The sequence below is a fragment of the Typopeltis vanoorti genome, chromosome 20, assembly GCF_054136105.1.
Source record: "Typopeltis vanoorti isolate ZY-2024b chromosome 20, IOZ_Tvanoo_1.0, whole genome shotgun sequence".
Classification (NCBI taxonomy): Eukaryota; Metazoa; Arthropoda; class Arachnida; order Uropygi; family Thelyphonidae; genus Typopeltis; species Typopeltis vanoorti.
This window is the reverse complement of record NC_143568.1, coordinates 101,633,070-101,758,258: the sequence shown is the minus strand read 5'-3', so window position 1 is coordinate 101,758,258 and position 125,189 is coordinate 101,633,070. Positions and strand designations below refer to the sequence as shown.

General features: G+C 35.2%; 1 protein-coding gene across 1 annotated transcript; it reads left to right on the top strand.

Annotated features, from left to right (window-relative positions):
• The first annotated feature begins 11,709 nt into the window (after positions 1-11,709).
• Nle (notchless protein homolog 1) lies at positions 11,710-109,073 on the top strand. The gene is made up of 13 exons (XM_090410163.1): positions 11,710-11,831; positions 15,205-15,348; positions 16,244-16,464; positions 23,382-23,461; positions 34,866-34,942; positions 37,561-37,658; positions 47,250-47,442; positions 59,152-59,287; positions 80,584-80,630; positions 87,020-87,222; positions 92,055-92,214; positions 100,097-100,167; positions 108,570-109,073. The coding sequence occupies exons 2-13, from the start codon at positions 15,211-15,213 to the stop codon at positions 108,580-108,582; spliced, it is 1,437 nt and encodes a 478-aa protein (XP_090266289.1). The 5' UTR covers positions 11,710-11,831; positions 15,205-15,210; the 3' UTR covers positions 108,583-109,073.
• The last annotated feature ends 16,116 nt before the right edge of the window (positions 109,074-125,189 follow it).

Below are 125,189 nucleotides of genomic sequence, written 5' to 3'. Positions count from 1 at the left end.
TTTTTATTTTATTTTTTTCCTTATCCAATGCTGTGCGATTTTTTTTTAATTTCGCTCATATGTTACCTGCGTAGTGTATATATATATATATATATATATATATATTAGGATTACCAAGTAATTTTATAAGCTTGGTTATTTAACTCCTAATTCCAAGTAAGCAAACAGTTTAGTTTGCGCCTGAAATGTAGTTCAAGTCTAAAGATGGTACAACACCAGGGCAACCCCATAATGTAAAGCACATCTCACTAGAAGATGTATACTGCAATACATTATGGGTGGGGTCACTACCCAGACCGATTTCAATGTTTTTTGAGGTCTCCTCAGTGAGTAACCAGACCCTAAATACCAAGGTTAACAAAACATAACATCATTGGCCAGAAGGGTGAAGCAAGATGCTTTTATTCCCCGTTGTCTGATAGGGAGGATGAATTGAGGGAAAGATTTATGAGCTGTGTGCTTGCCCGGGGGGGGGACGCAGATTAGTCATTGTTGCAAGTATTCAGAATGGCTTTTGGCCTCTTGTATTTGAAGAGGTCAGTTTCATCATAGTTTGCTGCCTGTTTAACTAGATTTGGAGTGTATAGAGATCTTTGAAAAGAATTTTTCCGCTGTAGTTAGTAGGAAAGAGTAGATGTAAGGGATGTTTGTATCTCTATGCAGTTAGACGTTCCTTACAAACTACGGTGCATCCAATATCATGCGCAAACACTTATTTTGCACGCTCTGTAGCCTGAGGATGTTGGTGTTGGATGTGTGACTCCAGGCTGAAAATGCATATGTCACTATGGGGCGGATCGTCAGCAGGTAGAGGAGTACTTTGATTGTGGTATTTAGCTTGCTTTTTCGGTTTATTAGAGGGTGAAGTTGTGCGATGGTTTTAGATGCTTTCGCGCATGAGGCTTTGATGTGTGGGTTGAACGTAATGGAATCTTTGTGTATTTAAGTCTGAAATAATGTGGGTTATGTGTGTAATGGAATCTCCTAACAACACAGATTAGAACGGTAAAAAGAAACTACTACAAAAACAAATTTATAACAGCTCAGAACGACATAAAGGAATCCTCGCACCTGATTAATGAAATGCTGGACAATACACAGAACCACTGCCTCAGAAATAAAACACAGCTTTGCTTGCGACCCCAAATCCCTCAAACAGTTGGCAAACAACTTTAATCAGTACTTCGTGAACTCTGTCCAAAAACTGCAAGAAACAACTTTTCCTCACACAAACGAACATTCTCCACTAGGTCCACGAGCAACCCAGTCGATGTGGTTCCCCAGAGTAACAAAAGAAGAACTCTCACTGTAAATTCAACAAATTAACCCTAACAAAGGACCAGGAATAGAGAGAATCAGACCAAAAGACATCAACCAACCTAAGTCCAGTTATACTAAAAATATTAAATAAAATCTTCGAAACGGGACACATACCTGAAACACTAAAGACTGCATTAATCACACCCATACACAAACAGGGAAACATTATGTAATTACAGACCCATCGCCACATTGTCTGTAATCAACTAAATCATCGAGCGCATTGTGCTTCACAAACCCTCCACATACGTAAAAAAAAATTTCAAATCATACCCAAAACACATTATGGATTTCAAAAAAATAAAGGAACAGCAACACTCCTGGAATATTTCACAGACCTAATAAACGCTGCATTGGATAAAAACAGAATAACATTAGTCGTTTTCATTGACCTAACAAAAGCATTTGACACACTAACACATAAAACCTTGTTAACGAAACTTACCCATATCGGAATTGGAGGTCGCCTACTCCAGTGGTTTAAAGCATACATGAAAAACAGAAAGCACACCACACGTATAAAATCAGCGTACAGCAAAGAGGTACATGTAACCTGTGGAGTGCCGCAAGGAGTTGTTCTATCTCCATTCTATTTAACATATACACACATGACATAAGCCACCTTCCCCAAAAAAGTAAAGACTTCCAGTATGCAGTCGACATGGCCATAGTATCCATTCACAACAACACAAATATGTAACACATCAATCAAATCACTAACTGATGTAATAAAACAGTTACTAAAGTATAAAACAATAAAGAAGATACTGAAGATACTGATTATTATGTGATAATATCATTAAAATAATACTCTTATGTAACATGAAAAAATAGTGCAATCATAATTGATGATAATAATAATATATATTTATTTTAATAATAATAATAATAATAATAATAATAATAATATATTTGTTGATTGCTAAAATATTTATACCTACAATAAACATCTTGTGTTACATTGCACCTTTTAATTTTACAGAGTTCAGCACTAAGTCCTGCAATTCCTACATTGCATTTCAATTAAAAAAATTTTAGTAATACTTTTTTGCCTTTATATTATGTATTTACAACTAACAATGAAGATTATACAGTTTTGTATAATTTTTTATTTTTTTTATTTTATTTTTATTTTTTTATTTTTTTAAAGTTTGAGAAAGAGTGATTATTCATACAAATTTCTGCATTTGCTTATAAGGATTACTTGTAGATGAGTGAGGCAAGTTAATCTCACCTACTTCGAAGCTTCGGTTAGCTTTTATGAACAGAGTGGGATTTAGCCTTCGCTATTTGTGTTGTTGCTACTGTTTATGTATGGGATGTAGGCATTGGATGCTAGTGATTTGTGATGTGTATATTAATGGTTTCTTAACTTTGTTGGTATATTTTCCAGAGTTCGTTTTTTAATGTTCTATGGTTATCTACGTGTTTTAACTTTCTTGGTAGGTTGCTGAGTTGCGTGGGTATCTGATGTGATCTCACAAAAGAACGGTATGAGTTGTTGAAGGGTGTGGGGATGTAAGGAGTTGTTGTAGGTCGTGTTATACGATATGTATCTCTGTTGTTTCGATAGGTGATGTTGATGTAATTCCTTGTTAATGTCATGTAGTGTTTCAGGTTTTAATGCTCAGAATTCTGTGTATCGCCATGTGCTTGTCGGATACTGATTGTTGCGTGTAAGGTGTTCAGATCACTGTTGGCACGATTTTCCTGTGTAGTGTTTCTAATTTGTTAGGTGGCTGTTTGATGTATTTGCATAGTTTCCGTATCTGAGTAGGGATTCGCAGATACCGTGATATAGGAGTTTTTTTTTTATGTTGGGTGGAATAACGTCTTTAACTTGGAAGAGTTTTGCTGCGATGATCCGGAGTTTGGTGTGTAGGTATTCTATATGTTTTGTCCATTTAAGGTGGGAATCTATATAGAGACCGAGGTATTTGCGTGTGTTACAGGTTTGATTTCGGAACATTGGCAGATATTTTTGTTGTTAATGCAGCGGTATGTGTGACAATGTATCGATAGTGATGCATGGCGTATGATTCTTGGGTTGTGTATTATCAACATCTGTGTTTTAGTGCCGTTGATTAGAATCGTGTTTTGGTAGAAGTATGTTGTGATTTCATTTAAGTCTTGTTGTGCTTTGTAGAGAGCTGTGTTAATGTCTGTGTGGATTGCTAGTGGTGCAGTGTCATCTGCGTATTGAAATATTTGACTTCATATGGATATGTTATGAACATCGTTGATGTATATGCTGAATAGAGTGAGTGATAATATGGCACCTTCAGGTATACTGTGTTTTACTTGTATACTCCGACTGTGACATGTACCTATTTTTGTTACTTTTGTTCTGTTTGAGAGGTAGTTCTTGAACCATGTATGCAGTGTATCTCTTATACCTATTGAGTATAATTTGGTGAGTAGTATGTCATGTTCAAGTGTGTCAAATGCTTTGGTTAGGTCCAGATAGGGCCTAACTATCTGGGTTAGGGCGGCGTACTTGTTTTTGTCGAGAGCTTTGTTTATTGTGTCAGCGATGTCTTCTAATAAAGTAATGGTGCTTTTTGTTTTCTGAAAGCCGTATTTGTTTTGTGAGATGATGTTGTACTTCCGTAAATAATTCTGTAGTCTGGTGTGTGTTATTTGTTCTAGAATTTTTGAGATGACTGGTAGTGTAGCTATTGGTCTGTAGTTCTGAGTATCGTTTCTTTTGCCGTGTTTGTATATTGGAGTAATTACTGCAGTTTTTAGTTTTGTTGTGGAATAATGCCTGTGTCGAATATTATGTTCACGAGTTTCAAACGTACTGGATTTATTTGTTCAAAGTGTAATAATAATTTTTTTTAATCTTTTTATTTTTTTATTATTATTTCTCAGATAAATTACATACATTATATGAAGACAATTATATGCATAACAAATATTTTCTCGTACATAATTTTTTTTAAAATAATAATAATAACAATAACTGTTTACTACGTATATTATTATAATATTCATAATGATGATTATTACAGATGTTACTTTGCAATTTTACACTCTGTATATACAATATCAATGGATATAATCACTCTATATTGCATACTTTTGTTACAGTTATTACATACATTTGATTATATATGATACATTACTTACATTTGTATACATATGATACTTACTTTACATACATTTGTTTACATATAATACATACATTAAATACTTTGGTTTACATGTGATACGTACATTACATTTACTTGGTTACATATGATGCATTTTGGATGAGAACTAATTTCTCTGCCTTCATCCTCGAAGCTTATATGTAAGCTTATCTGAGGATGACACCAGTTGGTTATTATTTATTTATTTATTTATTTCTTGCTGTGTTGGGAAGCTATGAAATCTGTAATTGAGAAATTCGCGCGCACGCACGCACGCACGCACACACACACACACACACACACACACACACACACACACACACACACACACACACACACACACACACACACACACACACACACACACACACACACACACACACACACACACACACACACACACACACACACACACACACACACACACACACACGCACGCACGCACGCACGCACGCACGCACGCACGCACGCGCACACACACACACACACACATACACGCACACACGCACACACACACACACAAAATAACTTGGAATGTATTGATGCATCGCTGAAATGGAAGCCTGAACGAATATATTGTGTTTTATATTCTATTGTATTTATTTTATTGTATTTTATATTATATTTTATATATATATATATATATCAATCAAAAAAAAAATCAGCTAACGCCTTTTTATTCCCGTATATACGGGAGTAGGCGAGGCCATTTAGCCCTATCTAACTTTGGAGACTGAGTGGGCAGTTCAATCTCCACTGGTACCCAATCAGAGACAGATGGCCCAAGGCTATCACTAATTAAGCGGTACGCAGTGAAGAGAGACGGCTCAAATGTGCCGCCATCTCGTGGTCTCTAACCCTAACACAATATATTTAATGTCTGAAATAATGTGGGTTCTACGGTCGATTTTCTTGAGTTTACAGGACGAAAAACCCGAGTTTCCGGGAGGAAAAACCTGCTTGCCCGTGCCAGAGATCGACTAACTCGGGAACCGGTCGAAAAAAGGCTTAGAAAAATTTCCTCTAGTCGCCGACTAGACTCGAAACCAAGACTTCCTTCGTGCGGCCTAGCGCGGTGGTGTGCAAACGCCACATCCACTGAGCTACACAGGCTAATATATATATATATATTAAAGATACCAAGCTACTTTCTACACACACACACACACACACACACACACACACACACACACACACACACACACACATATATATATATATATATATATTCATTTTTCTAAATTAACTGACTTAAACCCGAGAGTTATAACACAATGACATTTATTTGAAAAAAACGCAACATGTTTCGTCAAGAATGACTTCTTCAGGCGATAAGAACATAGAAAACATAATAAAAGACACTTAAATTAACATTGACACACTCCAAAGCTATACAATTACAAAGCCATAATATTCGACTGTAAATTACAGTTATTATGAGCTTGAACTACAGTCCGAGTTAATGTTCTATTGTTGTGCACCTGTGCGTGTGTGGAATCACGCGATCTCCAGCATCTAATAATAGAGTTGAAAGAGTCAACCAAATTATAGCTAAGATTATTATTCAAATGCAAAGGGTCTAAGGTTATTTCCCTTGACTCGACAATGCGGCGCTCTATTTCATCATGGCAGATGTGTAGGTTTGAAGTCAATGTCCAATTTATTTCATGTTGGTGGCCTTCGTTGTTCGTGTTTATTGAAAGCAGGACATGACCCGACAGAGCAGTTGCTCTGGTTCTCTTATAAGCAATATCTCTCTGATGTTCTTCTAGACGTAGTAAGATAGATTTCTCTGTCTGCCCATAGTAAGGCTTTCCGCATTCACAAGTGACCTTGTATACACCTGGGAATTGTAGAAGGTTGTGAGGTTGTTTATAGTTGTTGAAGCGTGATATTATTTTTGGCAGAGTCGAGAAGCACGTTTTTATGTTAAACTTCTTTAGAATTCTGCTCAGCTTTTTGGATAGTGTGCTGATATATGGCAAGACGATATGACCTTTGGAGTCGTCCTGTGTCTCTACGTTGTTACGTTATATATATATATATATATATATATATATATATATACGTAGGGTGTTCAATAAGTTATTATTATTATTATTATTCCTGATACCTCCAAAGAGTTCGAAGACTCATCGTGGGAGGACATCTACAATTCTCTCTACACCTAACCTTTACTACGAATCATCTCCATCAACGCCATCTACCGCCCACTTCCAACACCACCACAACTAGTAATTTTTGTCTGTAAATTGCGTGTGTTCTGATGGGCCGATTTGTATGTATGCGGGATGAAAAACCCGAGTTTCCGGGAGAAGTTATGACTATATTTATACAGAAAACAGATTACCTTTAATCGTCATCATTTACATGGTCATTTTCGAAGTAACTACCGTGAGACGCAATGCATTTGTCTCAACGTTGCATCCACTTCTTAAACACATGTGAAAGTCCGTTTTTTGAGAGTTCTTTCAAAACCGCCTCCGCAGCTTTTACACATGCTTTGTTGCTTTCGAAATGGCGGCCTCTTAGTGGTTTCTTGAGCTGAGGAAATAGCCAGAAATCGCACGGTTCGAGATCAGGACTGTATGGAGGGTGTGGTAGGCTATCTATGTTGTTCTTCTGCAAAACGTCCACTACACAACCAGCAATATGTGGCCTTGCATTATCGTGGTGCAATAAGAAGCCATTCTTCAGCAATGGACGCTTCCTTTTGACATGCTGTACCATTGTCCGTAAAACATCGTATGAGCCGTTTACAGTATTCCCGGGTTCTACAGCGTGTTGGTAAACAATGCCTTCGTAGTCAAAAAACATTATGGTCATAACTTTACCATATTTTTGCCTTCCTTCCTTAAAAGTTTTATACCAGCGAAAAACACTTGCCCTCGACATTGGCTCATCGTGGAAAGCTTCACGTATCGTGTTAAAAGTGTCCGATGCCGATTTTTGCAAACGCACACAAAATTTAATCGCATAACGCTGTTCCAAGGACGCTTCCATTTCGACGACTGGTCGCGGCTCGTAGGCGCCGAAACAAGCTTGCGTTTAGTCACGTGACACTCTGGCACATCAGCCAGTATACGCCATTTATCAACCTCTTTTGTTAATACAACAGCAACATTTCTTTATTCCACAGAAATTAATATTGTGATGAGTGATTTCGCGACAGTAAAATTAGTCTTATTACTTATTGATCAGCCCTCGTATATATTATAAAAATCAGAGAATGGTAAGTAGACATGCGATCTCCCCCGTCCCCCCCCCCCTTTTTTTAAGAATTCTGAATTGTTACTTCGATTTATTAAGTGCAATCAGAATAGTAGATTGCTTACCAGTAAACACTAAGTATCACGACAGCTGTACAGAGTAGCCACTTAGGGATGCTTATGTAGTCGTTTAGATCCATATATAAATGACACTAATTAAAAACAATCACCACATTCACCGGTAATAATAACAAGCAAACTGCTTCTGGGTAGAACGAGCTGTGAAACAATCGAAGGTCGAGATCAACATGATCTTTTATCTACTTCGATTTTTGTTTACGTTAATATAATAAATGAAAAGCTGTACACTTGAAACGCCCACATTTGCTAAAAAGCTTCGTGTATGGAAGCCTAACGGCAACGTTTTATTAGGAAGAGGTACGCTTAACTGCAATCAAGGTATCATCTTCCATTATGTTTAATATTGCTGCAAGAGAGCCTGTGGTGATGCACCTAGCTCACTGTGTAGCTCAGTGGATGTGGCGTTTGCACACCACGGCGCTTGGCCGCACGAAGGAAGATTTGGTTTCGAGTCTAGTCGGCGACTAGAGGAAATTTTTCTAAGCCTTTTTTCGACCGGTTCCCGAGTTAGTCGATCTCTGGCACGGGCAAGCAGGTTTTTCCTCCCGGAAACTCGGGTTTTTCGTCCTGTAAACTCAAGAAAATCGACCGTAGAACCCACATTATTTCAGACATTAAATATATTGTGTTAGGGTTAGGGACCACGAGATGGCGGCACATTTGAGCTGTCTCTCTTCACTGAGTACCGCTTAATTAGTGATAGCCTTGGGCCATCTATCTCTGATTGGTACCAGTGGAGATTGAACTGCCCACTCAGTCTCCAAAAGTTAGATAGGGCTAAATGGCCTCGCCTACTCCCCGTATACGGGAATAAAAAGGCGTTAGCTGATTTTATATATATATATTATTTTAATTTTTTTTTACTGGCCAGAAACGGATTTTTAACCCTTAATATAGAAAAATTAACTGAAGAAATCACATGTTTTCAGACATTAATACCTATTAAGAACACGAGATGGCAGCAGCTATTCAACGTACTCTCGTTACAAGTAATTCTTGAAATCATCCGTAGCCAGCAACTATCGGTGAGACGAAGAGTAGTGAAGACTAGTCCGATTTCCAAAATCTTATGACCAGAGTCCCAACTACAACCTTGGCTTATAAAAAGCTATAAGTATTTATTTACTTATTATTTATATACTACCTTCCTCTCGTTCAAGAACGTCGAGAATAAATTCGGTCCATTGAACAAACAGATAATTCGATAATGAATAAATAAACTCTTAACACCAACGAGAGTAGGTTGAGTTCTTCTGAATGCTCGATAGGTACCTGATCCCTAGAGTTAGCTAACACTAATAGCTAATCTTAATCATTAATGATTCCATAGTATCAGAAGAGAGACAGTAACAGGGTGATACTTCTGTACAGGCGAATGAGTCTCTAGCTGTGGGAACCCAAAAATTATGAACATTTTAAGGGCCCAAACAGTGATGAGGGCCCCAGAACACTCTACCACCAAGGGCCCTGACAGAATCGGGAAAAGTGTATGTATGGATAGTAATGCAAAATACCTGTTGCTATCTCATGGACCAAAACTTTAACAAGTATATATCACTTTCTGAATCAGTGTAAATTCTGTGGTCTTTTTTATTTTTATTTTGTGGAAAAAAATCCTACATTTTCTAGAAAACAAAACATATTGAACTGTGTCGAACTTGAAAAAAAAATCCTACAAAAAGTTCCTCCACTCGGCGACTAGAATCGAGCTTGAAATGATTTTTCTTCTGGTAGTCTGGGAGAGGAGGGAACATCATTATTGTAGTGCCCACACCTAATTCAATCCGCTGTTCGCTGATACACTCACAATATCAATATAATCTCATGTTTTTTATGTTATTTTCTTTCTTTCTTTTTTCTTTTTCTTTCTTTTTTTTTTTGTATATGCATGGGAAATAATAAGGAACATAGAAGTGATAGGAGAAAAAATCGAAAATTCCCAGAATATCCCACGGAATGGGATGCCTAAGGCACAAATATCTTCCATAAACTAACTTCGCATGACTTCATTGTAATTGGAAGTGACTAAGGCTGAATTGAATCCAGTGTAATATATCTGTGAATTCTCTGTTTACTTTCGTGTTCTGGAGAATGGGAACTCTGGATCGTTGTATCAGACTGTGTAACTAGCTCAACTTCAGTATAGAAGTTAGTTTTCTTGAATCCTACAAAAGTTTTCTTTGGACACGAATATTCCCAATCCAGTTTTGCAAATTTTATTTAAAATTTAGGAAGCTCAGTGGAGTTTCTATCTACAGTGCTAGAGTGCCAGAATAAAGATCTAAGTTTAATTTTAGTCGCCGACTAGAGGAACTTTTTTCTGACCCTTTTTTCAACCGATTCCCTAGCTAGTCGATCTCTAACATGGACAAGCAAGTTTTTTCTCCAGAAAAAAAAATTTTTTTTGTCTAGTTTGGTCAAGAAAATCGACTGTAGAACCCACAGATTGATCTTTCACTGGACGCCTTTAAAATTAGTGACAGTCTTATAAATAAAAGGCGTCAGCAGTTTATTTTATTTATTTTTAATAAAGAAAACAGAAAATTAAACTGATAATCTTTATTCTACGTATATTGTATTGCATGCTGATTTTTTTAATTCAAAGTTAATATTTCTTAACAAAAAAGTTTAGAGTCATTTCAAATTTCGTTTCAGTCAAAACATTTATGGGAACTCAAAGGCATGAGAAAAAAAAATTAAATAGGATAATGAGAACTCCTCTAACCCCTTTATTCCTCTAAGGGAGTAGGCATGGCTGTTTAACGTTGACTACTTTTTCAAGATAGTTACAGCCAATCACTGGCATCTGGCAATCAATGATTTTAATAGGCATTAAAATCATCGATGGCATTGCTCTCATGGGAGGAGAGTACAGTAGCAACTGCTGCCATTTTGAGATTCTTGACACTGAATATTAACTGAAATAACCGAAGATTGCCTAACACGGGAACCGTTTGAGGAAAGGCTTAGAAAAAGTTCCTTGGAGGACAGAATTGAATTTATAATGATCTTTCTACGGACGGGCCACCGCCATAAATACAGACATCGTTTATACTGGACTACACAGCCTTCCTAGTGAGAGCTAACAGTTGGAAATATCTCATTTATAGCACTCGTATAAGATCAATATATGAGCTATACTGAGAGAGAATCTGTTATGTAGTGCAAGATATTCATGTCAGTGGTTGTATTTTGGTAAGCTCTCGATCACTTCCAAATGTGTTAAAGTTTCAAAAGTCAAGTAAAGTGTGCTTGCCTTTTGAAGCTATTTGCCTATTATTATTATTATTATTATTATTATTATTATTACATGACAGCCCTAGGGAGTCTAAGGACTCATCGCTGGAGGACGCTCTACTCTGCCTCGCTAAATACATTTCACTCTCTCCACTGCTACTTAATACTACTACCACTATTTTTTGTCTGTAAATTGCGTGTGTTATGAAGGCTGATTTGTCTGTATGCAGAATGAAAATCCGGAGTTTTGGGTAGAAAAATCCCTGCTACCACCGTATGAGATCGGCTAACTCACCTTCAACTGAAAAAGCCCATATAAGAACTTCCCTCGTCACGACGAGAATCGAACCCAGGTCTTTGAACTCATCGAATGGCTCAATGTTCTGCTTGCACTAGGGAGGCACAAAACTCAATAATCCATTACTAGCGGAATGAAATAATCATGCAAAATTTATCAGCACAACTAGTAAGCACAATTAAAAATCAATGAAATGAATTAATAATATTGAATAATAGTAAATATTTATTATATTTTATTAGTTTAAATTAAATATCTTTTAATAGTTGAATTTCAATGGTTGTTTTTTTTCTGACATTAATAATTTTTTTAGGTTATTAATGGATTGCTATAAGTCAGGTGGCGCTTGAATCTATAACCACGTGGTTGCATGGGTTGCTGTTGATGGTGGTAATTTTGTTATGCTTAAAACATATGTAAATATACCTATACAGTTATTCGAAATATAGATTAAAACGTGGACTTAAAATAAGTTTGGTGTTATTAGTCAGTGTAAGTATTATTGTATAACTTTATGATTTAATGGTTAAGGTGTTTAATTTTTTGTCATTGCCGCAAAAACTTGAAGGCCATTTATTTTATATTTTGTTGAAGTGCTAAAGTTTCGTGAGTAAATGGATGTTATATAAAAGGGAGAAAGTAAATTATGACTAAGAAAAATGTTATTGTTACTGCTTAGATGCTATTCTAATATTCAAAACTTAGACTGATTGCACTGTACTACAGCCAGAAGTCGAATAACACTAGATAAAATGTTTACAGGTGGAACTAGCCTGTGATACTAAATTATTACTAATATTATGTGTTAACAAGAATGTAATAGGATGTGGATACACTTGCAAAACAACGTTTCCTAGTATTAAAGATGGATTCTCTGCACCTTTCACATTATTTGAGAAACTCAGATTTTAGGAATATATTTTATAACGCACAGATTAATTAACAATAGCAAATTAGGCATAAGTTTAGTTCACTGTATTTGTTATTTTTCAGCAAAGCCTGTGTGACTGAAACAAAGTAATGAGTAAAACTTAACATTATTGGTCTCTCATAGTCATGCTGGGAAAATGAATTTATTTCGTGGTTATCTGAAAGTATTGATAAATGAATATATAATTAATGCTGTGTCAGGAAACCTGCTAATCAGTTGATCAGTGGGGTCCTTTCCTTCTCATGCATATGGATTGTATCCATATTTTTTTGCAAAACATTTTCTGTAATGCTTGTGATACATTAAGAATTTTTGATATTTAACTAACCATAGTTAATGGTAAGCTCACAGAAATTTTGACGACTACAATAAACATATTTTAGGCTCTTTTTTTTTTTTCTCTTTTTTTTTTATGGGAAAAACAGCAGTTATTAAATGAATTACCATCTGATCTCTGAATTGCAAATAAATTGCCATCACTGTCAAATACCTGACAGTGATGTGGTGAAGAGAATACTGTAATGAATACTTAAATGACAACACCTGCCCACATATTCTTGAATGCTTACAATATCAAGTTCTTAATATCTTGCCATTGATGCCATCTGTTCATTCCTCTAGTTTTTCTTAGAAAAACTTTTACTTTTCACACAACTCTCAAATCTCTAAGTCAAAATTGGTAAAATACATAAGGTAAATCCATTTTCTGTTATTTATTTATTGGTTTTGAACATTTGTATGCTCCTGGTTAGGTATTGTGGATAATTTCTCTTATGATTCACGTGGTTCATAAACTCAGTGCATGCTAAGTGTGAAAACAAATTTGTCCAGGGTGGAGTTTCTTTTAAAATGTAGCAAACAGTGAGTAGCAAATGTTCGCACATCAGGAACAACAGCAATTTAATATAAATAAATCAACATTTAATATTTAATTCAAATGACTTAATAACAAACTGATGTCTGTTATGCATTAAAAATTCAAGTAGCATCAACTGTTGATATTCAAGTAGCATCAACTGTTGATATTCACAAGCTCAAATAGAGAATTACATATAAATATTAAGTCAGCTAATTTGTACAGTTCAAACCTGTAACACAATTCAAATTACCGTACTTCGAGTCCTTAAGTCTTAAATAACTTAGGGTTAAGTTTCTTATAATTGAGTTCACAGCACATTTATTCAACATAATCTGCACTTCACCATGATAATCATTACTCATTAGTTTTGACATTAAAACTTAATGTTCCAGTACACTGTCATATTGCTTCCTTACTTCTTAATATAAAAACACATCAGCTTACCTCTCATAACATTCTATAAAAAACAGTGTAGTGTAGCCTCCATCTGGGAATGCTAAATTTTAAAACCTTACATTTAGTGTTAAATTGACATCCACATTCATTTGCCCACCTTTCCAGCTGATTGAAATCCTCTCAAAGTCATGACATCAGCACTTACTAATAATCTTGCCAAGCTTCGTATCATCTACAAACAACTGAACCTTCCTACTCTCAGATACTGCTACTCCATACACATCTATCTCAGTGATATTTGTCAGAAAGGTGATTACCAATCCAATGCACTAACTTATATGTAAACTCAAAAATTGAAACTTAAATATCACCTTTATTATACAGCACCCTTTCCGAAATCAAATACCTTTGCAAAATTCAGAAAATAACAGTGTATTGTTCCCTCCACCATGTTGCTACCTAAGACATTTGTCTTTCAAGACAAATTAACTTAGCTCTTTTCTTCAAATTTTTCCTAAAACATTTCTACATGTCTGGTATTAATATACTATATGGACTAGCATTTTCTTTTTCCTTTATTTTTTTGCCTTGTCTGATGACTCAGAAAAATTCCTCCCCTTCCTTAGCGAAACCTTTTCAGGACCTTATGTACAAATAAATCTTGTCGTTCAGTTTCCCATTTTGGAATTTACCCACATCACCCTACATGAAACTATCTGCCATTCAAGAAGTTTATTTTTAATGTTGAATGCTATTGCTGCACCTTCCTTTTCCTTATAGATGTTGTTTAAACATAACAAAAGTTATGGCTTTATCTCATTGTAACACCAATTACATTGACATGTACTCTAATTTTCCTGCCAGTACCTTCACCTTTCTATTGATGGTGCTTATCCCCATTTCTGCTGATCTGTTGTTTGAGTTGACCCAGTAATAGTATAATAGTATTTTCACTATTTGCCCTGGATCCCTGGAAAAAAACAAAAAAAAACAAAAAAAAAAAAAAAAAACAGTGGTGGTATATCCCACCTTGCATGGCATTTCATTGTGTTGTAACTTCAATTTGTTTTTTGATTTAATCCAATACAGTTTAGTTAGCTAAATTTAAAATTGCCATTGCATCATTATTTGTTTTGTATCCAGGTAGATAGCAACTAATGGAGAATACACCATGAAAAGATGAATTGAACATTAAGTCAGAACCCATGGTCACTTCTCTGATTTCTTAAAGGCTATGTGAAGTGTCCTCCAAGTTATTCAGCTTTGATCTTTAAGCAACCTCAAATAAATATCCATCATAGGCCTCCCATGATAAGTCTACTGACTATGGAGTTTAGCGTGATAGTAATATAATCCTTTTATTCAGAGGACAGGATTTCATAGTGTTTATTGCATCTAAAATTAGAAAATTTTTGCTATTACTATCTATTCATTGATTAATTTTCACTAGGCCACCAATCAACAGAACACTTAATGCAGTCTATTTTCAAAATTCTTTATTAAGAAAACATGTTTAATCCATTATTTTATATAAAATAACATAGTCTTTTTAGTAAAAGAAGACAAGTTAATATAATTAAGTTTCTTATAACTTATTAATGCTTTGTTCTGTTGTATTATTTTCTTTTATTATAGAAAAGTATATTTAGTTTAATGCAGGATTTTTATATATATTTTAGACGATTATGTCCACTCGTGAAATTCAGCGTGTATTAGCTCAGTTTAAAACAGAGACTGGAGAAGAAGTTGGTAGACCATTCGATTTGCCAATTGATATTACTCTTGATCAGCTCAAACTTGTATGTAATGCTGTACAACAAAAGGCAAGTATTTGTTATTCTGTGTACATAATTGGTTCACTTTATTTGTGAAATCAGATATCATAATTTTATTTTCTTCAATATCATAATTGAAGAAAATGCATATCAAATCTTAAGCATTTTCTGGAATTTTAATTCAGTTTGTAAAATTGAAAATCTTTTTCCAAATAAATTTCCTTTTAGAGGTAAGAACTTGGAACACTAAAACACGATAAATATAAAAAATTTATTGAACATAAGCAATCGATATTCTGCACTGATTACCATGAAATAAGTGTGTATCCTTCCAAAGGATTATATGTTCGTGTCTATACCAAAGTGTGCATACAAGCAAGCTTCCAATTTGTGAAATTTACCAGTTCTTTTTGTTCACCATTTCTTTTTTTAGAAGCAGGTTCATTGGTACAAGTCTGGGTTAAGAATTTTTATTATTTTATATTTTTCTGTATAATGTGAAACCTTGTTCTTGAAACTATACATGAATCATTCTCAAGCCACTTTAGATCTTGAAGAAGTGGGATAATGGTTTCACATCATGCAGTGAAATTCATTACCTGAATACAGTTACAAACATCCATGTTCGTAGCAAGATTTAAACCTGCAGCCTATGGAGTGGATTGCAGGTGTGCTAACCATTCAGCCGAACAGGCTGATATTTGTAAATAGCACTTAAATTTGAACCATTGTTGAACCTCTCTAAATTGTTTTGATGATTCTGGTTAATTTATTTTAAAATATGTTTTACTCATGATAATTTTGTGAATTTATTATTGCTTATTAATTACTTATGTTCATAAGTAGCTGTGATAATATTGAAATACCAGCTAAAACAGTTTAGCTGGTATTTATTTCTTTTAATAGCATTCTTTGATGCAGATTGTAATTTTTATTCTTTCAGGAAGATAATGACATACCATATTTGTTCTTTGTAAATGATGTGGAAATAACTGAGACTTTAAAGAAGGCACTAGAAAATGTGGAGATAAGTGCTGAAAAGGTGCTGGATATAATATATGTACCACAAGCTATTTTTCGTGTGAGAGCAGTAACTCGTTGTACCAGCTCAATTCCAGGTCATGCAGAGGCTGTTATTTCTGCTTCATTTAGTCCTGATGGAAGGTAACTGTAAATTTTTTTCACATATATTGAAAATTTCAGTGTCATATTCCATAAAGGATCTTTAATTAATGTTGATTGTACAACCAATGATGACATAGCACTGACAAACAAGAATGAAAGTAAAGTTTTCAGTTATGTCATATATGAATCATACAGTAAGCAAAGAAATGAAAGGTAAAATGCTTTTTTAAATGATTTCAATATTTCTTCAATTAACAGATACTGAGACCCTTCTGATGCACTAGAGTTTGCTGCTATTTACCTTACTCTGAAATGTGTCGCACCCAAGTTATTATTATTATTTGAGACCTCCAGAGAGTCAAGGATTCATTGAAGGAGACTATAAATCACCTAAGCTAGCTATTATACCTTCCCTTAAATTCATTCAGATTAGATGCACTCACTACCCCTAAGGGCAAATTATTCCATTCACTCACTGCTCTCTGGGAGAAAAACCTAGCTCTTACCCCTTTCTTGACTGTGAACAAACTTAACTTCCATGGATGGCCCCATGTTCTCTCCCCACCTTCCATATAACAAAAAATTTCATCAGTTGAAATGCTATAACACCCATTCAAAATTTTATAGACTTGTATCATATCACCTCTCTTTCTCCTGTTGCCCAGAGTTTACAATCCGCATACTTGCAATCTGTCCTCATAATCCAAATCCCATGATCTGGATATAATCTTTGTAACTCTTCTTCTCACCTTTTCCACAGCTTCTTTATCCCCTTGGAAGCTTGGAGACCAAATCTGCACACAATAATCCAGGTGTGGTCTTATCAAAGTCTTATAAACAGGCAAAATGACTTCCTTACCCTTACATGTCAAGGTTCGCTTCAACATCGCAATTATCCTCTGAGTTGTATTTGCAACTTTTGCTATGTGACCTCAGCTATCAGCTAATGCCTTTTTGTTCCCATATAGGGAGTAGGCAAGGCCATTTTTTAGACCTAACTTTTGGAGACTGAGTGGACAGTTCAATCTCCGCTGGTAGCCAATCAGAGATAGCTGGCCCAAGGCTATTACTAAATAGTTGGCACGCAGCGAAGAAGGCGGCTAGTAAGTGCCGCCATCTGGTGGTCCCTAACACAATATATTTAATGTCTGAAAATAGTGTGGGTTCGATGGTCGATTTTCTTAAGTTTGCGGGACGAAAAACCCAAGTTTCCGGGAGGAAAAACCCGCTGGTCCGTGCTAGAGATCGACTAACTCTGGAACCGATCAAGAAAAGGCTTAGAAAAAGTTCCTCTGGTCTGCGACTAGATTCGAAAGCATTTTGTTGTGCAGTCAAGCGCTGTAGAGTGCAAACACCACTTCTATTGAGCTACACAGGCTCCTCACTATGTGACCTTTGAACTTATTCTTATCCACCAATACACCAAGACCCCTTACTTCTGCAGTTTCTTGTAGCATAACCATGCTAATATAATATGCCACTGGAACTCTAATTGTGCCAAAGTGCATAACTTGACACTTACTAACATTAAACTGATAGCCATTTTTGTTTGCCCAAATTTCCAGTCTATTCAAATCATTTTGTAATTGCTGAATATCAGTAGCATCCTTGATTGCCCTGCCTATCTTCACAACATCAAAACAAATATTTACCAAAGAAATAATAGCACACACACAGCATAGAAAAACTCAAAACTAGAAAAGCACCTGGCATTGATCAAATATATGCAGAATTCTTAAAAGCAGGAAAGGAACAATTTTTGGAACCATTAAAAACATTATTTGAAAGGATCTACAAAAACGAAGCAGTACCTACTGATTGGACCAAATCAGTCATAACTCCTATATACAAAAAGGGAGATAAAACAGAATGCAATAATTACACAGGCATTAGTCTCCTCAGTATTCCAAGTAAGGTTTTTATGAAATATTCCAAAAACAAATTAAGCTATATATAGAACTGGCACTAGGAGAAGAACAAGCCGGTTTCAGACCAAGGCGAAGCACAATCGATCAATTCACCTTAAGACAGCTAATAGAAAAAACACTAGAATACAACCAAAGTTGCTACATAAATTTCATAGACTTTTGTCAGGCATTTGATTCAATCTGTAGAAGAGAACTATGGAAAACTGGAAGAATTTAGAATTCCCAACAAAACCATAAGAATAATAAAGAATCTGTATGAGAAATCTGAAAGTGCAGTATGAATGGAGGACACCTTAACGAACTGGTTCCACACAGAGAGTAGAGTAAGACTGACGCAATCTATCACCAGACCTGTTCAATCTTACACTGGAAGAAGCAACCAATCAGGCCTTAAACAATGAAGACTCCGGAATCAAAATATATGGGGAATATATGACAAATTTAAAATTTGCAGGCGACATTGCATTACTTGCAAGCACAGAAGAAAATCTACAGCGAATTTCTGATAAAATAAAGGAGGAGTGTATAAAATCTGGATTAAACATTAATATAGACAAAACAAAAATTATGCAAATAGGAAAAAGAAGCACCAATCTGAAAATTGAAATTGATAGTAATAATCTAGAGCAGGTAGAAAACTTTACCTACCTTGGAGGAGTTATTGAGTACAATGGTGAAATTATAAAAGATATAAACAGATGAATCAGTCAAGCATCCAAAACTTTTGGACAGCTTATTAAAATATGGAAGTCAAGAGACATCAAACAAGTAACAAAAATAAGAATCTATGAAACAGTGCTCCTCCCAATACTCCTCTATGGAAGTAAATGCTGGAATCTCAAAAAGGCTGAAGAGAAAAAAATTATTAGTTACTGAAATGGGTTGGCTAAGAAGATTACTTAGATTATCTCTGCTGGATTGACTAAGAAACTAAGACTCCCGGGACAGACAGAAGTGGAAAGAGTTCATTTGGCCTCATCATCATCCACATAGATGATGGAAGAGAGAAGAAGAAGAATTGTGCATGTGAGAAGGTACACACTGTAGTTCAACAGATTTGTGATTTATAACATTTAATAGTTATTTAGATGTAAAATATCACTTGAGAAAGGTAAATAAAAAGAGAGAGAGTTAGTGAGACTAGTTTCTTGGTTGCTGAAAGAGAATACATTTGTATATGTTAGAATACATGAATATGTTTATTTCTGTAGAGTGCAAGATTTGTCAAATTAGAGGTGTGCTATCATCACTAACACTGGATTGAATTTTAAGTAAATCGGAGAAGGTTGTTTTCATATAAGAATAGAAAAATAAGTGAAAGGATGGAGCTCTGTACTGAATTCATTGTGAAGTTTGTTATTGTTATCTGAGGCCTTCAGGGAGTCAATGACTCATTCAAGAGATGTTATATATCACTCAAACCAACTAGTGTACCTTCTCTTAAACTAAATCATTAGATATGCTTACTGCTTGAACAAATTGTTCTACTCACCCACTGCCCTGTGAGAAAAAAATCTAACTCTTACCCCTTTCTTAACTATGAACAAACGTAACTTCCATGGATGCCCTTGTGTTCCCTCCCCACCTTCCATATAATGAAAAATTTCATCAGAATATATTCTGTAATACCCATTAAGAAGTTTATAGACCTATATCATATCATCCCTCTTTCATAAAAACTAGGCATATTAAGTGTAAGGAAACAATCTTTGCACATGAAGTATCTTCATGATTGGGCCACTTGTATATAGAGGCTGATGACAGCATCGGTTGTCTTAGTACCCCATAATGCGAACACACACCCTTTAGGATGTGTGTAATGCTATGCATTATGGGAAGGGCTGCTATCCAGATCAGTTTCGACCTTTAATGAGGTCACATCAATGGGAGACAGCCCCAGAAGAGATACGAATGTAAAAGTCATATATTTCCCATGTACAGGAATACCTTGTATAGCACGGTTTTGAACAATGCGGTTTTTATTATTACATACACTGACATTGTCAACGGTGACCGGTGATTCCCGGGCACCGCAAGTGAAGTCAAGAGGCACATTTATGCAGTAGTTATTCGATTGGCTCTCATGCAGACACGTTCTTTCCCCGCAGCATTTTATTATTTACATTAATATTAGTATTTAATATTTTTTTATTATTTAAGTATGAGTGAAATGAGACAAAACAAACAAGACACTGTTGGAGTAACAAAAAAACGCAAGTGGGTGACATTAGAGAAGAAACTTGAAATTATAAAATTTTACGAGAATGGTGCTTCGTTTGCTAAAATCGCACGTGAGAAATGTACGAACAATTATTCAGAGCAAAGAAAAGATTAAACAACATGGAATGAGCACCACTTCTTATATGTCAAAAGTGATCACGAGAAATCGATCTTCTACAATGGAAAATATGGAACGCCTTCTAATGATCTGGATTGAAGATTGTAATCAGAAAAAGATTCCTTTGAGTCAAATGATAATCCAGGCAAAAGCAACTAGTCTATATGACAAAATGAAAGAAAATGAAAGCAAAAATGAAGGAGGTACAATCGGTGAAACTTTTATAGCAAGTCGCTGGTGGTTCTACGATTTCAAAACGTGTATGGAACTCCATAACGTAAGAATCCAAGGTGAAAGTGCAAGTGCTGACACTAAAACTGCAGAATTATTTCCCAATGAATTGAAGGAGCTTATTGAGAAGGAAGGCTACACAGATGATCAAATTTTTAACGCTGACGCGACTGGCTTGTTCTGGAAAAGAATGCCATTGTGCACATTTCTAGCAGAGAAGGAAAAAACACAAGCTAGGTATAAAGTGTCAAAAGACCGATTGACACTTTTACTAGGAGGTAATGCATCAGGTGATTTAAAATTGAAGCCACTGCTAGTGTACAGAGTGAAAAACCCAAGCGCTCTTAAGGTCTTTACAAAGAACATTTACCTGTTCATTGGCATTCGAATAAAAAAGCGTGGGTGACTTGTTCAATTTTCGAAGACTGTTTTAAAACCTGTTTTTGCCCTGAACTTAAAAGCTATTGTAAAAAGAATTCCTTTTAAAATTTTTATTTTATTAGACAATGCGCTAGGCCATCCAACTCTATTGACTGACTTAGATGAAAATGTCAACATTCATTTTTTCCCCCCAAACACAACATCAATTCTGCAGCCGATGGATCAAGGTCAAGGCTTACTATTTAAGATGAACTTTTGCTCAAGCTATTAAAGCTGCAGCAGAAGAAGATTCTTGGACTTTGAGTGAATTTTGGAAGAAATTTAACATAAAAGATGCCATTCAAAATATTTATGAATCTTGTCAAGAGGTGACTCAAAGCAACATGAGAGCCGTATGGCATAATATCTTGCTGCATTGTTCAAAGGACTTTGTTGCTTTTGTAACACCGAAATTGTGCAGTGTGAAAAAATGTATTGATTCTCATTCAAATGATCTGGATGATGAGACCCTTTTGGAGTTGGAACAACAACGAGCCCATGAAGCAGAAGAAGACGAAGATGACCCCCCACTGATGTCATGGTTGAAGAATTTTCCTTTGCTGACCTTTCAACTTTTGTGAGAAAAATCAATGAAGCTTCCAACTTTCTCATAAATGCCGACCCGAATTTGGAAAGAAGCATCAAAGTGAGATGGAGTCTCAATAATGCCATCAAATGCTACAGAAATCTAGTACCTGAAGAGACAAAGAAGACAAGGATGGTTCAATGAACACTAAAAGACTACTTTAGTAAAAAGTGAATTACTCTATGCTAAAATTGAAGCAATATTTGTTTTGTTTTCTACAACTTTTATATCAGATTAACCCTTTAACATACAAAGACATCTGTGACACGTCTTTTGTTTATTGCACCAAAATTGATTTTTTTGAATTTTGGTTTCACATATAAATACAACCGAATATAGATGCTAGACAATCTTGTGCCTATTTCATTTCAGCTGAGAAAAGTTGCCAATGGCATGTATCGGCTATTTCATTTGCGTTTGCACAAAAGCATCATTATTTTTCAAATAATGATGAATTTGATCCAGCAAATCACCCTTGCCCAAAAAATTGGCAGACAAACGACCAATTTCTGATTTTTAATGGGTACGTTAAGGGGTTAAAAGGATTTTATTTGTTATTCAGTTAATAAAAATAACATTTTTTTTTTTTTTTTTCATTTTTAAAGATTTTTATTATCCTAAATTTTTGTGATAAACAAATTAATTGAAAACCTTTATAAATAGACCTCGAACAACGTGGTTTTCCATAGCGCAGACTCTACTTGGAACCAATTAACTGCGCTATACAAGCTATTCCTGTATAAGTAATCAAAAGCACACCTTAATATTAAAATACTCTGGATTAGAGATTAGAGATATATGCTGAAAAAAGGGAAACTTTGTCCTGATTTGTTATGATGCATGTAACAATAAGTTTTGCTTCAGCCAGCCAAATACTGAATCTTTCTACTGGTTTGGCTGAAGCCAGATATTTGCAAAACATGCTGAATCAGCCAAAGTATAACTGAATATTCAGCTCATCCCTGCTTAAACCCTCTAAAAATTATATCAGTGAACATTTTTCAGCAGAACTGGCATTGTCATGCCTGCAATAACGTGACCACTATTTATCTAATGTCCTTTTACAGGTGAATTACTGACTCACCAACCTTTCTACTTCCATTCGTCTTTTATTCTGTCTGCTGTAATTCTTTGCAGTAGCCTTCCTCACAGTTTAATTTGCTATGTATTTTGTAGCCTTGTGGTTTGGAGTGATATTTTAAAAAAATATATATAGCAATTACAATTTTTGGTATATTTTCACTGTGGTAATTTTCCTTTATAATAGCATTGTGTCTGAGAGACTCTGATCAGAGCTTTTTGGTGGTTTGTTTTAGCAAGTGAATTTGATATAATTTTGTTTCCTGTAACGAGTGTCAATTGTCTTAAGATTTTACACATCTGAAACACTTTATTTTGATTACATGATATAAATTATAATATGCTGTGCCGTTTGTAATTTTCTTTCATTCAGGTATCTTGCTAGTGGCTCAGGTGATACTACAGTAAGATTCTGGGATGTAAATACAGAAACACCTCAGTTCACATGCACAGGTAATTTGATTGCAATAGTTTAATTATATTCTATATTAATTATGATAATGTACTGATAAATGGAGAAGTATTTGTTTCTTACCACTACGTTTTGTAAAAATTTAAAGAACTAAAGATAGACATTATTGAAGTACTCTTTGTGAGAGTACTAATTTGTGCTATTTAGACAAAGAAGACTAAAACAGGCTAGATCCTTTAAATAATATCTCTAAGATTTTTTCAGGCAGTATTGATCAGAGAAAGGAGGAGAAATGGGCATTAGATTTTCATCAATTCTTAAGACATCCACATTTAATAGGATTTATCATTAAACATGGATGAAGCTAGATAACAAAGAGGCTTCCATATAGCCTATAATTAGCTGAGAACTAAACTGGGTTTCTGTGCCCAGTCCTCATTTTCTCAAGATGCACCGTGGATTTAGTAGTTATTCATTTGCACAACATAATTAAATAAAAGTCAGCTACTGAAGCAACTTCAGTAGAACTCAAGATAGGAATGATCAATGTGTGAAGCCCTTGAAAGAGGTGGAGATATCAGAATTACAGAAATAATATTTTATTTGGGCATTATTGATCAAGAAATGATAGTTGATATGGCATTTAAACCCCAGACATGAAGATAACCTTCCTGAATGAGATTCAGTCTGAATTAGATTGATGCAGACAAATTTCAAATGAAAAATTGAATGATGAAACATTTAATAATTGATTGCACTAAATCATTGTGTGTGTGTGCTGAGGAACAAGAGAATACAGAAAAAATAATTTTTTTTTTTTTTTTTTTTTTTTTTTTTTTTTTTTTAATACTTAATCAGATTAGGTGAATCTTAGATGAGCAGAAATTCTCTGGAGAAAATTGGAGAACATATCTGTGGTAGCCTGTAATGAACTTTATCAATAGCAAAAACCATTATAGTGAATTTCTTGCTATAACAAGCTGCTGAAAAGTCCCACTTAAAACCTCCATACTGCCATTTCTATTTTAAAAGAAATTTGCTTATCATAAAACTCACTTTAATATACTATTCTCCCTAAAAATTTCTGTAGTGGGAGTTGATTAAGTTGATTATATCTTATGGATTTTTGTTCTGGACATGCACCAGGCAGACATTACTGATGCCAAATTCCAAAGATAAAAGATAACACAAAGATCACACTCACGAAAAAGGTTTTATTGATCACATTACTGTTGTTAGTGATATCATCCAACTTGTCCGGGATACAGATGTAAGCATTTGTATCTTGGAGAATTGAAATAGGAAGTGATCACAATCTTATTTTGAGTAGGCTATAAATGAGTATTGCAATGAAAAGGCAGGTATTTAAGAATGTTTTGACAAAGAATCCAACACCTTGAATAGTTTGAAGATATAATACATTAGTTCCACTACTGATACAAAGAATATTTTCAACTAATTTATTTGTATTTGATATACTAGTTCTGCCCCTGTGAAAATTAATATAAGAAACTTAATTGTTAGATTAACTTTTTAAACTGAAATTTCTCTAATTCTGCTTAATGAATAATTTTTTAAAATTCTTTTTATGCATATGATATAATAGGAGATTCCACAGAATTTTTGATAAAACTGTATATGATTTTCTGCTTCGAATTAAAAACTACAAAATGATAAAAAGGTTAAAAACAATGAAGTGTTTTAATACTAGGTAACAGCCTAACACAAAATTAAAGTTCCTTCACAGAAAGTATATTTTTGCTGTCTCTTGACCACCTCACTTTCCTATTTATAATCAAAATTCTTCGGGCTGTTTAGTTTACTGGCTTAATTATTGTTACAAGGAGGTACTTTTAAGCAGGCTTTGTGCCTGTGTGATTGTCTGGTATTTTGGATACAGTACTATAACAACCATCTTGGGAAAAGATAAAAGTGTGAAATTTTAAAGTACTGAAGCCGACTTTGATTCACTTTGTTGTTTAATTCTAAAAGTGATGAAGAGGGGCTAAAAAAATTTGCAAAATAAGGTTATGGACAAAAACTAAAATGAATTTGGTCGTGTTAAGAACATTTGGACTTCAGAGAATTCTGGGGATTGTTGGTGCCAGTTTCTAATTATGAGATGTGATAATGTTGAAAAAGCAAGTATTGATGACAATACAATATAGTATGAAGAAGTTCTGCCTGTAAGAGGCAGAACTTCCATGTGGTGTGACCCATGAACCACCAAGATCCCCCGAAATTGGGATCCTGGTGGTCTTACACTACTTTGGCAGGACGGGTGTTCCTGGATGGTCCAGACAGGATCAATTGGGTAATGGGCTTGCCTGCAAGGTCAATCGTGTTGTAATAAGTCTCCTTTCCCATAGTCTGAGGACATGGCCTAAGGCTTGCTGTGGTGCTTGTATAATGTCCAGGTAACCCTGGCATTCCATCCCTGAGCACAGTCATTGTTCCATATAGTGGGCATCCATGGTGGGTGGGGAACTCTGGCACTTAACAAAAAACCACTCGAGCACGAATCCTTCATCCTCAATCATTTCATGGTTCCTAACAAAGTCCCAGCTGAGTATTGATGCATCTTTCCATAACAGAAGTAAGAAACAAAAGACATGATACCAGTCTAAATATACCATTTTTTTTTTTTCATCATCTGTGGAACAGGGAGAAAAGCCAATAAGGAAAATGTCACACTTTCTCATTCAAAAGGGATTAGAAGGATTGGCAGGTTCTCCCAAAACAGTTAAGAAACTGTGTTCTGGCAACATCCTCATAGAAACATATCAACATTCCAAGAAATTTCTCAGAGCAACATAAATGGGTGAAATACCAATAACCGTTACACCCCATGAAACACTCAATTCCTGTAGAGGAGTGATCTCAGAATGGGATCTCCTAGGTGTTCTTGATGAGGAGATATGTTCAGGGCTGAAAGATCAGAGGGTGACAAGTATGAGATGCATCCTGATCTATAGGGATAGTCACCTGGTTTTAATCAGACCCATCATCCTTACCTTTGATAATCCTAAGCCTCCAACATCTGTTAAAGCAGGGTATCTCATTTGTCCTGTTAGACTGTACATCCCTAATCTACTAAGATGCTTCAAATGGGCTTGTCCAAACTGCCTGATGTGGTAGTAAAAAGCATGATAACCAATCTTGCTCTGCAAAGAAAGCTAAATGTAAACTGTCATGGATATTATTCAGCATACTCCCATGCATGTCAGAAGTGGAAAGATGAAAACAAAAGTTAGTTGCCACCACACTGAGATCCTCTTATGCTGAGAAGGTAACAGTTAAGAAAAAGTCAACAGCAGCTGAGACTCGTATGTCTATTCTATGATTTCATTAAAATCTATTCCATTAACACGTTCGCTGCCAACTACGAGTATACTCATAGTTGGTATATGAGCCACACAAGCCAGCTACGAGTATACTCGTAGTTGGTATATGAGCCACATAAGCCAGCTACGAGTATACTCGTACGATGCTTACCACTGGCAACGAGATTACCCATACTGACCTTGAAGAAGTGAAAATGCTTGGCTTGTGGAGCTAGCAGCAAAACTGTGTATACTCGTAGAAGGTATATGCTCCACACAAGCCAACTACGAGTATGCTCGTATGTCGCTTACCGCTGGCAACGAGATTACCCGTACTGACCTTGAAGAAGTGAAATTGCTTGGCGTACAGGAACAAACTATGACGAAGTGGCATGGCAGCGAACATGTTAAAGACAAACCACCAGATACTGCCACAGAAAAAATGGATACTTCAGTATCCACTGAATGTAACTTGAACTTACTTGGTGATCCTGGCATATCTGATGATGTATTGGCTATTTTTCCAGGGGAAAGAGATGGACACTGGTTGTCCATACTTTCCAAAATCTAATGAAAAATATAAACCTGACAAGTCTGATTTAAAATTTTTACAACAATACTATCATAGGTTTTGCCAGAATATCAAGCATCTGCTGCAGAAACAAACTTTTTTTTTGTTTCTGTCTGCAGGAAACTTATTTAAAACTCATTGAGGACCCTACCTTCAAGAATGTCAGTCTTGTACATAAGGACAGAACTGGAGATGGTCCTGCACATGGTGGAGTAGTTATTCTCGTGGTCAGTCATACTCCTTTCCATCATGTTCAGCTTAATACTGTGCTGGAAGCAGTAGTATTTCGCCCATCTGTGGGGTTTCTTATCACGGCATGCTCAATATATTAATTAATCCGAATTAAATGAAACAGAATTTGATAATCTCATAATGCAGCTGCCTCAGCCCATGCTCCTAATGGATGACTTTAATGGACATAACACTCTTTGGGATAGTATTAACATGAATAGATGAGGTCATATTATTTATTGAATGCTCAACAACCATGACCTCTCCCTTATTAATAATGAAATAAATACTTTCTTCATATGCCTGCCTGCTTTTATTCTGTGGTCAGTCTTTACAAATCTGCTCCCCTGCCATATTTCCACTTCTCACATGGGATGTTGATGAAAACATATATGGAAGTGACTGTTATCCCATTACTAGCACCTATGTCTTCACAGAAGCCATGTCTTACTACAGACTCCTGTGGAAAATGGACCAGGCAAAATAGAATACATTTTCCCATCTTGCTAAATTTAATATGAAGCAGTGACATATATGTCTGCAGCAATTCCAAAAACATTGTCCTGATTTCCGAAGCCTTGGTGAAACCCAGAGTGCCAAGCAGCCAAAAAAAGATCAAGATAGAGGGCATATTTCGTCGATACCCTGTCACAACAAACTTAATTGCATTTAAAGTTGCCTGGACCAAAGGACTTTATGTGAGGCAGTCGGAGTCAAAAACTGTCCTGGATTAAACTTGCATCATCTATTTATTAATCAAACAACCAGTGCAAAAATTGTATGGCATAAAATATCCAGAAGATAAAAGGTAGATACAGAACACTGAGATTGTCTCCTTGGAACATAATTGATGTATTGTTGCTGATCCCAAAGCTATTGCAGACACTTTGGACTTTGCCAGGATCTCAGAAACAGTTTCCTATCATCTTTTTAATTTTGAAAGCGCAACAAGAGAAACAGTGGTTAAGCTTTTGTACCAAGGGGATAGAGCCATACCATCAGCCATTTGTTAAAGAACTCAAAAGAGCTCTTTTGCTGTCTTCCACTAGTGCAATAGGCCCTGATGACATCCATTACGAGATAATAAAACACCTCTCATCATCTTATATGGATCTCTTTCTCTTACTGTATAACAGAATATTTACAGAGGAACAGTTTCTGGACTCTTGGCATAAATCAGTTGTCATTGCTATCCCAAAGCCAGGCAAGGATTCTGAATAGGCCAACGATTATTGTCCAATTGTCTTTGTAAGGTCTTGGAAAAAATGATACTTTTCTGGTACTTAGAAAGCAACAAACCTCTTTCCAGCACGCATTGTGGCTTTCATAGACCTTGGACCATTTAATCCATCTAGAAACATGTATAAGAGATCCTTTCCTGAAATGAGAATATGCGGTTTCAGTGTTCCTCAACATGGAAAGACACAGCCTTGAGATAGAGCATGTTAAAAGACCTGTTTAATCTTGGTCTAAGGCAGTGTTTCTCAACATTGTTTGGATCATGCCCCACCTCAACGTCTCAAAGATTTTGATGCCCCCTCTAGCAAAATAGTCAGTCAAGTTCTGAAAAAGCATAATATAAATATGTACATGTACATTTTCAAATCCCCCCCCCCCCTTGTGGGGCGTATGCCCCACGTTGAGAAACACTGGTCTAAGGGAACACCTTCCTGTTTTTATTATGAACTTTCTGTTCACTCATGTCTTTCTTGTCCATTAGAGAAACACATCATCTTGGCCCTATCATCAATAAGAGGGAGTTCCTCAAGGCTCTGTGTGAATGTTGACCCTCTTTGCTATTAAAGTGACCTCAGTTGCAGAACAGATTCCTCCCATAGTAGGTGATTGCCTTTATGTCAATGATTTCACAATTTACTGTCACTTCTGTAATATGAGGGTCATTGAAAGACACTTCAACAATCAGTCATGCCTCTTTATGGACTGTTGAACATGGGTTCAGGTTATCTGCAGAAAAAACTGTCAGAAATTCACTCTCTGACCCGATCCTGATTTAAGAATGCGACAAACTATTATCCCCATAGTTCCAGAGGCCAAATTTTTGGGACTCGTCTTTGACAGAAAACAACATTTTTTGTACACACGCGTCATCTTCAGGATAAGTGCAAAGAAGCATTGAATATCCTTCACACTATCCTCTACAGAATGGGGGGGGGGGGGTGATCAATATTCCTTACTCCTCATTTATTATGCACTTTTATGTTCAAAGCTTGATTATGGTTCTGAGGCTTGCAGTTCTGCAAGAGAGAGCACACTCTGGTGGTTGGACCTTATCCACCATCAGGATGTCTGAATAGCTGCTGGTGCTTTTTGCACATTGCCCATTCAAAGTCTTTATGTTGAATCAAATGAGCCCTCTGTATCACTCAATCACAAATGTTTTCAAGCACTCAGATTGAAAACATTTGTCTCTTAATTATGCCCTAAAAATAAAGTCCCTTCTTGATTATCCTACATGGACTATTCTCTTTTATCTGTGTTGGGAGGTCCAATATCATGCATGTCAGACTGCCATTCATATTTTTTGGAATGCATGTTAAAGAGGTTATGGAAGCTGTTGGCATGAATGTTGATAACATCCATGCCAATAGCTTGACAGTTGACAACATTACCTGCACCAAACAAAACAGTATTCCTTCATTGCAGGTTTGTACCCCCATCCTGCAACCTCTCACTTTGTCAACTACATAAATCTCATACGCCATCATTGTCTACTTTCAGTAGTTCAATGCACACAGAGCAGCCGACTCTGATTTCTTGTCCATCTATATTGATGGTTCAAGATCAGTGATCTCTGTTGATTGTGCTTCTAAACATTACTACCTCCAAATAGATTCCACTTGACTAGTAATTATGCAGCAGAATTGCATGCCATTTGGCTTGCACTTGTGCATATAAAAGAAACTCCTACCAAAAGTGTAATTTATATAGACTCTTTGAGTTCTTTAGCTACATGCTTTCTCTCTCCTCTTCAGTGTATAATGCACATCCATTGCTTGGTGAGGTGATACAACTTTTACAACAGCTGCATTGAAATTAAGGCAAATTCCATGACAGATGCATCTGCAACTAATGCTTTTTTGACATACTGTTTGACAGTCCCATATACCAACTACACACACACACACATACACACAGGTTATGAAATCATAGTTAATTGTCTAATGCAATGCTCTTGGCTGGAAGCATTGACAAAGAAATTGCATGATATTAAGCATTAGCAGTCTAGTCAACATAAGAACAGAAGAGAGGAAGTTGTTCTTGTTAGGCTCTGCATAGGTCGGTCATGTTACAAATTCTTATTTATTGACAGCTGATGACCCACTGATATATGAGAAATGCGACACCCGTCTCACCATTAGTCATATTCTGATGAAGTGTCAACACTTCAGACAAGAGAAAAATAAGAATTTTACTTATCTGGCCGATCCCTCTACACACAGACAGATGATATCAGACTCGGACAAATTGCATGCCATTTTACATAGAATTAACCCATTCGAATGTGATTATAAATTGGTTTATATATGTAGGTACTGCATTGTAGCTACTAAACCTTGTTCATATATTTTGCTTATTCATTTATCTCTTTTATAACTATTTATTTATCAATATCCTGTGTACTGGTGCAGTACAACCTTTGTTGTCCTTGCACCATAAAGCCACAAATCAATCAAGCAATCCATTCTTTACATTTTTCAGCTATAGAAAAGTGAACGATATAATATACCTGCACTTACTTGACACAAAAATATAAAGTGTGAAAGGAGGAGTGTGGTGGGAAAATGTGAACAAAATCTAAAAAAGTGTTCCTGAGGATATGCATACCATACTTTGAGAAACACTGCTCAAGAGAATTAAGCCCTTGCCCATAGCTATTGATGTAGTTCTGCTCATATGCAAGTTTATTTTTTTTTATCTGTCTTGCTACAGAGATCAGGTTCGGATCAGTTGTTAACCAAAGTGATAATGCTGTGGCATACTGTAGTGCAGGGTTTCCCAAACTGTGTTCTGCAAGTTCTCCTGGAATTTGTCATTTTAGTTTTCAGCATTTTTCATGAATAAATATTTTATAGTGGATATATTTTGAGGAGAATAATATTTGTGAATATGTTGAAAGCTCAGACCCAGAACGCCTAATAACATCTGTGTATCAAATGTTAGTGACCAAGCCATGTATTTTTAAACGTGGAAGTATTCATGAATTATCATTAATTTTCACACATCGAAACCTTTCAACATTTGGGAAAGGGAATACTGCTGTTTATGACCGGTCATAAAAATTACCTGCAAGCGGATTATAACAATGGGCAGCGTATCCTCTGTTCTCAAAACTGAAGGAAATGACATCTGTGTAGCAAATGTCAGTGACCGAGCAGCATATTTTTAAACATGGAAATATTCATGAATTATTGTTAATTTTTACACATCGAAATCTTTCAACAATCCGGAAAGAGAATACCGCTGTTTATGACCGATCATAAAAATTGCCTGCAAGCTGATTACAACAATGGGTGGCATATCTTCTAAACTGAAAGAAATAACATCTGTGTTGCAAATGTTAGTGACCAATCAGCAAGGAAGTATGAAGAAAATTTTTCCACTAAAATTGAAGATCAAGGTAGTCTGTATCTGGTTCTCAAATCAAGTAATACTGAATATTTTCTTCGTAAGTTCATATTGTAGGGTGAAAGTTTCGAAACTGTAGTGCCGTGATTTTTTAAAAGTAATAGGCCTACAAATTTAAATTTTAATATAAATAAGAGACAAGTGACTGTTTAATTTTGGTATTAAGAAATAAGAAATCTCTTATTGAAGGTGTTTGTGACGCAACAGATAGTGATTCAACCACCACCACCAGCCTACAAAGCAATCTCCAGGATGTACAAAAGGAGGGGAAAACTACCAGCACACAGGAGAAAAAGTCGGCATTCACTTGTAAGTACTTAATATTATAAATTTTTGGTGATCAAAATTGGATATGTCAACAAAAATCAGCACAAATTAATTTAATGATGTTTATGTTTAATTAATTAATGATTAATTAATAATAAAAATCAGCTAAATTAACAATTAATTATTAATTAATACATTACTAAATAATCAAGGTGTTCCGTGAAAATTTCAGGATTTGTGAAGTGTTTCGTCGTCAGAAAAGTTTGGAAAACAATGCTCTAGTAAATCATCATGTAGCCTGTGTTTGTGTACAATGTGTGTGTGTGTGTGTGTGTGTGTGTGTGTGTGTGTGTGGCATATTCCTGATGATAACCTTAATATAAAGGTTAAAACATTGAATATTATTTTAATTTAAAGTAAGTTATTACTCCAACCTGATAGTTTCTTCTTAATTTTTACATAAAGAATACAGAGGAATTTGATATTCAGACCTGATGACCAGCACTACTTAATTCTGATTTTATTCCATTTAAAGTTCCTTAGTGAAACAGTTAACATTAAAAGATCTATTAAAAATTTACTCAGTTTTTATTCCTGGTCATTCAAGTGATTTTTTATTGCTTGTATACAAAGTCTTAGTGCAGTATTCTGACAGAATCTAGTTTTTTTGTTTGTTTATTTTTTTTTCAATGTCATCAACAAATTGAACTTATCCTGCTTAAATTGAATTCTTTTTCTTTCTCATCCATCAGATTGAGTTCACAGGTTGAGTCCCCTGTGAATAAATCTTTGCTATCTGGCTCTATATCTCACCCTTTCTGTCATTTCTCTGAAGCTCTAATTGTGACCTTTTCTTTAAAGACTGTAGACAAGTTCTTTTTGGTCCTGCCTCTTGATTGGCTTCCTCCGATGATTCCATTCAAGACTATATTCGGTAATCTTCGAATTATTACTGTTTAAGAATTATAGTTATGGTATATTCTCTGTAGTTTAATTCATGTTTGACTTGCTCATTTGTTTTGTATTCTGAGTCTTATTTATTTTCCTTAAGCATTTCATTTTGAATGCTCTGATTTTCTGTATTTCTTTCTAATTGAGTCTCCATATCTCAGCTAAATATGTTGCTGGGTATAGTAATGGTTTTATAGAGTTTTAGTTTGAGGCTTTTTGAAATGCTATTATTTTCCATATTTTGTTTAATTTATTGTATTAGCCCATCCTTTATTAAGTCTGTTTACTGTTTCTGTGTTGTCCAGGTTGTGAGTAATGAGACTGCTAAGATATGTAAATTGCTTTACTTGTTCAAGTATATGATTTTCTTCCTATAATGCATAAGAAAGGCTCACTACCAGATCAGTTTTGAACTTTATTGAGGTCTCATCAGCAGGAACCAGACCCAGAAGTGGTACCAAGGTTGAACTAATGTAGAAGTCATATTTCCATATACAAGTAGTGAAAAGGGGTCATATCTTATTATTAAACTACTGTGGATTAGAGATAAATGTTAAAAGCTTTTTCACTTGGTTATACTATAAATTAAAGATGCCAAGAAATTATATTCTTGGTTTCATTCTTTATCTAAGTGTGAGCAAACAAAGTTTGTGCATGAAGTCACTTCACAACTGGGCTACTTGTATATAGAGGCTAATGACTTTGCATCGGTTAGTATCCCATAATGCAATGCACATATCCTTGTGGACATGTATAATATACTATTTATTATAGTTTGAAAGAATAGTGGCCCTTCCTATAATGCACAGATATTATACATGTCTGTAAGGATATGTGTGTTGCATTATGGGATACTAAGGCAATTGATGCAAAGTCATTAGCCTCTATATACAAGTAGCCCAGTCATGAAGTGACTTCATGCACAAACTTTTACTTACACTTCAATGAAGGATAAAACCAAGAATTTAATTTAAAGTATAACCAAGTGAAAAAACTCAACAAATGCTACTTCAGTTCTTTCTTTAATAATTTTTCCATTGTGTCACACAGTTATTCCATTTTATCAACATATATTGGTCCAAATTAGGCAGACCTACTTACTTATTTTTCTTCATAGTTTTTCCCTTTGCAAAACCATTGAGTCGAGCTATTTTAATATACATTTTGGGACGAACAGACAGCAGTTCTATGAATTTTCTGTTATTGAATGTATAGTCTACTCTTTGTGTGATAGAATGGTGCCACTAATTCTTCCTTCTTTTAGTGCAATTTCAATATCTAATGCTTTATTTTAAAAATTGTTAGTTTTTATTTTTGGGCTGTAGATTTCATACTTGTACAAATCATTTAGATATTTATATTGCATGGTGATATATTTTAAAATGTTTGCAACTCACCTTATGAAAAATCTGTACTTAAAATTTTATTTATCATTGTCATTTATATTCTTTTCAGGACACAAACACTGGGTGTTGTGTGTTGCTTGGTCTCCAGATGGTAAAAAATTGGCATCTGGTTGCAAAAATGGTCAGGTAGGATATGCATGTTTTACTTTATGAATTATGCTGTATCGGTAATTTTCTGGTATGTTATTTATGGGTAGATTCTTCAACTAACCTGAGGTAACTAAAAAAAAAACTGCCAGTTATAGAATTTCAAATGCTTGCATCTATGTAGTCAGCAAACATTCCCCAATCCTTTTCTTATACTTTTACAGTAATTACAATTAACTCTTTCTATAGCGAACTTTCAGGGACCAAAGGAATATTTTTTTGTGTAATGCATGGTTTTCTGTAGTGAATTCCTTTTAGCACGGCAATGATGGTATGGGGCTGGGATTTCTGGATAGGACAGTGTTTGTTATAGTGAGAGTTCATTTTTATCTAATCATACTTGGATAGGTATGACTAAGCTAATATATGTAGTTATTTTATGCATGGATGGTTGTGATTGTCTGTGAAAATACTAGTGGTAGTGGTGGGAAGCAGATGGCATTGGTGTAGTTGCAGTTAGTTGTAGTTGGTGGATTGAGTGGTGGAGACAGAGAGTTGCAAGTGCCCATAGACTCATCGAAGGAGGGCACTTTATAATAATTCCTTAACAGTAAACTTGCTCTGGGTGTAGTTTTGACAAAATTATGTGTAGCTTACAGCTGTTGCATTGTAGTTTCAGAATTGGGTGGTTAGATTTGGTTTCAAAACAATAAATCTGCTTGTTTTGTTTTTCAATGCATGGCAGTTATAGTATAAATATTACTATTCAAGCTTAATGGCTTATTTGAAGGAATCCAATATTTTGTAGTAACTTAGGGCATTGTCAAAGCAATCATAGTGCTACATAATGTAGAATTGAATAAGTGCAAAATATTCAAACTAGTATCAGTAACTGAGAATTTTATTCTGAGAATTGGCATATTCTCTGCAGAAGACTCCTAATTTAAATAAAGTTAGCTGCAAAGAACTACTCAAGATTAGGGAACCTGTATTATCTCTCTGCCAAAAACAACAACAACTGCTGCCCTTGACTGCATCCTAGTATAGTTTTGAATATTTCTCATTCATTTTTGCAGTATATATGTTACTATGATTTCTTTGTAGTAATGTATGTAATCAAAAGTTATGTTTAAATATGTATAGTATATAAATATGGAGAATATTAGAATAAAAATAGGTAGGTTGCCAGCTGTTAGTCTTGAGAATAATCACTTAGTAATGTGATAAACAGTTAACATTTATCAACATTGACTATATCTTTGCTCTTAGAAAGACAAGAATCTAAGCTCTTTTGCTCCCTTCCATACCTTCCTCTGCTTCCTTGATTTATAGTGCCTTTCTCTTGTAACCTACTTTGCAACAAACTGATAGAACTAGTAGCATTGATCTCCAAGATAGGTAACTGGGACAGGTAAGTAAGGATTGGATGACCCCCCTTCTTGTGAGATTTGTTGGATGAACAAAAGTTCATGTCTAACATTCAGAAAACAGTAGTTCTTAATTTTCCCCAAATAATCTCAATTTCATTCATTAATGCATATACTGTGTCTGGCTAATAAGGCTGGCTGACTTGGATTATTGACTTTAGTTATTAAAAAATAATTGTTAAAATAACTGGTTGTAGCACTTTATTGTATGCATTTGGCTGCCTTTGAACATATCAAGATTGTGCCCTGTTGATGACCATGTTACTTGACTGAAAGTTTAATCATTATTACTAATAATTATTTTTAATATTTCATATTTGGTCATTATCTGTGTATCAAAGCTTTAGACATTATGTGGCCTACATGTTGTTAAAATATCTCAAAACAGTTTCTGTTCAGATTTCCCTCCCACTGCCAGAGTGTCTCAGAGCTGTATATTTTTTTCTCATCCCCTTCCTCCTCCAAAACTCATAATATTCTTTTCTCACAGATTTTAAATCATATCCATACTTTTGGAAATGATAGTATGTTCCATTTCTCTTGTTCCATGCTTCTCATAAATAACCAATTTATGAGAATTTATGTTTTAAACTGATCTCTTTGTCATTCTTCATTAGGAAGATGACCTCTTCAGTCCCACTAAGACATTTTTCATCACAGTAATTTTTTATTACAAGAACAATACTCAGAACTCTAGTAAAATTAGATTTCTCTTCTTGGGCTAATGCACACTTTTAGCTTGTTTTTGTTAACTTTCTTCAAATTCATCCAGCCTTAGAATACTATTCTCATATTTCAAGTGGCATGCTAGAAACCTTCTTGAAAATTTGTAAGTAGCCCAGTTAATCGATCCTTCCCCCCCCCCCCCCCCTCATAGGCTCACTCCAATCACTCTCACAAACATTTTGTTTCTGTACTTTCTTTGAGTACTATTCATTCACTGAACTGGCTTCCATCATCTTGTCACTTTCTTCTAAGTGTAAAGAAAATGTAAGCAACTCTGCTGTTCAATGTTTATTTTCAGAGTTCAACACCTTGAAACTAACCTCTCTTCTTTCATTCTGTCTGCCTTTCCATCTTTGGGCTTTCCTATTGTAGCAGTTTGCAACTTTCAATTTTTGTGGGTGGGAGAGAAGGATAACAAAATTAATAAATATATTTCTGCTTATGTTTCAAGTGTCAATTATTGTGTTCAGTATTGATAATGCACTTTTTTGTTGATTTATGTAGATTCGAATTTGGGATCCAGAAACAGGCAAGCAGGCAGGAAAAGTTCTTATGGGACATAAACAGTGGATTACATGGCTCTGCTGGGAACCACTTCATAGGTATGTTGGTTTGTAGTATCCTTTGATATGTTAATATCAAAAGACAAATTATTACATTCTTCTGGTTCCCATCTGCCATACGGCCGCGGGAGGGTAGCTATATGCTACCATTCTAGGGAGAGATGATTATGAGCAAGGTGGTTTCTCGTTGCCTTCCTTGCCGTAAGTATTTATGACTGTAACCTGTGTGTTCACGGGGCTGGTTTGCCTGCTTGTGGGATGAAAAACCTCAGATAAACTGGCGGAAAAAACCCTGCGGCCCAAGACCGGCTAACTTGGCTATGGCTGAGGAAGATCCTTAAGCTCCTCACGTCGTGGACGGGAATCAAACCTAGGACACTCCTTCCCCAGGCGCATATGGTTGCGAAGCGCAAAGCCACTAGGCTAACCGTGCGGACAAATTATTACATAGAAGATGCAAAAGAAGGTTACAGCATATTGAAATATTTCTACTTGATAACGTTATTGTCTGATTGATTAATGAAAATTATATATTTAATTATTAGGAGACAATATAAATATAGAACTATACAAAAATGCAGGTGAAAAATTTAATGAAAGACTTTTGAAATTTTTTAATATGGTTTGGATGTCTGGAAAAAAGCACTGGTCATCCCAATCTATAAAAAAGGAAATAAAGACAATTGCAATAATTATAGGGGAATTAGCCTGCTGAATACAGGATATAAAATATATGCAGGAATATTAAAAGAGAAACTAAGCACATTGTAGAAAACAAATTACTAGAAGAACAAAATGGCTTCCGAAAAGGCCGATCCTGCATAGATCCAATTTTTACTTTAAAATTATTAATAGAAAAGAGAAGAGAATTTCAAAAAGAAACACATGTGGTGTTTATTGATTATGAAAAAGCATTTGACAAAATTAGTCGACAAAAATTGTTTAAAATATTAACCAATTTAAAAATACCAAACCAACTTTTACAATCTATTCAAGAAATATATACAGGAAATAAAATAGCAGTTAAATTAGAACACACCTCAGAATGGAAAGATATATCAAGAGGAGTACGACAAGGATGTACCCTCTCACCTCTGCTTTTCAATATATATATAAATGAAATATTAACAATCTGGAAACAGCATAACCCATTTGGTATACAAATAACCCCGCAAATGAAGATAGATACACTACTATTTGCAGATGATCAAATAGTATTAGCTACATCAGAAGATGACTTACAAAGATCATTAAATGATATCTCAAAGCAATATAATATGACAATATCCAAAGAAAAAACAAAAATAATGGCATTCAAAGGAGAAAACCCAATAAGAAGTAAAATAGTGATAGATAATACAATGCTAGAACAAGTAAACACTTTCAGATACTTGGGATGTGATCTATCATACGAAGAAGAAAAAGACATAGACTCTAAAATATCAAACTTTGTCAAAGTAAATGGCATAATAAATAGTATATTTAAGCCATCCCTGGTACAAAAACACACTAGAATCAGACTATATAACGTCTTGTCAAAACCAACTCTACTATATACGGAAGCGAAACATGGACCATGAAAAGGAAAGATGAAAAACGAATTCAAACAGCAGAAATGAAGTTCCTCAGAAAAACAGCTGGATATACCAAGTGGGACCACAAAACAAATGAAGAAATCTTACAATCCCTAAAAATCAAACCAATTAATTACTACATAAGACAGTATAAACAAAAATGGCTAGAACATTTAAATCGACTGGACAACAGCAGACTACCAAAAATATTATACAGATACAAAATAAGTGGAAAAATAAGAATCGGAAGACCAAGAAAGAGATGGCATGAGACCGGAACAGGCCACATGGCCTATATTCTATGATAGGAAGAAGAAGAAGAAGAAGATTATTATGTGCTAATCTCTTACTTAGCATTGTAAAACACACATTTGTCCCAAAATGGACATATTACGTAATTATTTTGCTAGTCTTCTGTCCAACTAGAATAGTCTTTGAATTTGTAATCTGCTGCATACATGGATGATTCATTGCCTGGTATGATACTACTACTCTGTTGGGATTCATGTACAAAAAAAAATAAAAAATCACACTAATTACCCAAACTACTAACATGCCCACACTAACCTGAAATTATAGTTAGAGGATTCAGCTGCATTAGACTGACTGGACTTCATTCAAATTGTGTACACCCAGTTTGGAATGGCTTGAATATCAGTTCCATTAGCATGTTATACATTCAAAATTATGCTGAATCTCTTTTTCAGCAGCTCTCAAAAATTTTAAAGTTTATTATACTGTAATTTTTTTTCCACAAAATTATTAAATTAGATAACCATTATTAAAAAAGTAGGGGGGGTGGATTTTGAATGTATATCAGCATTTGTAGGAGACTTCGGCCTAAAATTTTTCATACAGAGGGATAAAAATTTTACAGCAGCCATGCCATGTCTGAGAGATGACACGATGTAAAATATTTTGTAAAATTAAAAACAAAAAAGGGGGAAGAATTGCAGACATTTCCTTTATTGAGTGTCTCAGGTATGATATAAGCATACTATGGATGAGCTTAGAAAAAATAGGGCATGCCAATATCAGATTTTTACTTGTAGAATTTATCATCATCAATCAAATTCCTTACATATACCCTCAGGTGATGTGCAAGATCTTATGAGTAGTACTACATGAAAACTTACATCAATACTAACTTCCTATCTATAATTTCTTCAAATCAATCTGTTACCCATCAAGACTCCAACATTATCAGATCTTATATTTCTGTCTTCTAAGGCACTGTTTTACTGTACCAGTCCACCTACGTCTTGGTCTTCTTTTGGATCTTTTTCCTGCCATCCTGGCAAAGAACACTTTTAGCTGATCTTTCGTCTCTCATTCTGTTTAAGTGGCCATACCACCTGACATTAGCTCAACTAACACATTCCTGAATGCTAACAATGTCAGATTCTTTCCTAATAACTTTTTTTTTTTTTAAATATGATACTGCCATTGATGCCATCTGTTCAGTCTCCTAATCATTCTCAGAGCCTTCATATCTGTGATCTCCAGTCTTGATTAAGAGTTTTATTTCTAACCCAACTCTCAGATCCATAAGTTAAAATTGGCTTGAACACTGGTATATAGCTAGGTTTGTATTTTCACTAATTTCTCTTATTCCACATAAATTTATTCAGTTGACTTCCTATCATTTGTCATGTTGTACCATCATTTTATATATTGGTTTAAGCCAATAAGAATACAATTTGGTCGGCTAAATCCCAAATTGCCAGCCCATCCTCGTTCGTTCAGTATCCAGATAGACATCCCACAGGGTGCACCACGAGAAGGTGAAGATTGGACATTAGGTCAGAAGCCCTGTTCAGTTCTCCGCATTCCTTTAAAGGCTATGTGGAGGTCTCCTCTCCTTTGACCCAAAAACGTTGTCAGCATCCAGGAATGCATTAGCAGAGCTAATCTCAGGTGGTATGGTCACTTAAACAGAATGGGTGAGAAAAGATTAGCCAAACAAGTGTTCTCTGCCAGGTTGGCAGGAAAACGGCCCAGAGGATGACCAAGATATAGGTGGATTGACACAGTACAAAGTGCCTTAGACAATAGAAATGTAAGATCTGATAATGTTGGAGTCTTGACAAGTAACAGACTGATTTGGAGGAAAATTGTAGATAGGAAGTTAGTAATGATGTAAATTTTTCATGTAGTACTATCATATCCTGTACACCCCTTGAGGATATATGTCAAGAATTTGATGATGATGACTTCCTATCATACCAACTTTGTTGATTCTGTTTTCTATTTCCATATTTAATTTACCATCTTCACTAAAATGTGTGCCTGAATAGCTGAAATGTTTTACTTGTTCTATAGATTCTCCATTCAGGATGCAGTTGATGTTTTTCATTGTTCCTGCCTATTTTCATTATCTTTATCTTTTTTAATACTTATTTTCATACCAAATTTATTACAACAGTTATTCAGTTTGGTGAGGGAATCCTGCAAACTTCTCCTGGATTTATTTAAAAGTATAACAAAGTATAACACCATCTGCATAAAGTATAGAGCTGAGATTGACATCTGAAATTTTTATATCAGGTTTAATACCACTTTCCTTCATAACGTGATCCATATAGATGAGGAATAACAGTGGAGATAACTCACACCCTTATCACAACCTGACTTAACATTAAACCATCTTCCTGTACCTCCTTTAATTCTAACTGCTGATTTGCAACTCAAATAGAGACCATGTATTGCTTGATATTTAATGTCTTATTTACACCATATACAGGGTGTTCGGGATAAATTTGACAGTTTCGTAAGGAAAAAGAAAATCTTCTTTGTATCTATTAAATTTAATGAATTGACAAAAAAACATTACAGGCAGAGTTAATTACAATACTATCAACAAGATTTACTCAAAATAACCACCATTAGCATCGATCACAGCTTCAATTCTGCTTCGGAACCTCGAACAAGCTGATGCTACAGTCTCCCTGGGAAGGGCCGCAAAAACTGTTTTAATTTTATCCATTAACTGGGCTTTTGTATTACTGGAAGTGCGATTGGTGTCTTTTTCAACTGCGCCCCATACAAAATAATCCATGGGGCTAAGGTCTGGGGAGTTTGGAGGCCAAACATTTGGACTGGTGAAGTCGTAGAAATTTTCAGACAACCATTTTTGACTTTTCCCAGAGGTGTGGCAAGGGGCCGAATCCTGCTGCCATACATACGGCCTACCATTGCCTACCCTTGTTATCCAGGGCTTGACTACAGTTAGCAACTCCACGAACAAAGCCCGAATTCCAATGCCAGGGTTCTTCAACACCTGTTCCTGCAGATTTGCGAGGAATTCTGCTGTACGAACGCAATCAGATCGTCTGCTAGGGATCTTTCTTCTTGCTACATCCTCGTAGTCATCATTGCAAGTCTCTAGTTCATGTCTGATTGTTTTTACTGTATTCAGGGAGCATTGGGCAGCAGTCGTAATATCCTTATTTTGATGGCGGGCACGAATCATCATGATACAAGTTATTCTCTTCCATGATTCAGGTGGGTTCCAGCTATCCATCCTTTCTGACATCTTGTATGTGAATGAAGAAGGGTCCAAACTTTTAAATGAAGAGAAGTGTGTGTTAATACATGTAACTTACGGAAAAATATAATTAATTATAAATATGTCAAATTTATCCCGAACACCCTGTAAGTGGAACGTTTTGAACAACTTTTTCCTCATGGCACCTTGTCATGTGCCATTTCTGGATCTACAAAACTTAAATACAGATCTTTGTTATATTCCAATGATTTCTCAACTATTTGTCTTGATGTGAAAATCTGATCCTGTGTACCTCTGTTTGGTCTGAACCCAACTTGTTCTTATCCTCCACAAGTTTTCTTAGCCGTTTCTCAAGAATACTTGCATAAATCTTATCAGGAACATTCAGTAGAGAAATTCCTCTGTCATTCTCATATTCTGCTTTATCCCCCTTTTTTTTTTTTTTTTTTTTTTTAATAGATAGATACTATGAGCACTCTACTCCAATCATCTGAAATTCAATCCTCTGACCATACCTTCTGAATTATGCAGTATAGCCACTGTAAAATGTATTCTTCATGTTTTAGCATTTCAGGTTTGTGATAGCTTTTTCTAGTTCAAATACAGATTTATATTCCAGATGGCATTTCTGTTGAGTGTTTTCTACCACCATGCTGTCACTGCTCATTTCATTTAGCAATCTTTCAAAGTAATTACTCCATGCTTCAAGAATATTTTTATCCTCAGTTTTCATGTCCCCTTTATTATCTCTAATTCATTTCACAGTACTTTTTCCTCCATTTCTGAGCTTTTTCAATAGCCTCCAGAATATTTTATCACCTTCTTGATATTTATTTTCAATGTTCTTACTAAAGTCATCCCATGACTTTTGTTTGGCTATTTCACACAGTGCTGTCTTACATTTTTCTCTGTATTCCCTAAGAGCACAAGGTGACTTGCCAGGAACTTTCTATATGCTTTCTTCTTTTTCTTGACTGCCTTTTTAACTTCCTGAGTCCAACATGAAGTTCTAATTTTTCTATCCTTGCAGATTATCTTACCCCATGCCTCTCTCACTGAGTCAAAGTTTTCTTTAGGGTTTATCACTGAATCTCCCAGGTTTGGTTCTTGTTTTCAAACTCTTTCAGTTTTTCTTGAATAATGTTTATGTATTTGAATCTACAGTTCACATCTGATATCTGTTCAACTTTGATTCATTTCAAAACTTTCTTACACACCCTTCTTTTAAATATGAAATTCAATTTTATCCTGCTCAATACTAAATGGTGATCACTTCCAATTTCAAATCTTCTGTATACTTCTGTGTCCTGAACCAGTAGGAAAATATCACTATAAACAATAACATAGTCAATGAGACTTTTCTTATTCTTTGCATCTTCTCTCCATGCAGATTTTTGCACATGTTGTTAGTAATAATTAGTCCATATCCTGAGCAGAAATCTAGCAGGTACTTACCATTTTTATCAGCTTTGCTCTTTTCTCCAAATTTTCCTAAAATATTCTTGTGTCTGGTAATCATTTCCTACTCTGCTGTTTAGATCTCCAATAAGGACCAACTTTTCCTTTTTCATTGTGTTAGCTGCCTTCTCTGATGCCTTGAAAAAATCCTCCACTTCTTCCTTATTAGAACCTTCTGCAGGGACCATAAGCTGAAATAAATCTTGTTGTCTAGTTTTCCATTCTGATATTAGTTCACATCACTTTACTTGATTTTGCTTACCATTCAAGATTATCCTCATATTTAGTGTTTAATATTATAGCTACTTCTTTTCTCTAATTGGTATTTACTGGAAATAACATTTTATATTTGTTGCTTAGAAAGATCTCACCTGTTTTTGTCTTCTTGTTTCAGTAGCACCTATTATGTCGATCTAGTACTTATCCAATTCTTCTGATAGTTCTTTCTTTTCCATTGATGCTTCTTATGCTGATGGTACCAATCTTGATCTTTGCTGATGTTGAGTTGGGGCTTGGGTTTGTTGCAGTAGTTGACTTTTCACTGTTCACCCTGGTTCCCTGACAAAAACAACTGGTGCTTTGTTTAACCAGGCAATGCCCCAGCCAGCATGAAATTCATGAATGCAACCACCTGTTATTTTCAACATGCTAAAAACACTTGGAATCGGTACAATGTTTGTGTATCAGATTATTAACTGTTATACCAATGTAGAAAACATAACTGACCACCAAAGAACAGGTTGACTACACTGCGTTAGGATGCAACAGTTTGTGAGGGCTGTGAAGGCATGTCTCTGCTGTAATCCTGTGAGAACACAGAAAGTGATGTCGTGAGAGATGAACGTTTTGCAGAGAGTGATGTCATATGTACTAACCGATGACCTGGGAGTGAGAGCCTGTTGTTGTTCTACTGGGCAATTCCTAACACCACAACTTATGCAGTAGAGGGTGATAAAATCAAAAGCACTTCTCTGGCAGTACATGAACAAGACAGAGATATCTTCTTCAGAGATGAGAAGATTTTTTACCATTGAAGAGTTGTTTAACTACCAAAATGATTGGTTATATGCCTCGAATGGTTACGCAGCACATGCCATAGCATTCAGGATTCAGAGAAGTCATGAGCCTGTGTCAGTGATGGTTTGGTGTGTGTGTGTGTTGGGGGGCGTGTCATTGGGTATCCAAATTACATTTCTGCGAGAAAGAAGTCAAAATCTCTGCCATAGTGTGTGTCAAGACACTCTGCTAGAGCCTGTGGTATGGCACTGAACAACACTTATTCATTGTAGGCAGTCAACCTTCCAACAGAACTCTGCATACAAGGTGATAACCACACAACTATATTTGGAGATTAATGTGCCCACCATGTATCATCATCTGATTGGCTGTCTAGTAGTCCCAATTTGAACTTCAAATTGTAGTCTGAGCTTGGGAGAGTAGCCTGCAAGAAATGACACCCCCCCCCCAGTATCATCAGCCCGAAGCTGGATTTGGAGCAAGCAGTGGCAGCATGTCTGTTGGATGTTGAGCGTGCCACCATCAATATATGGTTTCACAGACTTCAGGTGTGCATGAAGGCAAAAGGGAGGACATTTTGAACATTGAATGCTATATGCACATTATACATGTGGTTTGTATGTGCTATTCAAGTTGTAACAGTATTTATGGCTAGACTAATATTTCAAATTATAATGTACATCGAGTTATACCAGATTTCACTCTTAAGTGACTGTATTATACAGCATCCCAAAAGTTCTTATACAGTTTTAAACTTTAATAGCTTATGATTTATAAATTAACCCTATAGTAAACAACATCTGAAAACTTTATTATAAAAGTTTTCTATGCAGCGAATGTTGTTTTTTCTTAAAGTTTGACATAACCGTGATCATATGCAATGCATTGTTCAAGCCAATTTTCGAACTCGATGAAAGCATTCATCATCTGCTGGCCCAGTGGCTTAATGGATTGTATGCATAATCCTGGCCATAAGATCGTCCTCCGGAGAATTAAGTTTTGATGTGACTGCCCCCACCACCACACACACACACACACACACACACACACAAAGGTTTGGTGGTGTTAGATCAGCAGACTGAGGTGCCCAAGCAAGACAGCCACCCCTGCCTGAGAAAGTGTTATTCAGAAACTGCCACATATGCAAAGCATAATGGCAGGGTGCCTCATCTTGACAAAAGATCATTTTTTTATTTAAAATATTTAACACCTCTAATTCAGAAAGGAAGAATGCTGTATTGCGAGTTAAAATTGATTGTTAACGCTTCAAACAAGAAAGGACTGAAAGAAGACTGTGGGAGTCTACACCAAACAGTAACTTTTGTGAAGTTTCTCTCATGTTACCAGACTTCCTGAGACTTTTTTCTACCCCAGATCAGTCAGTTAACTTTGCCACTCATGTGAAGATGCCTTCCACACATCAGAAAAGGTGAACTTGTCAAGAACCTCATGGGAATTGTCAATGTCTAATTGCATCTGTTGACAGAAATCCAACCTTGGCTATTAGTCTACTCTGCATAACATTTGTACCACCTGAATATTGCAATTTTTTTTAATGGAGGTTCACCTTTAGAATTCTGTACACTGTTGTTTTTCGAATGTTCAGAAAAATCAATGCACAGTGGATTGATTTTAGCAGGCTCTGTTTGAATGCTTTCTCAGCATTGGCCACAGTCTCCTCATTGGCACCTCCTAATATGGAATTTTTCATAAATTGAGCCAGTTTCCTTGAAATTTTTCATTCAGTTGTTTATGGAATTTGAGGGATCCCTCTTCCCATGATAGCTGATAGAGACTTGTTCTACTAATCATAGCACATAGTTTTCTTTTTGTTCTATGTTTGTCATTTTGAAGCAATAATTAAATCTGAAAAGAAAAAAGTATATTATTCTGAATTTACAAAACTGATGCATAAAAACTTCCATAATTAAACTTTCAAATGGTGTTTAATGTAAGTTTGGAGCATTTATACATTTCAAGTTATTAAAGATTAAAAGTGCACAAGGACTTTTTGAGACATCCTATGTATATATAAGATGATTGTGTATTCCTTCATTTTATCGTATTTTTCAGAAATCCTGACTGCCGACACCTTGTCAGTTCTTCCAAAGATTGTACTATGAGAATCTGGGATGTAATTCTAGGCAATACTCTCATTACTCTCTCTGGTCATACAAAAAGTGTTACTTGTGTGAAGTGGGGTGGAACAGGACTTCTGTATTCCTCTTCTCAAGACTGTACAGTCAAAGTTTGGCGAGGAGAAGATGTAAGTGTTTGACCATTTGATGTTTCAAGAATATTTAAAACTTATATCTAATAAAAGTGAATCAATAAATATATACACCAATAAAGGCATGCACAGGATACTGCTTGCTATAGTTCTGGCACGATCGATTTCATTACTGACTGAAATCCAACACCTTTCAGAATTAAATTTCTGTTTATGATCTACTTGCATTGATCTAGGCGTTGGTCTTCCTGCATTTTTTTCCTTGAGATTTTTTGCTTTAATTGCCTGTTTTCTATAGTTCATCTCCTTTCATGTTTAAATTACCTTACTGCCTTAAATTAGCTCTTTATACATATTATTGAATATACTAATAAAATCAACTTTCTGGTGCCTTCATTTCAGTGTCATTCAGCTTGGATGTCTGCTCACTCTCATAATTTTTATTGGACATCTCAGATTTGTATGTTAAAATTATGTGAATGACTTTTATATTTCAACAAATTACTTTGCTCTTGACCCCTGGATAGGTCTTACGCCCTCTCAAGTCTGGGAGTGATATAAAATATATATATATACACACACACACACACACACTATTTATTTGATCAGATTGATTTTTCTCTGTTTTCAGTAACATTTATAACTGCCATATCAGCCTTCTGTTATCCATTTCCATTTTTAATTTGTCTGCTTTATTAAAAGCACTCTCCTTCCACCGCTGTGTGTGTGTTTGTGATATCTTTTAACTTTCCAGATTTTGAACTTGCTTATTACTATTATTTTTATATGGACATCTCCATGGAGCCAAATAGTTATCATGATGGGCCCGCTCTAACCGTTATTCACACAATACTGTCATATCTTTCCTTAAATTCATTCGATAACAAAGCACTTGCAACTTGCTGTAATAATAACCCTATTCTACTTATCACCACTCCAAGCAAAAACTCTAGTCTCCATTCTTTTGTTAACCATACTTTTACACATGTTCCACAATGTCTGTAAGGATATGTGCATTGCATTTTGAGATACTAAGGTAGTTGATGTGGTGTCATTAGCCTCTATATACAAGTAGCCCAGTCGCGAAGTTATTTCACATGCAAACTTTGTTTGTTTACACTTGGATAAAGGATGAAACCAAGAATATAATTTTTTGACATCTTTAATTTATTGGTGACCCCATTTGTTCTCTTCCCTTGTTATTTATTGAAAATTTCCATATAAACCTTGTAAAAATCCCTTTAGTAACTCATGTTTTTATGTACTCTCCTCTTTTCTGCCTAACAATAACTCTTCATAGGCAATATTCCCTAGACTTATCACTAAGCAGAGAGAGAGGGAAAGATAGTTTTACTTTCATGGTCAATTTTATTTAACAATGTCAGTTCTACCGTATTTTGTTTCATATAATTTTTGTAGTTTTACCTATGCCTCTTGAGGAATACCAGTCATTACAAATCCCTGTTTGTCAATCATCACAGATTTTGTCATAATGGAATACAACCAATGAGAGGATATTATATGCATGCATAATTTTATCTTTAAAGCATGCTCAGGTGTACTGCAAAGTAACTAACTGTGTCTAAATATCACTGTGAGCATGGATGTTTGTGGTTGTCTTTAAGTAGATGAATTTTATTGCTTCATGTGCCACCACTGCCTTACTTACTGGAAGACTGAAGTGGTTTGAAAAAGTTTTATATTTGATCTTTAGCACAGGCTTTCTGGACTATGTAAAAAAATAAATAAATAAAACACACACACACACACACAAATATATATGTATATACAGTATTATATAAAATATTGATATATAAATATAATATAATTAAAAAACAGAAGAGTCCTTATCCCATCAATGGTATAGATGTACTATAAGTTTACAAAAAAAAAAAAATGAAGAAAAAAAAAAGTACAACATAGTAACCAGTAAGATGTGCAGCAGAAAGCAGTAATTTCCTCCTCTCTTCACTTCCCACCAAACAAAATCTATAATTTCTGTATATTATCATCATCATCAAATTCCTGACATGTACCCTCAAGGGGGGGTACAGGATATGCAAATTTTACATCATTACTAACTTCCTATTTACAATTTTTCTCCACATCAGTCTATTAATTGTCAAGACTCCAATATTATTATTATCAGATCTTATATTTCTATCGTCTAAGGCAGATTGTACCATATCAAACCATCTATATCCTGGTCTTGTTCGTTTTCCTGCCAACCTGGCAGAGAACACATGTTTTGCTAATCTTTCCTCGTCCATTCTGTTTAAGTTACCATACCACCTGAGATTAGCTTTGCTAACGCATTCCTGGATGCCGACAATGTCGAGTTCTTTCCTAATATCCTCATTTTTAATCTGATATTGCCATTGATGCCATCTGTTCACACCTCTAATCTTTGCAGTCTCTAGTCTTTGGTCAAGTGTTTTACTTCTGACCCAACTCTCAGATCCATAAGTTAAAACTGGTTTGAACACCGTCTTGTATACAGCTAATTTAGTGTTTAGACTAATTTCTCTCTTATTCCATATGAATTTATTCAATTCACTTCCTAAAATACCAGCTATGTCGATTCTGTTATCTATTTCCATATTTAATTTACCATCTTCAGTAAAAATCGTACCTAAGTAGCTGAAATGTTTCACTTGTTCCACAGGTTCCCCGTTCACAACACAGTTGACATTTTTAACAATTCTACCTATTTTTTCATTGTCTTTGTCTTTTTAATGCTGACCTTCATACCATATATATATTACAACAGTTATTCAATTTAATCAGGGAATCTTGCAAACTTGTAGCAGATTTATTCAGAATTATAACATCGTCTGCATAAAGCAAAGAGCTGACATTAACATCTCCAATTCTGATATCAAAATACCACTTTCCTTCATAATGTGATCCATATAGATAATGAATAACAGAGGGGATAATGTACATCCTTGTCTCACACCAGATTTAACATTAAACCATCTTCCTGTACATCTTTCAATTCTAACTGCAGACTTACAACTCAAATACAGACTAAGTATTGCTTGATATAATGTCCCGTTGACACCGTATAACTGTAACGTATTGAATAAATTCTCTCTTTTCACCTTGCCATATGCCTTTTCCAGATCGACAAAACTTGAATACAGATCTCTGTTATATTCCCATGCTTTCTCGACTATTTGTTGTAAAGTGAAGATCTGATGCTGACAGCCTCTATTTGGTCTGAATCCAGATTGTTCTTCACCAAGCATTTCTTCCACAATTCTTCTCAACCATTTCTCAAGTATATTTGCATAGATCTTGCCAGGAACACTCATTAGGGAAATACTTCTGTAATTCTTTCAGTTTTATTTACCTTTTTATATATGGGCACTATTAGAGTTCTACTCTAATTATCGGGAATTCGTCCCTCTGTCCAGGCTTTCTGAACTATGCAGTGTGGCCACTGTAAGACTTTTATACCACTATACTTCAGCATTTCTGGTTGAATATCATCTACTCCTGCTGCCTTTCCACATTTCAAGCCTTTGGCTTTTTCTACTTCAAGTATGGATATGTATTCCTGACTGTATGTCTGTTGAGTGTGTTTTACCACTGTGCTATCACTGCTTGTTTCGTTTAGCAATTTTTCTTAGTAATTACTCCATACTTCAAGGATATCTTTTTCTCTCATTTTCATTTCACCTTTATCATCTCTAACTCCTTTTACAGCACTCTTTCCTCCATTCCTAAGCTTCTTCAACAACCTCCAGAATATTTTGCCACCTTCTTGATATTTATTTTCTATATTCTTCCCAAAGTCCTCCAATGACTTTTGCTTAGCTAGTTTTACACAGTGTTTTGCTTTCTTACATTTGTCTCTGTATTCTCTAAGAGCAAAAGCTGACTTATTTGCCAGGAACTTTTGATATGATTACTTCTTTTCCTTCACTGCCTCTTTGACTTCCTGTGTCCACCATGGAGTTCTGATTTTTCTATCCTTGCAGAGAACCTCACCACATGCTTCTCTGGCTGAATCAATCAGGGTTTTCTTCAACGCTTGCCACTAAATCTTTAAGTTTGGTTCCTGTTCTCAAAGTCTTTCATTTTTTTCTTCAATCATGTTTGTGTATTTTAGTCTACAGTTCACATCTGAGAGCTGCTCAACTTTTATTTGCTTTAAAACTTTCTTGCATGTTATTTTTTCCATATATTCAATTTTATCCTGCTCAAGACTAAATAGTGATCGCTTCCAATTTCAAATCCTCTGTACATTCTGGTGTCCTGCACCAGGGAGAAAACATCGCTATCAACAATAACATAGTCAACGAGAATTTTCTTATTCCTTGCCTCTTCTCTCCATGTGAATTTGTGCACATTTTTATGTTGGAACATGGTGTTAGTAATAACCAGTCCATGTCCTGAGCAGAAATCAAAACAGGTATTTGCCATTCTTATTAGCTTTGCTCTTTTCTCCAAATTTTCCCAAAATATCTTTGTATGTCTGACAATCATTTCCTACTCTGCTATTCAGATCCCCAACAAGGACCAACTTTTCCTTTTTCATTGTGTCAGTTGCTTTTTCTAAAGCATCAAAAAATTTCTCCACTTCTACCTTAGTAAAACCTTCTGTGGGACCATAGGCACAAATAAGTCTCATTGTTCAGTTCCCCATTCTCATATTTTCCCCGCATCACGCTACTTGAGACTGCCTGGCATTCAAGAAGATTAGCCTCGTATTTTGTGTTTGAATACTATGGCTACTCCTTCTTTTCCTTGATTGTCATTGCCTGAATATAACATTTTGTATTTATTGCTCAGAAAGGTCTCACCAGTTTTTGTCTTTTTTGTTTCAGTCTCCCCTATTATGTCGATCTGGTACTTATGTAATTCCTCAGCTAGCTCCATTTCTTTGCCATTCAGGCTTCTTATGTTGATAGTACCGATCTTTAACTATGGTGATGTTGAGTTGGGGGTGTGTTTTCAGATTTGTTCCAGTAGCTGACTTTTCACTGTTCATCCTGGTTCCCTGGCGAAAACAATGGGTGCCTTGTTTAACCGGGTGACACCCCAGCTGGCATGAAATTTTGTCATGTTATACCATCGTTTCTGTATATTGATTCTAAAAATTAGCCTAAATGATTTGATTGTTTTGTCAGTTGTCATCACATTACAACCCACTAATTTAGTTGAATTTTTTTTTTTTTTTTCCTAAAGGTTTTATTTTATTTTATATTATTTTCAACATTTTTTCTGATGCTTTTGGATATTTTTATCCTCAGAATTTGTAAATGGCACAGAAGAAACACCCCCCCCCCCCCATAAAATATTGATTCAAGAGATACTATAAGTATTAAAATTGAAGATGTGTAAAAATGATCATGTATAAGTAATACATAACAAATGGTAATGTATGTGTTTCCTTCCCATCTATCGACTAATAATCACACTAATATGTTAACAAATTTGCTCCAACATGGATATGGTAAAAATTAGTCATAACATTGACAAAGGCTTATAAACCGATCCAAGTCTAAGAAATGAACATGTGACTAATATGTTAGGCAGCCTGGCACTCCACCCAGACAGACACCTGACTGATGAGCTTGCACAAAATTTTTCCACCCACGTCTATTATCATCTCAGTCACTCACATTTCAGTCCTCTCCACCACTTCATCACTAAGAAATGCGGGCAACCAGATTTTTGTGCATGCTTTTATAAAAAGTTTTACCCTTCCATTTTGCTAAAAGCATGATCTTTCAAGACACTAATTTTGTAATAAAGAGATAATTGTGTGTGTACATGCATGTGCACACACACACACACACACACACACACTCATGCCCTGTACTCTCATTGTGCAAAATCTGTTTATGTGTGAACACTTTTGGTCTGCATAACCAAACACAGCTTCATAATTACTGTAATGCCTCAAAATAATATGTTCATGGTTTTTCCAAACAGAAGAAATATTTGATAATACAGTTATGGAAGAAACAGATCATATTGTTTCCTCCCCTCTCTTTCTCACTTACTCTTCCTTTATTTTCATATAACTACATTTAGATTTCATCTTTCAATAATGATTGTTTTCCTGCATTTGTTATGAAAGCTGAACATTTTTTTTTTTTAATTGTTTCCTCCTTGTTGAAAATTTTGGCAACCATCTTTGTAGAACCTTTATTCATGTGCAAATTGTCTTTTGAACTGAATCTTACAATCATCATCATCATCATCAAATTCCTGCCATGTACCCTCAAGGGGTGTACAGGATATGATAGTACTACATGAAAAAAATTACATCATTATTAATTTCCTATCTACAATTTTCCTCCAAATCAGTCTGTTACTTGTCAACACTCCAATATTATCAGATCTTATATTTCTATCGTCTAAAGCACTTTGTACCGTATCAATCCACCTATATCTTGGTCTTCCTCTCGGTCGTTTTCCTGCCAACCTGGCAGAGAACACTTGTTTTGCTAATCTTTCCTCGCCCATTCTGTTTAAGTGACCATACCACCTGAGATTAGCTCTGCTAACGCATTCCTGGATGCTGACAATGTCAAGTTCTTTCCTAATATCCTCGTTTTTAATATGATACTGCCATTGATGCCATCTGTTCACGCCTATAATCTTTCTCAGGACTCTCATATCTGCAGTCTCTAGTCTTTGGTCAAGTGTTTTACTTCTGACCCAGCTCTCAGATCCATAAGTTAAAACTGGTTTGAACACTGTCTTGTATACAGCTAATTTAGTGTTCCGACTAATTTCTCTCTTATTCCATATGAATTTATTCAATTGACTTCCCACCATACCAGCTTTGCTGATTCTGTTGTCTATTTCTATATTTAATTTACCATCTTCAGTAAAAATCGTGCCTAAATAGCTGAAATGTTTTACTTGTTCCACAGGTTCTCCATTCACAACACAGTTGACATTTTCAATGATTCTGCCTATTTTCATTGTCTTTGTCTTTTTATTGCTGACCTTCATACCATATCTATTACAAGAGCTATTCAATTTAGTCAGAGAATCTTGCAGACTTGTAGCGGATTTATTTAGAAGTATAACATCATCCGCATAAAGCAAAGAGCTGACATTAACATCTCCAATTTTGATATCAGGTTTAATACCACTTTCCTTCATAATGTGATCCATATAGATAATGAATAACAGAAGAGATAATGTACATCCTTGTCTCACACCAGATTTAACATTAAACCATCTTCCTGTACTTCCTTCAATTCTAACTGCTGACTTACAACTCAAATACAGACTAAGTATTGCTTGATATAATGTCCCATTGACACCATATAACTGCAGCGTATTGAATAGCTTCTATCTTGGCACCTTGTCATATGCCTTTTCCAGATCGACAAAACTTAAATACTGATCTTTGTTATATTCCCATGCTTTCTCGACTATTTGTCGTAAAGTGAAGATCTGATCCTGACAGCCTCCATTTGGCCTGAATCCAGCTTGTTCTTCACCAAGCTTTTCTTTCACAATTCTTCTCAACCGTTTCTCAAGTATACTTGCATAGATCTTGCCAGGAACACTAAGTAGGGAAATACCTCTGTAATTCTCACATGCAGTTTTATTTCCCTTTTTATATATGGGTACTATGAGAGCTCTACTCCAATCATCGGGAATTCGTCCCTCTGTCCAGGCTTTCTGAACTATGCAGTGCAGCCCCTGTAAGACTCTTATACCACCATACTTCAGCATTTCTGGTCGAATATCATCTACTCCTGCTGCCTTTCCACATTTCAAGCCTTTGATGGCTTTTTCTACTTCAAGTATGGATATGTATTCCTGACTGCATGCCTGGTCAGTGTTTTTTACCACTGTGCTGTTATCACTGCTTGTTTCATTTAGCAGTTTTTCAAAGTAATTACTCCATACTTCAAGGATATCTTTTTCTCCCGTTTTCATGTCACCTTTATCATCTCTAATTCCTTTTATAGCACTCTTTCCTCCATCCTTAAGCTTCTTCAACAACCTCCAGAATATTTTGCCACCTTCTTGATATTTATTTTCTATATTCTTGCCAAAGTCCTCCCATGACTTTTGTTTAGCTAGTTTTACAGAGTGTTTAGCATTCTTGCATTTGTCTCTATATTCTCTAAGAGCACAAGCTGACTTATTTGACAGGAACTTTTGGTATGCTTTCTTCTTTTCCTTCACTGCCTCTTTAACCTCCTGTGTCCACCAAGGAGTTCTGATTTTTTTATCCTTACAAACAACCTCACCACATGCCTCTCTGGCAGAATCAATCAATGTTTTCTTCAGAGTTTGCCACTGAATCTCCAAGGTTTGATTCCTGTTCTCAAACTCTTTCATTTTTCCTTCAATAATCTTTGTGTATTTTAGTCTACAGCTCACATCTGAGAGCTGCTCAACTTTTATTCGCTTTAAAACTTTCTTACATGTTATTCTTTTCAATATGAAATTCAATTTTATCCTGCTCAAGACTAAATAGTGATCACTTCCAATTTCAAATCCTCTGTACACTCTGGTGTCCTGCACCAGAGAGAAAACATCACTATCAACAATAACATAGTCAATGAGACTTTTCTTATTCCTTGCCTCTTCTCTCCATGTGAATTTGTGCACATTTTTATGTTGGAACATGGTGTTAGTAATAACCAGTCCATGTCCTGAGCAGAAATCCAACAGATATTTGCCATTATTATTAGCTTTGCTCTTTTCTCCAAATTTTCCCAAAATATTTTTGTATGTCTCACAATCATTTCCAATCTGCTATTTAGATCCCCAACAAGGACCAACTTTTCATTTTTCATTGTGTCAGTTGCTTTTTCTAAAGCCTCAAAAAATTCCTCCACTTCTACCTTAGTAGAACCTTCTGTGGGACCATAGGCACAAATAAGTCTCATTGTCCAGTTCCCCATTCTCATATTTGCCCACATTACTCTACTTGAGACTGACTGCCATTCAAGAAGATTAGCCTCGTATTTTGTGTTGAATACTATGGCTACTCCTTCTTTTCCTTGATTGTCATTGCCTGAATATAACATTTTGTATTTATTGCTCAGAAAGATCTCACCAGTTTTGGTCTTTTTTGTTTCAGTCACCCCTATTATATCGATCTGGTACTTATCTAATTCCTCAGCTAGCTCCATTTCTTTGCCATTCAGGCTTCTTACGTTGATCGTACCGATCTTTAACTCTGGTGATGTTGAGTTGGGGTTTATTTTCAGATTTGTTCCAGTAGCTGACTTTTCGCTGTTCACCCTGGTTCCCTGGCGAAAACAACGGGGGCCTTGTTTAACCGGGCGACTCCCCAGCCTGCATGAAATTTTGTCATGTTGTACCATCATTTTTTATTTTGGTTTAACCAATAAGAATACAATTTGGTCGGCTAAATCCCAAATTTCTTACAATTTTAGAGTCTTACAATTTCTCTTAATATTTAGTTCTTTTACTCTAATTTTAATTAATTAATACTGCTGTATATTAATTACATTTTTGCTATTTTGATGCAGAAGTCAATCACCCATTAGATGACATGATACCCAAACCTCATTGGTTTGGGTATCATGTCATCTCCATAAACATTTAGCATTTCACTAATTTTGAAACCTTTTCAACTTAAATTTCACTTAGCTTTCATAGCTCAATCAATAATGATTGAAATACCTTTGGTCGGAAATACCACATAGGTTCAGATTCCATCTAGGATGCAAAAAATATTTATAATGGGATTATAAATTTATAATTCAGCTGTAGGTGAGTTAGCATAGCCTCATATATAGAAAGCTTTCCTTTCCTCCCAGAAACTGAGGCTTTTTATCGTGCAAGGCAGAGAACGTACACATTTGACACAAACTGCTCTATCCTTGCATTAATTGGATCTTTATAAACCCAAGTTATTAGGTTATGACAGACCATTGAGCACATCGTGTTAGGAGAAGATGAGATGAAAAGGTATGAATTTGACATGGATGTTCCCTGTTACAGGTGTTGGTCATTCAGACCAGTTTTTATAATGAATGCTATCATCATTATTATTATTGAATGGAAGTATGGAATATCAAATTTGCATGCATTTGATCCAATATTTTCACATACTCCATAATAAAATCAGTGTGCTTATTTTATTGTCAAACTTCATAAGTTATCTACCAAGAATATAATTGAGATTTTCTGTTTTCATTATTTCAGCATATTCCTGAATATTTTCAAACTTTTTATTTTTATTGTTGATTTTCATATCACATCTTGTTACAGCAATTACCTCAATTTGATGAATGAGTCTAGAAAATAGCAGCTTGATTTAAGACTGCACCATCTACATGGGCAAAGAACTACATTTCACCATCATGGGCAAATTCTTGACATGTTCCCTCAAGGGGTGTACATGGTAGCATGATAATACGTCATGAAAAATTTACATCATTACTAACTTCCTATCTACAATTTTCCTCCAAATTAGTCTGTTACTTGTCAAGACTCCAACATTATCAGATCTTATATTTCTATCGTCTAAGTGACATTGTATCGTATCAATCCACTTATGTCTTTGTCTTCCTCTGGGTCGTTTTCCTGCCAACCTGGCAGAGAAGACTTGTTTTGCTAATCTTTCCTCGCCCATTCTGTTTACATGACCATACCACCTGAGATTAGCTCTGCTAACACATTCCTGGATGCTGACAATATCAAATTCTTTTCTAATATCCTCGTTTTTGATATGATATTGCCATTGATACCAATGTGTTCATGCCCCTAATCTTTCTCATGACTCTGATATCTGCAGTCTCTAGTCTTTGGTCAAGTGTTTTACTTCTGACACAGCAATCAGATCCATAAGTTAAAATTGGTTTGAACACTGTGCATACACCTGATTTAGTGTTTTGGCTAATTTCTCCCTTATTCCATATAAATTTATTCACTTGACTTCCTACCATACCAGCTTTGTTGATTCTGTTGTCTGTTTCCATATTTAATTTACCATCTTCACTAAAAATCGTGCCTAAGTAGCTGAAATGTTTTACTTGTTCTATAAGTTCTCTATTCACAATGCAGTTGATATTTTCATTACTTCTGCCTATTTTCATTGTCCTTGTCTTGTTATTGCTGACCTTCATACCATATCTATTACAACAGTTATTCAATTTAGTCAGGGAATCTTGCAGACTTCTAGTGGATTTATTTAGATGTATAACATTGTCTGCATAAAACAAACAGCTGAGATTAACATCTCCAATTTTGATATCAGATTTAATACCACTTTCCTTGATAATGTTATCAAGGAAACCTCAATAAATGTCGAAACCGGTATGGGTAGTGGCCCTTCTCTTAATGCATAGCAGTATACATGTCCTCAAGGAGATGTGCTTTGCATTATGGGAGATACGGAGACAAGGAGTGGTGAGAACTTGATCCACCTTTGCTACGAGTTGCCTGGTGTTGTACTACCTTACCCCAGTCCTGAAGATATTTTCAGGTGCAAACTTTGTTTGCTCACACTTGGATAAAGGATTAAACTAAATTTATTATAGTCTAACCAAGTGAAAAATAATCTTTCAATTAAATAAGATTATAATTTCTTGTGAAGTATGATTTGCTGTATTTAAGCATTTCAAGTTTTATATTATCTTCTGTGCACAACTTAAATTATTTTTTTAATTAAAGTTCAAAAAATCACTGAATTCATATATCTTAATAAAAATTATATATACATATATAAGTTGTACTTATTCCTTGAGATTTTAATTATTTATTTTACTTGTATTTCAGGGTGTTTTGTGTCGGACACTTCAAGGTCATGGCCATTGGGTAAATACTCTAGCACTCAGTACAGATTATGTTATGAGAACTGGAGCCTTCGATCCTAGCAAAGCAAATATAGTATACAGACAGGTGACAGAATCAAGTAAATAAGATTTATTTGCTATTTGATCCAAACATAATTTATCATAACATTAAATATGTGGACTTAAGTATAAAGAGCTAATAAGCTTCATTTCGGCAATGAAAACATTACTTAAATCAAGGGGATATTAAATCCCACATAGTTTTAAAACCGAATAAGAAACTCAAAGATTGGAATCAGAGAGTTTCTTGCCGAATATAGTAAACTATAAAGTATCGGCGACACTAGCGTTAGCCAATGCAAGTGATCCTAGTACGTAGCTAGATACTTTATAGTTTACTATATTTGGCAAGAAACTCTCTGATTCCAATCTTTGAGTTTCTTATTCTGTTTTAAAACTATGTGAGATTTAATATCCCCTTAATTTAAGTAATGTTTTCATTGCCGAAATGAAGCTTATTAGCTCTTTATACTTAAGTAACTTAATGGTAGCACCTGTTTGGAAAACTCGTTTGCAGAGTACATAAGTTCTTTTCGCTATACACTTTGGTATTAGGTCTAGCTACTCACTGATGAAGCCTCAAAAAAAGCTGAAACCGGTCTGGGTAGTGACCTCCCTCCATAATGTAATAACAGCATACATTTCCTAGGAAATGTGTTTTTACATTATGGAAAATACCTAAGAATAGCAATCTGAACTTTCCCCCACCTTTGCAACGAGTTGCCCGGTATTGTACTACGTACTAGGATCACTTGCATTGGCTAACGCTAGTGTTGCCGATACTTTATAGTTTACTATATTCGGAAAGAAACTCTCTGATTCCAATCTTTGAGTTTCTTATTCGGTTTTAAAACTATATGGGATTTAATATCCCCTTAATTTAAGTAATTAAATATGTGGATTTCAGAAAGTGTTGGTGAATCAGCTGTTGTAAACTAAGAAAAGATCCTGCCAGATTATTTCAATCTCATAAAACCGTGTTCTTGAACTATAATAAGTTCACATAGACTGAAGCTTGTAGTAATTGTGCAATAAGCATAATCTTGATGATGTTCCCTGTTTATAAGAATAGGTTTATTGATATTTATGGACAATTGAAAAAAAAAGTTCTTGAGAGTTCAATATAAAGATCACATTATTGAAAAAGTGTATGGTGGTGGCTTGGCTAATACTTCTTGTTGAAAAGGCATTAAATAACTATTTGAAAAGGGATGCTAGGAAGAATTTTACAATATTGACAGAAAACTAGTAAATATTAGTAATCAGTTCATTGGGAGTGATTGCTACGTTATTATGTAACATAACAGTTAAGAATTGGCAAATGTTCTGTTCTCTTTCATCGATTTTGATGTTTAAATATTTCCTTGGTATTCCTCAAATGATTGCTTATATTTATAAATATGAGTGAAGAAAGCAGTTTTACTTTGTTGAATATTGTTAGCATTTGATTACATTCAGGTGCAAGCTTTTAAACTAAATGCAATAGTCACTAAACTGAGTAGCACTGTTTAGCATGATTTTTTGTCCCTTTAGCAGAAAATAATCATAGCCGTTGTGTTTTAGAATTTTGGTTGGGGGTGGATAGCTATTCTAAGATATCTAGAGTTGATAAATAAAGGTGATAAAAGCTAGGTAGATATTGATAAATCTACCTATCCTAGCTAAGTAATAGCAAACGAGTCAATACGTAGTCAATATTGCAGAATCTCAATGAAAATACAGCTGTGGGATTACATGGGATATCAGCTTGGTTTTGCAAGAATGTGCAAGAGAACCTGCAATGCCGCTTGCTAGGCTCTTTCCAAGGGAGTGGAAAGAGGGAAAAATAATTCCCTTTGCATAAGGGAGGGTCTAAGACTGTAGTAACAAATTATAGACCAATCAATATCTCAGCTTTAGTGGTAAAAATACTGGAAAAATTGGTCAAAAAGAGAATTCAAGAATGGGTATATAAGAATATGATACCATATGAGGGGGCAACATGGCTTTGTGAAGGATCGGTCATGTGTTAGTAATTTGCTAACTTTTTGTAATAGAGTAACAGCTGAATTGAATAAAGGAAATGGCTACACGATGATTTTGCTAGATTTTGCATAGACATTTGACAGAATACCACATGACATGGTTAAGTGGATAAGAGGGTGGCTACTGGACAGATATCAAAAAGTGGTATATGCAGGAGCAGAGTCAAGGTGAAAACAGGTGACTAGTGGTGTGCTGCAAAGTTCAATATGGGGATCACTACTGTTGATTTGTATATAAATGATACAGGAAATATTCAGTTGTTTGCCAATGATGCAAAATTAGGTGGAGTAATAGTTAAGGCAATCTGGAGGGCTTGCAAGACAATTTAAATAGGCTGTCAGTATGGGCACAAGATAATGGATGTCAATTTAATGTAGAGAAATGTAAAGTTATGCATTTTGGGATAAATAGATTACAGCTGTGTACCACATTGATGGAAGTGTACTCTGGGAAATAGCTGAAGCTAGAAATTTAGAAGGAGGGGGGTAGACAGAGAGTTAAAGTTTAAAGAACATATTGCTAAGGTCTAAAGTAGCTCATAAAATTACTTGGCTATTGAAGAATACACTAACGAGGAAGTTGTTATTTCACTCTATAAGGCTTTGATACATCCATATCTGGATTGCTGTGCTCAGGTCTGTTCTCCTGGATTTCTTGGAGATGAGGAAGTGGTGTAAAAAGATTCAGGAGTGAGTTACCAAGACGGTGAGTGGTCTGTGAAATGTTCCTTTTGAGGATAGATGGAGGATGTGTGAATTGCAGAAATTGGTTGATAGGAGAAAAAGAGGGGATATGATAGAAACATTTAAGTTACTTGAAGGATTTTATAAGAGTGATACAGGGGAAATGTTTCAGCACTTGGCTAGAGGGGCCAGAAATCACTCCTGGAAGTTGAATAAAGGTGTAGTTAGTAGGGGGTGTGAGGACTACATTTTTGCTTGGAGAGTTACGAATGAATGGAATGGATTACCAAAGTCACTTGTGAGTGCTTTGTCTGTTAATGAGTCCAAGGAGAGATATGATAGATTATTTGGATAGTTTGGGTTTCCTGCTATAAGTCTTTAGACCTCATGGTGGTGCCTGTTCAATAATAATGTGAGATGCTTATGATGTGTTTATCCTTAGAATGTATGATAATTGCTTTTGCTGTATCTGAGATAAAACACAACGCAAGTAATTGTTGTGTGTTGGAAACTGAGAGGGTAGCTATTGAAGGAGATTGTGTTTCAAAAATGAACAGTGCATCTTGTAGTGATCTGATGGATAAAATTTTTATGCAAGTTTATTATATTTAAATAATTTTTGATTGAACATAATATTGAGCATTTCTTTCTGACTGATCTTCATAGCTGAGGGAAAAAAATTTAAATGTAATGAATTTTAAAATTTTACATTGGTTATAAATTTAAAAAAAAAAAAATAGTGAAACTAAGTTTTATATACCCAAAAAGTGTGTATATTTTCTAATGGTGACACATATATATATATATATATATAATTTTATAAATTACACTTTTTGAAATGAAAGGCCATGAGACTTAACTCTAGATTAGACTTTTATGCTTATAATGGCAAATATGTTTTGGCAAAGAAAACAAGACAAACACCATTGAAATCTTGGTGTGGGTTTTGTCATTTTCTTTGCAATGAGAGAGCCATATTCCCTCTGATATTTGCTAGTCCTTGTGTATGTGAAAAATTTTGTGCACAAGTTTCCAGTCTCAGAATCGGTGTGTGCAGTAGCTTGTGCTCACGATATGAAAGTCACAAGCCTCAAACTCTTTTGATGGCAATGTTAGCATTGCTGTTTCAACACATGTATCTAGCCACTCAAATTTAAACAAATTTGCAGTTCTTTCCTCTTTAACTTCAGTGATGTTTTGAGGGCCTGATGCACTAAAGTAATATTTCTCATATTAATATTGCCCTTTTCTTCATCTAATTATAAGCTGTAAAATTGTGAGCACAAAATTTGTATTGATTTTTTTAGCTCCCTTTCCACAGTTGTTCAACATGTGTGGCAAACTTTGTACTATCCATGTTTGGCCAAAGTAAGACAGTTTACAACTGCAAGGTACCTGGTATACACCAGGTAGATCTAGGGGAAGTAGTTGGTCTTTGGTGGAGCGGATAAGGGATGCCAATTTTCTGTAAGGCCTGTAACACTAACAACACTATACAACACGGCTAAACTAATCTGTTCTAATGACATGGCCCTAAACACTAAATTAAATCACATCCTCAACACTTTCTCAGCCAATGGCTATCCCCCCCAAAAAAAATCCAAAAAATATTAAAACCTACAAACCACAGCCCCCCCCCCCCACACACACACACAACAAGGATTACTCTAAATCCATCACCATTCCCTACATCCGAGGCACCTCGGAAAAAATTACCAAAAATTTTAAAAAACATGACCTGACCTCCTGTTACAGGCCTTACAGAAAATTGGCATCCCTTTTCCGCTCCACCAAAGACCAACCACTTCCCCTAGATCTACCTGGTGTATACCAGGTCCCTTGCAGTTGTAAACTGTCTTACTTTGGCCAAACAGGCAGGACAGCGAATATCAGAATTTCTGAACACAAGGACTACATCCATTTTCACAACTACAGCCATTCTGGTCTTGCAGACTATGCACTGGATACACGCCACAGAATACGGTGGAAGTAATCTACAGTAATACACTGTAGCAAATACAAATTCGAAAGACTATTTATGGAATCAGCCTCAGCCCTAAGAAACTCTCCAAACCTCAACAAATTTGGTTGTATGTGACTGCCACAAATTTGGGAGGCTTACACCAGCAGACCTTCAGCCCAACGCCAAGAACACCTACTTAGCCCACTAGAGGGCACCGTCAGGAGTTTTAGGAGAATAATAGCTTCATCTCTTCATTCTCAGTTACTGTGTTGTAGTGCCTATGTGCACTTGCCTTTTTTTTTTTTTTTTTGTAAGTTCCTTTTGAAAATGGCAACGTAACGCCAAAATATCGGAAATATTTATTAAAGTGTAATTTAATTTATATTCGTATCTACGTTGTTCAATTCCTTAAGTGATTTAATAATGCATAACCAACGTATAAGCCTGTATACGAAAATTTGTTATCTCTATTTCACTACAAAACTATTGTAGATATAACAATTCATCTAAACTATTACACAAACTCTTAATGATGTGTAATCAAATATCAACACAAAGAATGCTTAAATAGAAAACAGTGCTAATATTGGCACACAGCCTAGCAATATTTTGTCCACTTGTATACTCGTGCTATCAATCATTTTTACTTTTTGTCAAGTATAAAACAAACATAAATTTTGGATTTGAACATACTAGACATTTCCATTAATATAGAGTTCTTAACTTTGCCACTACGGTAATAAATAATAAAATAATATTTTAACAATGGGGTGCTTAAGGGTCAAAGCTGTATAACTGAGAGGAGACCTCCACATAGCCTTTAAAGGAATGCGGAGATCTGACCAGGACTTCTGACCTAATGTCCAATCCTCACCTTCTCGTCGTGCACTCTGTTGGGTATCTACTTGGATACTGAACGAACGAGGATGGGCTGGCAATTTGGGATTTAGCCGACCAAATTGTATTCTTATTGATTAAACCAAAATAAAAAAATAATGGTACAACATGACAAAATTTCATGCCGGCTGGGGCGTAGCCCGGTTAAATAAGGCCCCCGTTGTTTTCGCCAGGGAACCAGAGCAAACAGCGAAAAGTCAGCTACTGGTACAAATCTGAAAACATACCACAACTCAACATCACCAGAGTTAAAGATCGGTACTATCAACGTAAGAAGCCTGAATGGCAAAGAAATGGAGCTAGCTGAGGAATTAGATGAGTACCAGATCGACATAATAGGGGTGACTGAAACGAAAAAGATAAAAACTGGTGAGATCTTTCTGAGCAATAAATACAAATGTTATATTCGGGCAATGACAATCAAGGAAAAGAAGGAGTAGCCATAGTATTCGAACACAAAATACGAGGCTAATCTTCTTGAATGGCAGGCAGTCTCGAGTAGCGTGATGTGGGGAAAATATGAGAATGGGGAACTAGACAATGATAGTTCCCCATTCATGGTCCCACAGAAGGTTCTACTAAGGTAGAAGTGGAGGAATTTTTTGAGGCTTTAGAAAAAGCAACTGACACAATGAAGAAGGAAAAGTTAGTCCTTGTTGGGGATCTAAATAGTAGAGTAGGAAATGATTGTGAGACATACAAAAATATTTTGGGAAAATTTGGAGAAAAGAGCAAAGTTAATAATAATGGCAAATACCTATTGGATTTCTGCTCAGGACATGGACTGATTATTACTAACACCATGTTCCAACATAAAAATGTGCACAAATTCACATGGAGAGAAGAAGAAAGGAATAAGAAAAGTCTCATTGACTATATTATTGTTGATAGTGATGTTTTCTCACTGGTGCAGGACACCAGAGTGTACAGAGGATTTGAAATTGGAAGTGATCACTGTTTAGTCTTGAGGGATAAAATAGAATTTCATATTGAAAAGAATAACATGTAAGAAAGTTTTAAAGTGAATAAAAGTTGAGCAGCTCTCAGATGTGAACTGTAGACTAAAATACACAATGATTATTGAAGAAAAAATGAAAGAGTTTGAGAACAGGAATTAAACCTTGGAGATTCAGTGGCAAGCCTTGAAAAAAGCCCTGATTAATTCAGCTAGAGAGGCATGTGGTGAAGTTGTCTGCAAGGATAGAAAAATTAGAACTCCATGGAAAAGAAGAAAGCATATCAAAAGTTCCTGGCAAATAAGTCAGCTTTTACTCTTACAGAATACAGAGACAAATGTAAGAAAGCTAAACAGTGTGTAAAACTAGCTAAGCAAAAGTCATTGGAGGACTTTGGCAAGAATATAGAAAATAAATATCAAGAAGGTGGCAAAATATTCTGGAGGTTGTTGAAGAAACTTAGGAATGTAGGAAAGAGTGCTGTAAAAGGAGTTAGAGATGATAAAGGTGAAATGAAAATGGGAGAAAAAGATATCCTTGAAGTATCGAGTAATTACTTTAAAAAACTGCTAAATGAAACAAGCAGTGATTACAGCACAGTGGTAAAAAACGCTGACCAGGCATGCAGTCAGGAATACATATCCATACTTGAAGTAGAAAAAGCCACCAAAGGCTTGAAATGTAGAAAGGCAGCAGGAATAGTTGATATTCGACCAGAAATGCTGAAGTATGGTGGTATAAAAGTCTTACAGTAGCTGTACTCATAGTTCAGAATGCCTGGACAGAGGGAGGAATTCCACATGATTGGAGTAGAGCTCTCTTAGTACCCATATATAAAAAGGGAATAAAATTGAATGTGAGAATTACAGAGGTATTTCCCTACTGAGTGTTCCTGGCAAGATCTATGCAAGTATACTTGAGAAATGGTTGAGAAGAATTGTGGAAGAAAAGCTTGGTGAAGAACAAGCTGGATTCAGGCCAAATAGAGGCTCTCAGGATCAGATCTTCATTTTACGAGAAAGCATGGGAATATAACAGAGATCTGTATTTAAGTTTTGTCGATTTGGAAAAGGCATATGACAAGGTGCCAAGAGAGGAGCTATTCAATACGCTACAGTTATATGGTGTCAATGGGGCATTATATCAAGCAGTACCTAGTCTTTATTTGAATTGTAAGTCAGCAGTTAGAATTGAAGGAAGTACATGAAGATGGTTTAATGTTAAATCTGGTGTGAGACAAGAATGTACATTATCCCCTCTGTTATTCATTATCTATATGGATCACATTATGAAGGAAAGTGGTATTAAACCTGATATCAAAATTGGAGTTGTTAATGTCAGCTCTTTGCTTTATGCGGATGATGTTATACTTCTAAATAAATCTGCTACAAGTCTGCAAGATTCTCTGACTAAATTGAATAGCTGTTGTAATAGATATGGTATGAAGGTCAGCAATAAAAAGACAAAGACAATGAAAATAGGCAGAATCATTGAAAATTTCAACTGTGCAGTGAATGGAGAACCTGTGGAACAAATAAAACATTTCAGCTACTTAGGCACGATTTTTACTGAAGATGGTAAATTAAATATAGAAATAGACAACAGAATCAGCAAAGCTGGTAGTCAATTGAATAAATTCATATGGAATAAGAGAGAAATTAGTCGGAACACTAAATTAGCTGTATACAAGACAGTGTTCAAACCAGTTTTAACTTATGGAGATGAGAGCTGGGTCAGAAGTAAAACACTTGACCAAAGACTAGAGACCGCAGATATGAGAGTCCTGAGAAAGATTAGAGGCACGAACAGATGGCATCAATGGCAATATCATATTAAAAACGAGGATATTAGGAAAGAACTTGACATTGTCAGCATCCAGGAATGCGTTAGCAGAGCTAATCTCAGGTGGTATGGTCACTTAAACATATTGGGCGAAGAAAGATTAGCAAAACAAGCGTTCTCTGCCAGGTTGGAAGGAAAACGATCCAGAGGAAGACCAAGATATAGGTGGATTGATACGGTGCAAAGTGACTTAGACGATAGAAATATAAGATCTGATAATGTTGGAGTCTTGACAAGTAATAGACTTAATTGAAGAAAATTGTAGATAGGAATTTAGTAATTATGTAAATTTTTTTTTTCATGTAGTACTATCATATCCTGTACACCCCTTGAGGGTACATGTCAGGAAGTTGATGATGATGATATTTTAACAATTTTAATTAAAAACTATTATTAGGGTTTTACAGTTTGTAAAGAATTTGCATGTGATTGGGAGAAATGGTTTTCATTTTCATGATGTTGTAATAACCTTTTCTTGTTTATTTATATTGTACAACGTTTCTTTCTTTTTTTTTTTTTTATACTTTATATTCTACCAGCTGACTGCTATTTATGTTGTGCCTCTTTTTTCTTAATCTATTAATTTTCTTATATTTTAAATCCTACCGGCTGCTGGTATTTATGTTGTGACCCTTTTTTCTTCTTAATTACAGCTATTTTAACCTTTTACTATATCTCCGTAATACACTCAATTGGGAATCACGTGGTACCTCTGAGGGACAATGGAATTTCCTCGAGATCGAGGCAGTATCAGAGTGTCTGAGATTTACCTCTCTTAAAACGCCAAGAAATTTATTTGTTTCGCTGCGCCACTTAGCACTATTAGATTATTAAATATTAAAAACCAAGAGGTAATCTCAGGACAGTACTTAATGATACCTATCAATTCTGGAGACGTGGCCAAAATATACCCTTTTCAAATATCCTGCATAGGTTCGCATTAATATTTTATAAGTGGTGCATCGAATTCCAGAAATCACAGAAAGTCTTTGTTAGAATCAAAAGCAAGGTTTATTATACTCAAAGGTTGATACACATAATAACACTAAATTAAATCCCATCTTAAGGGAGTTTCAGACAAGGTATATAAAATTCAAACACTACTGTTACACATATAAAATATTATACAGTAGCTTCCTAAAGTATGAATTATATTAACCTTCACTAATGCATTAGTTATGTACTATTATCACAATCAATCTAAGGCTCCGTAGCTCTGTCAGACTACACAAGATAACATTCATATCTTTCACAATCTCTTTATATTTTGCCAATTCTTTACTCTAACATATCCTTAACTTCATTCGATATAATGGCGAACTTAAACACAACGACAGATAATAAACATAAATTCAATGTTCTTCTAAAGTCCTAGCAATATAATCTTATCCTATATCATTAATGTTCCCTTTCCATAACATGCTAACTTGGCACATATTCTGTTAAACACAAATAAAGTTTACTTATCTTCTCCTTTGGTTCTTTAGAGCTTCATAGGTTCACAGGAAACTGGCCTTCTGTGGACTGCCAGACTTGCCTCCTTCCACGGAGAATACGGCCGCCAAGACCTTAGCTGCCTATCGGGATCCGTCTGACATCGAGGGCACTCGCACCCTATGCCTCCCACAAGGGATGAACACACAGTAGATCCAGGGAAAAAGAGCCTTCTTTCAGGGTCGCATGACCCTTATGTTTCCCTCCTTTTTCTCGGCTTTTCTCGCCCCTTTCGATGTCTGGCGAACTCCCTACGTCACGGCATCCATTCTGGCTGCCCTGCTTATGGCACGTACAATGACGTCATTGTTTACTTGGGGTGAACCCTCCCTTGCATTACAAGCTTTGGACTTGACTTCCCCCAACTGTTGTATTTGTGCTTACATTTTATATTCTTTTACACAGGTTAATCTCTAAAGGTCTGGTAATGCTTTACATTTTCAATACTAAATTAACCACGTTCACGAATGGCACAAAATATGTACTTATTTAACCTTTTCATAACAGAACACACTTGATTTATATATACATAACTTATTCTATACTTAGAGGATTTATTGTATTTATCTCATTCTTTTGTTTGGAAAAGCATATTAGACTGTGATAAGATAGGAATTCATAAAATTCCACTCTATCACAATCTAACAATGCTTAGCATACTTGAAGTACTAAATGATAACTAAAAACCTTTCACTCGATAACTTGTTGTAGACTTGGGTTTTATCTGTAATGCAAACTTGCTAGAAATTTTGATATCTTGATTTTTGGCCCATTTTCCTGCTCTTATCTCTGCATTAATAATAGTCTTTATGATATTTTCTGATTTTTGTTAAAAACATTGAAATTATAGCCAAGCTATTAAGTTATCAGTATTTCTTAGCCAAGTTATTTTTCTTGCCATTAATGCCACCTGCCATAGTTTGAAGAACTGATAAACTGTTTGTTTTTTCTTGTAACTGTGATATGAGTTGAGGAGTGACCCAGCTTTGTTTACTAGACGTTTACCTATGCACTTCCGAAAGTCATCAACAAACCTGGCAGGATGTTAGCAGCACTCTACTATATATATTACCGCAGCCCCTTCCCCTTATCCGTTGGTTCGCTTTCCACAGTTTCAGTTATCTGCAGTCAACACTAGCCTGAAAATATGAAATGGAAAATTCCAGAAATAAAAAAAAAAAATTTTTTTTTTTTTTTAAGTTTTAAATTGTCCACCATTCTGAGTAACGTAGTGGAATCTCACACCATTCTGCCCAGGATGTGAATCACCCCTTTATCCAGCATAGTAGTGATGCTGGCAATTCAGATATGCCAAAGAGAAGCCATGAAGTGCTTCCTTTTAATGAAAAGTTGGAAGTTCTTAACTTCATAAAATAATAAATAAATAATTTAAAAAAAAAATGTATGCTGAGGTTGCTAAGATTCCATTCACATTCATATAACTTATTGCAGTATATTGTTATAATTGCTCTATTTTATTATTGTATTATTGTTAATTTCTTACTGTGTTTAATTTGTAAATTATACTTTATCATTGGTATGTACATATAGGAAAAAACATAGTATGTGTCATGTTGAGTGCTATCTATGGGGGTCTTGGAACCTATCCCCCACAGATAGTGGGGGGGGGGGGCTACTGCATTCTGTAATTCATCACATCACATATTCTTCAACAAGTTTAAGCTCGTTGGTCTGTTTCAGCTAAGCAACTTGATTTCATAGAAACCTAATTACTACTACTACTACAAGACATTTAACTCTATCTGCAAAGTCTGCTTTGGAATGAAAAACCTGAGTTTCTGTTTGGGGGGGGGGTAAAAAAAACCACATCACCTCCATATGAGATCAGTAAAACAGCTCTTATAAAAGAAGTTTTTTGCATTCAAGATGTGGTTAGATCCATGGCTGTGCTACAGGCTCTTTATTCTAGAAATCCAATATATCCTTTGATATACAGATTTTGTGTTTGTTTTGATGACTTCAGTTTGAAGTATTCTGTATAAGCATTACGAGGAGAAATATGCTGCCTTCTTTAAATCAAAGTTAAACAAGGTTGCAAAACCTATTGTACATTAGGGCCATGTGTGTGCAAGAGGTAAAGAAAAATGAAGGAATCCATTGATATGTTTCTTGAATACCTTGAGAAATATTATTATTATTATCTGAAACCTCCAGGGAGTCAAGAACTCATCGAGGGAGGCTGTAAATTACCCAACCCAGCTATCATACCTTCCCTTAAATTCATTTACACTAGATACTATCCTTAAGGGCAAATTATTCCACTCACTCACTGCTCTCTGAGAGAAAAACCTAGCTCTTACCCCTTTCTTGACTGAGAACAACCTTAACTTCCATGGATGCCCCTGTGTTCTCTCCCTGCCTTCCATATAACAAAAAATTTCATCATCTGAAATGCTATAACACCCATTCAAAAGTTTATAGACCTCTATCATATCACCCCTCTTTCTCCTGTTAACCAGAGTCTGCAATCCACATACTCGCAATCTGTGATCATAATCTAAATCCCATAATCCGGATATCATCTTTGTAACTCTTGTTTGTGCCCTTTCCACAGCTTCTTTATCCCCTTGGAACCTGGGAGACCAAATCTGAGCACAGTAATCCAAGTGTGGTTTTATCAAAGCCTTATAAAGAGGCAAAATTACTTCCTTATCCTTACATGTCAAGGTTCGCTTCAGCATAGAAATTATCCTCTGAGTTGTATTTGCAACTTTTGCTATGTGACCTGTGAACTTTAAATTCTTATCCACCAATACACCAAGATCCCTTGCCTCTTCAGTTTCTTGTAGCATAACCTCACTAATATAATATGCCGCTGGATCTCTAATCACGCCAAAATGCATAACTTTACACTTACTAACATTAAACTGACAGCCATTTTCATTTGCCCATATTTCCAATCTATTCAAATCATTTTGTAATTGCCGAATATCAGTAGCATCCCTGATTGCCCTGCCTATTTTTGCATCATCTGCAAACAATTGCAAATCTGATGATAGACCCTGCTTGAAGTCATTAACGTATCGATTGAACAATAATGGCCCAAGGACTGAACCCTGAGGTACACCACTGGTTACCTTAAATCTGGCAGATTCACACCCACTGTATACCACTTTTCGATATCTGTCTCTTAACCACCCCCTGATCCAAGTCAATAGATTATGTTCCAATCCCATATTTTCCAGTTTATGCAACAGCCTTTTGTGTGGTATCCTATCAAATGCCTTAGAAAAATCCAACATTATCATAGTGTATCCATTTCCTTTATCCAACTCGGCCGTAACATTGTTATAAAATATGAGCAAATTGCTAAAACTTGACCTTCCTTTAGTAAACCCATGCTGTTCTCTGCAGAGTATAGAATGATTGTCTACTCATTTCTATATGCGAGTTCTTACTAACTTCTCTAAAATCTTCACTACCACCAGAGATACTGATAGGTCGGTAGCTAGACACATCAGTTTTGCACCACCCTTGTGCAATGGAACTATATTATATTCCTTTCATTCCTGAGCTGAGACTCAAGTTATACAAATGTGTGAAAGGCCTAGCCAATTCAGCTGAACATTCCTTTAGCAAATGGGCAGATATTCCATCTGTCCCTATTGACAAATTTTTACCAGGTTATGCAAAAGCTCTTCAACCTCATTTTCATGAACCTTTAACTCTTCATTCAACGTAGCAGTAGCACTGTGCACCATACTACCTACACCTGGTTGATATATCTTAGCAAAGTGAGCACTCGTTAACTGAACAATCTCCTTAGCTTCCGACACTCGTGTACCATCTGCATTCAGTAAAGTTATTCTTCCACATTCATTCTTTCTTTTGCTTGCGGCATAACAAAATTCTTTTGAATTGCTTTTAGCTTGCATGGCCGATTTCTTTTCATACTCCGTTTTAGCTTTTCTCACAATACTCGTTTCTTTTCTGGCCTGAGCTTTATATATTTCATAACTCCTCTCACTCTTATTCTCACGATACTCTTTCCATGTCATCTTCTTCTTGTGGATTTCTAGCTTAATAAGGCTGCACATCCATTTCACACCCAACCTATTTACTCTTCGAACACTAGGAATACATTGAGATACAGCCTCATTCAAGCACTTTTTCAAAGATTCCCATACATTGCTGACATTTTTTCCATTCAGTAACTGATACCATGGGACCAAAGACAAAGACAGTATTCTTCTAAGTCGATCATAATTTGCAGCTTTGTAGTTCAGCATGTAGTCTGTTTTAATCGGAGCTTCAATACAAGTAGATACTTCTCAAGAAAGAACAGCATGATCACTGTCACCAATTGGTGGTAAAATAGCTATATTCTTGACAGAGATCCCTTCTAATGCTATGAGCAAATCCAACACTCTTTGACCTCGAGTTTCTTCTTTCACATGCTTCTTGAGAAAGTTATCGCACAACAATTCAATAAATTCCTGTTCTTTCTGATCATGAGATTTCTCTTCTACCCAATCGACATTTGGAAAATTAAAGGTCACCCATAATGATCATTCGCTTGGTACCCATAAGGCTAAATTGGTGATGTATTTCTTCGTCCCCTACAACTGAACTGCCAAGTCTGTAGCAACACCTCACCACATATTTCATTCTGTTAACCTCCACTTCACACCCAACAGATTCAAACTCATCACTACATGGGACATTTTTTACCATCATTGTTTTCTTGTATTTCTACCCTAACTGGACTTAAGTCATCTGATATGATTAGTAGCACTCTCCTATCTCTTCTGTCATTCCTAAAAATAGTATATTCGTTACACTCGATCCCATTTATCATATCTGATTCTGATAGCCAGTTTCACTAATGCCAACAATCTTAGGACACATCGTATTCAATAAAGCAACAAACTCAACCCCTTTGTTTCTAATGCTCCTGGCATATTTATATGTATAGACATAATAAATTATAACCTAGCCTATTCTTATAATTAGATATACAGTGTATTTGGTCTTGTTCTAGAACTTTCTCTTTTCCCTCCCCAGACATACTTAAAAGGTCCGAACCCAAAGCATATTTTTCCACTCCTATGCCACATACATAACCATGTTCAAAGGCATTTATATCTTTATCATGTTTGTATACCATAGCTGAACTTTCACACACATTTTTCCCATTCCTCCCTTGATGATCTAGTTCCCCTGACTCTCTGCATTAAGTCTCATACCAAGAAGTAATTTCTCCAGGTTTCTGGTGCCAAATGAATTCAAGTGCAGGCCATCATTCTTATACAAATCTTTTCTGCTATCAAACACACCCCACATGTCTAAAAACTCAAATCCATATCTTCTACATAGCCTACACATGAAATCATTTGCTATCATCACCTGCCTTCTTAACTCAGTACTATCATATCTAGGTAGTAATCCTACAATTTTTACTCTCTCACATTTCTTTCTCACTTCTTCCAACAGGCCTTTCATATCTTCTCTCATACTATGTTTGTCAACACTTAAATTATTATTACCTACCTGCACTACCATTTCTTTTTTGGTTTTCAATTACTTTTTCATATTTTTAATTTTCGCTCCTGGGAAACTAGAAGTGGTGACTCCCTCGGCAAGCACAAATTTTAAAATTGAGTCACCATTACCATATTACCCCTTTTTTCTTAGATATTAACTGACTTACCTTGTTGTTACTAATATTTTGATTACTAAGTTCGGTATTTTCCTGCCTGTTCTTGTTCTCATCCTTTTTCTTATCCTGTCAAAGTTTAAACAAAAGGAATTGGAAAACGTTTTTCCAAGTTTTCCAATTCCTTTTTGGATTTCCTAATAATTTCTTTTAACCGAGCTATTTCTAATGTCAGCGTATCCTCAGATAAATTATCATCATCACTGCAGCAGTGTTTTTGTTCAGGACAAACGCTCTCCTCAGTAGCAACTTTAGCTTTAGTCACTGCCTTGTTACGAGTTTTTGGCGCCATTTTTAAGAGTAGTAAAAAACTAATAATTTTTCTGAAATTATGTTATAAAACACTTTAGTACAATAACTACACTAATAAAACTACAATAATATACTAAAATACACAATTAAATATAAGAAAACACTTAATAAATCACAAATCTTTCAGGAGCTCTTTGACAGTATGTCTTTTCACCTGCTAGCCTCGACACCGATTCCCAATCGAATAAGGGTGATGAGACTGTTCCAACAGATGTGATAAGGTGGAATAATAGTGGCCAGTTGAACGGAACATTGTCCATGGAAATACCTATAAAACAGACCTAAGGCAAAACCCAAAGTTTATGAGAGTGAATCTGTGATGGAGGTTAATTGGATTACCTTCTTCTAGCATCAGGCATTCATAGAGAGATTTTTGGTACACCACCCCAAATGGATGAACAATATTTCATGACTGTTGGGTGGATTGAGGATTTCTAGTGTTAGCAGTTGTATTAGTGATAAATAATGTCTCATTCTGAAGAGTATATCTAATTTTTCGGGAGTTGAAGTAACTATGGACAAGATGTGTTTATGCCAGGAAAGGCCATAGGTAAAAGTCAATTCCAAGAAGAGGAATCTGGTTGTATTTGGAGATCTAGGTATTATTAAAAGTAATGATAAACTATGATGTCTCTCTCTCTTTCAAGAAATAAGGCAGGCCTATGTTTTGGCAGTATTGAGGTTCACAAAATTTCCTTTGCTTCACTAGCAAATTATGTAAAATCTAAATGTAAGCTTTTGGTTATGGAAAATCTTGAAGCTTCAGGTGGTGAGCATTGCAGGCTTTGTTAAAAGAAGAGGAGGAGGGATAAAGGGTACCGTTATCGATAAAGCTGCTGATGAGCTATTAGGTCAGGAGGAAGAGAGTGGACAAGCCTTCTGTAACTCTCTTTCTGTACAATGCCATAGATCTCCAGTCTCTTTCTGCTCCTAACTTTTTCACATCACACAAGTCCAAAACACACACACATATCCACACATGTCTGCATTTGATGGTGTTGACACGTTTGCAAATTAGCCTCATAGCCACACATTAGAAACATTTTTAACACTGAAATCAGTGCCAACACTGCAGTGCACTACATATTGGAGAAAGAAAACAATAGCATCTGCTCTTCAAACAGTTTTTAGTTTATAGGGGAACCCCTCCCCTCCTCCTTTTATATGCACACACATATATACAATAAGTAGATACATTCACCATTCTGAGCACTGTCATGTACTAACAGAACTAGCCATTTGCACTGAACCAGTGGCATTTTCCAAAAATATTCATGAGATATTGCAGCGCCTTCTCTCTGGCTATCATAGCCATTCAACACAGTATGAGTACTTCAGAAATCATTCATCAAACTGACAAGTCATTCTTCTTAATTTAAAAATAGTACATCATCTTTTGGTGTACACTGATGTGTATATAAAAATATCTTTTGACTGAATCAGCTTATTTTGGTATGGGCAAACAGGTAGAACAGTAAGTAGGTTTCTGAGGTATGTTTTTTTTAAAAAAAAGTCTCATCATCATCATCAAATTCCTGCCATGTACCCTCAAGGGGTGTACAGGATATGACAGTACTACATGAAAAAATTACATCATTACTAACTTCCTATCTACAATTTTCCTCCAAATCAGTCTGTTACTTGTCAAGACTCCAACATTATCAGATCTTATATTTCTATCGTCTAAGACACTTTATACCGTATCAATCCACCTATATATTGGTCTTCCTCTGGGTTGTTTTCCTGCAAACCTGGCAGAGAACACTTCTTTTGCTAATCTTTCCTCTCCCATTCTATTTAAGTGACCATACCACCTGAGATTAGCTCTGCTAATGCATTCCTGGATGCAAACAATGTCCAGTTCTTTCCTAATATCCTCATTTTTAATATGATATTGCCATTGATGCCATCTGTTCATGCCTCTAATCTTTCTCAGGACTCTCATATCTGCGATCTCTGGTCTTTGGTCAAGTGTTTTACTTCTGACCCAGCTCTCAGATCCATAAGATAAAACTGGTTTGAACACTGTCTTGTATACAGCTAATTTAGTGTTCCGACTAATTTCCCTCTTATTCCATATGAATTTATTCAATTGACTTCCCACCATACCAGCTTTGCTGATTCTGTTGTCAATTTCTATATTTAATGTTGTCTATTTCTATATTTAATTTACCATCTTCACTAAAAATCGTGCCTAAGTAGCTGAAATGTTTTATTTGTTCCACAGGTTCTCCATTCACTGCACAGTTGAAATTTTCAACGATTCTGCCTATTTTCATCGTCTTTGTCTTTTTATTGCTGACCTTCATACCATATCTATTACAACAGCTATTCAATTTAGTCAAAGAATCTTGCAGACTTGTAGCGGATTTATTTAGAAGTATAACATCATCCTCATAAAGCAAAGAGCTGACATTAACAACTCCAATTTTGATATCAGGTTTAATACCACTTTCCTTCATAATGTGATCCATATAGATAATGAATAACAGAGGGGATAATGTACATCCTTGTCTCACACCAGATTTAACATTAAACCATCTTCCTGTACTTCCTTCAATTCTAACTGCTGACTTACAACTCATATAAAGACTAAGTATTGCTTGATATAATGCCCCATTGACACCATAAAACTGCAGCATATTGAATAGCTTCTCTCTTGGCACCTTGTCATATGCCTTTTCCAAATCGACAAAACTTAAATACAGATCTTTGTTATATTCCCATGCTTTCTCGACTATTTGTCGTAAAGTGAAGATCTGATCCTGGCAGCCTCTATTTGGCCTGAATCCAGCTTGTTCTTCACCAAGATTTTCTTCCACAATTCTTCTCAACCGTTTCTCAAGTATACTTGCATAGATTTTGCCAGGAACACTCAGTAGGGATATACCTCTGTAATTCTCACATTCAGTTTTATTTCCCTTTTTATATATGGGTACTATGAGAGCTCTACCCCAATCATGTGGAATTCCTCCCTCTGTCCAGGCATTCTGAACTATGAGTACAGCTACTGTAAGACTTTTATACCACCATACTTCAGCATTTCTGGTCGAATATCAACTATTCCTGCTGCCTTTCTACATTTCAAGCCTTTGGTGGCTTTTTCTACTTCAAGTATGGATATGTATTCCTGACTGCATGCCTGGTCAGCGTTTTTTATCACTGTGCTGTCATAACTGCTTGTTTCATTGAGCAAATTTTCAAAGTAATTACTCCATACTTCAAGGATATCTTTTCTCCCATTTTCATGTCACCTTTATCATCTCTAACTCCTTTTACAGTACTCTTTCCTCCATTCCTAAGCTTCTTCAACAATATTCAGAATATTTTGCCACCTTCTTGATATTTATTTTTTATGTTCTTGCCAAAGTCCTCCCATGACTTTTGTTTAGCTAGTTTTACACACTGTTTAGTTTTCTTACATTTGTCTCTGTATTCTGTAAGAGTAAAAGCTGACTTATTTGCCAGGAACTTTTGATATGCTTTCTTCTTTTCCTTCACTGCCTCTTTAACTTCCTGTGTCCACCAGGGGGTTCTGATTTGTTTATCCTTACAGACAATCTCACCACATGCCTCTCTGGCGGAATCAATCAATATTTTCTTCAGAGTTTGCCACTGAAGCTCCAAGGTTTGATTCCTGTTCTCAAACTCTTTCATTTTTTTTCAATAATCTTTCTGTATTTTAGTCTACAGTTCACATCTGAGAGCTGCTCAACTTTTATTCACTTTAAAACTTTCTTGAGCAGGATAAAATTGAATTTCAATATGAAATTCAATTTTATCCTGCTCAAGACTAAATAGTGATCACTTCCAATTTCAAATCCTCTGTACACTCTGGTGTCCTGCACCAGGGAGAAAACATCACTATCAACAATAACATAGTCGATGAGACTTTTCTTATTCCTAGCCTCTTTGCTCCATGTGAATTTGTGCACATTTTTATGTTGGAACATGGTGTTAGTAATAACCAATCCATGTCCTGAGCAGAAATCCAACAGATATTTGCCATTATTATTAGCTTTGCTCTTTTCTCCAAATTTTCCCAAATATTTTTGTATGTCTGACAATCATTTCCTACTCTGCTATTTAGATCCCCAACAAGGACCAACTTTTCCTTTTTCATTGTGTCAGTTGCTTTTTCTAAAGCCTCAAAAAATTCCTCCACTTCTACCTTAGTAGAACCTTCTGTGGGACCATAGGCACAAATAAGTCTCATTGTCCAGTTTCCCATTCTCATATTTGCCCACATTACTCTACTTACTCTACTTGAGACTGACTGCCATTCAAGAAGTTTAGCCTCGTATTTTGTGTTGAATACTATGGCTACTCCTTCTTTTCCTTGATTGTCATTGCCTGAATATAACATTTTGTATTTATTGCTCAGAAAGATCTCGCCAGTTTTGGTCTTTTTTGTTTCAGTCACCCCTATTATGTCGATCTGATACTTATCTAATTCCTCAGCTAGCTCCATTTCTTTGCCATTCAGGCTTCTTACGTTGATAGTACCGATCTTTAACTCTGGTGATGTTGAGTTGGGATTTGTTTTCAGATTTGTTCCAGTAGCTGACTTTTCGTTGTTCGCCCTGGTTCCCTGGCGAAAACAACGGGGGCCTTGTTTAACCGGGCGACGCCCCAGCCAACATGAAATATTGTCATGTTGTACCATCATTTTTTATTTTGGTTTAACCAATAAGAATACAATTTGGTCGGCTAAATCCCAAATTGCCAGCCCATCCTCGTTCGTTCATTATCAAAGTAGATACCCAACAGGGTGCACCACGAGAAGGTGAGGATTGGACATTAGGTCAGAAGCCCTGGTCGGTTCTCTGCATTCCTTTAAAGGCTATGTGGAGGTCTCCTCTCAGTTATACAAAAAAAAAAAAAAAGTCTCAAATTACAGATATATATGTATATGCACAAATTGACTTGGCATGATAACTGTTATTTTGCCAAGTCAACCTGGGCGTTAGCATTTCCTTAACCTCAAGCACCATATCCAAAATTTAGAATCTTAAAAATAACAAAAACTAGGGTCAAGTAATACTCTAGATCTTGCTATTTTTCAATTACAGAGTTTTGATTGAGGCACAACAGTCAAATACACATGTGGTTGTTTTTTGTGTGACAGTGTACAGTTCAGCATACTAACACTTTTTTCCATAGCACATCTGTTGACTCCTGGCATTCCATATACTGTGTAACAGTAGAAGTGCCACATGATCATGATGATGAGTATGAGCACCTCATTTCTTACAAAAAATGCATTGGATATTTTACACAATGTTCTGAGGATGCCAGTTGGAAATACAGCCAAATATCACAAGTTTATCAAAATAAATAGTGGTTATTTCTACCATGCCTGTTACTACTTATTTGCTATTTATACATTCTCAGGATATTTGTGTGAAATAGACTAGTTTTGCAAAATAGTATAAAATTATATTATTAAACATTCCTTCATTCAAAAATATGCCTTTTCATTTATTTTTAATAAATTCAATTGTAGATGAAGAACTATCTAAATTGGCCCTGGAGAGGTATAACATGGCTAGGGTATGTTAGTTTCTCAATTTTTGCTATTTAATAAACATTGAAATTGACTGCTTTATATACATATATATAAAGCAGTCAATTTCAATTATATATATATATATATATATATATATATATATCATGATGTTTTTGAAGAAAAGAGCCTACAAGTTCTATTTATTAAACATAGCTTTATGTTTATTGTAACTGTTAATATTTGGTCCCTTTACACTAAGTTTGAGAAATTTTCTTTAGGATTTATTAGTGGACCATAGTTCTTTATAAATATATACAATCGTCGACAAGTTTCGCCAGCTTAAGTCTGTCTGGCTTCTTCAGGACAAGAAATGGGTACACTAATGCTAAATGCTAAAAAAAGAATGAAATAACAACAGTTAAATTAAAATTGAAATGACACGTAACATCAAGACCATGGAGTCTTAGTCGTTGTTTGTTGATCGCATTTTATAGTTTTTCATGAAGTTGAGTTCTGCTAAACATAGTGAATTTGTTAAGCTTTTCCAAATGTTTTTTAGTATCATGCTTTGATTTCTGTTGAGATAGTCTCCTGTCCGGAGTACCACTGCAGCTTCTTTAAAGTTTTTACATCTGAAATCTTCTTCAATGTATGGTGGCATGGAGCTGTTGTCCCAATCGATGGAGTGGTTTGAAATCGAGAAATTATGGACTAATTCTGAGGTATCTCTTCTCTTGTTGTTGACATCCACCTATGTGTTGTTGTTTTTTTTTTCAGATTTCTAGGCTTCATGATGTTTGGAACATGGGATTTATATACACCTGTCTACTTGTAGAATGCGATGCTGTCCTTAGGAGATCTTAACATGTGTCATGTAGTTTGAATATGTTTGAAGGCAACCCTGATGCTGAAAGACCTCATGATTTTTGCTATTTTTGTTGAAACTGAGCTGGCATAAGGTATGACAATGGACAATGTATACTGCGTGACTGGAGGTTGTCGCTGTGGGTTGTTTCTATTGAGAATCTTTTGGATTATATTTTTTGGGTAACCATTTCTGACTAGAGTTTAAGATGTGAGTGAGAGTTCAACAAGCAGATCTTTTTCTTCTGTGATTATATTTGTTACTCTATTTTTAAGCATATGTATAATGCTAAGTTTTTGTGCATGATGGTGAGTATATTTAAAGTGAAGATAGCATCCAGTGTCTGTAGGTTTGCGATAGATTGTGAGCTTGATTTCTCCATTCTCGTTTTTTTATTAGTGTGTCCAGAAAAGGTAATTGATTGTTATTTTCCAACTGTAACGTGAACTTGATTTTTTGGTGGAAAGAATTTATTTTTTGAAGGAACTCATTTAAGGCATTATTCTGTCCTTCCGAATAATGAAGACATCATCCACATATCTTCACCCGACTAATGGTTTTGGATTTATTTTGGATAGGATGTCAGCTTCTAGTTATTCCATGAACAGATCAGCGCAAGGTGGTGACAAAGGACTACCGATGGCTAAGCCATCAAGTTGTTCATACATTATATTATTTACTTTAAAGTAGGTTGGTGTGAGACAATGGCTGAAAAGCTGAGCAGTGTTGTTTGGATAGAGATTTTCTATGATCTTAATCACTTCTTCAACTGGTATGTTCGTGAATAATGACACTACGTCTAGGCTTGCAAGTATGTCTGTATTTGAGATGTTGATACCTATTAATCTTTCACTGAAATGCTTAGAATTCTTTATAAAAGAGTCCAATTTCTTTATCTTCTCTTTCAACAGACCGGCTAGGTGTTTGGCTACTAGGTATGTTGGAGAATTTCTACCGTCCACGATCGGGCGGAGCAGAACTCCAACTTTATGAGCTTTTGATACACCATATATAAGCATGGTGCTAATGGATGTAGAGATTGTAGATTTCGCTGTAATTCCGGAGGCCATCTAGTCATGTATTAAGAGATTGATTTCTTTGTGGTTTTTCATGGTTGGATCTACATCTAATATATGATAGATAGACTTGTCAGAAACTAAATCACTGATCTTCATTATGTAATCTTTGGTATTCATAATAACTGTTGAGTTGCTTTTTTCTGCTTTTAGGATGATAATGTCTTTGTTCTTTCTTAAGTTTAAGAGTGCTCTTCTTTCAGAGAAGGTAATATTATTTCAGTGGTTTTGAGGTAGAAAGGATGATGGTGCTTTTTAATATTATGTCATTTGCTACTGTCTCTGAAAATGATGAAAGTCCTTTTCCAGTGTTGCTTATAACATCTATTTTTGTAATGTGATTTGGAGCTATTGCAAATTGAAACCTTTTTTTAATATGTCCGATTCCTGTTTAGAAAGAGTGTGGTCTAAAAGGTTGAAAATAACTTTATCATCCATGTGACATGGTCTAGAGTTGCATTTCCTTTGATAAAGTCTATCAAATTTTTTAATTTGTGATTCTTTACTGGATCGAAAAACTTTGTTGTAACTATTTTCCTGAATATAACATTTTGTATTTATTGCTCAGAAAGATCTCACCAATTTTGGTCTTTTTTGTTTCAGTCACCCCTATTATATCGATCTGGTACTTATCTAATTCCTCAACTAGCTCCATTTCTTTGCTATTCAGGCTTCTTATGTTGATAGTACCGATCTTTAACTCTGGTGATGTTGAGTTGGTGTGTATTTTCCAATTTGTTCCAGTAGCTGACTTTTTGCTGTTCGTCCTGGTTCCCTGGCAAAAACAACAGGGGCCTTGTTTAACCGGGTGATGCCCCAGCCAGCATGAAATTTTGTCATGTTGTACCATAATTTTGTATATTGGTTTAACAATAAGAATACAATTTGGTCGGCTAAATCCCATTTAGCCAACCCATCCTCATTTGTTCAGTATCCAGGTATACCCAACAGGGTGCACCACGAGAAGGTGAGGATTGGACATTAGGTCATAAGCCCTGGTCGGTTCTCCACATTCCTTTAAAGCCTATGTGGAGGTCTCCTCTCAGTCATAGAGCTTTGTCCATTCCCCCAAAAAAATAAATTCTTTCCACCAAAAAATCAAGTTCACGTTAGAGTTGGAAAATAACAATCATTTACCTTTTCTGGACACACTAATAGAAAAACAAGAGAATGGACAAATCAAGCAAGCTCACAATCTATCACACACACCTACAGACACTGGACGTTATCTTCACTTTAAATCGCTCACCATCATGCACAAAAACTTAGCATTATACATGTGCTTAAAAATCATGTATACCCCTTGAGGGTACATGGCAGGAATTTGATGATGATGATAATGTGCTTAAAAAATGAGCAACACATATTATCACTGAAGAAAAAGATCTGCTTGATTTACTCTCACTCATATCTCAAACTTTAGTCAGAAATGGTTACACAAAAAATATAATCCAAAAGATTCTCAATAGGAACAACCCACAATGACAACCTCCAGTCACGCAGTATACATCATCCACTGAGCTGGCATACATACCTCATGCTGGCTAAGCTTCAACAAAAATAGCAAAAATCTTTGTCTTTCAACATCAGGGTTGCCTTCAAACCTATTCAAACTACACGACACATGTTAAGATCTGCTAAGGACAGCATTGCCTTCTACAAGTATGCAGGTGTATATAAATCCCATGTTCCTGTGGACTGAATTATATAGGCCAAACATCACTAAGCCTAGAAATCTGAAAAAGAGAACATATAGGGGGATGTCAACAACAAGAGAACAGATACCTCAGGATTAGCCCATTATTTCTTGATTTCAAATCACTCCATCGATTGGTACAACAGCTCCATGCCATACATCGAGAAGATTTCAGATGTAGAAACTTTAAAGAAGCTGCAGTGGTACTCTGGACAAGAGACGATCTCAACAGCAATCAAGGCATGATACTAAAAGACATTTGGAAAAGCTTAATAAATTCACTATGTTTATCAGAACTCAACTTCGCGAAAAACTATAAAATGCAATCAAGAAGCAGTGACTACAAGACTACATGCTCTTAATGTTATGCGTCATTTCAATTTTAATTTAACTGTTGTTACTTCATTCTTTTTTTAGCATTTAGCGTTAGTATACCCATTTCTTGTCCCGAAGAAGCCAGATAGACTTAAGCTGGCGAAACGTGTCGACAATTGTATATGTTTATAAAGAACTATGGTCCAATAATAAATCCAAAAGAAAATTTCTCAAACATAGTCTTTTGTTTAATAAATATATCATATTTTGTAAATAAGTAATGTGTCTGTTTGTCTCTGGTTTAAGTGATTGGCAGAAGCTTTTTAATAATTAGCTCAAAAATAGTCATCATCATCAAATTCCTGCCATGTACCCTCAAGGGGTGTACAGGATATGATAGTACTACATGAAAAATTTACATCGTTACTAACTTCCTATCTACAATTTTCTTTCAGATCAGTCTGTTACTTGTTAAGACTCCAATATTATCAGATCTTATATTTCTGTCATCTTAGGCACTTTGTACAGTATCAGTCCACCTATATCTTGGTCTTCCTCTGGGTCATTTTCCTGCCACCATGGCAGAGAACACTTATTTTGCCAATCTTTCCTCGCCCATTCTGTTTAAATGACATACCACCTGAGATTAGCTCTGCTTACGCATTCCTGGATGCTGACAATGTCCAGTTCTTTCCTAATATCCTCGTTTTTAATATGATATTACCATTGATGCCATCTGTTCACACCTCTAATCTTTCTCAGGATTCTCATATCTGTGGTATCTAGTCTTTGGTCAAGTGTTTTACTACTGACACAGCTCTCAGATCAGTAAGTTAAAACTGGTTTGAACACTGTCTTGTATACAGCTAATTTAGTGTTCTGACTGATTTCTCTCTTCCATATGAATTTATTCATTTGACTTCCTACTATACCAGCTTTATTGATTCTGTTGTCTATTTCCATATTTAATTTACCATCTTCACTAAAAATTGCCTAAGTAGGTGAAATGTTTTACACAGGTTCTCCGTTCACAATGCAGTTGACATTTTCAATGATTCTGCCTATTTTCATTGTCTTTGTCTTTTTATTGCTGACCTTCATACCATATCTATTACAACAGTTATTTAATTTAGCTCAAAAATGGTAATATATTTTAATTATCCTTTTTTGTTTCATACTATTTCATGATGTTTCTTGACTAATTTTCATCATCATCATCAAATTCCTGCCATGTACCCTCAAGGGGTGTACAGGATATGACAGTACTACATGAAAATATTACATCATTACTGACTTCCTATCTACAATTTTCCTCCAAATCAGTCTGTTACTTGTCAAGACTCCAACATTATCAGATCTTATATTTCTATCGTCTAAGGCACTTTGTACCATAATTTTCATTATGCACTAAATCAGAAAAGTCGGCAAACATCTGAGGAATGTTAATCTGTCTTAAGTTCAGTTAAATGCTGCTTATGTTTTGCTGTTGAGAAATATTAGAGCATAATAAATTTATGCATATAAGCCATATATATATATATATTTTTTTTTTATTAATTGGACATATATTTTGTAGATTTTTTTTTTATTATTTTTATTTTTTTACCTGGTTCAGAAACCCTGCTCTAAGGACCAAACATAGACCTTTTTCAAGCCACTGCAAGCCTTCAATATGTGGGATGGTCTCCTACCAAAAGACAGTGACATACATCCATGGGGAAATCAAGCCCACAGCAGTCTGGTTTGAAAGTAGATGGATTAATCACTTGGCATCTGGTTGCAGGCAGTCATTGTCATTGGACTAAAGAAAATTTTTAATGGTTCCCACTTACAGGAAGTAATAAACCATTAGTAGATTGGTAGGCTAAGGTTTTTCTGATTATTATTACTATCTTTTTATTTATTTTTTACATAATCTAGCTGTAAAGATCAATACCAGATGACGAAATTTATTTCCCACTTAAAACATTCATGCTAACAGGATTCGAATCTGCAGCTTGTTGGTTAAAGGATATGATATCCAATCAGCCAACCAGGCTGAAAATAAATGTTTCCATATTAATTCCCCTCAGAAATTTGAGCCAATATTACAATAGCAATAGTGCTAGGTTCTGTAGGAAGTTTTCGATATTGAGACTACATTATGGTGTAAATAAAAATAAGCAATTAAAGCATGACAAGTTTCTTAAGTCATAAGACATCACCCGGAGTACTCGTACAAAAAAGTTTTACACAGCAAAAAACTATAAACAATTAGTTATACATATTAGATGTTATGATAACTTTACAACTGTTACATACAAATGAGAAACCAGAATAAAAATTCATTACTATGAATTTTTGAATGATCAGATGTAGGATCAATATTTGATTTTAGTTTTGAATTTGCATGTCATATACTAGTATAGATTACATTTGGATCAAATGTAACTTCAGAAAACTTAATATAAATAATTTCTGTTATCATTTCTCTTTATTTAGGGTTCAGAATCAGAAAGGCTGATTTCAGGAAGTGATGACTTCACAATGTTTCTTTGGAAGCCCGAAACGGATAAAAAGCCTGTTATAAGAATGACTGGTCACCAACAGTTAATCAATGATGTGAAATTTTCTCCCGATGGAAGGATTATTGTTAGTGCTTCCTTTGATAAGTCAATTAAAATTTGGGATGGCCGTACTGGAAAGTGAGTTGATATAATCACTTGTTATCTAACAAAGTATCGTTTCTATCTAGATCACTATTTGTGAACAGTTCTAATATTGCAAATGAAAAATCAACCAAAAAAATCCTGATATTTAACAAAAGTTCAGTTTAAGAAAAAGAAAGAAACAAAAATAGCTTCTTTTCAGCATTAAAGAATACCTCTCATTAGAAATACTTATAAACAGACTTGTAAAGAAATACTTATAAGCAGGGTGAATGGAAAATAGAATTAAAGCTAGTTTAAAATAGAATAAAAAATTGTAATACATGTTTCAACAGATGCAAATAATAACAACATTGGGTTCCCACTGTAGTTAATTGGTCTATTTTGTAATTATTATTGACAAAGGTTAAGGAGGAAAGAAAGTGTTTCCCTTCTTTCTTCATTAACATTTGACAGTGATTAACTATGCAAATGATGCTAATGAAATCTTAACAAAATCTATCTTGAATTGTGCACTAGAAATAAGAAGTGTAAAAAAAGCACCAAGGGGAGGAAAAACTAAGTCAAGAAACCTTAGATCTGATGAAGAAAAGAAGAGATTTGAATGATGACACCAATAAAATAGAATATTCGGAAATTTGTAAAACTGTACGTAAAAGGATGAAACATGAAATTAGATCATATAATATTAGGAAAATTAAAGAAACAATAGTAATATGAAGGTCCTAAGATGAACATTATCAGTTGGAACAAAGGAATAACTGCTGTAAGAGGAAAAAATGGTGAACTTATAAAAAATAGAGATGCAATAATCAAAAGAATTCAGCAATTTTATACTGAACTCTATGAAGACAAAGACTGAGACATTCAAGAATCAACTATGGATAACTCGTGAAGAAGAATACGATGCTCCTGAAATCTTACAAGGTGAAGTGGGAAATGAAGAATGGAAACGCCCTAGGAGAAGATGGAATTGTGGTAGACTTCTTAAAACTGGGAGGAAGCCCTGTCATCAAACAGCTGACTAAACTCTTTAATAAATACCTAAAACAGAGAAAAATTCCGAAACATTGGAACAATTCACTTCTAATATTAATTTTTAAAAAGAGCGATAAGGAAGAAATTAAAAACTACAGTCCTATAAGCCTACTCCTCACCATATACAAAGTCTTCACAAAAATTATAAATAATAGAATAAAATCTAAACTAGAGGGAATGCAATCCCGTGAACAAGCTGGATTTAGGAAGAATTACAATACTTTGGGCCATATTCACACATTAAGACAGCTCATTGAAAAATCAGTTGACTACAATAAACTCTTATGTCTGGCCTATATAGACTATAAAAAAGCATTTGATTCAGTTAAAACATTTGCAACACTAAAAGCACTTGAAACCGTGGGAACTGAGAAATATATATTGAAACACTAAAACATATTTACAATAATGCAACTTTTGTAATTAAATTATATAAAAACATTTTTTTTTATTTTGGTTTAACCAATAAGAATACAATTTGGTCGGGTAAATCCCAAATTGTCAGCCCATCCTCATTCATTCAGTATCCAAGTAGATACCCAACAGGGTGCACCACAAGAAGGTGAGGATTGGACATTAGGTCAGAAGCCCTGGTCGAGTCCATTCTCCGCATTCCTTTAAAGGCTATGTGGGGGTCTCCTCTCAGTTATACAGCTTTGACCCTTAGGCACCCCGATTAGCAAAACAAGTGTTCTCTGCCAGGTTGGCAGCAAAACAACCCAGAGGAAGACCAAGATGTGAGTGGATTGATACGGTACAAAGTGCCTTAGACAATAGAAATATAAGATCTGATAATGTTGGAGTCTTAACAAGTAACAGACTGATTTGGAGAAAAATTGTAGATAGGAAGTTAGTAATGATGTAATTTTTTTCATGTGGTACTATCATATCCTGTACACCCCTTGAGGGTACATGGCAGGAATTTGATGATGATGATTATATAAAAGCAGTGAAAAGTTTCCAATACAAAAAGGCATCCAGCAAGGCGACACCATATCTCCCAAATTATTTACAGCTGCACTATAGGAAGTTTTTAGAAGCCCTGATTGGGAAACAGAAGGAAACATAAATGGAGAAAGGCTGCATCATCTGAAATTGCAGATGATGTTGTCCTAATAGCAAATAATCTTGAAGATCTGGAAGAAAGGCTAAATCAGCTAAATGAAGCCTCGAGAGTAATTGGATTAAAAATAAATAGAGAAAAAACAAAAATAATGATGAATAAATACATAAACCATAGAACTCTCAAAGTTGAAAACCGGGAAATAGAGAAAGTTACCTCATATATTTGGGCCAATTCTTATCCTTTGAGGATTGCCAAACAAAAGAGATTGAATGAAGAATTCACCTTGGATGGATGGCTTATGGGAAAATGAGAGACATATTCAGCAGTGACATCCCTATGAGTCTAAAAAGGAAAGCTTTCGACCAGTGCATTCTTCCTGTCCTAACATACAGAGGAGAAACATGGACTTGAACAGAAGCCCTAAACAGAAAGCTGAGACACAACATTGTATGGAGAGAAGTATGCTAAAAGTAACACTAAAAGATAGGAAGACAAATACTTGGCGGTTAAGTGAAGATGGTGTAAATTAGAGGTGTTTTTAATCTATTTTGATATCCTTTATTTTCTTTTATTTATCTATATCTTTATATATTTATATCTCTCTTATTTATCCTATATATCTTATATCTCTCGTCATCAATACCCACTTCTTTAACCTATGTCTCTTTCCCTTATACAACTCTATTAACTTTAAACTTATATCCTCCTGTTCCTTATTTTTACCTCCAGTATTCCTATTTTTATTATACCAATAATCTCTAGATATTTATTTGAATTAGTGACTGCGCCTCCGGAAATCCTTTTATGGCATTAAATATTACTACTTTCGGTAGATATCATTCCTTACTTTTATATACAGTCGTGGCTATCCCTTTATCTAATTCTCGTATTGATTATCTATCTTCCCCGCTCACAAGCTCGGTTGGTTTTTTTTTTTTGAGAACAGTGCATCAAAGAATTAAAATATCAGGCAACACTCTATTAATATTTAAACAACAAAGATTTAATTCACATAAGACAAGTTTTACACTGCATTTTCAATAATAAAGGAAACATCACAATTCAAATCCTCATAAATAGACTAGTTAAGTTCCTGCATTTTCTCACACAAATCATATCACATATTTAACTAATTTTCTTAATATCACATAAATCATTTATACTGAGCAATGGTACTTATTACTTAAATATTAACTCTTACTCATCTAACACATAAACAATATCTTTTACACACAATTGCTCTTTCCTTTCTATGCTGGGAATATTCTATAGGCAGGTTTCAGCAAATGGTTACACTATTACTTATTTCAACCTACAAATTCCTGACACTTAATCACTTTATAATCATTAACTGTTAGATATGCCTATTTAGATCAGCTTCTACTTACAGTCCATTAATAAGTGTTCTCTTAAAAGCTCAAGGAAATTTAACAAACTGGTCAACTCACTTTATAGCTACTACCCTCTGTATACTTGGCTTCGAATTGGACTTCCGTTCCGTGTCAGGTCTTTTTTTCAATTCCTCTTTATGCCGGTGATGGGTCACTGATGCTTCCTTGGGATGCTGTACTGCCGCACTTCGGGCGAAGATTATCGGCTTGTGGAATGCTTGCATGCGCGTTGGATTAACAGAGCAATTTCTTCCCTCTGACAGCAGCTCCCGACGAAGACTCGTCAATTCGTCATCGACTATCAGTTTTGCTTGGCGGATCGCTCCTCGTCATCTTTCTTTCAGATCACTGACGAAAATTTCTCGAACCGACGTCGCATCCTGGACAGCTTACATCTGCCGGACAACCATTGCCAACTTCTCGATCCTGACCTCCGGATCTCTGACGAAAATTTCTCAAACCGATGATGCGATCTTTTCGCCCACGCCTTTTAGTCGGTCACTTCCGAATCCTTGTGCGGAGATATGTGAACACCGAACATTTTGGGAAAATCCCTTGATCTTTTTCTTTGACTGACCCTTCCTTTGTTTTTCTCCTACACTCCCTAAATCCTATTCATTCTGGCAGCGGACATTCTTTTAAAGCTTTTGTTTTCCACCTAGCACTGACCTTGAGCTTCCCATGTAGAACACACGCACAAAGTTTGACGTCTTTACAAAAATCTAAAAATATTCTGCTTTACTATTGGCAAGGTATTGCCTTAATACTATACCTTCTAGAATATTCCTTTATTTGGCATAGAGCACATACAAATTCCCATTGGGATTATTTACATATAACATACAACTATTTACAAGTTACAGGTCTTACTGGGCTCGACCTTGGTAAAGTTTATGTAAAAATATTTAGACGTGTTATAGCTACATAAATATTTTTACAATGGGCTGGTCATATTGCCAGATGCAGTGATGAGAGATGGATTAGGAAAAAAAACAACAGAGTTTAGACCAATGGATGGATGGACCAAGACAAAAAAGAAGACCGAGAAGAAGATGGAGGGATGAACTGGAACAAATTGCAGTAGTGAGATCTGGATGGGAGAGGCAGAAAACCGAGTGGTCTGGAAAACCATTGGGAGTGGTCTGGAAAACCATCGTCCAGCAGTGGACAGACCCAAACAGTTGAAGAAGAAGAGAAGAACTATGCAATGCATTCATATACCATGAAAGTTTAACTTTTAACTTTTATTATTTGCAATGTTTTATATTGTCATTTTTTAAATACACATTAGTGTATTTTTTCTGGAATATGAATAAAGCATAATTTTTGTATAAATATTGTATACTATCATCAATATTTTTTTTCCTCTCCAGATACTTAGCAGCCCTGAGAGGACATGTACAAGCTGTATATCAAATATCCTGGTCATCGGATAGCAGACTTCTGGTTAGTGGTAGTGCTGATTCCACTCTGAAAGTTTGGGACATGAAAACAAAAAAACTGCTTATTGACCTTCCAGGACATGCTGATCAGGTGAAGAGAAAATTATAGCATTTCTTGAAGTAGTGCATTACAAAGTTATATCACAGGAAGATCTGTTTAATTCAGTGTAATAACTTGTGACATATGTATAATCAGAAATGGGTCACTTGTACTTTTTCAACCACATAGAATTTTGTATGGATTGAAAAAATTAGCTGCTTATAGAAAATAATTCAGATTATGAAAGTGATGAGCAACTGTGCTACTTTACTATCTTACTAGTGCTAAACTTCTGAATAAATGTGTGTTTAACCATTAGTAGAATAGGTTTGTAATTCTGCAATTCCTGTGCAGAATAATGATCCTAAGAACACATTTCATCTACTTCTATAATAGAATACATTTTAGTAGTTTCTTAAATATCTGCAGTTGGATCATTTTGAATTATATGACATGTCATTGTTCTGTAACACTTGTGTACATAGATGTTGATATGGTATTCATAAATTGCTCTTAAAGAAAAGTAATGTTTTTTTTATTCTCTCTGTGATATCAGGCAGAGCCAGATCCATCATCTACGCTATAAAAAAACTCCATTTAAAACTAGTTTAACAAATATGCAGCTTTATCGCAAATTTAAGCTTTTTGCCACTCATAATTCTGTTCATTGTAAATTGTGTGCAATATTTTGCAAAACAAAGAATTGTAGTCCTATAGATAGCTTTCTAAATTAAATGAAATCGCTTTGTATTCAAATTAAAGAATTTTCTAATTACAGATGATCTTATACTGTGCTAAACTCCAAAACAGCCTTTTCCTCTCTGATATCACCCTGAAGTGGTGTATGATGGTAATAAAATTCATATTATTGGTAGTTTCTTGTCAATAGTTTTCTTCCAAATTCTTCTGTTATATGTTAGGTCACCAGTATTGTTAGGCTTTATATTTTGGACTTCTAAGGCACTACTCTTGCATCAGTTCATCTAGATTTTGATCTTCCTCCAAGTCTTTTCCTGCCATCCTACATATCAAACTCATTTTGCTAACCTTTACTCACACATTCCTGAATGCAAATATTAGGTGTCAAGTTCTTTTCTAATATCTATATTTTTAATATGATCTGTCATTGGTGCCATCTGTTTGTTCCTAATTTTCCTCAGAACTGCCATATCTGTTGTGTCTGGTCATCAGTTAACTTTTTATTCCAACCTTTCCAACCTAACTTAAGACTCATAAAAGTTAAAATTTGTTTAAACACTACTCTGTATATACCTAGTTTAATCTTGGCTAATTTTTCTTGCTATGTTGTTGTTGATTTTTCATATCGAATTTGTTACAGCAGTTATTAGTTTAGTTAACTAGCCCTGAAGATTTATAGTGGATTTATTTAAGAGTATAACATCTATGTAAAGCAAAGATTGATTTGGAATATGAGGTTAATGCCACTTTCCTTTATAATGTAATTAGTATGGATGATGAATAACAGTGAAATAGCTGCATGTTATATACTGGATTTTACATAAGACTATATTCCTGTATATCCTTTAATTCAAACTGGTGATTACAACTTAAGTGTAGGCTGTATATTGCCCTGTGTGTTGTCCCATTTACAGAGACATTATATGGGGCTGTTTTTAATCCTAGCACCAGATTATCTTATTCTATGAAACTTAATTATTTATTCTTGTTATATTCTCATGATTTCCTGACTGTCTTAAAATAAAAATCATCCAATTCTCATAAATCATGTTTGGCCTATTATGCTCCCAATTTCTCTTCCATAATTTTTATTAGCATCACTTCGAGTATGTTTGCATCAATTTCCTGGTCTCCTCTATCCATTTTGTAAATTAAATTAATTCTTACAGTCTCCTAAGGACAAATGTCCTCCTCCCATCTGAGGGTTTACAGAATTCCTTGCTCATGTATGTGGCCTCTCTCTCTTGTGAACAGACAGGTCATTCTGTTCAAATATTCCTAGAACATCAGGATCACATCCAACGCCATGATTCTAATAAGTCAAGTCACACTCACAATATATAATCTTTTTAATTTATAATCCTAACTGGAACAAAAATGACTCAAACTTTCCCAGTTATGGAAAGTTATCTTACTCAGTACTCATTGTTGTTTTTATTAATAGATAATAATTTCATTCCTTTCCTTGAATCCTAATAGAGATCAAACTATCCTCTTGCAATGAATATCACATATCATGGTTTAATTTTGAGTTGTTATTCCATCATTTTGTGTCTCTTTAATTGTTTGCATTGAGAATGCTTAAAACTAGACCCAGTTATTTTCTTTATAAATATTTATTTCCAGTGTAAGTGAATTCCATATTTTATTTACTTAAGAGTATATAGCTAAGGATTTATTTTATTTTTTTTCATTTTTTGCTTAATTCAGAAACCCTATTCTAGAGACCAAATGTGGAACTTTTATTACTAGTGTGTGTGCTATTCCTAGGGAGCTGAAGAACATAAGTTTCCATGGCCCTGCAACCTCACACAATCCTAACTTCAGCATCAAGCATCGGTGGAATCAGGGCAGGCGGAAGCGGGCATGTGGGCGCTGCTGCCTGGGCACGGTACATAAGTTCGTTTTTAAGAAAGAAAATTTTTATCAAAAACAAAATATATAAAAACAAAAAATTCTTAGAATGATCAATATTAAAATAAATAAGGCCAGATACGCTGAATAAAAATTTAAAAAAATTGTATATTGCCACCTCTTTGATCAGCTGGCTGTTTACAATTTTGCAACGAGAGCAGGCTAAATGCTTGCCTGCAGAATGTTGTGTCTACTGCAGTCTATCTAAAGTGAAATGGTGAATGGTTTTTATGTGCAGGAACGAATTTTCATACAAAACATTTGTTGCTAGTTAGCCAGTCATATGATACGCATCTCAGTAGGCTACTGACAGTAGTGCAGTGCAGTGCGGACTATTATTTTGTCTCTGTGTCATGTCGTGTAATAATTTCTTGTGGGTATAAAATAGAAATGGAATCAAAAATTTAAAAAAAGTTATCCAGTGCACAAAATCTTAAGCGTCATGCTGCGAAAGAAGCAGCAGATATTAAGAAACAAATTGGGGGTCTTAATACATTTGTTAAAATATTAAAATATTCTGATGCAGATTATAATCATCTCGATACATCAGAAATCAGAGTTGAAGAACCATGCACATCATCCAGTTTGCATGAAAGTACTATTGCAACTATTGAACAAGATAACAAGATGCATGATTTAATGAAAAACAGTTAGGAGAAGATTTAGTTGTAGTTGACCACGAAACTAACACATTGTTAGTCTCTGTAAATTTAGAAGATCCAGGTGAATGGGGAAATATTGATGAAAAATTACGAGTTGTTTTAATTGAAATGGGGCCTGTTCAAAAGAAAAATATATCCCAGAGATACATATGGTCGTAAATTTGGCGACATGTATTATTATAGAAAAATGGAAAACGGTGAGCTCATGGCAAGAACATGGCTCATTTATTCTGAAACTTTAAATATCTGTTTTTTGCTTTTGTTGCAAACTTTTCGCACCTACTGAATCACATAGTCTTGTAGAAGGTTATAACGATTGGAGAAATGTAAGTACAACTTTGCATAGACATGAGACTAGTTTAACTCACATGAAAAATTTCTTAAAATGGAAGGAACTTGATAAAAATTTAAAAAACAAAACTACTATTGATTGCCAGACTCAAAGCATGTATAAAATGGAAAAGAAACATTGGACAAGTGTTTTAGAATGCTTGATTGAAATTATAAAATTCCTTGGTAGCCAAAATTTAGCTTTTTGCGGATCATCTGATAAATTATATGAAAGGAATAACGGCAATTTTTTAACATTAGTCAAAAATTCGTTTGCGAAGTTTGATCCCGTTATGAAAAATCATGTTGAAAGGACCCTACAACGAAACAATAGAGTACACTATTTGAGTAAAGACAGACAAAATGAAATATTGGAAACTTTAAGTAACGCAATCAGGAATACAATTTTATTTTCAATTCGAAAATCTAAATATTATTCCATAATTTTAGACTGCACACCTGATGCAATTAAAACAGAACAAATGACCATTATTATTTGCTTTGTTTCCTGTGACAATGGAATTGTCAAGATTAGAGAAAACCTTTTTAGGTTTTGCAGATATATTAGATTCCACAAGACGTGATTTATGTGCAACAATAATGGAACAACTCGAAAAATGGAACATTCCCATTGAAGACATGGAGGTCAAGGGTATGACAATGGGGCAAACATGAGCTCCAAAATTTGCTTTTGAACAAAAATCCTCAAGCTTTTTACGTGCCATGTGCTGCTCATACTCTAAATTTAATCATTAACGATGCAGCCAAAGTGAATGCAGATACAATTAGTTTCTTTGCAATTATTCAAGAAATATACAATTTCTTTTCATTCTCTTACAAACGTTGGGCAATCCTTTTAAAGTTCATAAAAAATTTAACTTTGAAACATCATGGGAAAGTAAAATTAATGCAATCCGCCCTCTATGGTATCAGTTAAGAGAAATTTACGATGCACTTTTTGAAATTTTAAATAATGAAAATTTTAATAAAGAAGCTCAGCATGAAGCACAAACATTATGTGCTAAAATGAAGGACTACAAATTTATTTCCTCTCTTATAACTTGGCATGATTTACTTAACAGAATAAACCCTGTGAGAAAAATGCTTCAAGACAAAAATATGAACATTGCACTTGCTTTAGAATCTATCGAAAACTTTTAAAAAATATTCTTACAAGAGTTACAAATTTAATACAAATTTTAAAGAAGTTATAAAAACAGCGAAAGAACTGAGTGAAGAGGTGGATGGAGAACAAGAATTTAAAACTGGTACGGAAGTTCGACGACGACAGAAGACACGACAATTTGACTACGAGCATCATGATGAAATGCCACAATTGCCAGAAGATAAATTACAGTGAATGTGTTTTATACACTCTAGACATTGCAATGTGTTCGTTAATAGAACGTTTTGAACAACTAAAAACATATTATAATAATTTCAATTTCTTGTATAGATTACTACAAATTAATAAAGAAGATTTATGAAAAAAAATTGTGACGATTCAGAGATTCTCTTGAAGGACGACGACAATAAAGACGTAAATGCAATAGAACTATATGACGAGTTATGTGCTTTCAGGGATATTTTTCGGAAGGATAATTTAAATATTCAAAACCCTTTCGATATTCTTAATTTTATATGTCCCATAATTTATCTTTCCCTAACTTTTCAATTGCTTTAAGAATACTGTTAACCTTACTTATTAGTGTAGCGAGCAGTGAACGTTCCTTTTTCAAGCTGAAATTGATTAAAACCTACTTAAGAACAAATATGTCACAAAAAAGGCTTGTTAGTTTGGCATTAATAGCTATTGAAAATGATATATGTGCAAAATTAGACTTTAAGACCATTATTTCTAATTTTGTGAATATGAAATCAAAAACCCTAAAATTTTAATTTTAAAAATTTCAAGTATATTTATGTAATTTAATTTATTTTCTGTTATTCTGTGAAGATGTTATTTTTTGAATACATTAAATGTTCTAATTATTTCTGAATTATTTTCTTATTTTCTCATTCTATCTTGAGTTTCTTTCATTTTCCTAAAAGATAGTTCCACTTATAAAAATTATTAAAAAATTTTTACAAGTTACTATGAATTTAGTAACTCGTAAAATACAAGAATTTTTTTAACTTTAGTTCAAATAAATGTTAACTTTAACCCTTTCTGCCCTAGTGATTTCAATTGGAATCACTTACTGTCTTGGCTTTCGTAGCCCATATTATGTGGCAAATGATTCCAATTGGTATCGTATGTTGTAGTTCCATTTTTGTAATGTAATAATAGGTATGTATTATACGTATAAATATTACCAATGTCGGTTTTTATGACTTAGTAGAATAATATGCATATATTGGATTATAGAGTATAAGCTCTATATACTGATTCCATATAGAATGTCGGTCAGAATTCCTGTCCTGAAATGTATTTTTCAGAAAAATACTTGATACTCTTGCTTTTTTAGACCTAAAGACAAAATAAATAGAAAGAAATTTTTTTTTTTTCCTTGGAAAAAAAAAAATTCAGGTCAGAAAGGGTTAATTAAAATTCATTTTAATTTTGTTAGCAATTCAGGTCGGTGAGAAGGCTATAATCCCTGTATCATTATATTTAACGATTAAAGTGAAGTGGCTTTATCAAAATTTTCTTTTAACTTTTGAGAATTTTTTGAATATTCGGGTTTTTAACGATTATCCTGCCTAGTCAACACCCCCAGTTCGTTACATTTAGCGAACCAACGTGTGGCTGTTCTGTTAAAATTTATTTAAGAAATAAATAATTTAAATTTTTATTATCGTAAAAGAACCACACACGCCCGGATCGTTACAGGGGGGGGTGCTTAGATAGAAATTGTATGCGGGTGGCAAAGACCTTAGTGCCGGTTCTGGGTGGAATGTGTAAAGCTTATCACTATTGGTCTCTGGAGAAGTGGAAATGTGTTCTCTGGAGTGATGAATCACTCTTCATCATCTGGCAGTCTGACAGATGAGTCTGTGTTGATGGATGCTAGAAGCATCATTATGGTGTGGTTCTAACAACCCACACCACAATGCCTCTTAATGGGGAATGTTAACACTGTTGCCTATAATGATATTCTAGACAATTCTGTGCTTACAGCTTTATGGTAACAGTTGGGTGAAGACCCTTTCCCTGTAGCACTACAATATTCTTCTTCCCCCCCCCCCCCATCCCAATCCACACAGCAAGATCGGTGCAGGAATGGTTTGATGAGATAGTGTTAAAAAACTTGAAGAACTCAAATACAATGAATTGAAATGCTTGTGAGCCATGCTGAATCACCCAAACTTGCTAGTGCTCTTCTGAAAGAATGGAAGGGAATTACCATGCCATTTTACCAAAATCTCATAGAAAACCTTCATAATAAGATAGCGTTCCAACTCTATATTAATGCCTTTCATGGTAGAGTAAAAGTTCTAGTGAGTAGGCATATGGATATTTTTGATCAGATAGTGTATATTATGTAGTACTTCAGACTAAATATATAGTACAATACCCAAATTTATGTCAGTCATGAGGCCTGTTCATAGTGAAATTTGTTTCCAGTACCAATTTGTCACTCACTCCTTATTTAATATTGCTGGTAGATCCGACTGATCTGATATAAATTTGAGAAAATATCAAGTTGAATTTGCACTTCTCTAAAAAAAAAGACTGCGAGATATCTTAGTTCTGCAATTGTCAAATTGCAGAATCTTAAGTATGTCATGAAGTCTCTTTGTGGCATGCTTTCTCCCTGCCTGCCCCCCCCCCCCACACACACACTTCCATCCTTAGAAATGCAGTTTAGTGTTCTTTAATAATGTGCTCTCTCTCTCTCTCATAATGATGCAACTTACACAGGATTCAAATTAATGACACCTGTTTATCATTGCCTGAAAATTGAATTTAAAAGCTCTTTTGTTCCATAATGGAATTAAATACATTTAATAGAGTATAACATCTTTCTTCTGTACTAAATTTCATCAAAATCCACTATTATTTAAACTTTAATAAGTCACAGATGAAGAGATAAGTTTACCCACAGAATATGTTAATAGTGAATAAATGAGTTTTCAATGAAAATCATGGATGTATTCATTATGCATCTTTAGGAGGGCAAGAAATAATGTGGCTTACTTCTGATTTTTAGTTATGTTTGTTTGTCTTATAAGCGTTTTGGTAGAGGTTATCACTGAATTCCAAATCCAAAAGCTGTTTCAGTATTGTCTGTGTGGATTGCTAAAACTGCTTTATTAACAGTAAAATATCTTCACAAATAGCATCTAATATTAATAATTGCATTTTTTTTTTGTCTGACTATCAGGTATTTGCTGTGGACTGGAGTCCAGATGGGCAGCGCGTAGTGAGCGGTGGAAAAGACAAAGTAATTAAACTGTGAGTAATTAGTTGTTTATACTAAAGATTTAAATAATTTAATTCAGTTATGCTAAAAATGATCATGCATGTAGACCAGCGTCTTCCAAAGTGTGGTACATGTAACCTCAGGAGTATACATAAGGTCTTTATGGAGTATGGCATTTTTTTATTTTGATTACTTTTTATTTATTTTTCTTTTATATTTTTGTTCTTGTGTTGTTACAGATAAGTGCAGGTATATTCTATAATTGACCCCCTTGTATATAATTAAATGTATATAGCTAAAGGAAATTATAAACAAAATGTGTTTCTTAGCATATATCAACTGACCTCCAATTAAGGCTGCATTTGGTTGACTGCACAATTGTGTTCTAACTGCAGGGTTCGAACTGTTTGCATTAAAAGTTTAAATTCAAATAGTTCAAACCCTGTAGTTCAGAATACTTCACTAAATTTCATTTGTGTTATTAAACTTTTTTATTACTTAAAATTTAAATTTTGTAATTTTTGTTTCTACTGTATGCATATTGATTTTTATTATTATTATTAATATTATATGACACCTCCAGGGAGTCAAGGACTCGTGGAGAGAGGGTACCCACTCTGCAACTCAGTCCATCACTACAAATCGCAACTACTTTCATCATCACACACCAGCGCCATCTACCTCTGACCACTACCACCACCACTAGTATATTCAAGACAATCACAAACATCTATGCCCACAACAGGATTCGAACCCGCAGCCTTTTGGCTGGAGAGTGGATATGCTAACCACTCAGCCAACCGGGCTGGCTGGATTTGTTTAACTAAATGCATTTAATAATTAAAAGAATTGTTTCACGTTTATAATTATTATAATAAATGCTAAGAAATTAATTATTATTATTATACGAGCACCTCCATAGAGTCCGAAGACTCGTCACGGGAGATCCAATCCTTGAATCCATTAACAGACCAAACACTCAAAATTGACTCTGGCACCCAAATTCCACTCATTTGCAACTCTCCAAGCAAAAAATCTAGTCCTCACACCCCTACTAACCACATCTTTATTCAACTTCCTGGGATGACCCCCTTGTTCTGGTCCTTCTAGCCAAAGTGTTGAAATGTTTACCCTGCATCTACCCAATAAAACCCTTTAAGCAACATAAATGTTTCTATCATATCCCCTCTTTTTCTCCTATCAACCAACTTCTGCAATCCATACATACTCAGTCTTTCCTCATAGGGAATATTACAGACCACTCACCATCTTTGTCACACACTTTTGAATCCCCCTCTACCACTTCCTCATCCCTCCAAGAAACCAAGACAACCAGACGTGAGCATAGTAATCCAGATGGGAGCATATCAAGGCCTTATAAAGAGGAATAACAACTTCCTTATTTCTACTTGTCAATGTGTTCTTCAATAGCTAAGTAATATTATAGACTACCTTAGCAACATGTCCTCTAAACTGTAATTCTCTGTCTACCACCACCCCTAAATCTCTAACTTCATCTATTTCCTGGAATACAGTGCCATCAATGTGATACACAGTTTTAACAATTTTTCTAGTACTTTAACCACGTCTGAGATAATGATTGGTCTATAATTTGCTACTGCAGTCTTAGAACCTCTCTTATGCAAGGGAATTATTTTGCCCTCTTTCCACGTCCTTAGAACTCTACCTGAGCTGAGACTTCAATTAAAGAGCCTGGTCAAAGTCATTGCCAGTTCCTTTGCACATTCTCGCAAAATCCCATCTAATCTGACAGCTGTATTTACATTGAGATGCTGCAATATCCTAAGAACTTCCAATTCATCCACCTCTGTTCCCACATTAGTGTCTGTCACATAGATTAAAGCAGTAACCTCACTAGGATGATATACCCTTATAAAGTAGTCACTTGTAACTAAACCATTTTATTCCCTTCTTTCTCCTCATGACCATCATCACTCATTAAGGTTAATCTTCCATAGTCGTTCTTCCTCTTACTTGCCACATAACTAAAGAACTCTTTGGGATTTCCTTTGGCCTGCTTGGCTAGATTCTTCTCATAATCTGATTTTGCATTCCTTGCCATGCTAGTCACCTTTCTTACCTGAGCCTTGTACTGTTCATGAGTTTATTGGTCAAATAATTTTATAATTATTTGTGTTTGAATGAAATATTGTTATAACTTCTCTCAAATTGTCTTTGCCTTCTTGGATACACTGGTGAAATTTTAAAGGGGTCTGGGGATACCAAAAGTTTTGGAGATGTTGATCTAGATGATAAGAGCTATGCAGAATTTTCATATATATGAGGTGTGACAATTTAAGTCTCGGAATGTAAAAAACCTATGTTCTGAACTATGCATTAGTGGCTATTGTCACCTTCAAAGTAGTCCCTTTGTGCATTTATACACTCGTTTAGATGGTGTTCCCATTTTTGGAAACAGGCCTGGAACTCTTTTTCCAGAATACTCTTAAGTTCCTTTATCACATTTTGCTAGATATCACTGATATCATAAAATCTTCATCCTTTTAGCACAGTCTTTAGTTTTGGAAACAACCAGAAATCACAGGAAGCTTGTTTGGGTCGATAAGCAGGATGACCTAATTCGGTAATCAATTTTTTGGCTAGAAATTCTCACGATGAGTGCACCATGTCTTGGTGCATTGTCTTGATGGATGATCCACTTGTCAAGCCACAATTCAGGTCTTTTTCTCTGAACAGAATCTCATAATCTTTTCAGCACTTTTAAATAGCATTGTTGGTTGACTATTTGTCCCTGTTCAATGAATTCATAGTGGACTATTCTGTTGTGATCAAAGAAACACACCAGCATGGTCTTGAACTGCGAACATGACATGTATGCTATTTCTTGATTCATTTGCAATTCATCATCCACACTTAATCGTATGTCAGACCGTACCAAATCTTGCACTCTGTTTACATTTGCATCTGTCAGTTTTGTTTTTGGCTGCCCACTTCTGGCATCGTCATTTACATCTCGCCCACCTTTGAATCTCTTATGCCACTCAAAGACACTTGCCTTTTTCCAAGCATCCACACCATATGCCACTTTTAACAGCTCTAACATTTCAGTAGCAGTTTTGCCAATTTTCACACAAAATTTGATGTTAACACGTTGCTCCAAATTTCAATCACACATTTTTATGAAAAAGTTTACATGCAGATCTCTATTATTTTTGTAATGGCCAACTAGCAAATGGTCTATCAGCTTGAGATTTATGCACACATTAGTTAAAACATGTACAAAGATGATTACTCACATAACTCCAACCAAATCACCACACAGGTGACACTATTCCGAGAATTAAATTTTTACACCTTGTGTGTGTGTGTGTGTGTGTATACATACACAGAGAGAGAAAGAAAGAAATGTGTATGTAAACAAGGGCATAATTCTTTTTGCCAAGTATAATGTACTTTCCAACCTAGCAAAAAGTACAGTAATAATATAGTGATACATTATTTTGTTACTGTTATATGAGAAATATGACAGATCTGACTAAACAAACGCACGTAATAACCACAGTAATAAGTTTTAATAAGTAAATATTTCATCCTAAGTATCTTAGGACATTGTCAGTACAGTTAATTCAAACAATACTAGGAACAACATACAGTTAGGGTGCATGATTACAATGGAATCCTAACATGCGTGCAGTAGTGTGCTATAGAATTAAATTAAAATATATCTGGAGGGAAGAAAAAAAAAACAGATTGCATTAAAATAAGATAACATATATAAAAATTATTTTACACAATTTTGTATGACAATTTCCCATACTTTAGGAATAGCAAGAACGTCATTACAGTTTAGATTTATGCAAAATTTCTGCAAAAAGATGGATATGATCTTGATGTTCCGAAATGCGTTTATGAACAGATCTACCTGTCTGTCCATAGTAAGACAATTTACAGGAGCATGAAACCTTGTACATGCCAGGTAGCATCAGAGGTGAGAGTTTGTCTTTAGAAGAGGGTAACAAGTTATAGATCTGGTTCATTGGTTTGCAGGTAGTAGCAAGTTTGTATTTCTTCATAATTTTTGAAAGACCCAGAGTTGAACCGATATCTTTTTTCCTACTTTGTAAATATGACATGCAAATGCCTGCTGAATGGTTTATTATTTTTATTATTGTTAAGAGAGACCACCAGGGAATTAGGAACTCGTCGAGAGAGGCCATACTATTCGCACTAGCTGTCATGCCTATTCTTGAATTCATTCATGTTACTCACACAGACAACGTCCATTCCAATCACGCAACACTCTATGAAGAAAAATCTATCCTTAACCCCCACCACCACCACATTCAAGACTGAATTTATTGACAGAATTCAACTTACATGGATGCCCTCACATCTTCTTCCCACCCTCCATAAAATGATAAATTCCATCAACTCAAATTATGTATGACCCTTTCAGAAGTTTGTAAGTCTCAATCATATCACCTCTTTCTCCTGTTCGTTAGTTTCTGCAAATTCTCATTCTGTCTTCATAATCAGTATTCCACAATCCTGACATCATTTTTGACACTCTCCTTTGCACTGTATCAGAATCACCACGGAAACCAGACTTGCTTGCAATAGTCCAAGTGAAGTCTTATCAAGGCCTTGTAAAGAGGCAAAATGACTTCTTTATCTTTACATATTAAGAAGAGGAATTTGCTGAAGGAGATGTTGATTTCATCATAGAATAAAGTTTCTTAACATAGCCAGTTTCTTTAAATTGATCATAACCCTTAGTACATTTATCATCAAGGCTTGACCTAATAATTTGGTTTAAAAAAGATTTGTATTTAAAATACCAGCATTCTTAGTATTTAAAAAAAAAAAAAAAAAAAACCTGTGTATTTTTAGAATTCAACATTGATATGTATACTACTATGTAAGGCCAACAGATATACTCTAGTCAACCACTTATATCTGCAAAGGAGATGTATGTGGAGAAGAGCTTACTACTATGTAAGGCCAACAGATATACTCTAGTCAACCACTTATATCTGCAAAGGAGATGTATGTGGAGAAGAGCTTACACCTGACTTCAAAAGAGGTGCTCAGTGACATTACTGAAAGACTGTATCCTTCAAAATCAACTCTAGGCACATCATCCATTTGAAATCTGAGGATCTCAGGTGACTGGTATGGGAAAATGGGTAGAGTTGTTTTGAATTAAAACCAGAGCAACTATGACATTACTCTTAGGTAGTTATGTACAATACAAATTCCACTATTACTAGTCGTTGCTGCAAAATCAGTGGTAAACTATTCAATCGCTTGGTAAGAGTTACAAGGATGGTCTGAAAAGTTCTCAGCCTCAACCATAGATGGCAACACTATCAGCATTTTTTTCTCTCTAAGGTACATCTGTCATAGGCATCCATGTGAATTTTCAAGTCATTCTATCAAGTAGTTTATTTTATACAGCTGTCTTAAAGCAAAAGTGTTGTCTGTATCCCTTGAAATGGATAAAATTGAGTATCATGCGGTTATCAAATTCTTTGTAAAAGAAGATTTAACGCCAAAACAAATTCATTCAAAGTTCATAAAAGTTTATGGGCACTCTTCTCCTTTGTTTTCAACAATTAAGAAATGGGCTGCCGAGTTTAAATGTGGCAATACCAGCCTTGAAGGTGATCCACGTGAAGGACATCCAAAAAGTGAAACAACACCAGAAATCATTGATCAAGTGCAGGATATGGTATTGGATGACTGGCAAGTCAAAGTGCGTGAAATTGCTGATATAGGCATTTCAAAAGAAAATGTGGGATATATTTTGAATGAAGAATTACAAATGAAAAAGTTTTGCGCAAGATGGGTGCGCTTGCTCACAGCAGATCAAAAACGCACTTGCATGAAAATCTCTGTATACAGTGCTTGGAGTGTTTTAACAGGAATAAAACTGATTTTGTGCATTGATTTATTACTATGGATGAGACTTGGGTTCACCATAACACACAAGAATCCAAACAGCAGTGAAAACAGTGGACTGAAGCCGGTTGTTCAGTGCCAAAGAAGACAAAGTCGGTTCAATCAGCAGGAAAGGTCATGAAATCGGTGTTTTGGGATGCATGCTAAAGGCATTTTGTTTAATAATTATCTGGAAAAGGTTAAAACAGCAACCGTGGAATATTATTCCGATCTTTTAACCAGACTAGACAAAAAAAATTTCATGAGAAAAGACCCTGTTCGAGAAGAAAAATATTATCTTTCATCAGGACAAATGTACCTGCCCACAAAGGTGTTTTGGCAATGGGAAAATTAAGGGATCTGCACTATGAATTTTAGTTGTTGGAACATCCACCCTATTCCTCAGATTTGGCTCCCTCTGACTTCTATCTCTTCCCAAAACTAAAACCCTTCCTGGGTGGTCAGTTTTGATTCGATTCAAGAGGCGCAGCTGTAGAGGGGTATTTTGCAGATCTTACTGAGAACCATTACAGGGATGGGATAATGGTGCTGGAGCATCGCTGGAATAAATGTTAGTCTTAAGGAAGATTATGTTGAAAAATAAAAATTAGTTTGAAATTATAAATTCGTGAACCATAATGGCACTGGAGCATCGCTGGAATAAATGTATCAGTATTCCTCAGATTTGGCTCCCTCTGACTTCTATCGCTTCCCAAAACTAAAACTTCCTCGCTGGTCAGCATTTTTAATGAATCACTACAGGGATGGGATAATGACACTAGAGCATTGCTTGGATAAATGTATTAGTCTTAAGGGAGATTATGTTGAAAAATAAAACTAATTTTGAAATCATAAATTCGTTTTTTAATTATTAGGCTGAGAACTTTTCAGGCCACTCTCGTATTAAGAGAATAGTTTAAAAAATCCTTCAGAAATAAGTGTAACATTAAAAATGCTGGTTCCAAAAATTTGTATAAATGTATGCAGTTGTTCTATATCTTCACTAAAAATTGTGCCTAAATAGAGCAAATATTTAATTATTCTATAGCTTCTATTTTGCCTGTTTTCATAGTTTTGGTCTTTTTATGACTGATTTTCAGCAATTATGCAATTTAGTTAGAGAATCCTGGAGACTTGCACTGGATTTTTTTGTCTTGCCAGGAACTTTCAATATGCTTCTTTTCCAGCACTGCTTCTTTAACACCTTGTGTCCATCGTGTTGTTCTTGTTTTTCTATCCTTGCAGACAACTTCACCACATACCCCCTCCCCTATTAGAATCATTTGGTGTTTTCTTCAGAGTTTGCACTTAGACTAAGGTTTGGTTTTAGTTTTTAAATTGTTTCATTGTTTCTTCAATAATGTTTGTATAGTTGAGTCTACAGTTTACCCTGAAAAAGCTGCTCAACTTTTTTTAAGCCTTTCTTACATGCTGTTCTTTTCAGCGTGATATTTATTTTTATCCTACTTATGGTCACTTCCAATTTCAAATCCTCTGTACACTCCTGAACTAGGATGAAGATATCACTATCAACAATGACATAATCAATGAGGTGTTTTTTTTTTATTATTTATTTATTTTATGTGTCTTCTCTCTATATGAACTTGCACACATTTTTATGTGGAACATGGTGTTGTTAATGACTAGTTCATCTGTTGTGCAGAAGTCCAGCAGATACTTAAGTATTATTAGCTTTGTCCTTATCTTGAAATATTCCCAAAATGCTCCTGTATGCTTGTGGTTTGAATTTGTTTCCTACTCTGCTGTTCAGATCTCCAAGATTGCAATTCTTCTGAAGAACCGTTTGTGGGACAATATGCACACATGTTTCATTCTAGGAATCTATGCCCTATGAACACAGTTTTGATAATGAATTTTGACTGTAGAATATCTCCAAAAATGTTTGTCTCTCCCTGTTTAAGCATCTCCCATTCACTTTAAAACATGAAATATATATATGTTAGATATTGTACCATAGTGTTGTTGTTGGTTATCTCATTTAATAATTATCCAAAATGAAGATGAGGCTATTCTGGTTATCCTATCTTCCCTTCACATGTTAGGCTTAAAGGCCTGTCATGACCAGGAAATTTATCTGAGAAATCTTAAGTAAAGTTCTGATGGGAGTCATTCCATCTGCAGTGAATCATGTGTGTTTTCTGCCTACTTTGTGTGTGCCTTTTAAGATGTAAAACCCAGGTTTCCAGGAGCAGAAACCCTACCACTTCCATTTGAGACCGGCTAACTAATTCTTAGTTGGAAAGCCATTATGGGTTTTTTTGCATCCCAGACAGGATTCATACCTAGGTTTTCTTATCCAGTTAGAGACATTGCCTATATTGATTCAGCAACCAAAGCCTCATTTTCATTTTTTTTTAAAATAATCTTTTATCTAATTTAATAACCAAATTGGTGTCATATTTATGATAATTTGATAATTAAGCAATTTTAGTCATAATTATTTACTTTAAAAAAAAATTAAATCTCCTAATTTCATTTTATTTATTTGTAGGTGGAGAAGGTGACCAGAAGGTGACAATAAATAAATATATTTATTTATATATAAATGTGTTTTGCTTTCTGTTCTCAATGCGGAAACAGTTAACGTAATCTCTCCTTAATGTTTACAAACTTTGTCAAGAAAAATAGCTATATATATAACTACATGCCTCATATGAACCAATCTATTATATCAAATTTAGCTCCTTGATAAACTGAGTAATATGAAGAAGATAGCCATAAACTGTGAAATTTGTTAGTTTGTATAGCTTTGAAAGAAGAAATAGCCTTAGTGGTTTTATCAGAACTATTTCCTTTATATAAAAGAGCACTCACTGAGATTGAAGCACAACATCACACATAGCTGCTTCTGCTTTGTTATTGTGATAAGTTTCTCTGCAAATGTATCCAAATGCTTTCACATGCAACTTTGAAAAAGAAATGCATCTACTTAACTTTAGCTGTTGTGCACTTATTATTTCCTTCTGAGAAAGATGGCTTCTTGGAAATAAATCAAAAGGAATAATACTCAGGGGTGTAGTCGCTACTTTTTTAAAACTATCAAAATTTTTAAATTCATTATAATAAATTATAATAATGAGACTTATAATGCATTTCCAGCTTTTGGTCAAAAAATACAGCTTGCTGCTCTTGACATTTTCATTTCAGAAAGCAAGGCAATCTCTCTGCCATATAGCCATCGCAATAATAATAATAATGCCACACTTTGTGCTCTGGATTTTTGTTTCCAAGGCAGAGCCCTCCCTGGCACTATTTTTTTAAGGACTACACCCCTGATAATACTCCTTCCAGGCCATAACAAGGATGTGAATTTCTTTGAATCTTCTAATTGTGCATGTTCTTGCTAGTTTGCAGGATGAAGTTGCTACTCTTCAAGGGGAAATCCCTGCCAACTGTATATGAGATCAGCTAATTTCTTTGCCTCTGAAACAGGGCTCCAGTTCAGGACCTTTCAACTGCCACATGTATTACTATTTAAAGCTATTTCGTTTGCACTTGAAAAACCTTCCACTATAATGTTCTTCCTAAAATTGAAGGAAAGAACTTAAAGAAATATAATGAGAATAGAAAAATCTTTGATCATTTTTTTCATATTTATCATCAAATTCCTGATGTGTATCCTCAGGAGGTACAAAAGATAATTATGATAGTACTACATGAAAAAGTTACTCCACTGCTAACTTCCAATGAAAAATTTTCCACCAAATCTATCTATATTATAATTTTTCTCCAAATCTTATCTATCAAGACTCCAACATTATCAGATCTTATATTTCTGTCTTTTAAGACACTCTCCAGAAGAAATAATGATCCAAGTAGAATGAGGTATCCTTAGCCTTCCCAACAATATTGCCAGTAACATCAGACTGGATGCAGCCAATGTACTCACCCATGCTAAACAACCGAAAAGCAACCTACCAAAAAAAAATTTTGAAGCTCTGCAAAAAATTAAAAGCAACAACAAAATGGTGTGAGACAAGGATGTACATTATCCCCTCTGTTATTCATTATCTATATGGATCACATTATGAAGGAAAGTTGTATTAAACATGATATCAAAATTGGAGATGTTAATGTCAGCTCTTTGCTTTATGCGGATGATGTTATACTTCTAAATAAATCCGCTACATGTCTGCAAGATTCTCTGACTAAATTGAATAACTGTTGTAATAGATATGGCATGAAGGTCAGCAATAAAAAGACAAAGACAATGAAAATAGGCAGAATCATTGAAAATGTCAACTGTGTTGTGAATGGAGAACCTGTGGAACAAGTAAAACATTTCAGCTACTTAGGCATGATTTTTACTGAAGATGGTAAATTCAATATAGAAATAGACAACAGAATCAGCAAAGCTGGTATGGTGGGAAGTCAATTGAATAAATTCATATGGAATAAGGGAGAAATTAGTGAGAACACTAAATTAGCTGTATACAAGACAGTGTTCAAACCAGTTTTAACTTATGGATCTGAGAGCTGGGTCAGAAGTAAAACACTTGATCAAAGACTTGAGACCACAGATATGAGAGTCCTGAGAAAGATTATAGGTGTGAACAGATGGCATCAATGGTAATATCATATTAAAAATGAGGATATTAGGAAAGAACCTGACGTTGTCAGCATCCAGGAATGCATTAGCAGAGCTAATCTCAGGTAGTATGGTCACTTAAACAGAATGGGTGAAGAAAGATTAGCAAAGCAAGTGTTCTCTGCCAGGTTGGCAGCAAAACGACCCAGAGGAAGACCAAGATATAGGTAGATTGACACGGTGAAAAGTGCCTTAGATGATAGAAATATAAGATCTGATAATGTTGGAGTGTTGACAAGTAACAGATTGATTTGGAGGAAAATTGTAGATAGTAAGTTAGTAATGATGTAATTTTTTTCATGTAGTACTATCATATCCTGTACACCCCTTGAGGGTACATGGCAGGAATTTGATGATGATGACAAAATGGTAATTACCAAAGGAGATAAGGGAAATGCCACTATGGTTTTAAACCGATTGGATTACATAGGTAAGCTTGCCTTCTCACTTTTTTAAATCGTTCTGCCTATCTCGCTATAGACTAGATCCCACTCAGAACACATCACAAACAGACTAACACCTTATAACTCTAGACCCCCCCCCCCCCTCCCGAATATATGGACTACTAAAAATCCATACACAAAATGGGCCATTACGTCCCATTGTGGATGGCCTTCATTCATCCACATACAAATTAGCCAAACTGCTCCCACAATATACTGGCAACACACCTTCACACATAAAAAAAACTCAGTCCACTTTAAAGAAAACCTACACACTGACATATGATTAGTTTTGATGTCTCCTCTTTATTCACTAATGTCCTGCTCAAAGATACCTTAGACCTCGTCCAAGCAATATTTCCTCCAAATATCTCAGCCCTCTTTCAGTTCACCATGAACTCAGACTATTTCGTTTGACAAGGAAAATTCTACAAACAGATTGAGGGGACAGCCATGGGTTCTCCAATCTCTGGCCAACTTCTTCATGGAGACTTTTGAAGAAAAAGCCTTAAACTCTGACCCACATAAACATACTGTCTGGCTATGCTACATGGATGATGTGTTCTTCATTTGGCCGTATGATCTGGATATGCTCCACAATTTCTTAACAGATCTTAAACAGTCAACATCCTAGGATCCTGGTTTACCTTAGAAAAGGAAAACAACAGTCTCCCATTTCAAGGCACTCTGATTACATGCCAGCTTTATGGATCCCTGGCATTCTCCATTTACAGAAAGCCTACACATACAGGGAGATACACTAACCAGTGGTTTCCTTCCTTCCCCCCAGCAATATATTATTACTATTACATAACACCCCCAGGGAGTCCAAGGACTCATCGAGGGAGGGTACCTACTCTTCAACTCTCTGTCTCCACCAACCGCAACTACCTTCAACATCTACACTAACGCATCTACCGCCCACCACCACTAGTATTTTCACAAACATACATCCATGCCCACGTCGGAATTCGAACCTGCAGCCTTTTGGCTGTAGAGCGGATACAGGATGTAGAGCTATATAACCGGGTAAAATTAATCGGTTCTAATAACAGCGCCCTAACTACTGAACTTGACCATATCCTCAACACATTCTTAGCCAATGTCTACAACTGCCAAAAAATATTAAAACTGTGAAAGCAACCCCTCCCTCCCTCTTCAGAGGAGATTACTCAAGATCTATCACCATTCCACATATCCAGGTCACAACATTACAACCACAAAAGAAATTGACATCTCTTATCCACTCCACTAAAGACCAGCCACATCTAGATCTACCAGTGTATACTAGGTCCCTTGCAGTTACAAACTGTCCTGCTATGACCAAACAGGCAGGACAGCCAATTTCAGAATATCTGAACACAGACTACATCCAGTTTCACCAATACAGCCACTCAGGACTTGCTGACCATGCTTTGGAAACCTACCACAGGATACACTGGTAGAAGGCCACTCTATTACACTACAGCAAATACAAATATGAACAGCTATTCCTCGAATCCCCCTCAACACTGAAAAACTTTCCAAACTACAGCAAATTTGGGTGCATGAGACTGTCCCCAAATTTGGTAAGCATTCATCCTAAGACAAATAGGCAAGCCTATCCAATTTAGTCCACTAGGGGGCACCGTTTAGGACTAGACCTAACTTTGGTTGCCTCTCTTCAGCAACATTTGCCCAGTGTTAGTGCCTGCATGCACATATCATTGTTTTCTGTGATTCCATGATGACAATGCAATGTTGCTGAAATATAGGAAAGTATTAATTAAAGTCTTTTACCTTAGAAAAGGAAATATATAATTATTATTTTAGTTTACATTATTTCCTGAAAAATAATAGTTATGAGTAACCAATGTATAAGCCTATCTACCATAATTATTCATCTTGTGCTTCCTGCACAGTATCCTCTTCTTCCCAATTTCATGCTGAATCCCTTTATTCATCCATTTTTCACCTACTTTATTCAATTTTTTTTTAACCTTCAGAATACATTTGCACATAGTAACATCATAAATTTCCATTTCTATTCCCTTCAAGATCACCCTTATCCAACCATGTTTCACTTATTTCAACCATTTTTGGGCAAATAAACTCAATCAACGAAACCATTTTCATCTCTCTTATTTCCGATGCTCTTAGTATTTATAAATAAACATAGCAGTTCACTTTTAGGCCTATAACCACTCCTGCCCATGCCACTTGTATTTGCCCCACACCTAACCTAACCATTACCAATTGCCTCTATCACCACCCTGTACAATCTAGGCTATCTCGTTCCCATACTGACCATCCTCATACACACATTCATAACCACTTCCAACATCCACTCTCCTTATACTGTGTCCACTCTGACTCCCTCCTGTTTCACTGTCCATCTTGCATTCTCATTCTGTCATTATTTACTTGGTTGAGATGCATTTTTATAAAGAGGTGTCATCAAACTCCATGCTGTTGAATGTTTCACTTGTCTTCATCACCATTGCACAGTTTTTGCACCACAAAATGAAGAAAGTGATTGAAGAACTGTGAAGCTATCAGAAACTGAGGATAATATACTGTGTCTAGTGGCACAGAATCCACACTGCGGAGGATTGTAGTGAAAGATGGGTACTTCCTACCAGATGCGGAAGTTCCTGCATGAAAATCAGCTTTACTATACCATTTCCAGCAGGTTCAAGCACTTTTACCAAAAAATTATAATCATTGTCGATTGGCATATTGGCACTGGGTACTACAACAGTGCAGTTTCTGCACAACAAATTAACTCTTTAACTGCTGATTTTATATTCTACTGACATTGTCCCATGTGTTGAATTCATTTTGCAAAAAATTTATAAATAAAATCAATTAAAATTCTTAATGAAGTAAGAAGTCTGGACAGCATCATACCTTCTTGATATACACTTGTTCACTCACAAAAATGGCAATAATACTGTTTTATAAAATTTCCATAATCAAGGGGTGTCCACTTGATTATGCAAATTACAATAATTTATATAGAAATTAATCAAAATATATAAATAGCATATGATTAGTTGCGTCAGTTTCAAATTTTTCTCTTTAGATGTCATACAAAGACAGAAACCCAAGTCAAATAAACTTCAATTGGTTGGCAATAGATGGAGTAACCTACCCGCAAAGTTGGAATATCTTACAACGATTCTTTAAATACTAAAAAATTGTCTGAATATGGGAGATGCGCCAACCGGGCGCACTGATAAAGAGCTGTGATTTCTTTCATGCTTTCATAGAAAATGCGATATTAACACAATATAGTATTATCACAACAGTCATGGGCCAGTCGATCAAAATCTGCACCCAGTTAGCCAGCCTTGTTGGCTAAGTGGTTAGTGTATCTGCTCTCTAACAATTGACTACAGGTTTGAATCTTACCATATACATGGATGTTTGTGATTGTCTTTAGATGGGAGCTGAATTTCATTGTACTGAAGAGGTGTCATCAAAAATTATGCTCAAAAATCATGTTTGGTATCTAAAGCAGGATTATTATTTTTATGTTGTTCCCACTCATGAAAGGTTATTTGCAAACCTTTAGTACATTTTATATCGGGATGAGCTGAGGAGGATTTTTAATTTTATATATATATATATATATATATTTTTTTTTTTTTTTGTATTTTTAATTTATTTTTACATAATCTCATAACCCTGCTCTAGAGACCAAACATGGAATTTTTTCAAGTCACTTCAGGTCTCCTTAGTTTCCCTCAGTAGTAATATGGGTTTACAACCTTTTTTACTTTTTTGTTAATGGGATTCTCATGGTAAAATAAAAAAGTGATTCAAGACATGAGAAGGCAAATCTTCATCAACATACAGACAGAGCTTTGCCAAATAGGCCTAAAGACTTTGTACTATGACTTCTTGCAAAGACCTTGGAAGAAGGCACCTATGATGTGCTTGATGACATTCCCTTGGCATAGTGAAATTTTGCTCACAAACATGGAGTGTCTCACCACACTTCAGTTGAGAATCCCAAGGGTATCTTTGACAAAGAATTCCTGAAAGATGGATTGGTTAAGGTGTACTGATTATGATTGAGGTCACTCATCTGACCTAAATCCTATGATTTTATTTGTATACACCAGTGATTTCAAATGGCCATTTGAAATCATTTGAAACCTGTATATCTGAAATTATTTTACAAGAGCCATATTACTACCTGGAGGTCTCAGATAATAATAATATTCCCCAGAATGCTGAGATTATGTGATGGAAAGATTAACCGTGTCAAAGTTGTTAAAAATAAATTTATGATGCTGTAGTATTACTAATTAATAATATTAATATTCTGAGTGTATTTGGTGGCATTGTTGACCTAGATAAGAAATTCTTGAAAAATCTCAAAGAATTCTGCTGTACAGGATGAAAAATAAGAATCTACAATTGAATAAGAGTTTCTATATATTAAAGAAATTAGTATCCTATTTGTTTCCCTAAATATTATAGTGAACAAAGATCTTTTCTCTTGGATGCCCATTTTACAATGAATAGTGTTTTTAGCATTGGAAACATACCAAGTTTAATTTGCACATCTTTCAGGTTCTCATATTTCATTTCTTTAAAGTTTATGTACGGCTGAAAATGAATCTTCAGCTCATTAAAGCCAGCTTTGGGTAAAACGTAGTGGGAACAGAAAGCCAATAGGCAAGCACGTGGCTGATTGGTTGAAGTCTTCAAACTGCTTTTCAAGCTTTACTGGATGTGAGTATTATACAGCTCTCTCCACTTCATTCCAGAGATACTCAGTCAAGGTTGATATCTTGTTACCGTGCAGATCAACAAAGGTCTGTCCATTTCAAGTGCATACTGTACCTCTGCAAATATTTTGAGCCTGAAATATGAAAAATGTAAATTTCATGGATAATGAGATTAAGTGGCATGTTGGTTTGTCATCTCTCTCTAAACAGTAATTTAATTTCTTTGTTAGCCAGTTCAGCTGGCCTAGTGAATGGTGCTGTGAATAGCAGTTTTCATATGATCTAATCATTAGCCTATCAATGGTACTAATGCACTCTCTTGCAATCCACTCTAAAAGCAATTTCAAAAATGCAAGTTAATTCATTGCTCCATAACAGTTCTCCAAACTTCAATGTGCTGTACATTGTACATTCCCACTGTACATGCTCTTTGAACAACAGAAGATAACGTGACGTGTTGGTTCAGGTAATGTGGAGCTTGCATATTGTGGTCCTACCATGTGAGCTTGGTTCTGAATGTTTTTGTGCAGATTCGCATTCCAGTCGATGCCAAGAACTTTGTATTATTCAATGTGTTGGCTGATGAATGGTTATTTTTACATATTATCCTTCGTAGTGCACTACAGTCACGTTTGGTGAGTGGTGCATTGTCCAATGCGGGCAGCACTTGCAGTTGGCTCCCTGCACTTCTATCTCAGTATGGTATCATTGATTGTTGACCTGGGACGGTCAAATTTGTCAACAAATTAAACAGTAGGCCTGCAACATGGCATCCTATCACAACACCCGTTTCAAACTCCATCAGTTCCCTTCTCACAGCCATTTCACTTCGACTCAGTTGCACTTATTTGGGAGCATCATATTTCTCTATTTTATACTGACTACCATGGTGGTGTCTATTAGTGTGTTTCCAAACAGTGTATAATATAATATTATAGTTACAGTTTCCCCCCCCCCCCTTGTTTTTTTTTCTTTTAACTTCCTCGAGAAAAAACTTGGGTGTCAAACCTTGCAAGTCATCAGAAATGAACTATTGAACACGAGTATGTATATATATACATACACACACATACATCTTCCGTCCAAAAAGAAACCGAACGTTTTGAAAATGGAAGAAATTAGTGGCACCACTTGTATCTTTTCGTTGAAAGCAGCAACCTTCATTAGTATTGTGTCAACTGTCTGACATTTGTTTAATTAGAAGCCGCATTATAGTGCCAAGAGTGACAGTGTGTTTTGACGAACTGTCAGAAAATGAGTTTCAAACAGCTGAGATTGACTTTTGTGTTAAACTTGGTAAAAGTTTTACCGAAACGCATAAAATGCTTCAGAAAAGCATACGGTGATGAATGCTTATCCGTACTCAAGTTTACGATTAGTTTAAGTGATTTCAAAGTGGTCATGAGACGCTTGAGAATAACAAAAAGCCTAGCCGTCCAAAAACTGGACAGCGAAGTTAACATCCAAAAAGCCCGAAATCGTTCGTGAGATTGAAGATGAATTGGGAATTCCAAAATCAACACAACATTTTGACCGGGAGTTTGGGACTTCGTAAATTGAATTCGCGATTTGTTCCCCACAATTTGACCGACGACAAAAAAAAATGTATCGAATTGAATTAAAACCGCTCATAAGGATTCAAACCTCCCTGATACGCTCGTTACTGGTGACGAAAGTGGTTTGTGAGTATGAGTCCGAAACAGAGTGCTGAGTCGAGACCACCAGAAGAGGGGCATCCGAAAAAAAAGTCGCTTGGAGAAGTCAAAAGTAAAGACTGCTGATTTGTTTCTAATTACAAGGGCATTATCCACAAAGAATTTGTTCCGTCTGGCCAAAGGATCAATGGTGAGTTTTATCTCGAAGTTTTGAAGCGAGAATTCGTTGCATACGGCATGAATATCGTGATGTAGGCAGGCTGGTCACTTGCACGATAATGCACCATCTTTCGTTCGAACATTGTGAGACAGTTTTTGAGCAAAAACCAAGTTTGTATGTTGGATCACTCGCTGTATTCAACTGATTTAGCACCCTGTGACTTCTTTCTCTTCCTCCGACTTCATTTGCCGATGAAAGGAAAGAGATACAACACCATTGCAAACGTTCAAGCGGCAGTAACCACGACCCTCAACAACAGTATTCCAAAAACCGATATAAAAAACTCATTTAACGAATTAATTGACCGTACCAAACGCTGTATCGAAGCTGAGGGAGAGTATATTGATTGAATGATTTGAATACTTATAATTGGCCTGTGTTTTATTTTCTATCAGAAGTTCGGTTTCTGTTTGGACAGAAGAGATGCAATAGTTGTCTATTCACTTTTCCACAGATACGGTATGCATCATAATATTGTCGATAGTGGAGTGGATATCAGGTAACCTGCTGCTTTCCAAACATGACTAAAAGACTCCTGCTAATACAGAGGCATTTTTTATTGTGTCTCGTACAAGCAGTTTATTTTAAAATTATTACCAAACTGAAAGAATGACAACGTTCAAAATATATTTTTTCCAATAAAAATTTCAATTGATATTTGAATTCAAATTATATTAAAAAATAAGTTAAAGGCAGTGTTACCATTCAACAAGTAAAACGTTATATCTTTTTCTTTCCAAAAGTGAAATATAATATGCAATGTGATAAGATGAAGCTTATTTGGGGGAATATTACACTTGTTTTTATGCAAGATTTATTACACGTTATCGCTTTAATAAGGAATTACTAATTTTTCTCTCAATTTTAATGCTAGCTGGGATTGCAAATGAAATTATATTTGCAAGTTAAAATTGCTATCGATATTTGATTTCAAATGAGATAATTTAAAGCAAATGTTAGCATTATTAACAAGTAAAACAGTTTAGCATCTTTCCGAAAATCATCATCATAAAGAAACCTGTATATAATTTTTGTTATCTAACTATTATGTCGAAATAAGTATGGAAAAATCAAAATATGTAATAAATGTCTTAAATATAAAATAATTTTCTTTAAAAAATGATTTATTTTTTAAATAATTATTGATAAATATAAACCAGAATGGTTTGTAGGACTATAGAACTATGAGAAGCAAAAAAAAATAAACTAATGCCTTTTTGTTCCCATATAGGGAGCAGGCAAAGCCATTTTAGTCCTAACTTTTGGAGACTGAGTGGGCAGTTTAATCTCCACTGGTAGCCAATCAGAGATAGCTGGCCCAAGGCTATAAGTACGTTTTTAATGACTGAAAATAGTGTAGGTTCGACAGCCGATTTTCTTGAGTTTACAGGACGAAAAACTTACTTGCCCATGCCAAAGATCGACTAACTTGGGAACCGGTCAAAAAAAGGCTTAGAAAATGTTCCTCTAGCTGGTCACTAGATTTGAACCCAAGTCTTTCTTTATGCAGTCAAGTGATGTAAAATACAAATACCACTTCTACTGAGCTACACAGGCTCCTATGAAAATCGATTTCACAATATTAAATATTTCTAACAAATAGTAATACCTGTTAGGGTAAAAAACAGCTGTGTATATATATATATATATATATATATATATATATATATATATATATATATATATATATATATATATATTATTTACTATGATGTATATAATATATACATAACATATTCTGTTGGTTTAATAAAAGTCTCAGTGGAAATGGTGTTTGCATTCTTTGCGGTAGGCAGAGAATGCAAGCTCTGACTGGAGGAACTTTTTCTAAGCCTTTCTTTGACTAGTTCCTGAGTTAGTTGAACTTTGTCACTGACAAGCAAATTCTTTCTGCCAGAAACTGGTTTTCTTCCCATAAACTCAAGAAAATCCATCGTAGAATCCACATGTCAGACAAGAACATATCTTGTTAGGGTTAGGTACCAAGAGATGGTGCAATTGTTTGCCAGTTTCTTCAATGGTTGCAGCTTATAATTAGTGATAGCTTTAGGCCAGCTGTATCTGATTGGGTACTGAAGGAAAATGAACTGCCCACTTAGTCTCCAAAAGCTAGATAGGGTTAAAAGGCCTTGCTTATTCCCTATAAGGGAAAAAAAGGCATTAGCTGATTTTTTATAGTAAAAAAAAAAAAAAACTTGGATAATTGCCCTAAACCTGAAAACATTTTATTTTTAATTACTATTAAACATTACAAATTAATCGGCAATATTTTTATTTTTGCACATAAAATAAAATCTAGGACATACATTTATGCCTAAGTCCGTAATTCATTGACCAATGACAATAATTACCAGAAACTGCTGCTTTCCAAATACACATTTCTGTATTCTGAAAATTGTCAGGAGTTTAATATGCAGAACATTGAGATTGGTGTTTGGGTACCTGAATTAATCAGTCATTTTACTTATGAGTAGAAATTCTTTTGCTTAAATTTAGACTCACGAAAATAAACGGATATTAGAAAAAATGCAAATAAACCCTGATATGCCATACAGCTACGCTAAGGTTATAATATATTATTTTCATCATTTTTCAATGCAAGACGATTGCAGGCGACAAAAATATGCATGTTGTGTTATCAGATCCAACCATCGTCAAGGTTTAATGTTCTACAGAATTAAACTGCGACACAAACTCGATCTACTCGCCCAGATCGATTTTAACTTTCTATAGTCTATGTTCTCCTGAGTTTTTTTTTTTTTAACTTGACAATTTCAAAATTGTCTTGACTCTATATATATGTTTCGAGTCCTACAACACTAAGTTTTCTTTCCAACCAAAATATCTCTGAACAAAAAATCTTTTATTATGATGATGATGGTGAACGTGGGCATACTCCGTGGATATTTTCTGAATGTGACTGGCATAAGCAAAAAACAAATGCAACCATTTTTGTACAGATGAACCACCATAAGATGGTCATGGGTTTGATTCGAGTAGGGGACTATAACAAAACTTTTTTTTATACCAGTTCCCACTATGTCCTACTGGATTAGGGAGAACCTATTTACATATCCCCAATGGCGTAACTGAAACTGGGATATTCGTGCAACAATAAGATCATTAGCTGCGACTATCTGAGCTCTCTATGTTTCCCCTCCCCATGAGTAGTTACGTCTTTGTTTTTCCCACCTTCTTAATGTAATTGCAGTGTACAGGCAGTAGTGAATAAGTTCATAGAGTCGCATGCATTTGTGATTGAACATCATTACATTTTAAAGTTCCACCCATTGTGATTGCGACAGTTGTGATCGATGTCAAAGATGTCGTGCAAATTGTCGGATAATTGCTCATCACCATATTGTCGTTCATCTCATTACACAATGATATTTTAAAACCAAAAATAAAGTGGTTTAGTATTGTTCTGGTATGAAACCGAAGCGGACGTCATTTCTTCTGTAAGGGCAATTATTGTGTGATCTGATTGAGTATTTTCAAACTGTACAGGATGAAACAATGAATAAGTTTAAATCATTATACAGGATAATAGCCTGCTAGAAATTCAGGAAAGGAAGAAGCACCTCGTATATGGAAATTTACCGTGATATGTAACGGACGAGGTTCATCGGCATTTGTTCAATCCGTGGTTATTTTGAGGATTATAGTTACTGGTACTTCAGCTTGACGGAAGTAACTGATGTTGTAACGAGATGAACTTGAAGATAGCACTTACGAAAAGTAGTCATTTCCTGCTTGTTAGGCGAGAGAAGAAAATTTTCTTCCACTAAGTCATGTATTCTTGACAAAGACGATGGTCATGTTAACAAAGGACTCGGAAGCAACCAAAGGTTTATCCTAATGCTGATTGCTTCGGGCTAAAATTGATATCAAAAAGTAAACGTTGTTCTCGCGGTTCCCTTCTCATGTCCGTAATGTTACCAACTGCTCTTTCTTTATAATATCCTCAAAAACTAATGCGATGTTTCATCACCATTTACTTGAAGCGAACTTGATGTGCTTTTCTTGAAAATTGCATTCTACCAACAAGATTGGATGCTTATCGGAGTGCACAAAATGGCTTGCTATTAAATCTAATCCGAAGCTAGCCATGCAAGCATTCTCGCGAGATCTAGAAGTGAAGCTATTACTTCAAATTGTGTAAAGGGTACATGCGGTGCTTAGGGAAGTGTTAAATGGACTCTTCACTGTCGTTTGCTACGTGTATCTCCTGCTATTTCCTTTATACCACCGCTCAACATTTTACCTGAGGAAAGTGGCAATAAACCGTACACGAAATTGTAATAATACGACTTAATACATACGAAAGAATAATCACTGGATCGAGGCGAGATATGAGATGTACTTGCTTCCGTATGATCTTTGCGAATGCACTGCCCCAAATGCTTTTATATGTGAACCTGAAATAAGGTTCACATATTTTAGCCTTTTGAGCAACAAACTATAATTGTTAATCCTACGAATCTCGCGCCTTTAAGTCAAGTGAGTTAAAATAATGTGATGGAATTTCTTAGCATTTTTATTGCTAAACGTGGATATAACCTTAGAATCTGCTTAGCAACTGGTCATTGCGCAATACTTTATTGCGCAATGACCAGTATTTTTCATCAAGTATTTTCCATTCTTTGATTATTATTTTAATATTTGAAACAAATAAGCAGTAAGTGATACATCTCTTACCTACCTTTGTAACGCAGTCAGAAGGACGGTTTGTGTGCCCTTTGGTTGGAAAGTTTCAATCTGGAACGCAAGTTTCAACTGTATCTCTCCCAATAGACAAACTTACCAAAGAACACACGTAGCAGCGTTTGAAATTTTAAACAATAACCCACTCAACATGTCCAAAACAAGAGCAGTATTATAAGATAGAGTCAGTTAAACTACTTTGATTTGAATAATTACAGCGCCAAGCCTTTAACTAGAAGTACCGGCGAAAATACTGATTTATTTATTTATCAGTGAGGAAATTTGTGTACACGAGGAAAGGTCAGATCAAGAATTTTTGTACCACGAAGAAATATCAAAATAAACCGGACGGGAGCGATTTGAGATCTTAGACATTCGAAAACGAAAGTCAAAAGTTTAAAAATTCAATTAAGATAATTAAACTATGGTTATCTAATTCATGAAACTCAGTATGTGTACTGATTTACGTATCTTTCAAAGTTTATTCTTTTTGGCGTTTCAACGCCAAACGATTTCAGACATTTTTTTCTAAAAGATTTTCGGATTCACTGAATATATATATATAAAAATAATATATTAATAATAAAGCTAATAAATAATTAATAATAACAACAATAATAAAAAGAATATATAAAAAAATATATAAATAATACTAGATCTAATATCCACTTTGCTTTGGTAGTTGGTCGATCCTCTGCCACTAATGGCTCGCAAAAAGTTAAGCAAGTTTGAGCGCGGTAAGTAATTAGAAGAGACCAATCATTCGATGCTGTTGGCGCACTCTCCGTCTATGAGTCTTTGGACTCCCTGGAGGTGTAACATAATAATAATAATAATAAAGGCCTTACTTATTCTAGGAAAGAAAGCATTTTAAAAAATAATTTCACTTTCCAGCTTACAGCGATCAACTTAATCAGAACTACTTAACGTTATTCATTTTCAAGTAATGCATTAACACTTCAGTTACGTTTAAAATATTCTGATAACAGACAATGTTTAGATTAACTCTTATCTATTCTAGCACAAACCAAAATGCTGTTTTTGATAAGACAATAAAAGACGCCTCAATAAATATACGAATAGTTAAGTACCCGGATCATCGCAGACGACTAGAGTATTCGACCTTGTTGCGCATGTCTGTTTCTTTACTAGAATTCATAATTTCTAGAAATAGCGAACGATAAAATCGTACGGCTCATTTCTTTTCGAATATCTTTAAAAACTGACCTGGAAACTCCTTAGTGCTTGAAGTTAGTTTGTGTTCCTTTAACACACTGTCAACTGGTGTCAAATGGAGAAACAAATTTATAAGCTTTTTTTTATTATTTTCTCCCCCCTTCCTTCCTTCCCTAAACAAGGACACGTGTATTAAGTGGAAAGATATACACCTGGTTTATACTATGGTTCATTTACTTTCCTCTCAGGGTGCGGCCAAGTGCGATATGGTCAACTTAAGGAAGCTGACATGCATTGGTACTGTTGGAAAATGATATGTTCGTAAGGCGTCTTAACGATTCAAATTATTTAATATAATATATGCGATGATTATAATGGAATCAGGAACTTAAGCTAGTTTTCTCCCCACGATTTAAGCACTTTAGGTATTTATATACACGACAACAGGCAGTAAACCTCTATTGTCCTCCATCAACCATGACAAAACACCCACTTCTGTGTTTACTTTGTATGTATGGTAGCATTTATCTGTCATTATCTCTTTAAGAAGGATGTAATGTGTGATCCAGGAACTCAACGTTTATGCTATTGTTTTAAACATTTGTAAAAACGTCCTGAGCTCTGAAGTCGACAATATAGATTGTATTTGAAAAAAAAAAAAAAAAAAAAAATCATTCGAATCTCATTTTTGCTCAACATACTGTATATTACAATGTATTACTTCTCGGTAATGGAAGAGCGTCATCTGGCGGTCACTCCACGAACTTTTTGAACATACCTTGAAAATTATATATTATAATATATGACTTCGCAGTAATGGAAGAGCGCCATCTGGCGATCAGTTCACAAACTTTTTGAGCATACCTTGACAATTATATATCGTTATTAACTATCTGAAACCTAAAGTTTCGAATTACCATTACATTTCATATTTTCTTTAAGAATGATAATTTGCTAACTTTTCCTTGATTCTTTATTTGAAGATTGGTAAGTTGATCCAAACGTTTTTAAAAATAGGATTTATTAGTCGTTCCTATGCGTATATATATATATATATATATATCATACACCCCTAAGTGTTTCAATTATATTTAATTATTAAAGTTAATTATTTAATTACTAAAAAAGGATTAGATTTGCAAAAGTTGGACGATAACTCTACAGTTATCAAATTACAATCAGCTGACACAACTCGGCTCGATAAATACAGTCTTGGTAGCAACTACAGTCTTTAAACTTCGCATAGAAGATAATTCGATTCTTTGTTTATATCGTACCTCGGATGTTGTCGATAATCCACACGCGATCTAGTTGTCGCCAACCGCAATTAGCATGCTTGACTTCCGCCTTAACGTTTGAACAAACCGCTCTACAGTGAAGCAGACGATTTTAAGCCAGCAGTGCAACTTCGTTCCTATTGGTTGTTTGATGAATGACGTCAGCAACACCACCTGGAGGTTAGAGAACTGTAAGGGATATCGTGTAAATGAAAAGACTTTTTTTCTTGAGATTGTTACTCAAGTAAAATATCACACATTAAGACAGCGTAGCGTATACGACAGACAGGAGATAGACAATCATATTTTTGCGATGACGTTGAAAGC

Excerpts from the sequence above, each read along its gene's own strand:
- Nle (XM_090410163.1), top strand. The coding sequence starts at position 15,211 with ATGTCCACTCGTGAAATTCAGCGTGTATTAGCTCAGTTTAAAACAGAG. Across the intron at positions 23,462-34,865 it reads ACCTCAGTTCACATGCACAG|GACACAAACACTGGGTGTTG; the intron begins GTAATTTGATTG and ends TATTCTTTTCAG. Across the intron at positions 92,215-100,096 it reads TTCCAGGACATGCTGATCAG|GTATTTGCTGTGGACTGGAG; the intron begins GTGAAGAGAAAA and ends TCTGACTATCAG.